The sequence below is a fragment of the Danio rerio genome, chromosome 5, assembly GCF_049306965.1.
Source record: "Danio rerio strain Tuebingen ecotype United States chromosome 5, GRCz12tu, whole genome shotgun sequence".
Lineage (NCBI taxonomy): Eukaryota > Metazoa > Chordata > Actinopteri > Cypriniformes > Danionidae > Danio > Danio rerio.
Genome location: NC_133180.1, coordinates 22,929,147 through 23,073,325, shown reverse-complemented (window position 1 = coordinate 23,073,325; position 144,179 = coordinate 22,929,147). Strand labels below are relative to the sequence as shown.

Sequence of the window (144,179 nt, the reverse complement as noted above, 5' to 3'; positions counted from 1 at the left end):
TTGTTTCATCTTTGCTGGTGTTTAACCCCTGCCTGTTCATCGGATAAACTTTCTTAATCGCATACATGACATAGATCTAGTGTTATAGATTATATTTCTGCAGGAAAAAACAAAGCCATTGAGAACTATGTCGAGAACCTTATTTCCCTAGCAAATCTTACTTGTATGGAGATTGTATGTCTTGATAATGTTTCAGGGTGAATTATCAGGCCCGTTCAAGCATGTTCAATCATGCCATTACATGAATCCCACTGAATATTAGAGGATTATATTAAATTGTGGGACTCCACATTTTGTTAAGTATTATGGAAGAGGACCAATAATATGCATTGTACAGCAAAACCGCAGTGGCGCAGTAAGTAGTGCTGTCGCCTCACAGCATGCGGTGAATTGGGTAAGCTAAATTGTCCGTGGTGTATGAGTGTGTGTGTGTGTGTGTGTTTCCCAGAAATGGGGTGTGGCTGGAAGGGCATCCGCTGCATAAAAACCTGCTGGATAAGTTGGCGGTTCATTCGGCAGTGGCAACCCCGGATTAATAAATTGACTAAGCTGAGTTTCAACGTTTGTTTTACCTGTGTTTTTGTCTGTATCTCCCAGTTTGACTCAGTTGGCCTGGCTGCTCCTGCACTCACTCCTAATGGTGTGCCAATACTAGACCTCACCAGCGGCTCCAGCATGTATAGCTAGGATGCAATGATCGCCTGGCCTGCAGCTTCTCATTTTAATCCTGCAACTCCAGCGAGTATGCAATAATTGTGATTCCTAAACCTAATGTCTATTGCAATTCTGTTGCTCCTGTTCTGAGCATGGTCACCACCAATCAGCCAGTTCATAAGAAGGCTCCAGCCATCTACAGTCAGATCATAAGAAGGCTTCTGAACTGCAAGAATAGGTGCCACTGCCACTGCAGGAATGGTCATCACTACCAAAGCTGTCAGAGCCTTCTCCACTGCCAGAGATGCCAATACTGATTCCTGAGCTTCAAGAATGCCTGCCACCACCGAATTTACTGCTGCCAGAGTCGACTAAGCTACTATAGTCACCTGAGCTGTCTTACTCGCCATGTCTCCTGACCCAAGCCGCTCTCCTCCCCCATGCTCCAGGTCCTAGAGGGGGGCTATGTTGAGATTGCCAACAGGATTGCCCTCGTGGCAGAGCCCTTCCTTGTGGAGGGTACTCTATCGATTACCTGTGAATATATACAATATATAGGCTAACTTATTTATTTATTTTTATTTGTAGGTTTCATATAATGAACATGTAAAAATAATATAAAAAGCTTTCTTGAAGGGTTATGATTAGGGCTAATGCTCACAAATACAGCTGTTCAAACAATAATGTGTGTGCGAGAGGGAGAGAGGGAGAGAGAGAGAGAGAGAGAGAGAGAGAGAGAGAGAGAGAGAGAGAGAGAGAGAGAGAGAGAGAGAGAGAGAGAGAGAGATGTGGTAGTTCTTAGTGAAAAAACTGTGATTATTATAATAATGCCAGGGGTTGAGACGCATAACAGTGGCCACCGTCCAATCCGATCCACTTGACGCCGCGCTCGACACAGCCTGACTCAAACACGCCGAACTGTGTCCAAAAGTGGACCAGAGCTGCGCTTTCCACACTGCACCTGCTCCGGAGAATCCCGGCACGATGACATTCAGAAACACCTCTGTGGATTTATTTTCGCAGTTTTACATCTTGCAAAATTTCTCCACGTTCTTTAATTTCTCCCTGGACTCGATGTACGACAGAGGATCGAATTACGAGTCTGAATCCCACAGACCGACCATCAGAGCGCTGCTCATCGTCGCGTATTCCGTAATCATCATCATCTCGCTTTTCGGAAACGTGGTCGTTTGTCACGTTGTTATTAAGAATAAACGGATGCACTCAGTGACAAGTTTGTTCATTATGAATTTAGCCATTGCTGACATTCTCATAACTCTCCTCAACACGCCTTTTACTCTGGTAAGTTTTACACGAGTTCACTTCTTATTATTAAGAAAGCAACATATCGACGCTGTTACTGTTAAAATATTATTGTTATAGATTTACTCTGCTTGCTTTTTATAACATTCAAATAGACAATATAACCCGACAGTCTTTTATGTTGAACACACTTGCAATTGTTCTTTTAAAAGTAATTATTGTTATTGTTATTCAAAGCACTGGCAAATAATCCACATAATTTGTCATATTTGGCACAAAACCATCAAAATGACCCCCTTAACACCCTGTGACCGTTTTTGAAAACGACAATAAATGTTTTGTTCATTTGTAGTCATTTAAAAAATATCAATAATAACCCATTAACGTACATTTCTGGTTCAAGTATTTTAATAATTTACATTAATTAGTCATTAAATCATAATATAAATGAAAAGTTATTTATTGTTTTTAAAAGCTTATATGAGTTTAAGACTTAATTGTAAAGCATTTTTTTATCTGCTTGGACATACTTTTTTATACTTAACTAGCTATTAAATAAAGAAGTCTATTAATACATTTATCTTATTAAATTATCAGTAAATAAGAGGGGCTATCCTGCATACAATGGTGTGTGTGTGTGTGTTCTCTATCTTGAACTATTCAGTAAAGACAACAGAGAGCAAAAGCATGATTCATCCCTCTGTGAATGTGTGTGGGGGTGTGCATGTGCACACTCTTCAATTCAATTCATGCATCTGGATCCACAGCCATCTGAATACATATGTGTCCTCTTAGGTTCGATTTGTTTACAGCACATGGGTGTTTGGGAAGGTGATGTGCCATGTGAGCCGCTTTGCACAGTATTGTTCTGTCCATGTCTCTGTTCTCACACTGGTTGCCATCGCCATTGACAGACACCAGGTAAGTGTTTTGAAATTTTTGTAGAATTTTATCAATGAAACCTTTAGGCTGAGTATAAATCCACAGGGTCATTCTAAACACCTGCTAAAACAGAGTGTTTCACTCTTTCACATTTGCATTTCTCATTATTTACCCAGATAATTAATAGCAATTATGCATTCATGCACTGATGTTCCTGTTAACTCATAAACCATGATCTATCTCCTTATTTGCAGTGTCAGTGTGATTAATTGGATGAACACTGGACCAAATTGCATAACAGTTAGTTACATAGAAACTGCAAAACATACAAACAACTTACTCCTGATTAGACTATAATTCTAAAGGGAAATATTATTGAATCTCTTTTGCACTCTATTTAACTATTCACAATTTCCTCGAACATGCTGAAATGCCTGTCTGAACAATGCACGCCTAGCTTGGTAGATTACTTAGAAATGATCAATACTGATCACAAATTACAGCAAAAATTTAACAATGTAATCTGATCACATTTTTATTTCTTTTAAAATAAAGCTATAGCTCTCTGTAACTCTTACATGGTCACCTACTAACCATAGCAGAGCTGCGCCCTGTCAGTACCTGGATGGGAAGTGGTGTTAGTGAGACCAGCAGAGGGTGCTCATCCTGGGGTCTGTGTGGGTCCTAACGCCCAAGTATATTGATATTGACTCTATACTGCTCAGTGAGCGCCATCTTTCTGATGAGATGTTAAATCGAGGTCCTGACTCTCTGTGGTCATTAAAAATCCCAGGATGTCTTTCGAAAAAGAGTAGGGGTTTAACCCCGGTGTTCTGGCCATATTTGGCCACTGGCCCTGTCTATCATAGCCTCCTAAACATCCTATATTATAATTGGCTTCATCACTCTGTCTCCTCTCCACCAATTAGCTGGTGTGGTGTGCGGTCTGGCGCAACATGGCTGTCATCGCATCATCCAGGTGGATGCTACACACAGGTGGTGGATAAGGAGATTCCCCCCAAAAAGGTCACTAGTTCAAGCCACGGCTGGGTCAGTTGGCATTTCTTTGTGGAGTTTGCACTTTCTCCGTGTTCGCATGGGTTTCCTCTTGGTGCTCCGGTTTACCCCACAAGTCCAAAGACATGTGGTACAGGGCTTGCGGCTGGAAGGGCATTTGCTGCATAAAACATATGCTGGATAAGTTGGCGGTACATTCTGCTGTGGCGACCCCTGATTAATAAAGGGACTAAGCCGAAAAGAAAATGAATGAATGAATGAATGAGATATTTCATGAGAATAATTATTAAATGCAATCATATAATCAATAAAAAGTAACTGAGTACTTTCAAATGTAATATAATCTGATTTCAAGTAGGAGAAAGGGTGGCTCAGTGGTTAGCATTGTCACCTCACAGCAAGAAGGTCTGGGTCAGTTGGCATTTCCGTGTGGAGTTTGCCTGTTCTCCACATTTTCTCATGGGTTTCCTCTGGGTGCTCTGGTTTCCCCCACAGTCGAAAGATATGAGGTACAGGTAGATTGAATAAATTGGCCGTATAGTGTGTGATTGTGTATGGGTGTTTCCCAGTACTGGGTTGCAGTTGGAAGGGCATCTGCTAGATAAAACATATGCTGGACAAGTTGGCGGTTCATTCCGCTGTGGTGACCAATGATGAATAAAGGGAGTAAGCCGAAGGAAAATGAATGAATAAGTAATACAGTTTTGAAATCTGCTTGCATTTAAAACACAACAGTTAATACTCAGCACATGATTATGAGATTTGTGATTGGCTGATGGTTGCTAAGCCCTAAGCATTAACATTCTTCACACTTCATCGTTTCACGCTACACACGTTTGACACCACAATGCAGCGTTAACACTGCAACAGCTTTGGGTTCATAACTGATAAAAATCTGTGTTAGGTGTTCCTTTGCCAGCGATAAAAGCAGGGCAATGTTTGAAAAGCCCTAACAAAACCAATGCACATTTATGACAAGTGCTTTGTTGCTGTCTATAAGGTGGTGATGCATCCAATGAAGCAGCGGATGTCTCGGCTTCAGGGCATTGCCTGGATCGGCGTCATCTGGGTCATGGGCTCCTGCTTCTCTCTACCTCATGCCATTTACCAGAAACTGCTGCGCTTTGAATTTGGGTATGCACTGTCTTTTTTTTTTCTTACTGACAATTAAAATCAAGTAAAAAGGACATTGCTTTTTTCATTGAATATAATTTAAATAGGTGCAAATATTAATGTTAACACATTTTAACAGTGCAGGGCACAAGAATCACAGATAAATTCTAAAAAAGCAGAACAACAGAATGCCTTCTAGTAACTGGAAGTCTCTGCATGTATGCCTGAATGGAGAGAGATAAGGACCTCCATGAGAAAAGTGTTATGCCTAGTGAAGCTTTCTGTTATATTAAACCCATGATTGTTATCTCAGAAATGTTTCTCCAAAAAATAAAATGATTTTAAAGTTTAGCCAAAAATATATTCCATTTCTTTAATTCGTTCTAATTTCATTTCAAAACCATGTGACATTGGCTTTACTCTAAAGGGGTGGTGCAGTGTTTTTTTTAAGCTTGGTTATGTTTCTGAGTGAAAAACAATGTGTGCTCGTTGTTCATTTGCAAAAAAAGAAAAAAAAAAAAAAGAAATCTTACCTTAAAATCTTACCTTAATTTTATTTTGCTACTCAGCTGCATGAAATGACTATCATATGTCCTGGTTCCTCTGATGGCCTAAGCAGGCTCTGATTTGTCAGCAAACTTAATGTGTTGTGATTCGCGAATCTGCTCCACATCACCAAAAACGTCATAGCCATATTAGTCTGAGCCTGAATCAAACAGAAAATGAAGAACTGAAGAAGAACCCATGCAAACCTGACTCTTGCAAGATGTTTAACTTATCTTTTGCAAACTCAAGTTTATTACTTCAAATGTGTAATGCACAGAAAGTGGCTGCATATGGAGAGACTGCACACAATGGTGAAGATTGTGGGTGTTTACAGGAATTTGATGGATAAATATGAATTTGTATGAAGCTAAATTGTTACGGTGCCATTGTTAGTTGGTAATTGTGACACAGCATTTCCCGTTGTTTACATCCCTGTTTATGTCCTTGCTATGTACAACATACCATTAACACTAGATACTATGCACGTGATAGATCAATTTTAACAAATAAAATACTTACAGGTTGTGGCTCACAATCCACAGCTTCTTCTATTATGATTGGAGCTGTTGCTCCTTTAAGAAATTTTTGGCCGTATCCAGCACTGAACTGGGAGAGATTCTGGAAGGTGTCCTTTGTGTAATGCTACAGCTATATCTTTTTTTTTTTTTTAATTCTCTGGAACATAATTAAAATTAAATTGTAAGCACTTCACTCTTTGTGTCATGTCCTTTGGAAGCCCAAATACTGAAACAGAACAAGCTTTGGAAATAGCTGAATCGGACAGTATTTACTTTTCTCTGCTATTAATGTTACATTGCCTGTGACCACGCCCCCTTTTTGCACATTTCCTGGGTTTATTTTACCACCCCTTTAAAATTCAAACATCACAGTACTGTCTATCCATTGAAAGCCTAAGTATACAAAACTGAGATCCTAAAATGCTGTAAATTGAAAAGATGGAAAATTGCTCCACGTTTGTGTGTTGGCAGTTGCTTAGATAATGGATGACTTCATTAAATTTGTTGGTTCATTAAACCTCGCATGTTTGCCCATAGCAGTGGTTCCCAAAGTAGAGGTCGCAGGACAATGATGAGGGGTCAATTGGTGATTTCCAAAACTCAAATCAATTGTATTAAACTATTAGAATTACCATATTTTATTCATAAACCACAGAAGATAGTTACAGTAAAAAGACGACAGCAACAACATACAAATAAAAACCCATCAGCCTTTCAATTTGTTTTTCTATTGGATTGTGACCCCTGGGGTGTTAACTGTAGGTTTATCCACACAGCAATAGTGTCAGCTGCAGCAGATGGATTTTATGGGGCCAGGTTATTCTTTCTGACAACCTTTTCGGCACTCTAATACATTGAAAACAAGATATTTGAGGTTAATATTAAAATTATTTATTTATTTATTTATTTATTTTCTTTTAGGCTTAGTTTCTTTATTAACCAGGGGTCGCCACTGTAAAATGAACCGTTAACTTATTTAGCATGCGTTTTACAGAGTAAATGCCCTTCCAGCCACAACCCAGCATTAGGAAGCACAGCCAATTTAGCTTATTCAATTCAACTATACCACATGTCTTTGGACTGTGGGGGTAACCAGAGCACCTGGAGGAAACCAACTCAAACAAGGGGAGAATATGCCAACTCCACACAGAAAGACCAATTGACCCAGCTGGGGCTTGAACCAGCGTCTTTCCTGCTGTGAGCCGTCAGTGCTACCCACTGCGCCACCATGTCGCCCCATATATTCAAATCAAATTAACAAATGACTATAAAAAAATTAAATGGTTATTAGACTGTTGCAGTTTTGTGTTGTCAATACACTCATGTTTATATAGGCAGTTTATAAAGGTGTGTGCAATTTTTATTAATTTATTTATAACCACCTTCAAGAAAAATGGGGGTCGTGAGTCACTGACATTGTTATTATGGTAGTAGCAGGTTGAAATTTTTGGGAACCCCTGGCCTGTAGAGCCAACAGTAGGCTCTACACCCCTTTACCTAAATTCATTTTATACTTGTGTGTCCCCCTTATAATTGCATTCTGCAGCTAAACGATGAATCAAAGCAGCACAAAATGACTTTCAAAGACTTTCACCTTTACTGACTTGCCTTACTCTACCCGCACAGCTAAAGATTTAGCTATTTTCGAAAAACAGTCAGAGAAATACTTTTTTTATCAATACTTAACCTTCTAACATGAGCACGGCTGCTACATTTCTATTTTCTGTGTATTTTCCCTTATTTATACTGCAAATAAAAAAGAAGGAAAAACCTTGCTGAGTGCTCTGCATAAGACTGAGCGGGACTTGTCAAAGCACTTGCATAATGTATCTATTCAGACCTAGATAAAAACAGCTTGGATCATATGGATTCGTTTCATAACCTTTTGTATATTTCATGTTTACCTTCATAGACAATGTAAGGACAAAAAACCCTCAGGCTTAATTAAAAATACCTTAATTTGTGTTTTGAGAAATATCTTACAGTGTTTGTTTGAGATGACATGAAGCATCAGCGTTTTCATTTAGCATGAGCGATCCCCTTAGATGACTTCTGTTCTTATCTCTTCCAGCAATAACAGAGTGCGGATGGTTTGCTGGCCCAGTTTCCCTCATCCCTCCGATCTCTTCTGGAAGTATCTGGATCTAGCCTCATTTGTCCTCCTCTACGTATTGCCTTTAGCGATTATCTCCATATCATATCTTGTGGTGGCCAAGAAGGTTTGGTTCCAGAATGCTGTTGGTGACGTTACACTGGCTCAGTCAGCCGCTCAGCGCAGGAGAAAGAAAACCACTTTAAAGATGCTGATTGCGGTGGTGGCCGTGTTTGCCGTCTGCTGGTTTCCTCTGAACTGCTACATCGTGCTGCTGTCAAGTAAAGTGATCCAAGCTAACAATGCTGTGTATTTTACATTCCACTGGCTGGCTATGAGCTCTACTTGCTATAACCCTTTCATATACTGCTGGCTCAATCACAGCTTTCGAGCAGAACTCCGAGCTCTGCCTGTGATTGGACGGATAGCCAAAGGCAATGCCATCCAGCAATCCTAAAGAAGCACACAAGATTCTGATGTTCCCTTTTTCTCTTTCAGAATTATATTGTTTTGGGTTTTTAAAGTGAAAACTCACTTGTGAAATGCTGTAGCAGCTCATCTCTCATATCCCATAAGTGATTTCTCATATATATCTTTATATCCCTCCCACGGCTTTCATATAATCTCAGCAAAAATGACACATACATCTCCCAAAACAAATCACTGTGTTGCCATGGAGGAGATGACTTAAATAATACACAGGGCACAGATGAAACTTTTCTGTTTTTTAAGAAAAATAAGTCGTTTTCAAATGGCGAGAAAACCCATAAGATCTCAATAGACTTTAAACCCCAGGCATGATACACAACCGAGGACCACATACCACTAGACTTTAAAGTGGTTTTGTGCATAGCAACATCCATCTCATTGGAAATGCACAACAGATGAAAATAATGTGAGAATTAAAAACGCTCTGACTGGATAGAATCACATTCTTAACTCTTGTTCTGTTGAGAGTGTTTTTATCCACTCTGAGGTGATTTTGAGTCTTAATTTGCCATAACTTTCAGCTAGCAGAATGATTTCTGGTGACCAATCTTTATTTACACATATATGGAGAAAATATATGTTAAAAACAAAAAAACAAAAACAAGGATACACACTGGGCAAATTTACTATCCTTTGTTATGTTAGGGATGAAAACATCCACTGAAATAAACTGATGTAAAAATGCATGTATTTATATATATATATATATATATATATATATATATATATATATATATATATATATATATATTTATTTTTTATTTTTTTTTTTATGGAGAAATCTGTTAATCAGCCTCAGTCTTGATCAAAACTACTAAATTGCTTCGAAAATTACATGATTTTAACTCTTTAATATCCAAATTATAAATTATGTCACTGATTTGGTGAAAAAAGACACAAAATTATGTATTTTTAATAAAAAAAGTAATTGTGGACTGGATTTTTTTATATCTTTTATCACAGTCTTAGACATGTGAAACAACATTGCCTTTTTGATATAATGATTTTGATTGATTTTCATTTTTTACATTTTTAAATTTTTCTAATTTTTTAAAAAGTTCCATTATAACCAAATGTTTCTGATTACAAAACCATGACACCATATAATCAATGTTGGTAGTTTTGCCTGTTGGGAAGAGGTAAAATTAGTACTGTTTATTGTGGATCATCAGTTGCCATCCTTAACATATTAGATATGCCTATTAGATAGGCCTTTGCAAAAAAGTAAATAAATAAAAAACTTAGTTTCTGGATTTTGTATGGAGGATAACAGCAAATTAGTGAGATTTTTTGTAGATTTTTTTTGCCAAATTTGGCAAATTAATGAAATTTGTTAGTGACCTTTATGCACTTACCCTGATGTGTCTGAGAAAATCCAAATATGCATCTCAGCTCATAAAACTCATCCATTCATTAATTTTCTTTTTAGCTCAGTCCCTTTATTAATCAGGGGTTGACACCGCGGAATGAACCGCCAACTTATCCGGCTTATGTTTTATGCAGCAGATCCCCTTCCAGCTGCAACACAACACTGGGAAACACCCATACACTCTTGCATTCTATGATGAAAATAAGCCAACTAGCGTGTCTTCAGGGGGTGAAATGTAAGTTTAGAAAAAGGGAAAAAAATTATGGCTTACTCACAAAGCAATGTCTTGCAAGGTGGTGTTTATTTACAGTGCCAAAATGACCATACACAGTGAAGTTATATATAAGTGCAAAACAAGGAAAAATTCAAACAGCAGCAACAAACGGGAAAACAAATCAGCAAAAAATATACTCCAATCATATCTTCAAAAAAATAAAAATAGGTATCCACAATATACTAGTTTGCTTGATGTACCACAGTACCACTCTTGCATCGACTTGGTAATCAAGCAAAGTAGAATATTGTGGATACCTGTTGTTGTTATTATTATTATTATTATTATTTTTGTAGATATTATTTGACTACTTTTTTGCTGATTTATTTTTCTGTTTGCAACCTTCTTGCAGTGAGGCGATCGTGCTACTCTCAGAACTTCATGGAGTAAACAAAAACAAAGACTGTGTATTTATGCAGCATCAGCACAAACAGACACCAAGAGTAAACTAGGGACTCGGGAGAAGAAAAGAAAATCTAACAGTGCATCAAACCCAATGTTGTTACAAACCTTTCACATGTTCAAGACTATGATAAAAAGTTTTAATAATCCAGTCCACAATTACTTTTTATATTGAAAATATGTCATGTTGTGTGTGTGTTTTTTCACCAGAACTGTGACATCATTTGGGAATTTAGAAAATTATAGGATTTTAACTATAGTTCCCAAGCAATTTAGTAGTTTTGGTAGTTTTTTTTTTTTTTTTCATGACTGAGGTTGAGTAACAGATTTATGCAAAACAAAATTGAAAAATAAATATTTATCTGATGCATTTTTACAGCAGTTACATTCAGTGGATGTTTTCAACCCTAACATAAGTTTAGTAAATTTGAACAGCGCACAAGGGTTAATCCAAAACAACAGCACTCGATGCCTTTCATGGGATTTTCTGTAAAATTGTCAAGTCTGGCTCTCTATAATCTACAGAATGTCTTTCTGCTAATGAGCGTCTGCTTGTCCAAATTGTAAATTGGAGCAAAATTCATGCAGTTTCTTGCTGCCTCAAGCTGAATTTAACATGTCTTTTTGATAGAAACACATCGTAGAGAAGATCACACAACTGCCAGCAAATACATAAGAGGTTTATGTTGAGATTATCAGGCTAATTAATGCTATTTAACTGTAAGAGCTATAATATAATTACATTTTGTCAGCTTCTGTTGCACTGTAGAAAAAATATATCAGGGTCTTGTTTATATGTTTTATGTGTTTTTATAACACATCAGCCATATTTGTTTCCCTCATCTGCATGCATGAGCAATTCTCAGGCAGCATCGTGATGAACGGATATATTCTACTCATGTTTACAGTATTTTCAAATAGTAATGGTGTAAATAGATGTGAAGCAAAATTAATTGCAGTTTCATGCAGTTTTATCCCCCTGAATATATTCATTTGACATTGAGCTTTATTTTGGGCATTGCAGACAGCGGCTAATGCATTAATACTGAATTTTGAGCTGTTGAGATTAAATGAATGAATGATTGTGGCGTTTTTATCAGCAGTCACACATATGCTCTCTTCTGGACCAAACAATGTCAGAAAAATTGACAAGTTTTTTTTTATAACGCTATCTTAATACCTATAATAATTATAGTTAATTATACACTGTAAAAAGTGAAAACTTAAACAAATTACTTTGACTTGCTACAATTAAATAAATTAAGTTGGACAAACTTGATTTATGACAGTTTTCAGTAATAAATGTAGTACTTCTAGGTTGAACAAGTTTTAGTCATTTGAAACAAAAGTATTATTATATTAACATGGGAAGGAGTTTTATTATTTGTTATATAATAATTATTTGTACTGTAATAAAATATTATTACTATTATTTTCACATGGGAATGAAATTATCTGTACCGTAATAAAATTATTATTATTATTATTTTAACATAGGAATAAAATTATCTCTACTGTAACAAAATCATTATTATTACTATTATTATTACTATTATTATTATCATCATTATATTAACATTGGAATTAAATTATTGGTATTGTAATAAAATTATTATTATTATTTTTCATAGGAATGAAATCATTTGTACTGCAATAAAATAATAATAATCATAATAATAATTATGATTATTATTATCAGTATTATTATTATTATTATTATTTTATATAAACGTTGGAAAAAAATATTTGTACTGTAATAAACATATTATTATTATTATTATTTTAAAATGGGAAGGAAATTATTTGTACTGTAATAAAAATATTATATCAACATGGTAAGGAAATTATTTGTACTGTAATAAAAGTATTATTATTATTATTATTATATTAACAAGGGTAGGAAATTATCATAATGGAATAAAAGTATTATTGTTATATTAACATTAGAATTAAATTATTTGTACTGTATAATAGTGTTATTATATTAACATGGGTAGGACATTATTTGTACTGTACTGTTCTTTATGCACTGTTCCATTCTTGTTCTCTTAAATAAATGACTAAAACTTGTTACACCTAAAAGAACTAACTTAATTTATTTCTGAAAACTGACATAAATTTTGTTTGTCAAACTTAATTCATTTATTGAAACAGTTTAAAGCAATTTATAATTTATATAATATGGCCAGGTCTGAGATCTGAGCTTTTGTTTAAACCTCACTGATTCTTTCTTGTGGCATCAAGTACAGTATGTATATTATGAATTGAGCTCACACACTGCTGTGTGGCCAGCTTGACCACTATTCATTATCTCACAAAGTTAATTGTTGTTAATGGTTAGTCTGAGTGAGCAAAACCAATAAATGTTGCATATTTAACTGATAGGATCTAATTTTAATGTACTGTAACACTGAAGTGACAGCTAAAGATGTTGTACCCTTGAGAAAGACACTTAACCCTGAAGATGTTCCATGCAAATGATGGCCTTCATAATATGCAGTTTATCAACATTTAGAAAATATCTACTTATGGTCATATCTTGGGTAAAAGGCGCTAAAGGACAAGGGTTTTGCAAGGACATGGGGTGATAAGGCTGTAATATGTACTGATAATAAACATTAGGTAGTGAAGGATGGTAGTCAGAGGGTAGTTTTCAGATAACTGCCTTTCTAAACTGATATTTCAGCATTTTAGTCATTTTTATGATGTTTAAAGGACCTTCCTTTATCCCTCATGGAATTTTAAGCATGCAATGAATTGTACATGACATCATTTTACCTCAATATCTGCTCTTACAAATTAATTTCTGAAATATTTCAGAGAATTACCTCAGCTACTGCACATATTATGTGGTACCATAGCAACAAACTGTGATTTTAAGTCCATGGGGGTTTGTGTCACTATAAAAATAAGATTATAATCAGCTATTATCATTTTGACAAAAAAAAAGAACACAAAACTGCAATTAACTTAATAATTAGTCTGTAAAACTGGCTTTTAAAATCTACTGTATTGTTCAGAGAACAAAATGGAGTAATGTTCTCAAGTAGTTCATGTTCCAGAGCTGTAAGCAAACGGTGTAGCACAAATGCTAATTTCCCAATGAAAATTCACATGGATATAAAGGGCTGGCTATTGCATAGTCGCTTTAAACACTCAAAGACAAGTTGAAGATGGTCACAGATTTGCACATCAATATATAGCAGAAGATTTAAGATCTAAACTGTATGTCCATTGAGCATCATATACTGTATGTATGAAATTGAGCTCTAAAGTCGTTTTGAAAAAAAAACAAAAAAAACAAGACTCAGTCTCAATCTTTTATCCACTGACACCTAAAAACACACCAAAAGCACACTTAGTTTGAAGTAAATTTGTTAAGACAGCTAGAGCTTTGATTGTGTCTGAGTAAAGTCAGACATCGTGTTATATGTCTGTCTGAAGTGATAACACAGAGGGGACTTCTGTTGTACTGCATCATCCTTATAGGATACTGTTTTCCAGAGGGGTTTGTGTTGCTTTGAACTACTGCAAAATGAGGATTTTACTTCTATAATTTAAGCCAGCCTCAAAAGAATTGAATGTATTGTTGCACTTTTTTTGAGGTGTTAAATCCCTCTGTGTTGCTATTTGATCTTGTGTGACGTGTGTCATGCGTGTGCATTTGAAGGCCACGCACTTGTGAGATATAAATGTCTATTTGGATGTTTTTCAGTTCTTCAAGACTGAATTTCACAGTTTGATTTCCCAGTTGCACTGGGAGTAGTTTGCAGCTTTAAGCGTGTTGTGATTTTTATTGTTGTGAAGTTGTGTTGGTTTAATTAATAAAACACAATTAATTAATTAAACACAAATTGAAATTATATGGATTATACTCATTAATGAGCTTGTGCCTGTTTCCTCTGTGCCTGTTAGTTTAATGTTATGTATATCTTTCAAAGGTTATAAATGAACTTAAAAAAAAGATTTTTAACTCATTTATTCCAAGATTTTTCAAACAAATATGTTTATGTTTTTCCTGTTGATCTAACAGCATTCCTTATCAGGGAAGCACAACAAAAAGCTGAAGTAACATTGTTTATGTGGATTTGTGCACTCTCAGAAATAAAAGTATACGAGCTGTCACTGGGGTAGTACCTTTTTAAAAGGTACACATTTGTACTTAAAGGGTTTATATCGGCACCTCAAAAGTATATATTAGTCCCTAAAAATTTTAAGAGGAACACTTTTGTACTTTTTAGGTACTAAATATGTATCCTTGAGAAATTAATATGGACCTCATGAGGACAAACTTTGAAAAGGTGCCACCCCAGTGACAGCTCGCAAACCTTTATTTCTGAGAGTGTAGGATGTAAAACAGTCCAAAAATACCAAAAGCACTGGAGTCTGAACATCGAGAATTGAGATTTTTTTGGGATGATTATGACAAAAAGCCTGTATTTTCTTTGCTATTTAAATAAATAAATAATTAAAATCTTTTATGCAGTGTGTCATGGAATTAAACATGTTTCTATATCTGTTACATTAATTGCAAACATCTAAACTTGCAATACCACAGAAGTACTATTTTTATTTTCAGCCAACCATTTATTTTTTTGAAGTGAAGAACATTTTAATGATCTATCGGACCATTTGTGGCTTAGAGGTTAGTACAGTTGCCTCACTGGTTAAAAAGCTCAGGTCAGGATGCTTTCTGGTGCTCAGGTTTCCCCCACAGTCCAAAGACATGTAGCATAGGTTAATTGGATAAAGTAAAAGTGGCCACAGTGTGTGTGAATGGCAGAACGTGTGGGTGTTGGTTGAAGAAGGAAGGGTATACAGCAAAAAACATGTACTAGAGTAAGAGATGCTTCATTCAGCTTTATTAAACCCCTGCTAAATAAAGAAATACACTAAAGGGAACGATGGTTAAGAATGATTTAAACTGTAAAGAACTTTAATATTAAATAAATTGATTCCATGAAAACATTTTCACGAAACTGACAATGCAAAAAAGAACCTTTATTTGAAGAGTGTAATGCATCTAATCTCTATTTATTATGAATATAAGTAGAAAAAAAAGGAAAATTGCTGTTTTTATTTCTTAAGAGAATATATAAATCTCTCAAGCACTCTCGTGTTAAAAATGGGTTATTTGGTTAAATATATTAAGGTTTATTTTTGATTAATATAAAACATGTTTGTCATTGAAGCATGAAATGAAGTGCAGTCAGCTTTTTTTCCTATTCACCCTGTTCTCAAGGTAAAATCTTCTAAACATTTTTAAATAAATTTTGGACCGCACTTTCAGTAACTTCAGTATGCTTCAGTATTTAGAAGCATACAATAATCATCTGTAAAAGAAATGAAGTCAATACTAAATATCAATCATACCAAACAATCATTTTCGCTTGTTTGATATTCTTATATTTTTAATTATAGTTTTTATATATTTATTGTATTTCAGCAAACAATTTCAAGGAAAAGAAGTGATTTTATTTATTCATTTATTTATTCATTCATTTTTCTTACAAACAAATTCCTGAAATGAATGAATTAATGAATGAATGAATGAATGAATGAATGAATGACTAAAGAACCTAATGAGGGAAGGAACAAAATATGAAAGAAGGAACAAAATATGAATGAATGAACAAACAAACAAATGAGCAAATGAATGGAGAAACAATGCAAGAACCAAATGAATGAAGGAAGGATTCCAGAAAGGATTTTATTTTAGCAAACGATTTTAAGGGAAAAAAATACTTTATTCATTCATTTATTCGTTCATTTTTCTTCAGCTTATATCAGAGGTCACCACAGCGGAATGAACCGCCAACTATTCCAGCATATGTTTTACACAGCGGATGCCCTTCCAGCCACAACCCAGTACTAGAAACAACCATATACACTCTGACATTTCCACACATACTCATACACTACGGCCAATTTAGCTAAAATAATTCACCTAAATTGCATGTCTTTGGACTGTGTGGGAAACCGAAGCACCAGGAGATAACCCATGCAAACGCAGGAAGAACATGCAAACTCCACACAGAAATGCTAACTGGTCCAGCTGGTACTCGAACCAGCAACCTTCTTGCTGTGAGGTGAGCCACCATACCACTGAGAGGTTTTATTATGTATTATTTATCATAATAATATACTTCAGTATTCCTAACACCATGACAACCCAGATAACAAAGAATTCTGGCCCAGATTTGCCATCAAAGCTGGCCCAGCAAGCATTCATCTGGCATATAGCATGTGGGCCAAACATGGCCCAGGTTTAGCAGGGGTGGCACCGTCTTTTAGGCAGCACACAAGACATGGGCCAGATGTCAAATGTACTGTAGTTTTTGGCCCAGATATTAAAAATGTATATGTGGCCCGTGTATGTTTGGTCTATCTTGACCCACATTAAAAATCCTTTTAAATATTTTAAAGAAGTAAGAGTAAAGAAATATTTTAATACACAAAATAATTTCCATCTTTCTGTTTGCATCTTTTAATACCTTCATTTTATCCTAGGGAACAATCAAAATTTAATTGTTTGAATTATTAATTGATTCTTTCCTGTATGTTGCTACTGAAATTGGGCTTTCAGACAATGGCCTAGTTCAGGCCCAGTTATGAGTTATTAACCTAGCTAAAACTTGGCCCAAACACGGTCCGATTTTGGCCCTTACCTGGAAGAAAGACTGGGAGCATAATTCACTGCAGCATGTGGGCCAAGCAAATGCTGATTCTGTGGGCCAGAGCTGGGGCAAAGAAAATTTGCTAAATGAATAATGTGGGAAATTAATAATTATAGGGTTTTGTTCTGATAAAACTGTGTTTTTTAAATTAAAAACAATACCTTTGCCAGATTATATATCCCCTCACTGAAGTCACCACATGAGTGCTTAATTCAAGCCATACCTCTTAACGTCACATGCACACTCCAAGGGAAATGTTATTTGGCCTGTCCTCCACGCATCACTGGCATTGCTGATGCCCTAAAACAAATCTTTGTAAAATGGGTTGAAAAGATTTTTCAGAAAGCCACCAGTTGCATATGTGGATATAGGCAAAATGCCACTTGTTAAAAATGATGACATCACAATAACATGTGACCACAAGGAGGGAAAGCCCTGTACATAATCAAAAACAACAATGGCAGACTGCAGAGCTGTGTTTGTGCTGCAGGTGCTGTAAAATAAATATAGTTTGTGTGGGACAGTGTGGGACATTTTACCAACACTAATATAACCATAACATAAACTGTTAAATGTTGTTATAGAAAAGCATTTATATACAAACTTTTGGCTCATGAAAATACTATGTTCTTTAGACCATTCCAGAAAACCTCATTACACCATACAGCAACATAATAGAATGCATTTCAAGAGTTCACAACTAGCTGATCATTGATAATAAAGTGTGTTTGGCATGCTGTCCCTGGAGAGAGCCCTAAGCTAAGAAGATCCTTCAGCCTGGGGCTCCCTCCCATTTCATTGGGAGAGAGGGGAGTCTGAGCTCAGGTCTCAAGAGCTCACACGAATTGCTTCACTCGCCTTATTCCTTGATCATGCTGACTACACCAGCACACGATTATTCAGTAAATGGCCGGTACTAAAACACTCATACTGAGACAATTTGGTTTATTCAATTTATTTACTGTATACTGCATGTCTCCTGTGGGAGGAAACTAAATTACCCAGGGGAAACACACGCGAGCAAGGGGAGAACATGTAAACTGCACAAAGAAACGGCAACTGACACAGCCGGAACTCAAACCAGCGACCTTCTTGCTGTGAGGCAACAGTGCTAGCCACTGAGCCACCATGCCACCCCGTCCTGAATTAATCTAGAAAAGAGGGGCAGGAGTAGGGGTGAATGGAAGGATTCTTCAAGGTGAAGATGATGAAAGCTCCAGACACACTAGAGTTTGAGCTTGCGAAATTCTGTTGTATGGTGCTGCGAAAAACGGCGGGATTAATCAAGGTTAGACATTTAAAAAGTGAGCGATTGCTCCATAGTTTAAATTTCTGTCCAGGGAGGTCATGTTTTGATTCACGTTTGGTCTCACACTATCAAGTGATGCTATTTCACCGCACAACCTTGAGTTTCCGGTTGACGCATTTGTGTGCATATAAATGGAAGTCTATAGGCATATATCATGTTATCATAACAATCAAATGTGGCAATAAGATCATAACTGTACTGTGCATTTACACAGTGGCCATAATCATCTATGTATACACACCGAAACACCATTAACATTATAGCAAACACTGTAAAAAGCTCATTCTCAGCTTTTCTGACAGGTTATTTCAGTGTCATCAAGTGTCAGAATGTTGTGGGACTGCTGTACAGGTGTTATTATTAGGGATTATAGATAGTGAAATTTAGCAGTTTTTATTTTAGCGTTTGTTTCATAAAGCATGGTGGTAAAACTCAAATGCAGTTATGAATATACTAAAACATGTTTGTTTGTCATAAATAAAAATAAAGGGGTAGGGGTAAGAGGATTGTGATGGGGCCTAAATAACTGGCTTTATTTACAAAATTTTAAAACCAACAGAATGTGACATGAAACCAGGGGCAGACTTAACCAATAAGCGAGGTAAGCAGCAGCTTATAGGACCCTACGGTGTTTTTTTTTTTTTTTTTTTTGTAAATTTACTATCATATGTTGTAAATCTGTCTATAACCATTAAAATTTTAATGCTGTTACTTCAAAACCTGGGGCCCCATGAGTAGTGGAAGTTTACTTAATTTTAATTTAATTTAACCTTAAGAAGATAAAACGAATATACAGAAAAATATTTATAGAGAGAAAGTGTTTTGAGTTTTAATAGGGTCTCCAAATCACTAAGTGAATCACTAGGAGGCAAGGGGTGAAAAATGCTGTTTGGTGGTGTTGGTGATCTGTGTTTGTATGTTTTTTGGCAGTAGATAAAACTGGTTTTTAAAACTTATTATGGGTGAAAAACATTACACAGCAACTTTTTTGGTATTACAACAAGAAAAAAGTAATCATGATTAATTGCAAAATGTCAAGATCAAGTGCCGAGGTCAGCATACATTCGTTCTAATGGTGTTGTTTTGTTTAAAATCTCTCGTTTTTGTGGCCAGACGTGGTGTAATATCACAGAATGAGGATGAAATCTATGCTATTTTTTAGTACTTCAATGCAGTCGTAAAGTCTAGGTCAATTTGGATTGAATAATAAATATACATTGAGCTTACAAAATACCCAGCATGGCTTGAAGAACAGAAACAATTCAGATATTGACATTCGTTTATTGTTCAAGTTTTATCTATTCTTTCATTTCAATCATCTTTATCCTCTTTGCTCAGCAGCAGTCTAGTGCCCAGTATGAATAAAACAGAAATTACATAAAAATGTTCAATCACAACTCTATTTCAGAGGTTTCTTTTCCATCCTGCTTCAGCACATCCGTTTGGGTATTTTATATGATCCTGAAAAGCTTGATTAGCTGCTTCAGTGAAATTGACTTTGGAACTGGAAACGTTTCCCAAAAAAGACACTGTAATTTGAATGGCCTCTATGCTCATGTTAAGTCTTTCTGTTTCTCCGAAGGTCTACTTAATCATCGATCCGGCCCATTTCCAGAGCAGATGGTTTCGAGAGCAAGTCAAGAGCATAAGACTGATTTCTGCAAAGACCCCACAATCTACATGGTAAAAAGCACTTTAGAAATGAAGATCAATTGAAGATGAATTGAGCTCTGTTGGATAGCAGGCATTCAGGGTAAGACTTTCAGAAAATTCATACATTTTTCTTTGGATTAGTCCCTTATTGCAGGGGTCATTACAATGGAATTAACTGCCAACTATTCTGGCTTGTTTTATCTAGTAGATGCCGTGGATGCCAGCTGCAACCCAGTATTGGGAAACACCCGTACACACTCATATACTTCAGCCAATTTAGTTTATTCAATTTTCCTATAGCGTTTATTATTGGACTGTGTAGGAAACCTGAGCACCCAGAGGAAAGCAACTGTGCCGCCCTATTTAAGATGATATACAGTGTTGTAAAAATAACAAATTACAAATACTCAAACTACTTTAATTGAGTAGTTTTTCTCATGAACTGTAATTTGCTAAGTAGTTTTAAAAATGTATACACTTTAGTGCAATATCGATACTGTACATTTATTCCACTTCTTTCCTTCAACCTGCAGTCACTACTTTATTTCTTTCTTGTCAGGTGATTGGCTAAATTAAAAATCAGTCATGCGATTCCTGTCCAATCAAATTGGACATAAAATTAAATTGCATCATACTGAACAACCACAAGTACATCATACTTGTGGTTGTAAATTGCATCATACTGAACAACCACAACCACTTTTGTAAGCATTAAAAACTACCAAGAACATGTCCAAAATCTTTACATGCATTGACCCAGATAGTTTTATAGACTGCATGTCACTGATGAGAAAATGAAGGACGTGACGTCGTCTGTATGACGACGTCACCAAGCAGCCTTAAGCAATCACTTACTGGAACGAATGAAGAATAGAAGGAAGGGCCTAATGAAGGAAGGACCGAACAAAGAATAGAAGGACCGAATGAAGGAAGAACTGAACTAATAAAGGAGGGAAGGATCAAATAAATAAAGAAAGGATTCCAGGTAGGACTGAACAAACTAAAAAAAAGAAGGAAAGAACGAACAAAGGAATGAGCGAACAAATGAAGGGAGAAACAAAGGAAGGACCAAATGAATGAAGAAAGAATTCAAGGAAGAATTGAACAAACTAAGAAAGGAAGGAACTAACAATAATATAAATGAATGAAAAAATGAATGAATGAGTGAACGAATGAAGGGAGGAACAAAGGAAGGACCAAATGAATTTGGGGGTGTAGAGGGGTTGGTGCGGTTGATCGCGGAAGGGTGTCATGAACAAAAGTGAGCCGGGCGGGGGTGTCGTTGACGAAAATGAAGAGGGTTGGGAAGTCATGAAAGAAAGTGAAAGTGAACAGCGGACGGGGGAGGAGTACGGTTGTGGATGGGGATCGGTAAAATGAAGTGCCGGATCAGATTTCAGAGGTTCTGGATCCGGGTCGGGCGTGTCCCGCGACAAATTAAGTCCTGGTTTACACATCTCTGCACAAACTGCATATAAATGCAAGAACAAAATATGAAGGAACGAATTAATGAATAAATGAAGAGAGAAACATAGGAAGAACTAAATCAGTGGAGGAAGGAGTGAACAAACTAATGAAGTAAGTTGGGAAGGAAGAATGAACGAACAAACAAAAATATGAACTAATGAATGATCGAATAAATAAGCAAACATTCGAATGAACAGATGAATGAAGGAAGGAACGAATGAAAGAAGGAAGGAACAAACAAACAAACAAATAAAGCAAGGACAGGACAAATAAACTATGGAAGGAAGGTTGGAATTAATAACGAATGTGTGAACCTAAATGCACTACAGAATGTTACATTTACACATCACTGCACAAACTGCATGTAAACGCATCAACTTTTCCCAGCAAAATACGCAACACTCACTTCTTTCGAGTACTTTTAAAAGGGCTACTTTTTACTCATATTTTGAGTGATATTAACAGATACGTTTACTCTACTTGCACTGTACATTTGGGCAATTAATGGTACTTTTACTCGAGTATGACCTTTAAGTAGTGATTTCACCACTGATGATATATTTTGTCCATATCACCCATCCCGACTAAAATATAAATGGAGGCTTTCTTTATATATTTTACATTCATTTTATTTTTATTAAACTTTTTTGTGTAATTGAGTTTTTGAATGTTTTTAAATACAGTATGTCTGTTGCTACACTACTCCACCCTCACCCAGTGATCTCAATCTCGTTATCACTGATAACTAACCAGTCATTTGATTCCCATCGCTGTCTTCATCACAAGGACCACAAAAAAGCACACTCTTCCGCTCAGTTCCTCAATTGGTCTTTGACAATCTCTGTGTCATCTATGTGTTCGCTAACATCTGCTCCCTCTCTGCCCACTCTCACCTGAAAACACTTACCTTCCTCAGCTCCTGGAACTCCGTGATCTCTGTGCTGCACTTTGTGGGTTTCATTATCCCTCATCTGTCATTGATCTGCTTCCCTTGGCTCTGGTAGATAACAAAATCTGAGTTACTAATTCATTAAAGTTCAGAACAGGCTTTGATTCTACTCGCCTGCATTTTCTTTCATATCAAAGTGTTCAGTAAACACACCTGTTTGGTTCAATAATATCCTGTCTCGAGTCTTTATGTGTCTATATTTATTCATTTTATTTTAGTATATGAAGATTTTTCAAAAGATGTAAAGCGACCACTCTTTTAGGTACACCTATGTCTTACTGCTCGTTAATGCAAATTTCAAATCAGCCAATCACAATGCAGCAATTCACTGCATTTAGGCAACCCGGTACTAGTAAGCTGTACCTAATAAATGGAAGCAAGAAACGTGTACAGCTGAAATAAAATATCTAGTTTCTTACATATCATTTTAATATTTAACATTTTGTTTTAATTAAACAGTTTTATATAGTCACACTTTACAGCAGGTTACATTACTTAATGTATTTACTGACATGAACTAATCATATTTGTGGAGCATTTATTAATATAGTTTAACATTTACTAATGCATTATTAAAATAAAAAATCACGCTTGTTAACATTAGTGGATGCGCTTTGTGTTAACATGAACTAAATATGAATGACTGTATTTACATTATGTTAAATAACATGAACAAATACTGTAATTAACATACTGTTCATTGTTCATGTTAGTAAATGCAAACTAATAAAATCTTATTGTAAAGCACTACCAATTATATAATAATAGACATAAATAGACATGGACTCTCAGTTGTGATTATTAAACCACACTGAACTGAGCTAAACTGAACTGAACTTAAACTCTGAAAACTGAACTACACTTTCAATTTACTAATATCTTATATGTGGAGCTGCTTTGACACAATCTACATTGTACAAGCCCTATAGAAATAAAGGTGAATTGAATTTAACATAATATATATGTAATAATTCTGGTAACAACACCACATAGCTGCTGTGAAGTGTACAGGAACTGCATTTTCTCCAGTTTCTCTTTGTGTAATTTTCTCCTCTGTTGTACTCAGCGCTGCTCTCCTGCATTCTGGACCTCATCTGGTAATTGTGGCTGCAGTCGCTGTGCAATGCTTCAGGAGGTTTTATAATAAGAGCGAACAAGATGAAGTTCTGTTCAATGAACATCAGACAGTGGAGTGGTCAAGGTCCTGTGTTTGCTGGTAGTATTTAATGCATGAAGCGAGCTTAAATGTGAGCCATTTTCGCAGCAGTCAGATGGTGCTGTGCGGTTTGCTATTAAATGAGTGCTTTAGGTCTTATCATTAGGTTGCATAAGATGCTTGAAAAAGCAAGACAAAAAAAACTGTTATGCATTACTTTGACCCCAAGGTGGTGCTTGTCTTCTGTATTAAAGGAACTATACAGTCAGAGTAGCTTTTCATAAGATATATATATATAATTACAAATCACATCTTATAAAAGAGCTCTGCTACACAGGGACATGATTTAAAGCCTGAGAATGTGAATGTGTTTTTTTTTACTAAACAGGATATTTGCAAGCAGTGTGCATTGGCTTGCTTTCTTTTGTATTCTAATTCTGTCTGGAAAATTCAAGGCTATTGATCATTAGTGCAGTTTCAGTCTGGCCTTCAAAGATCCCCTGAAGTGCCTTGAACCACAGAATCACTCAATGTTTGGATGTCATTTCCAGTGAAACAGAAAGACAGGGTGGGACATATCGAGCAGCTTTCATCTAGGTTACTGTATCAAAACAGATCACAACACAGCTTTTAATTTGACTTGTCAAGACTGCCAGGCTTACAAAAAAAAAAAAAAATAATTTAAACAAGCTCTTTCCCACAATCAGAAAAAGGACAGATGCACTAAATAAACAGTCAAATACAATGAAAGACAGCTCCATGGAATCGTTTTAATTCAGAAGTTTAAGAACTGAAGAAACGAAGGCTCAAAAAAAATTCAATTCATTTACATCACAATTTACAAATTTTGGACCCTATCTTACAACCGGGGCAACACGGTGCAAAACTGTTTGTTGCTATTTTCAGACCAGCGCAAGCCTTATTTTCACGTTTTGTGCCATGTTGTTTAAATAGAAAATCCATTTGTGCCAGTTTGTGAAAACATAAGTGTGCTGGTCCAAAAAGGCGGTGCGTTAAGGTGCATTGTTGGTGTGTTGCTATTTTGAGGAGCTAAATAAGACTGTGCCATTGATGAAAAACAGGTCTAATGTTTAGCGCACCGCATGTTAGTTATGCGCCTATGCAGGTCCAAATCCACATTGCTTAATAGACACAAGATGCAATAAACAAATATGTTTATAAAAAATTTAAGGATTAAAATCTTACAAAATTATTATTTTCTACATTAATATAAAAACCACTGCCTGCATGCATCATCTCGGGGGGCTTTTTTAGTTCAATAATGCCAATTGCATTTTTATAATGTTTTAGTAGCTGATTATTTATTATATGCATATTTATATTTGTTTTAATAAAAAAAAATTTAGATTTGTCCACCTGTCGAGTTGTTAGAACTGAATTTAGATATAGTCTTAAAACAAATCTTTGCGCTTAATAATATGCAGGATGGTCTTTATATTATGGTCTGTTTTACATTTAGTTTTTCCATTTACAAAGTCCGCCATGTAAAAAACAAATGCTCCATGGTGCGACAAAATTGAATTGACTCTTAAATTAAATGGGAGATTGGTTTAAATCACACGCATAACTCATTAAGAGAATAAGCTCAACCCTGTTAGACCATGTGCCAGGGCACATAGCTTATTTTTCAATCCTTAAAATAGCAAAAGTAGATTCGGACACGCACTTAATACTTTTGTGCCATGCACTTTAGACTTTGCATCTAGATTGTTAAAACAAATTCCATTGATTTTCTTCTGCACCAAAAGAAAATACACTTAATGCTCAACTATATACTGTAGGCGTGCATGCAGAGTAGACCTGGTTAATAAGAATGATTTGTTAAGGGTTGAATTTAGACCGGAATTGTCAAGCTCAATAATTGCAAACAGAGGACCAGAAGCACACACAGCAATCTGACGACCAAACCATTCTCACAAAGGCTGTTCTATGCATGCAAACAAAAGGTGGTGCAAGTACTAAGGTGTTCATGCAGTGAAGTAAAGAGGGTGCTAAAATAAACCAGCATGAGGCCTTAGGGGTCAGTTTGTGGGTTATATTGGCATATATCCAGTAAGCACTTTGAATATAGCCAGACTATGATGCTCAGTAAAAACCCAGCAGGCATTTCCTTTGAACAAAAAGTGCTATATTTATTTTCCTTTTTAACATTTCTGATGGTTTAATTAAAGGTTGCTAAAAACTATTCATCAGCAGGTAATGTGTGTCATTACCAAAACACATCTTTTCAAAATAAAAGCTTAGAAAGAGTCAATGTTTGACTGTTGGCCCTGTCTCCCGCTGTGATTTTAAAGTACTCTTACATAATGCGTTCACATTTTATATAGTAATATAGCTGTTGGTTGGGGTAGTTAAAGTAAATACTATAGATCGGTTTTTACAGCCAACTATGAGTTGTCAGTAATTCCAGCTTTATTTCTGGCACAAAACTAAGTTGATTTGCAACATATTTGCATAATACATTGCTTAAGAAGGAATGTATTATGGAAATATGTTGTAAATCTACATATTGAAATTGAATTTAACCTCCTCAAACACTTGTTGAAACTGAGTTCTGGAAGTTCATAAGTGCTGTCAGCAGACACCTGTGCTGTGAAACTTTGCACACACTTCCAGAGAAGAGGACTCCTGCTTAAATGTACAATGTTATTATTGGTCGTATCACGATGTATATAAGGGCAGAAGAGGATGTTCCTGCTGCTGACATTCAGACAAGCTTAGAGTGGTAAACCTCTCACAACAGACTAAACCGGCTGATCAATCAGTGCAGAGTTTATTTGTTTATGTATTTGTTTGCTTGCTATTTGTATGTTTATGTTTTAATGCCATGTCATCAGCATTTCATGGCAATACTTATACTAAATGTACAATACATAACATAAAATCATTTCAGTTTCTTAACAAACGTTCATTGTACAAAAAACAAACAAACATACAAATAGCAACAACTCCAAAAATAGTCCTATACAATATTTTAGTTTGATTAAAGATAAATATTGTAAAATTGCTTCAGAAGACACCTTTTCAATCATTTCCCTTAAAATATTTCCTGAATAAAAACATTCACTAACGTGGTTTAAAAATGCATATTCTATTAAAATATGTTTTATCGTCAAAATATTCTTACACAAGTCACAAATAGGTTTTTCTTGCCCTTTCAATAAATATGAGTGTGTTAGACTTGAGTGTCCGATTCTACATCTCAAATGTACAACCTGATCTTGTCTATTTTCAAAGTGGTAATTATTTCTTTCAATTACAAATGGATTCACTTTAAACAATTTGTTGTTTCTACATTTACCCCATTACATTTGCAAATTCTTATTAATATAGAGATTTAAAACAGGTTTAACATTAGACACAGGGTTATTTTACATTTCATTATGTCCAACTGTAAGGCTTCCTCAGCTGCTTCATCTTCACTTTAGTTTGTAATGAATTCCATAAGACCAGGTATCCAGCAAAAAATAATATCGAAACCTTTTTTCTTTAAAAGGCATACCTTTTTTATTATGCTAAAAACCGTAAGATGATCAGTTTCCATAGATTCAAGTGCTTGTAAGCAGGACATAGAATCTGTGCAAATTAAAAACTGGCGTTGCTGTTCTTTTTTAATTTGTTGCAGAGCTAAAATAAGTTAAGAGTAGGCTTTTGGTTAAAATGAAAAAGGGTGGGAGACCTCCTGGGAAAACTAGGCTGCTGTAGGAAGTGGTGTTACTGAGGCCGGCAAAAGATGCATTCCTTGTGGATTATGTAGGTTTTATTTCACTCCTTAAACATTTATATTGTAATGTACATGGATAACCTTTTTTTTTTTGTTTGTTTGTTTTTTTTTTTGCTTTTATTAGACATTTGTTATTCAACAGTGATTTTAATACTAATAAGAAGCATGGCTATGCAAACTCAACTGTGCAAAGAAGTTATTACAAAGGTAACACTTTATTTTAAAGTATAGTTGGTTAGGTTTCATGTAATTACTACAGTAAAACCAATAAATGTTGCACAATTACATGCAAATAAAACTAAGCATACTGTAGAAAGTACAAGAAGTTTATTTATATTACTCAATAATTAAAATGAACAGCTAAGATAAGGACACCTTGTAACCTATTATAGCTTTTAGACCAGGGATGTCAAACTCCCGGCCCGCCACTCCTCCTCCATCTGGCCCGCAACTGACGTCAAAGATATAAAAAGATTCGGCCCACCAAATCATATATTTTTGAATCACTACTCTCATTGTACATACAGCCACTTGTGATTTTGACCCGTCACCAATTAGAGTGCAATTAAAGTACTGCACTATAAATGCGGGTTACTTTCAGTTTCTCTAATAGTAATAATAACGAATATAGCTGCAAGCAGCAACTTTTGGTGGAAAAGCAGCGCAGTGGCCACATCATAAACAAGCAAGGCAACACGCTGCAGAACAATGGGGATATTCTATAACTTTTCAGCAGCATGGTCAAATCTGGTGGAAATTGGGCTAACAATACATGATGAGTTCAAAACAACAGATTTTCAAACTAATTCAAGATAGTGGTAAGAAATTTGTGTCAATTAGAGGATAAATTATCAGCAGGTTGAGCGCCCCTGCTGGTCTCACTAACACCACTTCCGGCAGCAACCTAGCTTTCTCTTGTGTGCTCTCATCCAGATACTGACCAGACGCAGCCCTGCTTAGTGGGCAACCATACGAGAGTTGTAAAGAGCCGGCATGGTGCATTCAAGAGTAACACACATGCAGATTCATTCAGGGGCTGATTTTAACACGAAATATATGCCCATACATGCTCTATTTTCAATAAAGCTGTATTTTATTCAAGGGTCATTTGAATATTAATAGTTTTATACCACCTGTATTTTGTTGTACAAACACCTGTTCATTGCTTACATGTTCTGCTGGTGGTGTAACAAAAATGATAATTTTTCGATTCAAATGGTTTCATTTAATAGATATGCCTCATGCATATTAAGATTTGTATAAAAATATGCATTAGAAAAATTATACTGCTGGCTGAATTGATTATGTTAAAGTAAATGTGAATATATACATACGTTGCCACTCTTTATTCAAAGATATTGAATAACAATTGCCAGTAAAGTCACTAAAGTTACTCAAACTGCTTTCTGCTCTTCTTATATAATATCTGTTTAACTTTTGGTAAAGCAACAATTGGTTAGGACAGAATAATAATTATTATGTCTATTATTATAATTTTGATAGCAATTTAATTTGCCCCTTCACTATATACAACAAGAAGGAGCTTTGACTGCATATTATCTAGGGAAGAATGTCTGCATTAATAGCATCAGGTTTTCACTTTTTTGAGCTTGAATGTTAAAACGGCCCTCATATGAATTGTCAGTCACTGATATGGCCCCCAATTTGAGTTTAAGACCCCTGTTCTAGACATTACAGAGTGATGCAAGACAGTAAATTGCAGGAAATATTCTTGTAAAAAAGATAAATATTTACTAAAATAATATTTAATTGTACTGTAGCTCCTAAAATCATACGTGAAAATGTGACGTCATAACCTCTGAAGACAAAGGCATTATTGCAAAGGCATAACCTCTGAAGACATCAGGGTGTGCTGCCCACAGAATGATCAATTTTACATTTTGTCATTTAAATGGGAGTGAAAGCACTTCAGCCCTGTGTAGGCTATAACCGTCCTCAGTGCCTCAGCTCTTTTGAACTGTCAATGATCAATTCATCATTGGATTTTAGCGTGAAGGCTGAGGTACTACAGGGCCTGTCAGTGATTTTTTCTGGGTCTTGGTATGGTGATTGGTGCTATAGGCTCACGCACGTAGCCTAACATCTCGCTAAAATGTTAATCACTAATCCTTGTCTGAAAATGACAATCAATTTTAGAATAAATTTGCCTAAAACATTTTCAACTATCTTGTCATGTAGTGTTTCCCTGTGTGTATAATAAACAGTGCTTGATTGCCATTAAATTGTCATGGAATAGGTTTGCAAAAAGGTTTGAAATTGTTCATCTTATTCGAGCATGTCTTTTACCTTTAAATCGACTGGAGTGATTTCACACACCAGAGGATAAATTGGATTTTTGCAATACAGGTATAAGCAAGCTGTATGAAGAGAATATAAAGTATAGAGATATAAAGAGAGATTGAGGATAGTAATGAATATGTATGGTAGTGTTGATGTGTTTGGTCTTATGGCACAGATCTGCTATGATGCTGCTGCTTTGATTACTGGTACAGAGCAAGAACTGAGACTTGCTACTGGCAGTATATTCACAAAGATGCTGTTTATAAAAATTCATACAACAGTTCCGTCTGTTTCTTAAATCTGATTGGATGATAGCCGACCTACAGTATATTCTTTCAAAAGCAGCACTCATCCAGCCTCTAAACCCTTCCCTTGTGTATTACTCTGCCCACATACAGCGACAGGCAGACGACACTCTTTGACATATATTGCTGCTGTTGGACAACATAATGTGTTTTTGAGGCTTTTTTTAGTCGAGAATGTAGTTTTTTAGATTGCAACAATGCAGTTTATTTATAAGAATAGTGCCTATTTTAAAATATTTATAATTTAAGAGCATTGAATTCAGACCATTGGCCACCATCAGCCTGTCTGAGCAGACTAAAGAAAGTGATGTCCTGCCACAAGATGTCAACGGAGACTGCATAAGTCCTGAGGAGAGGAAAAACAGCTTTTTCTCAGCGCAAGTTTTAAACAACAGCTAAACAAATTTGTATGAATCAGATCTCTTTATTTTTTATTGCTTTATTTATACTAAAGAAACTGGTGGTGTTTGCTTTGCTCTGGATTTTTCAGGGTTAATTATAATGAAATCCTTATTGCAACAGAGAAATACTGGGAAATCTCTGTTGACTGATGGCATTTTATATCATTCAGCCTAATAATCTTAATATGTGAGCAAAAATCACTTGATTTGTCATCACTTTAGACCAGGGGTGGGAAAACTCAGTCCTGGAGGGCCAGTGTCCTGCACAGTTTAGCTCCAACCCTAATCAAACACACCTGCTTATCGATTTCTTTTGATCTTAAAGACACTGATTAGCATGTTCAGGTGTGTTTGACTAGTGTTGAAACAAAACTCTGCAGGGACACCGGCCCTCGAGGATCAAGTTTGCCCATCCCTGCTTTAGACATTACGCTAGAGAATCATTCAAACACTATAAAAGTGACACTTGTAGCATTAGCATAGCGATGTGGCTGTATATCGACACTGGTGGGTCCACTAAGGCACTTGACCTGCGGACCCATGCCAGTGCACGCCTCCCACCAGTGTCGATTTACAGCCACATAGCACTGCTACTCACGTGATATTGCTCACATAATAAACTGCTGCTGCAAACCTATCTTTAACCCCTGTAGTAGATCTATTGACTTTATACTTCACATAAGAACGGGCGCAGCCATTGCAATCTTTTTGGCTTGAGACTTCCAGTCTCGGTCACTTACATTCATTATTAAAAGTTAAAAACAGCTGCTTGATGTTGCAAACTAATAGTTTCTTAGTATACTATTCTTTTTATATATAATCGTGAACACACTTGTTTGTGGTCCAAGTAGTTTGACCATTTCCTGACATTTATTATTCCTAGTCAATTAATAGGGAACAGAATCGGAAAAAAAACTGCACACTGCAGAATAAGATCAATATACAGGTGGATGAGGCTTTCACAAAATATGCTGCAGATTGCTAACAAAAACCACACTGAGCTATTTAAATGTTGAGGAGCAAGCTTGTTGGCTGCTGAGCCGACAGCAATCAATTACCTACACCATAGCTTTAGGGAGACAGGAAAAATCTGTGCCCAATAAAAGGTCAATTTGTCTTTCTTTTGTGTAGCTTTAATATTAAAAAGCTTAAGTACTGGTAAGTCTTTTGTGTGCACTAAAAACTTTTTACAACTCCAAATCAGAAAAAGTTGGGACACTGTGAAAAAATGCAAATAAATAACAGAAAGTAGTGACTTCCATATTTACTTTGACTTGTCTTTCATTACAGGCACTATGAATGCACAACATTTCATGTTTTGTCTGGTCAACCTTATTTCATTTGTAAATATACATACTCTGTTGTTATTTAGACTTGCAACACATTCTCAAAAAGAGTCGCGATAGTAATTTAGAGCAGTAAACAGGTAAATTGATTAAATAATGATTTGAAACAGGTGATGTCAACAGGTGATTGTAATTATGATTTGGTACAAAAGCAGAAGAGAAAGGTCCAAAACTGTAGGTGCAAAGATGGGCTGAGGATTGCCAACAAATACGCGTGAAAATTATTGAAATGAAAAAGATAGGTAGACATTTGAATATTAATATGTCCAATAAAGCTTATTTATAAGTGATATCCCTACATGGGCTTAGGTCTACTTTGGAAATCCTTTTTCAAGTACCACAATACATATTTAAATCCAAGTGAAAACAATTTTGCCAGTGATGGCAAATCTGGGGATGGCTGTCACACAATGGAAACGTATTGTTTTCAGATGAATCAGTATTTTAGGTATTTTTTGGATAGAAATAGACACCATGTGCTCTGGACCAAAGAAGAAAATGATCATTCAGACTGTTACCAGCAACAAGTCCAAAAGCCAGGGTCTTTTATGGTAATGGGTTGTGTCAGTGCCCTTGACAAGGTAACTTTCACTTCTGTGATGGCACCAATAATGCTGAAAAGTGCAAAATGTTTTTACAGCACAATATGCAGCCTTCTTTTCCAGAGACACCCATCCATATTTCAACAAGACAATGCAAAATCAATTCTGCACACATTACAGTTTTGGCTGCAGAGGAAGAGGATACAGGTATTTACCTAGCCTGTCTGCAGTCCTGATCTGTCGCCAATAGAAAATGTGTGATGTATTTTGAAGCACAAAATGACTAAGACCCTGTACTGTTGCCTACCTTAAGACTTATTTGCAGGAAAAATGGGACAAAATTAACTGAAACACTTCATCACTTGGTGTTTTCAGTCCCTAATCATCTTTTAAGTCTTGCGAAAATGGCAACATTACAAAGTGGTAAATGCTTTACTGTTCCAACTTTTTGAAATGTTTTTTTTTTAAATGAACCAAAGTTGGAATACACGTTTATTTAAAAAATAGAACAATAAAAAATCAAGAGGAACCCATTACATACCGTTTGTTGTTTTGTCTGCAATGAAATACAAGTTGTAGTAAATTTAGAAATCACTGCTTTCTTTTTATTAGCATTTTCCATACTGTCCTAACTTTTTCAGATCTGGTGTTGTAATAATAAAGAGATAATTCACCCCCATAGTATTGAAATTCTGTCACTATCTACTTGTTTCAAATTAGCTTTTTCTTTTAAACACAAAAGAAGAAATTCTGAAAAAATATCAGGAACTAACCATTGACTCCCATGGTATCTGTGTTTCCTTTCATAGAATTCAGTAATTACAGGTTTTCAGCTTTCTTCAAATTATCTTCTTTTGTGTTCAACAGAAGAAATAATCTCAGGTTTAGAATCAATTTAGGGTGACTAAATTTCATTTTTGAGTGAACTATGCCTTTAGGGGTGTTCAATAGAGTAAAAGCACTAATGATCTAATTGCATCCATGCTCTCTTTTATCCTCGCTGCAAAGAAACAGAAGCCATTATTGTCACAGATGGATGTTGAACAGTGTGAACTCTCATAAAGCCTTCCCCACACACAATGCAGAAGCTTAGTAGGTTTTTTATTATTAGATATTCTGTAGTTGGCATAGATCCTCTGATCTTCTGGACGGACTACTACAAAAACATAACTGTAAAACACAGTTCCTCAGCTCTCTGTTTTACTTAATTTCATTATCCATTGTTTGTGCCAGAATGTTCTCACCTGGGCCTTCATTAAAAACAAGCATTACAATCATTTCTTATAATTAGCTTTTGAGTGGAGTAAATGTATTTTGGGAATTAAGTAATCCCATAGCCATATTCTTTATGCTCGTTAAACAAATTGTGCATTTTACTGTCATTTGAAAAGAAAAACAACAACAAATGAAGCCATATATTTTGCAATTAGCACAATGTGAGTATGATTATTTTGGTCTCTTCTCACTCTTGCAGTCCAAATTACCTCACGCTCAAGTGCTTTGTTGTTGGAGATAACAGGAAACATAACAGAAGGAGAAAATGCAATACATCATATCAGATTTCTGATACACAAACATGTTTATGACTAAAACAGCCAGTACTAATAAAACGAATTTGGAAAAATTAATACTTTTCTGTACTAAATTAACACAAAAAACGTTCGATTCTACAGAAACTATTCTCCTCCTCATTTATTTAATATTTCTTTTTTCAGCTCAAAAACTGGTCATTAAAATCATCTCACATTTTACCAGTCATTATTATAATTTGTGCTCACATGCATCTACTGGGTTTTAAATGTGTATTTATGATTATTTCAAAGGCATGAAAACCAGCCATGGTGCCATTCAATCTTTTTTTTTTATTCTCAATATATTTAAACCTAATTCATTTTGAGGAAGTTGTCAGAGCCTGAATGTTTCAGCAAGTGGCCATGGCCATAGCAGATCTTGAAAATTAATAAGGAGGTCTGGTGGTTGAAAAAAAAAACTTGCTACAAATATGTATAGTTTGTTTCATAAAGAAGTACATGATCATTTTTACAGTAACCATTTTCATTAAAAAGATCAAATTATGATAAATGTGTCATGATGATCACTGCCTTACCGAATGTGGTCTCTTCAGCAATAAACCAGTACTTCCTTTTTGATTGTAGTCTGGGGGATGGAGTTGTTGCCAGAAATTGCTATAAAAACAAACAAAGGCAATCTCCCAAAAATTTTATTTAGATGTTCAAATCTGGCAATTTTGCAAATTAGATTAATGACTCCAAACTTTCTCTTTTACAAATACCCAAATGACTATTATTGCTGTTAGTACACATATTAAAAACAAATCCATTGACTCAATGCTTATGCACTGTACCTGGCTGGACCCCCTCCTGCCTTCAGAACTGCCGTAATCCTTTGTGGCATAGATTCAACAAGATACTGGAAATATTCCTCAGAGAATTTGGTCCATATTGGCATGATATCACATTGCTGCAAATTTGTTAACTGCATATCCATGATGCAAATCTTCCATTCCACTACATCCCAAAGGTGCTCTATTGGATTGAGATCTGGTGATTGTGGAGGCCATTTTAGTACAGTGAACTCATTGTCATGTTCAAGAAACCAGTCTGAGATGTTAGCGCTTTATGACATGGCGTGTTATCCTGCTGCAAGTTACTATCAGACAATAGGTACACTGTGGTCATAAAAGGATGGACATGGTCAGCAACAATACTCAGGTAGGCGTTGACACAATGCTCAACTGGTACTAATGGGCCCAAAGTGAGCCAAGAAAATATCCCCCACACCATTACACCACCAGCGTTCATGTTTGCTTTCATGTCATGCTTTCATGCTGACCAAACTCTGACCCTACCATGCAAATGTCGCAGCAGAAATCAAAACTCATCCAACCAGGCAACGTTTTTCCAATCTTCTATTGTCCAATTTTGGTAAGCCAGTGTGAATTGTAGTCTCAGTTTCATGTTCTTAGCTGACAGGAGTGGCACTCGATGTGGTCTTCTGCTACTGTAGCCCATCCACCTCAAGGTTTGTGTTGCATATTCTGTGATGCTCATCTGCCTACCTCGGTTGTTAAATAGTGGTTGTACAAGTTACTGTTGCCTTTCTATCAGCTGGAACCAGTCTGGCCATTCTCCTGGCATCCACAAGGCTTTTGCGCCCACAGTTGCCACTCACTAGATATTTTTCTCTGTAAAAGACCATTCTCTAAAAACCCTAGAGATGGTTGTGCATGAAAATCCCAGTAGATCAGCAGTTTCTGAAATACTTAGACCAGCCAATCTGGCACTAAAGAACCATGCCATGTTCAAAGTCACTTAAATCACTTTTCTGCCCCATTCTGATGCTCAGTTTGAACAGCAGCAGATCGTCTAGACCACAGGTGTCAAACTCAGTTCCAAAAGGGCCGCAGGCCTGCACAGTTGAGTTCCAACCCTAATTAAACACACCTGATCAAACTAACTGAGTCCTTCAGGCTTTTTTGAAACCTACAGGTAAGTGTATTGGAGCAGGGTTGGAACTAAACTGTGCAGGGCTTCGGCCCTCCAGGAATTGTGTTTGACACCCCTGGTCTAGACCATGTCTACATGCCATAATACTTTGAGTTGATGCCATGTGATAGGCTAATTAGAAATTTGCGTTAACGAGCAGTTAATTGCAGGCTGCAGCCACGCCTACAAGAGCTCCATCACTCAGCCTGCGTCTGACAGCTGCTGTGAGTCAGAGACGTGAATTTTATTCGGCGACATGACTTAAATTATTTTTATATTCATAGAATTTTAAATATTATTCATGAGCATGAACCTTTTTAAAAAGGTCTGAACTTGGGTGATCTTATAGCAGGATATTGGACCTGTAAGGGTTGAATAGCCTATTTTTTGATGCCCTGTCTGAACTGACGAAGCCAGTCTACATTGTGTTCTTTAACATTGTGTACTTGACTGATGCTATTATCCAAAATGATTTTACTGGGAACTCTGGAAATCAAATAGCTGCATGCTGTTTGGGCTACCTGTTTTAAAGTGGATTTTTGAGCAAACTTACATTCATTCTGAACTGTACCAAACTAACAAAACATACGTATAATGTATAAACATGCATGCTGCAGTCTTGGTCTTTTTTACAGGTCTCTCTCTCTCTTTTTACTGAAATAAAATACAAACTATTACAGAGATCGATTCATTATTTAGCTATTTATTCATTCATTTACCCAGCTCAAGATCTTAAAACCATTTATGAAATTTATTTTATAATGTAAAGCAGTTAATGTGTACATATCCAACCTGTGAAAGCATTTGCATTAACAACATTACAATGTCACACACCGTGTTTTAAAATATAAAACGAGCACATTTTTTAAGCACAAGATATCAGTCAAGATATGAAAATGCAGCATACATTTCATCTCATCTAGATAAAACAAAAACTCATAAACTCTGACAAATAAATGAATGAAAGAATGTAGATCAATTTGCTCTTAACCTGCTGTAACCTCATTTTCTTCAGCATCTATAGACCGATGAGGAATATCAGGATTAAACCGCATGTGATTTACTGACATTTAATGAAAACTTGACATACACTTGACTTGAAGATCTCACAGCAGTCTATACATCTCTGTTGTCTCATTTAATGACCTCAGACGGCATACATGTTCTCAGCAAACTCAATAAAGTGGATTATTGTGCCTTTGTGAAGAGAGAAACAGCTGTGGACATTTACAGCTCAGCAATGCGTAAAGAACTTATTCAGAAGAACCAGAGAGGGGGGGTGAAAAAGAGAATAGCGGCCAAATGCTGATGGATCTTTTCATGCTTCTGTGCGGAAGAAAAAGCTGCTTCCTGCTCAAATGCACATCCCACTATTCCCTTGAACCCTTCATTTTACCAGCTCTCTCAATTGACAGAAAATTAGCATCCTTCCCTCGCCAATTACCAGTGCAGTCGTGCTGGGCCATCAGCATGTAGAATGTCTTGAACTGAATGGCCAACGGGATATGACATCATTCTCTGTGTCTGTCATCCTTAATAAATAATGTTCTGGTTACTTGCACAGACCAATAGTTTTGCAAAGACCCATGGATTTTCATTTAGTATTACTTGATTTTTTTTTTTTTACTCTCTATCTGACAGTTACTATTATCTAGGCAAGTATACTAAATCTAAAACCTTCTAAGAAAAAAAAAAAGCAATCAACAGGTCAATTAGCCTTGGGGTCAGTAAATTATGAGCACATTTTTATACTGGATAAATTATCCCTTAAAGCAGCACTATGTAAGATCTGACCTTAAAATAATTTCTCTTAAATTGCACCAGTGGCAGCAGCATAACTTTTATGTATTCTGTGGATGTTTAACAGCCTACAGTAGGTGAAGTTAGCCAAAAGTGCATTGTTACTTTTCTTTTACTGAATTCAAAAATTTTTATTCATGCCCAAAAGTGGTTTAAATCTCCTTTTTACTGCACTTTCACCCTTTTCTGGCAGAACGTGACCAATTTAAACTTACAAATAGCAAGAAAAGTGAAGTTTTTGCATTATGAAAACCTTTTTAAGCTTAAGTTATAGCTTTTCGTGTGTTTTTTCTTTTCTTATCTATTAACTTAGCCAGTGTCAGGACGTGGACAGGCTGTTTTTGCACGTCGGTCTAAATGAATAGATTACATCAAAAAGAACATGAGTAATATTGACAAACTATACATCACTAAAGCTACAACCCTCAAGCAGCCAGTGTTGAATTATGGATGGTTATTCGTTTGTTTTTTAGTCACCGTTTCTGCTGGAGACCTGTTGTTTACATTGTTTACTTGTGCGCGAAAATGGCGTCTTTGTAGTAAAAAAAACAAACAAAAAAAACAAGAAAAGGTCATAACTTACAGTGTTAGAAATAAAATGAGACCACGAACTGAATTAAAAGCCAAAGTTATAGTTACTAAAATCTAAACAAAGCAGTCGACTGCTTTGATGTTCTGCATATGCATATCTGTCAGTCACTTGCTTTCTAGTTTGACTGGTGGAGAATTTAGTCAATGGCTGCATGATTTTTTCGCAAAATGGCGATGTTTATTCATCTATTGAACAAGTTGTAGTTTCATTGCAATCTGTTTGCTGTCACTGCTTCAGTGACTTGTCAATCATTATGTCACGTGACGCACCTGCAGCTCTCCCCGGCTTTTTGATGTCATAGCTTGAGTCATTAAAATTCAGGTTTTTTCCTCTCTGTATTACATTATTACACTAGAGATAGATGTATAATTATGTCTCTTCTCCCTTTTCACCCACTTAAAGCTAACTGTCAACGTCATACTGACATTTACTTGTCAGATATGGCAACCAAAATCCAACATCTGATAGACGTCATAGTGGTAACATCCATACAACATCAAGCTGTATCATCATTAGACGTTGATATTTGGTTGATTTTAGGTTGGACATTGGATCTTGGTCTGACGTTGGGTTCTGACTTCAACTAAATTTTTATTTCCAAACAAAGTGCAATGTCAACATGATGTATGGATACAACAACAATCTGACATTATGTTGATGTCCTGTGCCTGCAGGGAGACTGATCAGCCACACATGGAAACTAACATGGATTTGTATTGGACAGGCTTGATGGCAAAAGCTGAAAGAGGCAACTGGCTGCCATTTGATGATATTTGTTGAGTGTAATGTAACACAGGCTATTTTTACGGGTCGTTGGACATGATTTCCAAACGAGGTATCAACTTTCACTGATTCTGTCAGGTTAGTCAACAAATGCTGCCCACAGAGAAGTGCAACAACACTTTAACAACACTGGTATCAGGCAACTGGACTTATCAATAACAAAGAGAAGCTGTGAGAGAAACTTGCAAAGTGTTGCTTTAAAGAAGTTGTTTTCGATGATCCAATCACAAGTGGACAATGCTATTTTCAGGGGAATACAGAAATATTTGAGCTTTCGATCATTTGAGACGAATAAACATTCAAACTGTTTAATTTAATGTGTTAAAAAGGTTTTTGCCCCGTTTTAAACATATGTAACTAAACTCATGGCTACGGTTCTTGTTTAGAATAGGTTGATCTACATCTTATTCATTCATTTTCTTTTTGGCTTAGTCTCTTTATTATTAATCCGGAGTCGCCAGTGGAATGAATCGTCAACTTATCCAGCACATGTTTTATGCAGCGGATGCCCTTCCAGCTGCAACGCATCTCTGAGAAACATCCAGAACATGCAAACTCCACACAGAAACGCCAACTGACCCAGCGACCTTCTTGTTGTAAAGCCAAAGCACTACCTACTGTGCTACTGCATCACCATCTGCATGCTAAGCTATTGTAAATTGCCATTCCATCATCCATCATATAACAGCCAGCTGTTATACATTGTTCACTGCAATTCACAGCCAATTGATGCTTATTGTTTTAGTATATTCTAATATTTGGTCAGACCAAAACATGCCTCACATTCACCTCACAGCTACAGGCAAGTGAATGTCTCCAAATCACTTATACCACACAATAAGGAGTCAAAATAACAAACATTAACCAACTGTCTTTCACTAAACCTACTCTATGCACAATCCTATATAACACTTCCTTAACACTTGTCCCTAAATATGCTTCTAACATCTTATTTCAGCATTTAACAGAATCACAAAATTTCCTTGGATTATACCTTTGCCTGCTGCTTCACCCTCACCTGCCATGTTTTTAGAGATGCTCTGTCACATCTGCTATTTAACCAATTTGGCACTAAAGCACTTCATTCCTCCCTCCTCGCACTGTGATTACCATCTTGATGACTTCCCCATTTCTGCCTAATGCACATGCTGTTTTTACACTCAACAACAAATTATTTTTCTGTTTTTTTTTTTCAACTTCTTTTACATGCCAATTATGTGTTTTCAGTCCAAAATGAACAGCCACTTTAAGTAAAAATGTCAGCAAAACCAAAATGTTTTTGATTTTTATAGTTTACAGTATGTACTGTGGGGGAAAATATTCAACATGTTGTTTTTTTTCTGGTTAAAAATATTCTAAAGGAGCTGTTGACGTGGAATTGAACCAGATTTTGGTAAAAACCCAAACAATATATGCTTAAAAATGAAACAAACAAAAAAATCTGAAAAATGTGTTTGTGTAATAACAATGAAATGACACAAGGAGAAAGTACTGAACTACTGAAACGTATTTAATACTTTATATAGAAGTTTTTTTTTTGTTTTTTGTTTTTTTTGGTAATGGCAGCTTAAAGATGACTCATGTAGAAAATGATGTCATATAAATTTCTCAGGTGTGAGTTTTTCACAGAGTTCAACAGTGTAAAAATCTTGATGGTTCTGTGGGTCTTGTCTATCAGATCTGATCTTTATTTTGTATTTTCTATTGGGTTCAAGTTGGGCAATTGGCTGGGCCATTCTAAAGCCTGATTTTCTTTCTCTGGAAGCATTTGAGAGTTTCCTTGGCTGCGTTTTGGATCATGGTCTTGCGGAAATGTCCACTCTGGCTTCATCATCATCATTCGGATGATGTAGATGTTGGACTGAAGCAGCTAATATTAATTTACACTGACGAAGGGCACACGGTTGCTGAATAACCTCTGAGAGATTTTAGCTGCTGTCTGGGCTTTCACTGCCTTTCTACTCCTCCCTTTAGTCATGCGTTCAATACTTTTTTTGTCATTTCATTTTATTACACATAACTTCATTTGTAAACTAATTATTATTGTATGAATGTGAATTTCTTTGGTTGTTACCAACATCTGGTGAAAATTTCAAGTCAACAGCACCTTTACAAATATGTTTTCTGGGACAAATGGTAATTTGTTGAATACTAATTTCCTCCACTGTATTTAAAGTGGGATAGTTCACCCAAAAAGAATGATTTACTTATCCTTGACTTGAAAAAAAAAAACATCAGCCATTGATTTCCATAGTGTATTTGTTCCTACAATGGATGTCAATGGCTGCTTTTTCACAACATTCGGCAGAATATCTTGTTTTGTGTTGATTTTTAAACCCATAAACATTTAAAATTACTTGAGTGTGAGTAAATGCGTGAACTATCCCTTTAATGTAAAATTGTTTATATTATGAAGATGTGGCAAATGCATGTACAACATGTAAAAAAACTAAATCTTTTGCACTTTAAGATGTTTTTAGGACAAACTCCTTAGATTAAAATGTTCCTCACACCCCTCTAAGCACATTTTGAGTTTTTGTTTTAATGCAAACCTATGAACAAAAGGTCAAGGAGGCAGTTTCAAAGCCTGTTAAAGTCGTAACAGACCACTTCAAAATTGTTAGTATCAATAGCGCAGCTTGTGTAAACATACAGGAATGCCATGGCAGATGCTGCTTCTGTTTGCCCTTTGCAGAGCTGGCTTACTGTATATTGACCCTAACAAAAATATACTGCTAACGGTCTACAGTATTCTGCTTGCTTTAATTAATTGGTTAAATGCAAGCATTTGAAATAACAAGCAACAAATGCATAAGTTAATAATAAAATTATAAAAATTGCCAGAGGAAATCACTTTCATATTGAGAGCGGTTTGATCCTATTGAACCTACTCTCAAATGCAATTCCCTACTTTCACTGAAAGCGAATTAGGTTTTGTTTACCACCCACTTTCATTTCAGCTGTGTGGAAATGGGATGTGTGCCATGCCTGGGAAATTTGTGTTTACCTGCACAGAGGCAATATATTCATTTTTCTGACTGGCTTTACTGATATTGAGGTACTGGCTCTATGGAAATGTTCTCAGGGAAGAAAGAGGGAGAAAGATTGTATACAATTAGGAGCTGACAAATCTAGCATGTCTCTGGGAAAAAGGTACACAGCAGTGATGGAATGATGTGTGTATGCATATGTGTGTGTTCTAAGCATTTAAATAACTCTTTAAAGGGATAGTTCATCCTAATTTTTTGTTAAAATGTTAGTTTTTAGTAATGATTCAGCTATCTTTGTCCACATTCTTAAAGTCATCAAGGTTTAATTTTAACCCATTCATTGTGTTCATCCCAGTGGCACAGTGGGTAGCACAATGGCCTCACAGCAAGAAGGTCGATGATTCAAGCCCTGGCTGGGTCAGTTGGCATTTCTGTGTGGAGTTTGCATGTTCTCCCCATGTTCGCAAAGGGAGTACTCTGGTTTCCCCCACAAGTCCAAAGACATGCACCCTAGGCAAATTGGGTAAGCTAAATTGTCCGTAGTGTAAGTGTGTGAGTGAGTGTGTATGTATGTTTTCCAGTGATGGATTGCAGCTGGAAGGGCATCCAGTGCGTAAAACATATCCTAGATAAGTTAGAGATTCATTCTGCTGTAGCAATAAAGGGACTGAGCCAAAAAGAAAATAAATGAATGATTGAATTAGTGTGTTTGTCCAAATTTGACCCAAATTAAATTATTTTGTGAGTTAGGTTCCTTAAAAAATGTTAGAGATGGTTTTAAAAAAAACTATCTGCATAAATATGCAAGTAAACAAACATTCTACTGGTGAAGTTCTTTCAATTTGCAGACTGAAAACCAATTTATGTTCTTGCACAGAAAAAAAAATCTAAATATTTTGCATACATATTAATAATGTTATATATCACCAGCAGGATTATTGTATTGGCTTGTTCTGTGCCACTCCTCTGTTGCCGGGAAGCTTGATACAGATTGTATGGCGAATGTTTCCTGAGTATTTGCTAGCAGGTTTCTGATTGGCCACACTCTGATTAGCATTGCAGTGAATAAGCTTTATGCTCCGGTTAACATTATGACCATCTCTAATGCTAACCCCAAGGTTAGTGTTGTCAGTAGTACAGTGAGAACTGTGCAGGTCTTCAACTGTGCTCATGCTATGACTAACACATTTGACCCTCTGAACATTATTGTCTGCCGAGTAACTGCTTACGCCATTGCTAATTTCAGTTGTGACAAGGTTAACTTTAGCTGTATCGCATAAACCTGCATCTGTCTCACCCACATTCTCAGTGGGAGTACAGTGTGTCCTCACCTGCACCGGGGGTGTAGAAAGTAAGACTAGCGGAACATTATGACCATAAAACAGTGTCTGTGGTATTTGCACTTGAACTGATTCTCGAACGCTTCCCTCATTTCCTTCACTGAACCCTGGCTCAACTTTTCGCTGAGCTTCTCCCAGCGTATTCTTTTTGGTATTTGAGGTCTGATTCGTGGCCTTAGAATGTTTAAGCATAATTCTTCCAGCTGAAGGAAAGAATGTGATTTTCATTCTGCTCACTTTCTTCCCACCTGAGGCCTGCATGTCGGAGTGTGCATTTGGAAGCTTCAGCTGCAGCTGACTTGCTGAGCTTTCTGCTTGAGTTTCATTTTGCTTTTGTGATGTTGTGGATGAGTTTACGAGAGTTTGTTTCACCTGGGGTTCCTTTATCACAGAGTCAGCTGGATTGGCTTGCGGTGCTGTCCATATGCTGTAAGGATTCACTTGTGAGCTAAGGTCAAGACTGGACTCTTTTTGACATGCGGTGGAGGGTTGTAATGGATTCACACTAAACTCAAAGCTGCACACAGTCTCAGAATGACCCTCTGACATGCTTTGAGTTGCACTTTTAACCTCATGAATATCCCCAATGGACTCAAAGCTCATGGCATCCTCACTCACAGCTCTTTCTCCATTCTTCATTCCTCTCTCTTCATCGTAGTCATGAAAAGATGCTTCACATTCGTTTTCTTTCTCATTTTTGGTCTCCTGATCCCTCTCACTCCAAAAGTCTTCTTCTTCTTCGTAGGTGAAAGTATTTGTCCAGCTCTTTTTGGATATTTCAGGTGTGAGAGGCCGCAGTCTTGCAGCAGCTCCGAACAGAAAAGGACGGGAGCGTGGATCTTGTGGGCTGGGGATTGGATCAGCTGAGCTGAGGGACAGTGTACTATCCAATGAGCTGAGAGAAGAAGTGGTAGTAGATGACAGACTTGACATGCTGGCCAATCTCTGAGCAGGATGACGGAAGCGAGAGGGGATCTGCGGAGACTTCCAAAAAGTGTAACGGCGCCGTCGTGGACCCATTCCAGAATTTTGCGATTGCTGATCTGGGCTCAGTCCCGTAGAGCCTAGTGACTGCTCCTTTCTACTGTCAGTTACAGCAGCATCATAGCTGGACTGGCGGATAACAGGAGTATGATTTGGTGCCAGTGTTTGGGGTGAGGAAAAGTACATGGAAGGCTCAGAGAGGCATCGATCACGAGATTGGCTGAGTTGCCCAACCTCCAGCATGCTCACAGAAGCACTGGAACAAGATGAAATGGAATCCAGAGTCCCACAGCTGTAGGTGCCCTCTGATGACGGCATATCAATATCAAAGGCCCCGGGTCTCCTCTTCTCTTGCAGAGAAAGTGCAGCCAGTGGGAGGAAAAGGGGATGAACTTCAGGCTGTAGATGAGGTGAAACTGTAAAATCTTGATCTGTGTCCTCTGAAGAAGAGTGCTGAAGAATAAATGACCCATCTAGGGAAAATATGAATATTTTGCATAGTTAGACATAGCTGAACACTTAGATTATTCTTGGACTCTGTCAAAGTGAATAAATTGCACAGACCACTTAGTACAGTTATTCAGCGATTCCTGTGGAGAACCTGCCATAAGCCTACCATCAGTACATAAATCAAGTTTCCATGGTGTCATTTGGTGCAAAAACACTATTTCAGTCTGCCAGAAATTTGACAAATTGCACTTAAATGACGTTAAGAGCCCAAGGAAAAAAGATTCTACAAGACTAACTCGATAGCTAACGGTACATTTTTCTTCTGATAAATTTTCTAGGCATACATAGGGGTTATTTTCAGCATCACCAATTGTTGAGTTGCTCTGAACTGAAGAAAAGAAAGTAATCCCAGATGAAAACCTACTGCACAGGGCAAATATTTCTCTTTCATCCTGAGCGTGACCAAACTGCCAAAACCACGCTGGAATGACTCTGGACGATGTTGAGAGACTAAATGTTGTATCCCAAGCCTACTGAAAACCTCTGCTGAGTTCAGAATACCACCTGGTGCTGAGTTCAGAATACCACCTGGTACTGTATATTTAAGTAACATAGAAAGTGTAGTATCCTACATTTTCACTCAAAGGCCTCGTTTACACTGCCAGTTAAATGTGACCTAATTAGGATTTATTGCATATTGAAGTCAGAATTATTAGCTGCCCTGTTTATTTTTTTCCCCAATTTCTGATTAACGGAGAGAAGATTTTCTCAACACATTTCTAATGAGAATAGTTTTAATAACTCATATCTAATAACTGATTTATTTTATCTTTGTCATGATGACAGTAAATATTATTTTACTAAATATATTTTTAAGACACTTCTATACAGCTTAAAGTGACATTTAATGGCTTAATTAGGTTAATTAGGCAAGTTAGGGCAATTTGTTTATTGCACAATGATGGTTTGTTCTGTAGATTATCGAAAAAACATATAACTTAAAGGGGCTAATAGTTTTGATCTCATAAAAAAATTGAAACTGCTTCTAGCCTAAATAAAACATATAAGACTTTCTCCAGAAGGAAAGATATTATCAGTCATACAGTGAAAAATGTCCTTGCTCAGTTAAACATCATTTGATATTTAAAAAATAAGTAAACTAATTTAAAGGGGGGCTAATAATTCAGACTTCAACTGTATATGACAGATCGTATCTTATGAACACACAAAAAAGCATGCATTCAGATATTCAGAGATTGGTTTCAGGCCTCCTTCATATGTGGAAATAAATCAGATATAAATCGATATAGATTGGATTTATTGAGGTATTCCATTTTGTGCATCATTAAACTTAGAAGGAAGAGAAGGAAGAGTATGTGTGGAGACGGCAAAGCGATAAACATCAACCACAGAGGAGCATCCACCTCAAAAGAAATTTAAAGTTGGGCACATTTCGCAGAGCTAAAAGCAAGACATTTTCTTTCAACGTGGCTAGTGTGGCGCAGATGCTAGAACCCGCCTTTATGCATGCGCAACTTTGTAAATTGTATGGCAAGTGTAAACACATGAATTAGATATGGGTCCCAATTAAAATAACAAGTAAACGGACAGGCAACAAATCAGAATTGGGCATTAAGACCAGACAGTGTAAATGTGACCAAAATGATAATTCACCCAAAAAGGACAATTAATTTCCTACCAGTAAATGATTTCAAACTTCACAATATCTTCTTTTACGTGCAGCAGAATATCTTGTTTTATCTTCTTCAGTTTCAATTAATTACCTACATAATCTGCAGGCAGCTTAAAAGTGTGTGTGGGAGTACTGTGAAACTGCAATCAAAAAGGCTAATTACTTTCTGTAAAGTACCTCAATAAGCATTTCATACTGTATTAATAAGGTCCAAATAGCACAACCACAAAATTACCTGCATAATCGTGCGTTTCCTGACCCGAATTCATCTGTCTGATGAACAAACTCTCAAGATCATCTCCAAATATGGCAGGCGTGTTTTCTATCAGGTACTGGATGAGCGAGGCGACCTGAACGACAGATGGAAAAACATGAAACATCATCAATACGGAAAACAGACACAGCTGGCCTACAAACGTAAACGTTGCCTGTAGCAGCACATATATCATAGTGACTGAAGCACTGTACAGAGCAGTTCAAGAAGTTTATGACTTGTTAAATCTTTCAGAAAGATTCATCTGTTGTGCATTCATTGGAGCATGGTTGAGGTGGACACGTTGTGTATGCTAGATGAATACCATCTTGTTTCTGTCCATGTTCTAGAGTGTTTAGACATTAGTTTAGAGCTTCCATAGCACGAAGTGTACATGACGCCAATGTGTGCGCGCGTTTGGCATGTAAATAGAGATCCTCACTTCTCTCATAGAAAGATTGATCTCTTACTCATTTCAGAAACAAACAAGCCCAAAAGGAATGGAAAACTAAAATGCAAGCCAAGAACATGGAATGCATTTCCATTGCAAGAAAAAAAACTGTATTTAATAGACACCACGATGCTCTGTGGCTGACAGTGGATGAGTAACTATGCACTGATTGACTCATGCTGTTCTTCTCAAGGAGCATTTCCATAAGTTAATAAATGCAAAGGCTTCATTGTATGTAGTCTGCGACATGATGACCTATTCTAACTGCATTAACAAGGTGAAATCTCGGCAAACAGCACGCTCTTACTTACTAATTGGTTGGATTAATTGAGATTAAACACAACATGACAACACACTGAACAAATGAGTTACTGCCTTTGGTTGTTGAGAAACAAAAGCATCTGCACTTTGGGCAGATTACCAACTGCTCATTTTAGCTTTTTTCAAGATCCCTGTTGTCATCCCTTTTTATTCAGTCATTTATTCATTCATTTACTCATTCATTCATTCTCCTTCAGCTTAGTTCTTTGTTTAGAGGTCACCACAGAGGAATGAACTGCCAACTATTCCAGCATATGCTTTACGCAGATGACCAATTGCACAGTTTTTTTAAAGTTCCCTGTTGTCTTTCTTTCTTTCTTTCTTTCTTTCTTTCTTTCTTTCTTTCTTTCTTTCTTTCTTTCTTTCTTTCTTTCTTTCTTTCTTTCTTCCTTCCTTCACTCATTCTCCTTTAGCTAAGTCCCTTATTTATCAGGAGTCACCACAGAGGAATGAACCTCCAACTATTCCGGCATATGTTTTACGCAGATGAAGCTAAGCCTAACATAGATGACCAATTGCCGTTTTTTCAAGATCCCTGTTGTCATGTTCATTCATTCATTCATTCATTTTCCTTTGGCTTAGTCCCTTATTTATCAGGGGTAACCACAGCAGAATGAACCGCCAACTAATCCGGCATGTGTTTTACACAGATGACCAATTGCCGATTTTAGCTTTTTTTCAAGATCCATGTTGTCATGCTTTTTCTTTCATTCATCCATTCATTCATTTTCCTTTGGCCTACTCCCTTATTTATCAGAGGTCACCACAGCGGAATGAACCTCCAACTATTCTAGAATATGTTTTACTGAGATGCAGCTAACCCTAACGCAGCTGACCAATTGCTCATTTTAGCTTTTTTCAAGATCCCTGTTGACATGCTTTTTCATTCATTCATTCATTCATTCATTCATTCATTCATTCTCCTTCAGCTTAGTTCTTTGTTTAGAGTTCACCATAGAGGAATAAATTGCCAACAATTCCGGCATATGTTTTACGCAGATGACCAGTTGCTGTTTTTTTTTTCCAAGATCCCTGTTGTCATGTTCATTCATTCATTCATTCATTCATTCATTCATTCATTCATTCATTCATTCATTCATTCATTCATTCACTCATTCATGCATTCATTCATTCACTCTCCTTTAGCTTAGTCCCTATTTTATTAGGGGTCACCACAAAGGGATGAACCTCCAACTATTCCGGCATATGTTTTACATAGATGCAGCTAAAACCCTAATGCAGATGACCAATTGCTCATTTTAGCTTTTTTAAAGATCCCTGTTGTCATGCTTTTTCATTCATTCATTCATTCATTCATTCATTTCATTCATCAGCTAAGTCTCTTATTTATCAGGGGTCACCACAGAAAAGAACCACCAACTATTCCGTCATATTTTCTATGCAGATGACCAATTGCTCTTTTTTTTCAAGATCCCTGTTGTCATGCTTTTTCATTCATTCATTCATTCATTCATTCATTTCATTCATCAGCTAAGTCTCTTATTTATCAGGGGTCACCACAGAAAAGAACCACCAACTATTCCGTCATATTTTCTATGCAGATGACCAATTGCTCTTTTTTTTCAAGATCCCTGTTGTCATGCTTTTTCGTTCATTCATTCATTAATTTTCCTTTGGCTCAGTGGAATGAACTGCCAACTATTCCGGTATATGTTTTACACAGATGACCAATTGGTCATTTTAGCTTTTTTTCAAGATCCATGTTGTCCTGCTTTTTCTTTCATTCATTTATTAATTCATTCATTTTCCTTTGGCTTGGTCCCTCATTTATCAGGGAATGAACTTCCAACTATTCCAGCTTATGCTTTACACAGCGGGTGTCTTTCCAGCTGCAACCTAGTACTGGAAAACACCCATACATTGTCATACACTAATTTGTATACAGGCTATATAGGCTATATTTGTATATAGGCTAATTTTGTTTACCCAATTCACTTAAACCATGTTTCTTTGGACCGTGGGGAAAACCAAAGGGCCCAGATGAAACAAGCGAACATAAGGAGAACATAAAAACTCCACATGCAAAGTCATAAAAAAACAAACTACTACTAATAATAAATGCTTCTGCAAACTCCACACAGAAATGCCAACTGGCCCTGGTAGGACTCGAATCAGCAACCTTCTTGCTATGAGGCAACAGTGCTAAACACTGAGCCACCATCCAGCCACATCACGTTTTATCAAAATCGTACAATCCAAAATACTACTAAGGATAAATGCTTCTGAATATTTTGGTGCAAATTTGGTAGCCCATTTCACTGCCACTTAAATGCTTGAGCGGTGAGGAAGAGGATTGAAAACATTTTTCCATTTCCATTTTTACGAACGAAACAAAAAGCTGCATTTTAAAGGCATAGTTCATCAAAAATGATAATTCTTCTTATTTACTCATAGTTTTTGACTCAAATCATTTTGATTTACGTTCTTTTGTTGAACACAAAAAACATATTTTGAAAAACCCAGGAAACGTAGTCATTGACCTTCACAGTTTTAGTTTTTCCTTTTGTGTTCAATAGAAGATACTTATAAAAAGGTTTGAAACAGCTTGAGGGTAAGAAAAGTGGGAGTAGATTTTTCATTTCTGGGCACAATATCTATTTAAGTAATCAATATACAGTAAAGGCCCACATGGAATCTGCACCCAGAGAAATGCACAGATATTTTAACCTTTCATTGAGTATATTTATTTACTTATGTAAATGTGTGTAAATATATATGAATATAAATAATTTTATGAACAATACCTTTGTAAAGTAAAATTCTCTGTCTATTTGTAGATATGTTATATGAGAGACTTAGTATGTTAAACAAACAAGTGGTTCTAATTGTACTGTAAATCTTAAAGTCCCCATAAACTGGAAGCTGCCGTTTTTTTGTTTTTTTTTGTATTGGGATGGTTTAAAGAGAACAGAATATTAGATGATTTCTACTGCACTGATTGAATGTAGCAAATTAGGCATATCATTCAGAAAGATGGGGAAAGCGGTTTCGGAACAGTTATTACAATCTAACAGACTCATCCTCACCCTTTCTGTTTGCTGTCAAAACTGACAGCTGAAGCAGTGTGGTTAAACATGTTAGCCACGCGCATTTCCTAAGATATATGTAATCTGACAATTTATCTGGCAAAAATAAAAAACAGGAAGTGCATTTTCAGATTTCTAATAAAGATTTAAAAGGGCAAAGAATTTTTTTTTTCTCTTAATGACATGTACAGAGTTGTTCACAAAACTAGTAATGTGAGCCAACAAAATCACATGGTTTTGATTTCGATAAACGGACATGGTTTACTTTAAGTTGTTTTTTTAAATGATAAATTTACAATTGCATGCGTGAAGGGAGTAATGGATATCATCCTTAAAGACTCGATTTTAACTTTTTTGAAAAAGCACAGACATTGCAAGTTATTGCATGAAAGACTAGCTGATTAAGAAGGTACAATGTCATTATACTGTAACTGTACGTGATAGAAAAATGTATTATGTAACTCAGCATTTTAAACAATATAAATAGAGCCAGATGCATTAGTCAGGGGAGGTGAAAAAAATGCTAAAATTTGAAGCTGCTTTGTTGCATATCAATCCTGTTATTAGTAGTGTAACTGTTAATTAAGGTTAAATTATTGTAGCTGGATTAGTATGGAGCTAATAATATGGCAAAACAATCTGAATTGTGTTTATTTGAATGATTAACAATTGTAAGTTAATAAAACTGAATAATATGTGCTATTAAAATGTTTTAAATTTGTATTTCTTGACTTGAATATTGAACATCTGAACTTTAAAAGTAATTAAGTCAGATTTTTATAGACGTATTTTCAAACTTTAGATTTATTTGGTTCTGAATTCAAAGATTGCAAACATTGGGTTTGTAAATAGTTAAAACAGAAAAGTAAAACGGTTTCACTTTTTCAAGATAAAGATATTCGGAACATCAAATTCAATATTGGGTGTCATGGTTGCGCATTGGGTAGCACAATCGCCTCACAGCAAGACAGCCGCTGGTTCGAGCCTCGGCTGGGTCAGTTGGCATTTCTGTGTGGAGTTTGCATGTTCTCCCTGTGTTCCCATGGGTTTCCTCCGGGTGCTACGGTTTCCCCCACAAGTCGAAAGACATGCGGTAAAGGTGAATTGAATAAGCTAAATTGGCTAGAATGCAAGAGTGTATGGGTGTTTCCCAGTGTTGGGATATGGCTGGAAGTGCATAAGAAATTCAAATTCAAAACATTTTTAATGGTATATAATATTCAGTTTTATTTACTAACAATTGTTAATGATTCAAATTAACACAATGCAAACTCAGATTGTTTTGGCATTTAATTAGCTCCATAGCTGTCTCAGGCTTTATTGAGAATTCATGTGATTTTTTGCATTTACAAATAATAATATAATCTTTTAAATTATTTAAAAAAACAATAAGATCCATACTTTTATCTCATTGTTTTATGTTCCACCATTTAGGCAATGGCACCATAAAAAAAAAAAATCCAAATGTAATTTGGTATGCTCTTATTACTACTATACTTTGGTGTTATTGTCAGGAGGACCTGCCCATGCAATTTTATTCTTGTTATGTGCAACATTCTTTTTGAATGAGAGTAAACTAATTAAACAAACTGACAATTACATTTTTTAACTGAACACTAATATTGATTCTAAATTGTTCATTTGTGTGCCCTCATAACATTTACAAAACATAATCAAAATCATGTGCAGCTGCAACCTCACATCAGACTGCAGCAATTACAAAAAAAAACAAAAAAACACACAAATATAATCATTCCACTTTCAGAAAGCTACTTCACTTAGATAATATCATACTGTAATGTGGCTGATTTTAGAAGAAAAAATAATGGGTACCAAGAAATCTTTGTGCACAACAACACATGTTAAAGTATGAGAATCTCACACTACATGCATGCAAAACTTCCCTTTCTCAGCAGTCAAGAACTTACCTCATTATCAATTTCATTACATGTAAAAGTATAGCAATTCAGTCCACGTTTCATTCTTCTGACAGTTTTAATATCTAAACTTCCACGCGGAAAACTCATTTTCATAATCCCATGATCCCCCATATCTCTATAATTTAATTTATAGACGTACTTTACATACTTTTATAATTGAAACCAGAAAAGAAGCTTACAGAGCATGTCGGTTGCTCATATTGGAAATGTTCTCAATAATGCAGTGGATTAGATCACATATGTTGCTGTCATTCCTGTTGAATCTTAGGTCATCTGAAATCTAATGAATAATGCTGCAGAAGTTTGGACACAAATATTCCAGCAACACGAATAACTAGAGATGAGTGCGGAAAACAGCCTCCAGCCTGTTCATAGACATACAGTCTTCAATAGACCCCTGATGGGCTGTCAATATGATTCCGCATTTATACTTCCTGCCTCAATTGTACAACTTCTCCGTTCAGTTTTTGCCTGTCCTATGTCATAAAATGTGTTGCTATGGAGACAAGTGTCTAATTACTGTCATCATTAGGTAACCAGGCGACACTCTGTGTTATGCTTTTCTTTCATTCACATGCAGTTCATTTCCTTGGCATGGACCTCAAATCATTGGAAGGGGTGAATTTCCATGACACACATAATATTACATTTCTTATATATGTATATTTTAAGCACTCTTCTTATCATGTGCCTCTAATGTCAAGCATCCCAGGCTCAGCCGTGACAAAGATAAGCCAGCTAGCTTCCTTTCGTTCTCTCTCATTTTCAATTTCTGTGCAAATAACAAACAGCAGCAGCACCCATGCAGTCTTTTGAATGGCTTCCTATGTTGTTAGGCTTTGATTGCAGAGTGCTGTACGAGCAGCGTCCTTCTGTTATTTACAAGCCATGAGCAAATTCTACGAGGTGTGGCAATGAGCTGCGTGCCAATGAAATATTTGTCCCCTCTCTAAATGAAAAGATTAAGGAACTCCTCTATCTCCAACAGCCAGACATAACCGATTTTTTCTTTCATTAAATATTGTATGACTAATATTTTTTTTAATAGAAAAAAAATTAAAGAAACTCAACTTTGAACAATCTAACCAACCTCCTGATTACATCTATAAACCCAATTATTTCCTTGATGGTATTTCAGTTAACTGCTGAATACAGAGTCAACTGGATGCACAGTATAAACTTACCAGCCACTTTATTAGGTACAACTGCTCGTTAACGCAAATTTATAATCAGCCAATCACATACAGCTATATTTTCAATTTCATACAGAAATTGCATTTATAGCACAGATCAGTGGACAACTATCTGTTTTATCATTAGTATTCATCTAATGATAGCAGGTGAGGATAATGACACTGTCTCACCTGCCTCCCCTGACCGCACATCCCTGATTTAAATATATAAAGGATCCCTTTCCTAAACTTATTCTCAGAGATGGGCTGTATATGTAGACCATTCAGAGCTGAAATGGCTTTGGTTGACGACAGACTCATAAGCGCACTCTTCCTGGAAAAATAAGGCATAGATGCGTTTTTAACACATTTCAAGTGATGTTTCCATTCTGAGTGATATTTATTCACCAGCTTCTATCAATTTGAGCAGGCACTAAAATGCAGCAAATGTCTAAGTGATAATTTGTCAACCGGACTGAATCCCTATTGTTAAACCCTACATCTATGTCTGCTTCTAAAGTGGATGACTCATCATCTCCCTGTCATACAAAGCAATAGAAAATTGTTCAGGAGAAACTGGACATGTTTTTCTACAACTACTTTTTCACTGCTAGTTCAGTGGAGTCAATGGCTCTAATGCTTTGTAACGCCAAACAACCTTACTCTTTCGAAAGCAAGCTGAATGAACCTTAGCGAGATTACAATGAGCATAACAGAAGCTGAGTTTGGTCTTTTCATCTACAGCATCCATTAGAAAGCTGACATATTGATCCTGAACATAAAGGTTGGATAAGAAATCACGTTTAACATGCTCAATTCTTACTTTTTCTCCAATTAATGGCATGTGAATTACCTTGCTTAGTACTACAGTATTCACCTTATTCTCCGCCGACGAGTGGGCGCTGCCATTTGCATCTTTTTGTCTTGCGACTTCCGGTCACATTCACTTCCATTCATTTTTTGACGTTAAAAACAGCTCATTACTCTGCTTGATGTTGCAATTAGATATTTTCTTATTATATTGTTCTACTTGCTCTGTGTAGTCATGCAAACATTTGTTTGTAGAGCAAGTAGTTTGGCCATTTTCTGCCGTTTATTATTCCTAGTCATTTCTCCGATAGACGACTGAATCGGAAGTTCTAAGACAATCGCGAAAACAGGCGCACTTCCACATTTTAGAATAAGGTAAATAAACAAACCTGATTTAAAATATGTGACAACACGTATTGTGCCACCAGTATAGTAACAGTTTTGTACAGTAGGTCCCTGGTGTTTAAAATGCCGAATGCCTTCCCCCGCTTATGTGTTAACAGCTGTCTTGGTAAACTGCGCAGATTTACAAGAACAACTCATGACTAAGAAAGAAGCCATCAAGATCCATTACAATTTATTATCTGAAGAGTGGAGAGAACCGTTTTCAGCTTTACGCCAATAATAAGCATTGAGTCAGAACATTAACTGAGTTTCACTTGAAGTAAAACCACACACCAGTTTGATTTGCAAATTAATATCACACCAGGTTGTTGCATTCTTCAGCACCCTTATTAGACAGAAGCTGCTTATTTAAATTCGCGTGATTGTGTGCTGATGTAACTGCTGAAGCTCAAGGACTTTATTCCAGCATGACTACCTGTGGTGACAGTGGATTTAAACTGTGTTTTTCCAGAAACAATGACTGTGAACAATTCAAGCTGGCATACAAATTAAGATCTTCTTTCCTGCGGCACAAAATCCCAGTCTTTGATTGATTCTGACCCTTTAATAACCTCCCAGTTACTAAAGTAAAACTGCTTCTATTCCTTAATGAAGGAATGAAGAATAAAAAGACTTTAGGCACAACAAATTAGAAAGCAATACAAATAAATTTGCTAATGGGAGTGGAAAGTTTTGCCAGAGATCTATTGACAATGCATGATAATGGCAATGAATGCACAGCAGTGCAATTTCATAATGTTCAAAGCAGCCAGTACCAATCTGTCCTATACAGTACTAACAATTCTATCTTTTCAATAAATATTTTTAATAGGAAGCTATAGATTATTATATCTGTGCATATACGTTAGATTAGTCAGTACTGAAGACAAATCTGGAGCTTATCTAACAAAATAAATTACAATAACGTTCCAAAAACTAGTACACCCTAATTGATTTTATAAAAAAATAATTAAATACAGAGTTTTCTAAAAAAAGAAAACATCAAAAAAAAAGAAAAAGGAAAAATTTAGTTGAAATTTTGTAGGTTGTAATTTATTTTGGCAATATTTTTCTTGATTATAATTGTATTATCTTTCAATTTCTAAATATGTTTGGGAACTAAAATAAATTTTTAATAAATATATCTGTTTAATAAATCTGTTTTGAATAAATGCACCAAATTCATTGCCTATATACACTGAGAAATGGATACAAATATTCAATTTCAAAATGGGGTGTACTCAATTATTCAGAGCACTGTACATGAACTACGCAAGTTATGGAAGGCCCAGCATTGCTCATGACAATCTCCCCACACCCCCCTCTTCAATCTGTTAGATCAGGGGGTCCCAAACTTTTCAGCCTGCGACCCCTAATATGACGATGCCAGTGACTCGCGACCCCCAATATCCTGGTTATGAATACATGCAATGTCACACACACACACCAATACACCCAGGTGTATTCTTCGTTTAGTGTCAGTGCTGTAAATGGGCCAGAAACTTTAACCTGGTGTTATAAAAATCAATCTGCTGCATCTGACGCTATTGCTGTGTCTTTAATATAATGTAATTACCCCTGGGGTCGCAATCAAATAGAACTAGTAACTATAAGCTACTATAGTAACTATACAGTAATTATAAACGACTATATTTTTTTCTCTTCTGTAGGTCATGGATAAAATATGGTCATTCCTATATGATTTAATATTAATAAATAGACTTTTTTAAATCACCAGGCGACCCCCCTTCATTGTCCCGCGACCCCTCGAGGGGTCCCGACCCCCACTTTGAGAACCCCTGTGTTAGATCATCCAATCCAAAACACCCCTTCCCCCCTTCAACTTTTTCTTTCTTGCTCCATGGCCCCAGCGAGCCTAGGATCACTTCTTAATGCAGCACGTAAACCAACACAAATAAGCAGAGACAATGAGTTTACGAGATAATTCTTTGGGTGCTATTATAACACTACAAATACTAACATTAACCTATAGTAAATGTGATTCATTTAAATACAATCCCCCCATAAAGTGCATCTGTGCCCCTTAACATAGTAAAACTGCTTTTTTGTTGTAAAAAATTTTAAAGATAAAATACATGTGCAGCTGGAGGTTTGATGTTTGAGGGGTATATAAAGTATAAGCGTTCATTAACGTTATCAATTTTGATTTACTTTTTTGTGACAGCAAATACTAGGGAAAAAACGACTCTTTAGACATGTTTATTCATATAGTGCTATTTATTTAATATGAAATTATGAATACATTTTTTTCTCCATGACTTGTCAAGATGGCGACACAGTGTCTCAGTGATTAGCACTATCGCCTTCCAGCAAAAGGTCACTGGTTCGAGTCCTGGCAGGGTCAAATGGTGTTTCTGTGTAGAGTTTGCATGTTGTTTCAGTGTTTGCGTGGGTTTCCCACGGAAGCTTCGGTTTTCCCCACAGTTCAAAAATATGCACTATAGGTGTTTTGAATAAGGTAAATTAGTGTATGTGTATGCATGTGAGAGTGTACGAGTGTTTCACAATACTGGGTTGCAGCTGGAAGGGCATACACTGCGTTAAACATGTGCTAGATAAGTTAGCAGTTCATTCCGCTGTGGTGACCCCTGATAAATAAAGGGACCAAGCCATAGGAAAATGAATGGATCAATATTTCAATGAACATATCAAATTTAAATTTATAGCTGAATCTATTTTTCTTTTATTATGATACAAAAACATTACAGTGGACTTCAGTTACATGACCTTAAATGGAGTCTTTCAACTAATTAAAATTTTTATAACAAAAGGTTCATGAAAGAAAAAGAAATGTTTAACCAATTACGGCCTATTTAATGATGACAATACTTATTATATTCATTTTTGTCTTGTGTGACAATGAAACATCACGTTAACAGCCCATATACAAATAAATCAGCTGCAAAAAAGGTCACTAAACCTGCAACCATTGAATCACAAGTCTAACTCTTTTACCATTAAGATAAGAGCATACACTTTAACATCACAAGCAAAATCTATTATTTCAAAATCAAACTGTTGCGTCCAGAAGTGTGTGCGCCTTTCTCACTCTCTTGCATTTTCACTCTCTTTCATAATTTTACATACCCGACAAGCTCTGGAGATCATAAGTGCAGAATGCAATAGCCAGGGACATGTGGATAATGCCATGCAATCATAAATCCCAATACAAAATAAGAATATGGATGTTTAGATCCTATCTTGTGACCCGATCACGCGGTTTCAGACTCAATCGGAATCAGACGTTACTTCCTGATGAGAACTCGACTATATATGTATATATCTCATTAAATTTTAACACATCTATATTTATGAGGTGGCATAGAGTTAGACTTCTTTCTTGACTTCACTAAGAAACAACAACGTGTGCGGCATGACATCACTTTGTTGCAGAGACGATATTGGTTAAATGCCGGCAAAGTAGAACACGGAAGCAGCTTGAAGCGGAAATCGCGAGTATGTCTGTGGTCAGGAGGTATTGTAAAGTTGATGATGACAACATTGCCAAAGCCAACTGTGAAATATGTAAACTTGGCATTGGAAGAGGTGGAAAGGAAAAGGCTACATTTAACACAACAATCCTGATAAGACACTTCAAAAACCACCGCAGAACCTCAATTTGAACTCTTTATGTATTATAAAAGTATCAGATTGGTGTTCGGTATCGGTAGATACTCAAAATCAAATGACTCAGACTTGAGGTCAAAAAAATCTGATTGGGATATCCCTAAATTGGTATGCACAAATCGTGGTGTTCAAAATCCTGATAGCTTGCTAAAATTCAAGCATTTAAAGCAGAGTTGCAAAATTTGGGCATGTGGACCAAAGTTGGTGTATGGTAACCTTTGATTTGGCCTGCCATTCCATCTGACAACAGAGGGAGAACGATTGTTTCGAGATTGTCAATTCAACTTTCATGTGACCCTTTGTTTGTTTGTTTTATTGTGAATGTTTTATTTTTTCAGCTAAATGGTGTAAATTATTCAGAGTTTGTTTAAATGTACAGTACAGTTAAAGTCAGAATTATTAGCCCCCCTGTTTATTTTTTTCCCCAATTTTTGTTTAACTGAGAGAAGATTTTTTTTCAACACATTTCTAAACATAATAGTTTTAATAACTCGTTTCTAATAGCTGATTTATTTTATCTTTTCCATGATGGCAGTTAATAATATTTGACTAGATATTTTTCAAGAAACTAAAAAAAAATGTTTAAGGGAGGCCAATAATTCTGCAATCAACTGTACAGGTATATTCTGTCACCCGAGAATGCAGAGACTTTGATGAGCAAATCAAGTCAAAGGCTACATGACTAGTGTATTTCAGCATTGACTGTGTTATACTATGTTAATACGATTTAAATGAATGTTTTCTGTTTATTTTGAAACACTCTGAATAATTAGGAAATTAACCATGACAACTTTAATGTAAAATTGTTTTATATATTTACATTCAGCCCAGGGCTCTCGGTGATATTTGGTTTTTGGTACACAAAAAAGTTTGTGTACCCCTTAAAAGTGTCATTTAAACTTGTCAGCTGGAAAATTGTTTTTAAACATTTGGAATATTTAGAAACCTTTATTAAATATGTTGATGTAAAATGTTAGGTTACCTAAAAAGGAATATTGAAAGAAGCGGATGCTGAAATGTTACCTGCAAAACGCCTTGTCCCTCCTTCTCTGGGCTGACTTGGGAGGACCTCCAGAGCATATTAGGTGCAATGCAAAGGGCCAAGTTTGTTGCTGTCATCTGATTTACCTCAGAGTGAGTGTGTATTCTGTGCAGCACTCCAAACAAGTGGCACAGCAAGGTAACATTCTCCTCCGGCAGCTGTGTGAGCAAACTAAACAAAGGCAAAAAAACAATACAGTTTTTACACTGGCAGTCGAATGCAACCTGCTAAGCAGAATCACATAATAAATACTTTTTTCTGTTAGTGCTGTTTGTCTGTCCCCTAGTAGATATGAGGAATGCATTACTGTAATAAATACATACACACAGAGAGATATAGAGAGATTCAGTTCACCAGCTCATTACTAGAGAGCTCCATCAACTGAAACGTGTGACAGATAAGATAAGCTTACAAAATGTGCACAGCGTTGGGTCTCCAGGACTGATATTGATAACCACAGATTTTTTTTTTAAATAGTAAGCAACTGCACTGAGATTATGCACTTTATACATATTATGTAGATTATGCACTGAGATATGGTTTCACAAGTACATCAAACAGTACATCAAATGTAAAAAACCTGCACAGCAGAACACATATTATATTATTACTTCGCCTCCAGCTAACTGCCCGACTAGCAACATCTCATGAGACCAGAATATTTGTAATGATTTTGTGAATAAAACTCTTTGTTTGTTTAGCACCCCCAGGCAAACTATCCATATATTAATGCTGTTTTCTTTTTCAGTTTTACTTACCACTAAATAAAAAGACATTTTATAACTTTTTAAGACATTGCGGATATCCTGGACTTACAAACTTTTAATAAGAGTTGACCCTTCTATGTTAAATTGTTTTCAAATACTAAAAAAAAAAAAAAAAAACAGATTTGAATGTTCTCTAAACAAGCACAGACTAATAAACATTGAAGGCATGAAGACATTAATAAAAAAAGCCCTAGTTCAAATCAACAGAATTCAGTCAGGATTCAGATGGACCTGAAAATTATCATATCAATTAAAGCGCTCCAGCTGAGCATTCATGCTGCTGTGCTCCCAAGAAACATTTAATAACACTTTGCTGTTCTTTCAGTTGATCAACACATTAACTCTCTTCAATAACTCACAAGTTATAATTAACACTTTAGTTCAAAGCTTAATCGTTAACTACATCTTCGCCTCATCAGGTAGATGCATGTGCTGCTGACAGATCAACTACTTGCACTGTTTAATGTGTTTGAAATATGGTGTTATCCTCAGTGAGTACACAAAGTATCTATTTGTACATTTTATATAATCAAGAAAATATGCGATTTTGCTATTTTATATGTAGAATTTTAAACCTATGAGTACAGTAGGTGTATTTGTATGATGGCAGTTACTGCAAAGTTATCATTTATTTTATTTGTTTATTTGGCAGGGACAGTGTACTTTAATTAGTATTGCTGCAAATGCACCAGAATTGGCCAGAAGGCATTTTTATTTGTTGTCTCTGGACAGATGTTTGCATATATCATACTCTAGCTACACACACAAAAGTTGCACGGTTGCTTTCACTTGGTTTCATTTGAACACTGTTTCAAGGACCGCACTAGGTCATATAAAAAGCAATTCAATTGAATTCAAATATAAAAATAAGAAAATACTATGCTAATTACTGTGCTCTTTTTTTATGGATAAATAATTGAATTAGTCCTGGCACTGTGGCTTGTGCCGTTACAAAAGATGTTATATATTCTTTGGAGTTCTATAAAAACATTATTTTAATAAAAGCTTTATACATACAGTGTGTGTGTGTGTGTGTGTGTGTGTGTGTGTGTGTGTTGGCGGGGGGGGGGGGGGGGGGGGGGGGGGATTCAACATGTCCTGAGAATAAAGAAAAAAACCCAAACAGACTTTAAGATATAACGAAACAAAACAAAATTGTTATGTTTAATAACAATGGAATGACACAAGGAGAAAGTACTGAACTACTGAAAAGTATTTAATACTTTATATAAAAGGCTTTTTTGTTGATGGCAGCTCCTAGGTTCAAGACACCCTTGAGCACTTTTTGAAAAAAAAAAAAAAGTGTTGAGCATCAGTTAGGACAAAGTTAGTACCTGTCAGCTTTAATTGTGGTAAAACTGGATAACTTTGAGCTTTTGTCAGCTAATTTCATCTTCTTTTAAAATAATTTTTGGGGTGCGATCAAAATCAGTTACGTAGCACAAATCTGCTAGTCGAGTGATGGCACGTCAGTTTCTCATTGTTATTCATAGCGGAGTTGTCTTAGAAGAAGACCCTTCTTCTTAATTAGTCATGAGTCTGTGTTTGCCTATGTTTAAAATCATACACATTACCACTAGGTTTAAGGTTGGAATAGACAGGCCAAGAGACCTGGTGCACTGCTATTCACTGTGTCTGCATTCAGACCCGGGGATTGAAGAGAAGTCCTCCTCATTTAGTGCTTATATAAACATGATTATCTTTATATTGATATAAGAAATTGGTTGTGTGTATATTAAATTACGAATGACAAATGTAGCATTAAATGACTGTTCATTTTTTTGTATTTCAACTTTGCAACCTATAAAATCAGGGCGATCATATACTGAAGCAGTGAATATTAATTTATACTAACAAAGGCAGAGAGTTGCTGAATAACTACTGAGAGATTTCAGCTGCTGTCTGGGCTTTCAATGCCTTTTTACACCTCACATTCTTTATGTGTTCAATGCTTTTTTCCAGTGTCGTTTTTTATAACACATAACTTCATTTGTAAACTAATTAATGTTGTGTTCTTTGCATAATGTATATGGATTTCTTTGGTTGTTACCAACATCTGGTGAAAAAGTCAACAGCACATTTAGAAATATGAAAAAAAATAGTGAATTGTTAAATGTTTATTTCCCTCACTATATAGTGTGCTTGTATGTACAAACATATATAGATGTGTACATTTGTGTACTGTTCTCACCTTCTGACTCTGTTAAGCCTTTCCTGTTGATCTTCAGTCTGCAGCACTTCCATCCAGTCCTCATATAATTCACAGCACAAAACACCACCAGGCAGCTTTCGCAAGAATTCCTATGCACATAATTTAATAAAGAATAAAAAGCCTAATGAATACATTTTTCAACATGCTGTAGGGCACAGAGTATTCTCAAACCACTGAACTTATAAGAAGCTCACGAGTGAAGATAAGAAACAATCTGTGTGAAATTTTCTACAGAGTGTATCACCATGTAGCTGAAAGGATTATGTTCTCACTGTAATTAGAGATGCAGAGACGAATACTGATTGCTCATGCATTGAAATACTTTGGCCAGAATTCATTCTCTCCTTCAGGATCCTACAGTTTTTGGCATTTGCTGAACGACGGAAGATTCCACAGGTTTCTGGACCCTCGCAGAACAGCAGATAAAGCAGTTCCTATGTTGACACACACATGGACAAAATAATTAAGCCTGGGATAGACAGATGCTCAACTTGACCTTACGTGAACATGAAATTAATGATAATTTTAAAACAGAATAATAATGACCAATTTATGATGCAACTGTAACCACCTTTGATAGTGGTTCTCGCTGGGGAATAAGCCATTAAGGATCGACCCCATCTTGAAAGGGTCAAATATGAAACCAGCAATGCTCTGCACTGGCAGCTGATATTAATTATATAGCCAACATATTTATGATGCTATAAGAACAGTGGTTCCAAAATGATCTACATATTTTTTATAAAGCTTTGAACAAACTGGCTTCTATTTTAGATCAGATTTTACACCATGTACACGATATGCCATGCTTGAATTAAAGTGATATTTAACCCATATTTAAACACTTTTTCAATGTTAATTCAAACTCAAGTCAAGTGCTTCTAAACTTTAGTGAATTTAGATCTTCTGGTTAACACAAATGAAGATATTCTGAAGAATGCTGACAGAAAATAGACACCTACACACATAGTAGGAACAAATAAACCTCTCGGAAAGTCAACGGCTAGAATCATTTCATCATTCTGCATTATATTTTCCTTTGTGCTCAATAGAGGAAAGAAACTGGTGAGGTTTGAACAAGTGAATGATGACAGAAGTACTTTGATGTATTAAAACATTAGTGTGTGTGTCTTGTTTAGACTAAAACAAGAAGGTCTGGAGCCAATGCAATCCTTACCATGATTGGCTTAGGCAAATTTCCATCAGAACAGATGGAGGAAAGAGACTGTCCGAATAGCTTGTGAGAGGCAGTTTGACCATCGGACTGATTGTAATGTCCTCTTCTCAAAGCCCAATCAATCAGAGACCTCTTTCTTTTGTGTTTCAGCAACGCACCTGTCAATCATACACAACAGACCAATCATTGCATTACTGGAAGGAAACACTGTTATGTTAAATAAATCTCTTGTTGAATCTACTTTATGCAAACAAAAAGAAAATTGTGTCCATCTTCTATTAATTTCCTTAAAATTCCACCACTTAGCCTTCTCAAGTCTCATCTATTTAGCTTAAATCAATATGTCTGATAAAATTCTTTGATGTCCCTAATTTTCTTGCAGTGCCATTGGGTAAGTCCACTTTTTTCTTAGCTAGTACGCTGTGCTTTGATTACAAGGCATCCTCACTTTAGTGAAGTTCAGAAATAAATCACATCAAATCAAGTCGCACTACAAATAATGTAAAAATAAATGTCCCTCAGTTGGACTGAGTGTGCTGTAAATTTCCCTCATGTTTTTAATTTTATAATAGCATAATGTTTGATACTACAGCCTTATCCTAAAATGGATTCACCTATTATTTCCTTAAAAAAACAATCATGACAATATGACAGATATTAGTTGGAAACCTTTGCACATTTATGTCTAAAAAAAAAAGAAAAATAGCAAGAATATAATAGCAGAAATAATTGCACCCTTGGGACGTTATTCAAAGTGTTGTTGAATGGCTTTACTTTTTCTCCTTTTCTTTTGGTCTTTATATGGACAACCTGCTGTCGGAAGGTTCCTGCCACTTCTGTACTGCTCAACATTTTGGAAAATTAGTAAATACCTGGGCCACCAGTTAATGGGACAGTTCACTCCAAAATAAAAATTCTATCATTCACTCAAACTTCACTTATCTCAACCTGCTTCACCTTCTTTCTTCTACTGAACACAAAAGAAGATAGTTTGAAGAATGTTCAAAACCTGTAACCATTGACTTCCATAGTAAATTTTGAACATTCTTCAAACATGTTCTATGTATGTTCAGAAGAAGAAAGAAAGTCAAGCAGTTTTGTAAACAATTGAAGGAGAGTAAATGGTAAAGGAAAATGTTGATGTTTTGGGGGAACTATCCCTTTAAAAAGGGTTAGTCAAATAATTAAGGAAATTACCATCAGGTGCTAGATTTACACCAATAACTAGGCATCTAAGGGACTGTTTACAATATGTCATTTCATGCATTTTATCTGAACAGACTGCTACAGTATCTGATTTGTGAAAACCATTCCATTTGCATTTGGCCACATAAAAGTGTCTCTGCTAAACCCCATCTCCAAATCCTGCGCTTCAGTGTCATATAAAATTAACAAGGTTACACCAGCTAAAGCAACAGATAAACTGGATTTTATCTAATTATCATTTTCAGAATTGTAAGCTACTGTACATATCTTACGTGGCATACAAATGACTTTATATGTAGGCTACATGAAGCTTTGCACTTCACATGTTTCAGTAAAACATCATCACAAGCATGCTATCACGTAAAGAACCACTTTAAAGTGCAAAGAACCATTTTTACAATAAAAATGTTCCATGGATGATAAAGGTTCTTCAAAGAACAATCTACACCAACAAAGAACCTTTATTTTTTAGTGTGTACAAGACAGACTCTGCGATTACTATCATTATAGGCTAAATGATTGGCTAAGTCTTGGGGTTATACTAGATGGTATGCTTTCGTTTAATTTACAAATTAGTAATATTTCACAATCTGCTTTGTTGAACTTACATGACATTGCAAGACCCTTCACTATCCATAAAGGATTGATTATTGCAATTCCCTTCTATCTGGTATCCCTCTTAACAAACTTCACAGATTACAGTTAATCCAGAACTCAGCAGTTAGGATAGTCACCCGCTTGCGTGCTTCCGAACACATAACTCCAATTCTCTTTCACTTGCATTGGATTCCTGTTCTTGATCCTGTACAATATAAAATTATTTTATTAACTTACAAAGCTCTTCACAACCTGGCCATCGATTACCTCTCTGATCTTCTTCACTGGTACACTCCTACAATTCATTTGTGTACTGTATATCCTACTCTCCCAAAAACAAAACCTTTTGTCTATGTAATCAAAAAATGCCGTTATTTCTTTAATTTCCCCTCTACATTAACATTGTGTTTTTATCATTTATTGATTTATGACTGCTCAAAAATAAAAGACAAAAGGAAATAAGCCCCAACATGTAACACGCTGGTCCTACTGCACCCAAACCGGTCTGAGCTGGGATCAAACTGGCGATTCCTTGTAAGGGATTTGGTTGCTCTAACAAGGGGCTAAAGACCATGACCTCTAGCGACTTTTGTTAGAACACTTTTTGCGGTCAGAGGAGTTAGGTATACCTGCATAGGACTTCACATATCATTCTCCACTTTAAGGATTTGCAGTACCTTATCCAACACAATCTCAAGCCAATTTGTAACTTTTTGATTTAAAGACTAATTTTTATTAATTTGGACAATCTCATTCATATGTTTTAGTAAGATTTGATCTTTGCCCATTAACAGTAGCGTTTAGGGATGAGGTTTGGTGTCATGCCTCCTTTTAAAAATCACACATTTTCATAAGACTGAAATTGTATGTATTTGTATGAATTAGCCACTAAAATGACAAAATGCAAAATAGTTAGGTTTTTTCATGAGATTAGGCTGACCTTATCATATGTCTGCTTATGAAACTTATGAAAAATAGAAGAAAAAAATCTGAGAAACAATTTCATGACATTTGCAGAGAGAGAAATGCCATTACCTTTATGCGTGTAGGTATGTTAATTAATGCTTAAGAGAATTTTTACAAAGAGGCACTTTTAGTACCTACAATTAAGGTTAACAATCTTTAGGGCACATGGCATTTTCAAGGAAATGTCAAATTCCAAACAAAAAAAAGTGCAAATATCTTAATGTTTCAAAGTGCTACACTCAATCAGACAATGCAAAGCTTCAAAATAAATCTAACACAAATACAGATTAACATATATACAGATTTAAGAAGACATCCTTTACCATAGCGCTTTATCTGATGATGATTGGTTTTTTTAACATGAATGTGAGAAATGCAGTTTTCTCGGTTGCACATAAAGGAAAAAAATGGATGTTGAGTTCAATAGTTCTTAAAATACTAAAACGCAAGTCAACTATAAGCACAGACCTGAAGACAACCACCTGACTCAACATTTTCCTTGAAAACCTTTGTGTGTGTAAGATTACTGTCGTTCTCCTCCAGGCCTACATCTCTCACTGCACTGTAAACATTCAAGGATAAGAAGATCCCATTCCGCTTTGCACTGCCGTCAAGGTAAATCATGAAAAGTTTCAAGCATATCAGTTGGCCACTAGCTAGAGCATAAACGGCAGCTTGAGATTTTGTATGTTTTCTTGTTCATTAAAAGAAAAAAATTAAATAAATTTATATATAATTTTTTAATTTGTACTTTTAATCAACAAGGAAACATACAAAATCTTAAGCTGTCATTGTTTTTTTTTTTAAACTCATTGTTTTTATTAAATGACCTACATGACTACTCTAGTCTATATGCTTTGTATTCAAGCCAGTGCAAATAGCTAAAAAAAACATTTACATTTATTTTTTGGAGATTAATTCAATAACAATAGTTTTGCTGTTGTAAGTAAGTGTGTTTTGCGCTGGTATCTAAGCTGGTTTAGGCCTGTCATTGATTAATTAACATGACAGCAAAAGCATCAGTAGGTGGCAGTCTTGTCTAAATGAGTCATTTTGAGTATTTGAATAATTTAAGTAACTAAGACCCAATCCCAATTCTAGCCCTCAGCTCCTCCCCTTACCCCTACCTGTCGTTTTACGTGTTCGCATGAAAGAATAGGGGGTTTTCTCTTTAGCTTGGAGGCATATGGGTAAGGGGAACAGCCATAAAGCCCTTCAAACTGTGATTTTTCAGCACCACATAACAAATGAATGGGTATGAGATTTTTTTTTTTTTTTTTTTGACTACAGCAGCAACAAAACTGCAAAACTGAGCAAGGAGACGCACAAATACAAAAAATGTGCATTAATAAGATTTTTTTATATAAACAAACATCTGATTTGTTACATGTGTTAAGGTGTTACGGTCATGATCTTTAAAGATCATTCCTCTTTTAAACAAAAAACCTGCTAAATTTTGCTAACAACAGTCCCTTCATAGCCGATGCAAAATATTAGAAAACATATTTTAAATTCAGCTTAGCAGGCACACAATATTATAAGATGTTAATATTAGGTTAGATTTAAGTCGTGATGTCAGGTGAAAAAAATTCAATGTCTAGCCAGTGTCTAACAACAATGTTATTTTGGTGTCCATTAACAGTGTCAAATAATGTTGATAATTGGTTGATTTTAGTTTGTGTTGGAAAGAGACCAAAATCCAACATCAAGCCAATGTCTTAAACCAACGTCATATTGATGTCAAATACTGACATTTATCTGTCAGGTATGACAACCAAAATCCAACGTTTGATAGACGTCATAGTGGTAACGTCCACACAACATCAAGCAGTAACATCATTAGATGATGATATTCAATTGATTTTACGTTGGACATTGACGTCGGCCTGACATTAGGTTCTGACGTCAACCCGATTTTCATTTGCAAAAAAAATGTAACGTGCCCACGATGTTGGGTTATTGAGGTTCTGTGCCTGCTGGGAGTAACCTAACCTGATGACTTGACAGAATAGGCAAGTCTATCAGAAAAGTCTGGTGGCTGTGAAAACCCTTTTTACATAATATCTGGAAGAGTATGTTGTTTTCTTGTGGTACCATCCATGAAAATGAGCACTGTAAATACAAAGTATAGTTTTGTGCATCTCGCCAAACCCAGAAGTTCAAAAGGTGAATGCACCTCACTGCCTTTGGTTCTGATTTTTATGTTACTAGGCAACAACTGTATCAATAGCATTGGTGCTGGAGTTCGTGATGTCTAAAACGTGATGTTTTTTTATACAGAACGCTCTCACAGTGCATTTAAAGCTCAACTTCCTTATTAATGAATAAAAATGCTTTGTCTGCAGCACTCGCAACCTGCGCTACTTACAATTGTAGAAGTTACATGTGTAGTAGTGCTGTCCCGTTTCTTAGGAGGATATTTCTACCCCTACACCTTCAGACTATGTTTCAAGGGCCAAGGGAAAGGCAAAGGGGTAGGCGTAGGTGTAGACAGATGGGTATAAAATAGAATGAGGTCTTAATGAGAATAATCGATTTGTTTAAAAGCATACTCATTCAAAAACAACACATTGGAGATGCATAAATGTTTTATAAATGAATAGCCATCTCATTTTTTGTTGATGGAACATACAAACTACTATTTAATTAAATCAGAAATCTAACTAAATCATTATTAATTTATTATTTTTGGAACTGTTCAGTAAATTAGTATCTGTAAAACAGCCTGCCTTTTCCAGGAGATGTACAAGAGAGACATGCAATGAAATGTATGACAAAACTATCCTAAGTAAAGTATTTTAAATTTGCAGAAATGTAGACACCACCCTCTAGTGGATTAATTATCTGAAACGTGAACAAAATGTACCAAGAGCAACATTTTTTACAATTTGTAAAAATGTAAACTAAGGCACATATTTCTAGTAAGCCTCGGCTAAAGTTTGCAGTGCTTGTTTGCTGATATTCTGGAAAACAGGACTCTTGCTTTGTGATGTTACTATATCAGATCTCACTCACTCATTCCCTCACACACTTAATATTATTTTCTGCTTTATCTGAGGTAGCACACTTACCACAGCACTTTTTAAAATCCAGTTTAGTTATTCTGCATGTCCTTGGACTGTGGGGGAGAAATGCGAACGTTGGAATTTTATGCTTGAAGTACTACCCTCTGAGCGACCGTGCCGCTTTTATATTAGATATTACAGATATAAAAACACAAATCCAGAATTGCAGGGGCTTTTTAAACTGTATTCTAAATAGACTCACCCTGCAATGAATGCTTGAGATTTTTGTTTGTTGCCATACTAATAATGCCATCTTCTCGCTCATCATTAAAACATCAAGTACAGATAATACAGGGCTCCCTCTGCCCTTGCACACTGACTCTGCAGACCTACAGACCTTAGCAGAAACCTCGGTATAATGAAGCTTTTCATCAGTCACAAAGCAATACATGTCCCCTGACCCTTACAATTGATGAAATATTCAGGCTTCAGCTACCAATAAGATTACCACAGCTCCATTTGACATATTTCCATTTCACAGAACTCCACAATAGAGAAAATGCAGTGAAAGTCACACTGGACTGACACACAGCCACACACAGTCAAGAAAACCCTTAGAAAAGGCACTACTCTTGCTATGCTTTTAATGATTTTTTTGTACCGAATAGGCCATGTGTGTGCTCTGTTGATGTAAAGTGCACTCACCCCTAGGAGTATGTGTTCTGGTTTTTAGGGTGAAGTGAGGAGTCTTGGGAGAGGCATCTGTCAGCTGGCCAGAAATAAAGGCCTCCTGCAGGGGCTCGCTGGGCATGTTCAAATGGTCTTGCTGACTTTTCAAAGAGTGATAGAGGATGAAGAATGGGAGCTCATGGCCTGGGAGAGAAAAGAAATGAGACAGGAAATTGGTATCTTGGGTTGCAGGAAAAGTGCAGGGGCCAAAAAGCATACTATTGTGCTTATTTTTTTGCCAATATACAGTATTTCTTTTTCTATAAGTGCTTGCGTATGTGCCCTCTTTTGAGGTTAGGAATTACCTTACCATCTACTCATAAAAAACTGTGTCGCGTTCGTAAATTAAAAACCACCACCTGTCCGCTTGATCCTCTTCCTATGACACTGATTACTAATATTATTCCCACCTCACTGGATTCTGGATCTGTCCAATCTTCACTTAGGGTGTACTCACACTAGGCACGGTTGTCTTGGTCTATGCTCAGGTGAGATTGTCACTCCTCCTCGACCCGCACTCACATTGCATTTTTTGCCTTCCCAGCCTGAGCATGCTTACATCATCTATGATGTGGCAGTTCATTTTAACAGAAGAGAAGCGCTCTTGCTCCATACAATGGAGATTGCTTTAGTTATATTGTTTTGTATTATTTCAAGTCATTTTATATGCAGTGACACAAAATCAGTTAAATCTTTTGCTGAACAGATCCACCACTTCTGATGCTCATAAATATTCATGAAAGTCATCATACTGCAGGTATTAGGAGGTTTGCTAAAGGTGGCAGCTGTTGCGCAGCGAGGGGTTTAGGGGTGTCAGAATTAATTGCTTCTTTTTTCACCGTGATGCAGATGTAAACATTTCAGTATTGGTTCAGTAGTAATCATAACCGGTTACGTCATTAATAACATATACGTTATAGGGCGGTAGCTTACTATGGCAAGGTAGGAGACAGCTAGTAATTGAAAGCTCCAACTACTTAAAAAGCAGATAACTGTACACAAATTACTGCTTGTGAGTTTCCTGGACAGTCTTTCACTGACAGGCAAGTACATCAGAACCCACAGTACAAAGACATACGGTACAGGTGAATTGGGTATAGGCTAAATTGTCCGTAGTGTAAGAGTGTGTGTGAATGAGTGTGTGTGGATATTTCTTCGAGATGCGTTGCGGCTGGAATTGCATCCGCTGCAGCAAAAAAGTGCTGGACAAGTTGGCAGTTCATTCCGCTGTGGCAATCCCAGATTAATAAAGGGAGTAAGCCGACAAGAAAATGAATGAATGAATTGTGTTGCTAAGTAAAATATCAAATTGTTAATTGAAAGCATCATCAATGCACCATTATGCACCGAGATATCAAATTAGACCCAATTAATGCAGTGATATATCTAACCGAATCTTGAGACTAGTGTAGGTTCACATGTAAACGGGGTTTGTATCTTTAATAAACTATGACAGTTTACAATATTGAAAAGTAAGAATGATTAATAAATGCATACGAAACAGTCCCTGAAAAATTACATTGGTCTACAGTTTCGCGCCCAGGCGTGCTTTGCACTTACAATATAAGCATACCATGCCAAAGCCCAACTAAACCATGCCCTGGCATATCTCTTTGAAATGGGCCATGTCTGAACGGTGCCTGAGCCAGATTCGAGAGCACTCACACTTTTCAAACCAATTGAGAAATGGGGGTCAAATGTGCCTGGGCACGGTTCGTATAGCCTAGTGTGAGTACACCCTTACAGTAAAATTGCGGTAATCACCCAATAGATATATACATACTAGATATCACATATAGACCCTGAGCATGCGCCAATAGCGCCACCACATTTGTACAGCGCTCCCAAGACGAATGTCATTCAACCGCACTAGTCAAGACTAAAGCCAATGTGAAGATGCTGGACCTCATGCCTAGTTCAGACTGCGTGATCTTAGCCCCGATTTTGGCTCGCCGACAGGTTTTGAGAAATCGCCGACAAATGCCTGAAATCACAGTCAAATTTCTGCTCATGCACGTGAGTGACAATCACACAGTATGAACTTTCAAAGATGCGATCTGAGAAAATCGCAGATGAGTCACCAATGCCTGTGAGATATTTGGCATGCTAAATATCTGGGGCTGTCGGCGATTCAAATCATGCCGTGTGAATTGAGTTTTGACTGAAAATAACATCAGCGATCACCTACAGCCAATGAGAGAGCAGCTTTCACTTGTGTGTGCGTGTGTGTATAACGTTACCTGCTGCAGACCAGCGGGAGGCTGGGGGAGAAGTTAAAAGCGCTTTTTTTCGGTTTATTTGGAACTACAAAATGGAGAAAAAACTAGTGGAGGTTTGACAGGACTCAGGAGCAACTGTGTCTGTTTGACGTTTCATACAGAAAGAAATTTGTTTATTATTAACGTTGAGGAGAAATGGCTAATTCCCTTTAAACCCAGGTGAGCAAACATGTACATTTTCTACCCCATTAAAGGCTTCTTTCTCATTATGTAGTTAATAACAAAAGATATACTACGTGTTTTCGGCTGTGAGACGTAGTTTGGACGAAGTTGTCGGCGATTCTTCCTATAGTAAAGTCATGCAATGTGAATGTCCCTGTCGCCGATTCATCTTGCAGTGTAAACAAAGCAGCGACGAAACGCAAGCCCAGATAGTCATGCAGTGTGAAAACATCTGACACGACTACTTTAAAAATCATGCAGTCTGAACTCGGCATAAGCGCAGTGTACAGATGTAGTAATGGGCAAACAAAGAAAACAAAGCATAAAAACAGAACATTTGATAGGTAAGATTTAGATTTAAGAATTTTTGTATATTACAAACTTCTGTGCTCAAATAACATTATTAATGATAATACAGTCACTTACTGCATTCACCAAAAGCCAAAGTAGCACCAACTCACACTAAACACTCGGCTTATGCTAGTTTTGTTGAATAAAAGCAGCAAACAATGTAAATGGAATACGACAACAAGATGCTGGAGTGCTAGAAGCTTGTATTATTGTCCGTTAAGTAAACGAGTCGTTCATTACGGAGATTCATTCACAAACGAATCGCTCCCTCTGCTAGAATGAGAAGTGAAATCAGGAGAGAAGTGTTTGTTTCAGAACACAGATTAGATCAAATTTACAAGGGGGAGGATAATACATTTCTATGCACACAAACATATGCTTTTTGTCAGCAATGCCCGTGCAGTCACTTATCCATCGATTTAGAAAAGTGATGTAAAACTAAAATTTTCGTAATTTAAAAAAAAATATTTGCATACTGACCACCGGGTCTGACTCTGGATGGCCACAGTCCTCTACTGGACCTTGGTTCCACATTAATTTTAAAGGAGTGCTACTTGGTACAAAAATAGCAGCTCTATCGATGCATTCCTTTCAATAGACAACAATAGCGTAGACCAGTGGTTCTCAAACTAGCGTAGTAGCGTAGTAGGCCCAGTAAAGCAGTTACAACGCTGCACAGTTAAAAAAACGTGGCAGATTACCTAAGAAATATAGGCTATATGTCATATATGGCATATTATATACATAATTTTTAATAAATTTTGAAATATATGTAGCATGTACATGACATATTTCCTTCCTCCGCGTACCACTATTGGGAAGTACACGTACCACAGTTTGAGAACCACTGGCGTAGACAATATGTAATGTAAATATCTATATAATCACCTAAATAAACCAGAAGCTGATTTATCTAGTTTGTCTACCAATTTTAAGACCCATTTTCAACCTGTCATTCATTTTAAAAGCTGACACTAGTACACAATCTATTCATAAATGCAATGCACACTGACCACCTACGTTATCTACATGGTAAAGTGTTGTAGAATCAACTAAAGGTGACTTAGACCTATGGATTGATGCTGAAAATCCAACTCGAACCTTGAATTAATCGAGACAGTAAAGACCAGACTGTGTGTGAATGTTTGCAGCTGGCATTTGTACAGAATTGTCTCAAGGTCGCCCAGTGCAATATAGGGAAAAAACAAGACAGACAAAGGGATTTCAAGTTCAACAGAGTCTTCTAAAGCTAAACCTCTGTTATTTAAAATGAAGCCTCTCATATCCTGTTGTCTCGTAGAGTAAAGCTTACTTGCATACATAAGACCTGGGGGACTGTGCAAATGCAGACAGTATTTCAGGAGAAAATCCTATACATGGTTTTGTGACTCTCGTTGTAATCAAGTTTGTTTCTATCATGCCTGGGCTTTCATCACAGAGCTGTCAATGTGTGGAGAGAAAAAAAAGAGTTTCATCGTTCATAGCTGAGAATATTTAATGACTGAATCATCGCCCTTGGTGGAGTTCAACCAGTTCTTGGTATAAAAAACAAGTAGTGTATAAAAGTGCGAATTTATATCTGAGTGATACTTGAGTACACCCAAAATAAAAGGTAAAATATTTAAGTCACTTGCAAGAACATAGGGAATGCTTAAGGTTATACCAGAATCAAAACAAAGATCAAAGCAAGGTTTGTCAGGGGGTTATTTTACCAAAACACTATGATGCGTTTAACTCATGATTTACATAAGTATGCTTCAAAAAAAAAAAAGTTTTTCTTAGATTAGACTTTTTGCTGACGTTTTGTTTAGGCATCTTATTCAAGCTATTAAAGTTGCACGCAAAAACAGCAGTTTCTTCTCAGTACTCTTATTTTAATAATAATCCTTTATTATTTATTTTCTATAATGAGGTGTAGCGAAATAAAAATACGTACTGCAAAATTTCAATGGTAACACTTTATTTTGATGGTCTATCAAAATATTAGTAGACTGTCTACTTAATATCTTTTGATTCTGCTCCTTCAACAGACATTTAACGAACTATAAGAAACTTTGCAAGTACACGTTGACTTACACTAACCCTAAGCCCAACCTAAAAGTCTAGTTTTAATCTACTGAGAATTAGTTGGCATGTAGATGCAATGTAACTTAAATTAAACAAACGGACCATCAAAATAAAGTGTGACCATTTCAACTAAATGTAATATGTTTATGCCTCTCTTGAGTTTTCCTCTTTATAAAAAGTTAACTTAAAATATTTCCTTTAAAAATCATTGGGCTGTACTCATTTTTGCACTGTGAACTTTGCACTGTGAACTGTTAAATTAGTTACAGTTTTGTCTTTGGTACTGACTAATTTAATCAAATGTATCTATATGTAATGAGTAAAAATACTCATTTATGCTGGCCACTTTATGACACCTAATCATTTTGGCAAATGGGGACATTCCACCCTAGAGCACTTCAGACTGTTAAACGGAATTGTATTTACTATGAACTGCAATTTATAGAGGTGAAATTTGAAATGTATTTATTAAACAGGAACAATGCTCAATAATCAACGTTAAAACTGATAATAAGCCAGAGTTAGCCACAATGGCTAATTTTTATCTGTTGCCCCCTGCCAGATTTTAAAAGGCAACCTAAAATCCAAAACACACATTTTTACGCAATAACAGTAAAAATACATACGACAAAAAAATTAAACATATAAGAATTTCATAAAAAGTTAGAGAAAAGAATTACACATGATTACAAACTCGATTTGCTTGTAGCAATTTTCCTAACTTTAAAATTAAATGTTGAACAATTTGTAATACCTCTTAAATCAATAGGAATAGAAATGACTGGCTCTTACTGAAGAGACTGACCGTTCAAAAGTCGTACATCTAAACTGCACAGCACAGTCCTCTGGTAATAGATTGTGTTGCTCGACCATTGTTATTTTGGTGTGTCACAAACTCACATAATGGAGGTGAAGCATATCCATTGAAATTTTTAAAAATCATACAAGCATCAGCGGCGAGGCAGTGGTGCAGTAGGTAGTGCTGTTGCCTCACAGCAAGAAGGTCGCTGGTTCGAACCTCAGTTCAGCTGGCGTTTCTGTGTGGAGTTTGCATGTTCTCCCTGCCTTTGCGTGGGTTTCCTCCGGGTGCTCCGGTTTCCCCCACAGTCCAAAGACATGCGGTACAGCTGAATTGGGTAAGCTAAATTGTCAGTAGTGTATGAGTGTGTGTGTATGTTTCCCAGAGATGGGTTGCGGCTGGAAGGACATCCGCTGCGTAAAAATTTGCTGGATAAGTTGGATAAGTTGGATAGTTGTGACCAACTAGTACGACAATATGTAATATGAGGAAAAAAAATCAGCTTTTAGTTTTTTCATGTTTTTTTAATGTTTTTGTTCATCAAGGTGGTGTTTATTAAATGTTAATAAAAACAGTTAAATGGTTAAATATTTATTACAAATTTAAATAACTGCTTTTTCATTGTATGTAGTTTTAAATGAAATCATTACTCCAGTCATTATTGCATTTTTGCTACTGTATTACCATTAACAACAACAACAACAACAACAACAACAACAACAATAATAATAATAATAATAATAATAATAAACAGAATGATTTCTGAAGAATAATGTGACAAAGGATGAAGCTAAAAATTCATCATTGAAATCACTGGAATAAATTATTAAATTAAATTAAATCAGTTATTTTGTAGTGCACTAACATTTCTCAATTTTACAATTTGTACTGTATTTTTTGATTGAGTAAATGCAGCCTCGGTGAGCAGAAGCTAATTTTAAATTTTAAATTTTAAATTTTAAATCTTCAACCAAAAACCATACTGACACCATGCATTTTTTAAAGTTGGAAAAGGTTAGATGCTCTGGAAAAACTTTTTTTTTTAAAGTGGCAATGTTTTATAACTTACTTTATCTCTCTTAACATCTTGCCTTTCATTTAATAGATGCACTTTCCTTCCTTTTTAATTTATTTATTTCATAGTAATACATTTTTGTTTGTTTTTAACTATTATTCTTTTATACTGTTTAATTGTAAACATTTACTTTCAAAATTGACAATGTGTCTGAACATTGGATTGTGATTGTTGAATGTATTCAGTTGGTTGTAATTTACTCGTTTCCATTTTCCCCCTTAATTATCATCATTAATAATTTTTAGTTTTTTTTCCCTTTTTTTACTCTTCTTCTTTTTTTCTTATTTTTTGTAAAAACAACAACAACAAAGCTAATGATATGAAACTATTTGTACTGAAATGGCATTTATTTTTTTCGCAATGAAAAATTGAAACATAAAAATCCTACTGACCCCAAACTTTTGACCAGTAGTGTATATAATATGTTTAACACAGCTAAAGTTTGCATGTTTGCCTCTGATTATACTCTCAAAGATTTAATAAACACAGATAAAACATGGCCATTAAGCAATAAAACTGTGTGGGTTATTAAACTGAGATTGAAATCTTACACAATTAATCAAACAGCGCTATCTACATACCCATCTAAATTCGGGGAAATATTTGGCCTACTAAGCATGACTAAGCATGACATAATCTCCCAAAACACTCTTTATAGAGACTCACTCATTTTATAGTGTGGGTTAGGCTCACATTTGAATATTTATAAGTAAATGTACGTGTATGTGTTACCAATGAGGGGGTATGTTTCCTCTTCTTTTTCATAATTCACACACAGCTGGTAGTTCGAGACCTCACCCTGCACATAGGAAGTGGTCATTATGTTTTGGAAAGAGACAGGAAACAGGAAGTGGCTATTATCAAACACAGGAAATGCCAGTGGACAAACTTGGCACAATGTAGAGTTACTGGTCATCAGAGAGCAACAGAAAGGCATCCACAACATTACATGCGCTGGTAGTCATATCCACCAAAATACTTCACTAATACAACTTACAGGTGCAATAAAAAGTGCGTGAGCCTCTCTCTTTTGGACCAGATGTTTGTGATCGACGGTGCTTTAAAAAGACTAATGTATCATGCACTGCGCTCATGACAAAGGCTGAGCGGCACCACTTACTAGTAGTTTGCACTGCTGTATGATGTACTGAACCACATTTTCAGCAGTTGTGCTCACATCCACAGCCACAGCAACAGTCTTCACATCCAGTAACATGAAAACAAACAACAACATTAACCATCAACTCACGGAAAAGCTTCAGGCTTAAGTACAAGTAAGCTGCTTTTATAAACAAAGACTTGAATTAAGCTTCCCGAAGGCCGGGTGTGGCTCGGGTCCAAATTAGACCAACAGGCACTTGCGTACAGCTGAACTGTTGTCATCAGGCTGGCATATTAGCAGGACATAGAGAAGAATAGCATTTGGCAGGATTCCTTGTCTAGCGTTGCAGGTGTGCCTGAAGAATGAGATATTTCAAACAAACAGCAACAAATGAGAAAGTTACACAAACACAAAAGGAGTCAAACAATATCACAATATGCAGTATCACAGAAGGAATGCTTCCGATTTAAACAGAGTATTTATGATATGTGTGTGAGTCTTTAAATAGTTTTTTCCTTACCAATGAAGAGCACGTAACCACTTCTCTTTTGTTTCTGATGAGCTTAAGTTTAAAAGCACAAGCAGAGAGAGAGATAAAGAGAAAATGTTAGGGTAACACTATAATAACACCATAAATCATCTATCAAGCATTAGCAAATAGTTAAATCATTACCTGTTAAGCATTAACTCCACATTAATTGACGTAAGGAAGCAGTTTATAAATACAGATATCAATGCTGTATTTTTGACTTGTACGCACACTTGTAATGTAATTAATGATTTTATTTTCATACTTTATTACTTAATATATGTTCATTACTAAATTTAGAATTGCATTATTTACAAACCATTGGTATTTAAGAGTAGTTGGTGGCTTTTAGAATCATTTAGAAAGTGTAAGTAAATGATTAATAAACTATTGAAATCACTATTTGTATATTTTATTCTTCAGGCATATAGTGATGGTTACTCTGTATGTTATTAAATGCTTTATTAACTCAACTTTATGCAATTTTGTGACATAATCTAAAGTAAGGACTCTTTATGCTTTATAAATCCCTTATAAGTGACAATTAAAGGGTTAGTAAACAATAAATCTTATTTAAAATTTCTTATCTAAAAAAATTAAATTACTGTAAAGTTCAAACATTGCTGAATAACAGGAGTGTCGAAATAAAATTGGAAATAAACACAATTAAATAGAAAAGGATAAAACAACAATATAATAATTGAATATATTACGATACAACATTTTAAAGTAATTTAGCGAAGTTTAAATTGCATTTATTTTATTTAAGGCAAGATAGCAAAGATTTATTTTTTCCATTGATAGAGTTTCATTTGTGTATCTTCAAATAAATAATAAACGAATAATGTAGTTTGTGTTCTTTTCCCTGTTTAGAATTTAACTGAGCCTTTATTTGTTATTTATAAGCGTCTTCACTTTAGCTTAGGTCACAAAACTGGATAAGTTGAGTTAATAAATCATTTATTAACATACAAATTAATTATTACTATGTGCCTGAATAATACGGTATTCATTAATTCATTTATTCATTAATTTATTTTCTTGTCAGCTTCAACTTGTTCAACTTCAACTTTCATTTTCAACTGGCCCAGACTCGAACCAGCAACCCAGTGACCTTCTTGCTGTGAGGCGACAGCACTACCTACTACGCCAATGATGCCAATGATACAATAAATGTTAATTTGAATAATTTATTAATCATTTACTAACTTATTCTGGATGATCTTAAAATAGCACCAACTATTCTTAAATACCTAGTTTGTAAATAATGCAATATTAAATGAATCAATGAAAGAAAATTCACTAACAAAGTATGAAAGCACAATTATTAACCCCATTATAAATGTGCTTACTAGTCAAGAATAGAGCATTTTAGCTGTATTTACAAACTGCTTATGATTATAATGTCTAATACTGTAGATATATTGAATTGACTATTTGCTAATGCTTAATAAATGATCCATAGTGTGTAATTATACAGTACTACCAATGTAAGTTTTAGTTTCAGTTTTTCATTTATAAAGTCTTCAACTTTTAAACACTATTAAGATTTCTAGACAGATGCATTTTAAAGGAATACTTCACCAAAAATGTCAATGGTCCCCTAGTTTACTCTTACAGTTTTTCCCAATTGTTTACACACATTTTCTGAAAGCATGCTTCATATTGTCAGAACTTTACACACAAATCATAAAACATGCACACATTGGACAAATCTCAAATTCTCCAGCAAAATGAAACTTTACATTCAAAACTACTGTATGTCATTTCTTCTCAAAATTGTATTTTGTTCATTGCATGAATAGACATTTATAAGAACCAGTTGATGACTGATGTGCTTAACGTAAAACACTATGACCACTTCTTTTCCATTTATCATAATGACTTACTGTAAGCCTTTTTTGTTGTGTTACACTTACTACAGACAGTACATATGCCCATATAAAAGTGCACTGTAAAATATTTCAGAATATTGCTTTTATACAAAACACACAAAAAACAGACAATCTACACAGTGTTCATCCCAACCAACAAAAAGTTGCACATAAATAATGTGGTCTACATATACCATCAACAGAAGTATTTACAGAATACAATAACAGTAAAATAATAATAATAATAATAATAATAATAATAATAATAATAATAATAATAATAATAATAATAATAATAATAATAATAATAATAACAACAGCTATGTTGCATCCTCTCTTCTGTTTTGGTCTGGCCACAGCAGCTCATCCACATCACAAGCAATGTTTGCCCTGGCCAAGCAGCGGGGGAAATGTCGCCTAGCATGGCGAATCCAGCCATGAAAAGCATCAACTGCTATATCTCCACATGCATCTTCAATAGCTTGGAGAAGGGGGATTTTGGTCATACACGTTCCACATAGTCAACCAAAGTGGCTTTTGATCAGAGATTCCTCAAATCACTGATTTCTGGTACAGTAGCTGCCAAATGCACAATTTTTTTGATTTTACAAAGATGTGGTTACACAAAATATTCAAATCTTCTTTACAATAAACAGATGGATTCACCCTTTGACCACATCATGGTTGCAGCCAGCCAAAGCCCTTCCAGACAAAACGCCCCTCTCCCCACCCCAGTGATGTTCATGGTACATACCATCTTACAAATAACATTTCAGTCAAACAAAATACTGACATATAATATATACATGAATATAAATACATATAAATACGGTATAATACAGCCAGAAAATCACACAAAAAAAAAAATGTAAGACAGAGTAGCGCCTAAGTCACTGGGGATCAAAAATTCAAGTTATAGCACATTAATTTCTGCCATTTTAAGGTTTTTCTGTCAGTTTCCATGACTCTAAGCTTATTCATTCTAGCTGTAGAAAGCTCTAACGTTATTATGCCATGAAACTGAAGTAATCAATACAGACCAAATGCGCATTTCTATATCATGCATTATATGTCAAGTCAGAAGTCAGCCAAGAAGTTGTCAAGAATGTGCATTCACAATTTAATATTAAGAAATATTTTTTATTACAAAGACACATCTATGCGCTTTATAAGGCATCCGTTAACCCACTCGCATCATGAATAAGTTTACAATATACAGTTGAAGTCAGAATTATTAAATCCCCTGAATTATTAGCTGCCCTGTTTATTTTTTCCCTGATTTCTGTTTAACGGAGAGAAGATTTTTTTCAACACATTTCTGAACATAATAGTTTTAATATCTCATTTCTAATAACTGATTTATTTTATCTTTGCCATTATGATAGTACATATTATTTTACTACATATTTTTCAAGAGACTTCTATACAGTACATGCAGCTTAAAGTGACATTTTAAGGTTTCTAGGTTAATTTGGTTAACTAGGCAAGTTAGGATAATTAGGCAAGTTATTGTATAATGATGGTTTGTTCTGCAGACTAGAGGTGGGCGATATGACCTAAAATTAATATCGCGGGGGGCGAAACAGTGGCGCAGTAGGTAGTGCTCGCCTCACAGCAAGAAGGTCGCTGGGTCGCTAGTTCGAGCCTCGGCTCAGTTGGTGTTTCTGTGTGGAGTTTGCATGTTCTCCCTGCCTTGTGGGTTTTCTCTGGGTGCTCCGGTTTCCCCCACAGTCCAAAAACATGCGGTACAGGTGAATTGGGTAGGCTAAATTGTCCATAGTGTGTGAGTGTGTGTATGTATGAGTGTGTGGATGTTTCCCCAAGATGGGTTGTGGCTGGAAGGGCATCCGCTGTGTAAAAACTTGCTGGATAAGTTGGCGGTTCATTCCGCTGTGGCGACCCCGGATTAATAAAGGGACTAAGCCGACAAGAAAATCAATGAACGAATGAATAAAAATAATAATAATAAAGGAGCAGATGAGGGCGATCATGACATGTGGTGAACATTGATCCGCCAGCTGAGTCCAATTAAGAGTTTTTGGAGAAGGCGTCCGAATCTCAATGCGTTGCATTCACTGCGTGTTCAGCGCAAATGTTCGCTAAATGTAGAATCTAATACTGTATACCTCATCGCTAAGGAAGCTCGTCTTTACTAAGTTTACACTGAAACTGCAGCTCATAACAAAGAGCGGTATTCACTGGTGTTCATCGCGAGAATCCTCCTCTGCATGCTCATATATTGGTTTGGCTGACTCACCTGCTTTCCACAAACACCGAAAAATTAAGATCAGCTCATAGCGAGACTGAGCATTTAAAATGACACAACCCGAAAACAAAACCTTTAAAGAGTAGAGTATAAAGACTACACTGTAAAAATCCATTATTTTACTTTTTATTCCGGCAGCTGGGGTGCTGAAAAAAAGCATAAATGATCAGCCATTAAGTTACAGACTCATCCATAAAACAGACAGTAAATAACAGAAATTTACCAGAAATTTAAACTTAACAAAATTTATTAATTTAACTTCTGTTATTTTATGTTTTTATGGGTTACTCTATGTTCGGCTGCCAGAAAAAAACATAAATAATGGATTTCTGATACAGTCTATATAGTATTTAATACTAAAGAGCACATAGATAAAACTTTTCAATAAACAAAACAAAAAAAAAAGAACAAAAAAAGACCAGACCAGACTGGCAAGGACAAAACCTAAAGACACTTTTCTGAATACCAGGGCAGAAAGCAACACTCTTCTCATACAATCTTAAAAGCAGGTTTGAGCCTGCATGAACCTGTGCTTGTTGTTTATTATTTTCTTTTGAAAGCAAGTGAATCTGCCATAAAACATAAGTGCAGCCTTTTTATCCTTCACCTCAGCTGGCTTTTCCAGCACCCTGTAAGTGCATTATATCTTCAAAGCACTTCATAATATCACTCAATAATATATAAATTTATTTATTTATTTATTTATTTATTTGTTCAGATCTTTTTATTACATTTTGCTCAATAAAACTTTAAAAAGATTTAAACAGTATCAGTGTGTGTGTGTGTGTGTGTTTGTGTGGTGTGTGATTAGCTACTTCACATCTATTAAAGAATTTATAGTTGGTGAAAATTTAGCTAATCTTGCTTTTGTCCAATGTAGGCAATAGACAACATTAAACTGAATAATTGTTTATCACAGACAAATTGAAGTTGAGTGAATCTTATTTATAATGTCTTGCCAAATTTCCTATCAGAAAATTAGCTCAAGTTCAATTTTCCGTAGCTGTTTTGACTTTGTTAATGAAATTAGTTTAAATAATAAAGAGTAAATCACACCTACAGTATATATTACCTTTGAGAACTGGGTTGGTTTTTAAACTGGTGTCTTATTTATTAATTTATATACTTATTACTTATTTTCTTGCATGCACAGTTATAAGCCAGTATAATAAATATCAGATACATAAAATATATACTATATATAGAGTTAAAACCAGAAGTTTACATTTACTCTAAAAAAAAAAAAGAAAGATAACCATTTTTTTTTTTAAATGTCTGGTGTTAAATCATACTAAACGCTTACTATTTTAGGTCTGTTAGGATTACCTAAATGATTTACATTTTCTAAATGCCAGAATAATGAGAACAATTTTTTTGGAGAATTTTTTTATTGATTTCTAGACAGTCAAAAGTTTACATACATTTCCTTGGTATTTTTTAGCTTTTCTTTTAAATTGGTCAAATTTTTAGGGTATCCTTCCTCAAGCTTCTCACAATAGTTTAAAGGATTTTTGGCCCATTAAACCAGACAGAACTGGTGTAACTGAGCCAGATTTGTAGGCTGTCTTGCTCACACAAGCTTTCTCCATCTTTGCCCACAAATTTTCATGGGATTGAGATCAGGGCTTTGTGATGGCCACTCCAAAACATTCGCTCTGTTGTCCTTAAAGCACATTTTAACTAATTTAGCAGTATGCTTAGGGACATGGTCTGTTTGGAAGACCCATTTGTGACCAAGTTTTAATTTACTGGCTGATGTCTTGATGTAGCTTCAGTATTCAATCTTAGTTCCATCAAACCACAGTCCCAGTGTAATGGAGCAAATTGTAATCTGGCTTTTTTTTTGTTAATTCTGGGTTGTTGATTTTCCCATGTTGTCACATAAGGAAGCAGTGTGCTTGAGATTTTCCTTAAATACTAATCTACAGTTGTGCCTCCAATTAGCTCAATGTCAATTAGCCAATCAGAAACTTCCAAAACCTTGACACCATCCTTTTCAGAGGCATAATAATCTCTTGTATGTAAACTTTTGACTTTCAAGAAAAGTTATAACAATTTCTCAAAAAACATCTCCCGTTATTCTGCTATTAAGCATAACAGAAAAATATGATAATCCTAACTTACCGAAAAGAGAAAAAGTTTAGTCACATTAACATCTGACTTTTTTTAAATGGTTATGTGCCTTTTTATACGGTGTATGTAAACTTTCAACACTGTATAAACTTTTAACTGTACATACAACTGTATTTCAACTGTATGCGCAACATAAATAATGTAATATTTGGTTCAGGTATAATTTCCTAAAGATATGTTTGTACTTCTTTTAATAAAATGTTAATAATTCAAACACCACAAGAAGTTTGAATAGCTATTTCAACTAAATGCTATGCTTTATTAGGACTTTAACAGATACCTTGAGGGCAAAGAATAATATCTCACAGTATGTATTTGTGCATCCTATTGTGGATTCTGAATTTAAAAAATCCTTTCGTGCCCTTTTAAAGCACCTGGATTTCTAAATGAAGAGCATGTGAAATCAATTTGTGCATTTGTGAATGGATGTGCAAATTCCAATGGGAAATGAACATGTTTTGCTCTACTCACTCTAAAGGGCAGAGCTTTCAAAACAGGCACTAATAAACAAGCTAGGCATATTTCCCTCAAAATGTACCTAGTAAATGTAGAAATGAATAACAAAGATGTTTCATTATCTGCATCTGAAACACCATAACAATACCAAGTAGCATTTATCATCACATTCTCTTTTTTTAATTAAACAAATCTCTTATTATTGTTAGTGAAGAGGTTGTAATAACACATGCATATTGTGATTAATTAATAAGATATATTGTGTGTGTTCCCTTTTCACTACACTGAAAAAATGATAAGTTAACTCAAACTGTTTGAGGAAGCCAAGTGTGGCAAACCATTTAAGTTTTGAAACAAAATGGTTTGAGTACTGTAAACTTATATACTGTCACATACACATGTGTTGATATCATCAAACTTTTAGAGTATTAGCAACTTGAACATTTTATGTTCAGTTATTAAATCACTATTAGTTCAATTAACTTAAATTAAGTCCAAACAAATATAAAGCTATACTGAAATAGTTTGAATTCCTTCTAGCACAAGAGTTAACTCAAAAAATATAATTAATTAATTCATAACTCATTCGATTAGAGTTCTGCTTAATATAATAAGTTGATTGGTTACTGTAACTCTTTTTCATTGAGTTAAAGTAACTTTTAGGCTAAACAAACTTTTTGCATTTATTGATTTCTACTGTTAGGTTGCACCATCATGCCACCCCATTTTTGCTTTTTAAACTTGCTAAATATTCTGAACAGACAAACATACGAAATGATTTTGGATAGCGAGTCTGAGGAAGGCTTTTGTGAAAAGATTCAGTTGATCACTTTGATTTAAAACCCCTCAAAAAACAGTGCTCCGTTCCCCAAATGCTCTTAAAGGGTGTAAAAAAAGCTTTTGTAATTACATATTCCTTTATGTATTCTAGCCACTCACAAAAGTGAACATGACATTGTAAATTATCCAACTACATTCAGATGCAGATCTCGTATTCAAGAGCAAGAGCAGATAAAAGACACAAACCCTTTCCTTCATTTCCTTAAAAAGTGTTTCATCTGACAAACAAATGCAGATGAGACTTTCAAAACTTTCATCTTACTTTTCCACATTTCCCTCATAATATACTGCTCAAGGGGTGGTCCACTATGATATTATATTTTAAAGTTTAGTTGATGTTGATAGTTTAGCAAAGCCTACGCAAACAAAGTTTGTGGACTACAAAAATACATCAGGGTTAATGAGATCACAAATGCTACAGGTTAAGCGCATTCACGGGGCGTGGCCAGATCATGTTATAGCAAAGAAAGTTAAAATGCCATCGAAATGCTGCTATTTTCACAGAAATTGTTCTTTTTTTATATTTGGCCTTCTAAAGGACACGACACAAAGACAGTGGCGTTTACAGTTTAATTTTAATTACACTGGAGACAATTTAAAAATATATATATAGCTAGTAGTTGACACAGAATTCAGAATCTCTCTCAGTTCAGTGCTGGATTCAACTAAACACTTCAAAGAAGGAGCAGTTCAACCATAATAGATGAAGCTGTGGATTTTAGGCCACAACCTGTGAGTATTTTTATTTGTTCAAATTGATCCATCACATGCGTAGTTTCTAGCGTTAATAGAATGCTCTAGCAAGGACATAAACAAGGATGTAAACAACAGGAAATGCTGTTTGGCACTGCTAACAATTTAGCTACACAAATTTATCTATCCGGCTGTAAACACCCACATTTTTTAATGGCTGTAAACACCCACAATCTTCATCAGCCCTGCAGTGTCTCTTTATGTGGACTGCTTTCTCTGCATTCTAAATCTCAAATAACAAACTCACAAAAGATAAGAGGACGTTTCATATTACTTATACATGATGCTCATGTCCTAAATATGTAAAAGACACTTTTCAGACTTAATTTTACAGAGCAAGCATTTGGTTCAGCTGTGTCCTCTTTATTTTCTGTCTGATCCAGGCTCAAACTGATCCGACTAACAGCTTCTCTGACTGACTGAAGGCTGTTAGAGGCCTGATGCTTTTCCTTGTGGCATGTAGCCATTTTGCGAATCACAGCAAATTATGTTAGCTGACCAATCAGAGGCTGTTGAGAGCAGGTCGTTCGGAGGAACTATGAAATTTGACAGCTGTTTTCATGTTGTATAGAATCAAATTAATATATATATGTAAAATTAACGTGATTTTTTACAAATAAAGCTTAAGCACACATTGCTTTACATTTAAGTACACAACCAAGCTTTAAAAATACACTCTGGACCACCCCTTTAAAAAGAAGAAACTCTGAACTTAACTCAACTTCCTTTTACCACTACATCATTTTCGCACTACGCCATATATAGTTTTGAACACAATATACATTAGAGGAATCAAAAGGTCACTACTTCACTCTGTCTGATATTAAATTACTTACAGCATTCTCAGTGTTGTCAGTCTTATAATTGATGGCAAATTAATTTCCGGGGTTTTGACCTACTCTCAATATACACATGAATATGTCTACTGAAAATGTTATTCTTTTTATTCTTATTTATTATTTTAATCCTGTAATTGGTGGTATATTGTGTGTTCTACCTTGTGTTGGTTTTGACATGTATAACAGTATAACTGCTAAACAGTATAAAAGAAAACATAATTAGCTCTGTGAAGAACAGAGTCGTGCTGAGCTTGGAAGAGTGTGTGTCCATGTATATTTATGCCAGAAAATGTGATCTTTATATGAGAATTTGCTGCCCCTCATCACTGTGTTTTATGATCAAATCAGTAGCAGTGTGGGTGGATCTCAATTCTTTTTCCTCAGCACATCTGAAATTCGTAGAAAAATCTCATGAAAAAACATCAGTCTGGTCTGCTATTTCAGATTTTACAAGAGTTTTTCAAACCCTACCTGAAAGTGACAACATAATTGGTGGTCGGCCAGCCAATCACGAACGAATTCTTGGAGGTGAGCTTCCTGTCTGTAACGCAGTGGATACAGGATGCCAGCCATATGTCTGAGAGACTAACCTGAGCCTTCAGTTTTAGATACAGGGACCTGAAACAAGCAATACACACAATGCACCCTTAGCGAATTCAAACACATGAGAACACATACTCACACTCACTGATACATTTACATACTTAGTTTTGGCGATGATAAGAGAATCTGTGAAAAGCAGCAGAAGTCTCTCTTTTGACTGCAAGCTGCTTGTAAGGTGAGCGTGGGCTTCCATCAACAGTACTGCATCTTGGGATATTTTGCATGGCCCATGGTCATTGCTGTTGAAAAAGTGGGAGGTTAAAATCACAACGCATTGAGGATAACATTCATTCATTTTCATCATATTGAAATGTTTAACAATCAGGGACCTGGCAACTTCAAGGCTCAGCTAATAAGTCTAGGGAATAAAAGAAAAAGACCACTTTAGAATTATGTTGGTTTCTTTGGATATGCCATTAATAGATACATCTTTTGTGTATAAGACTAATTTTTGCTCTAAAAGTACTAATAATGTGTCTTCAGTATTTCACATAAGAATACGAAAATTCAGAAAACGGGCTAATAACTTTGTCTTAAAAATGGCTTTTAAAAAATTCAAAACTGCTTTTATTCTTGCCAAATTAAACAAATAAGACTTTCTCCAGAAGAAAAAATATTGTCAGACATACTGTAAAAAGTTCCTTGCTGTTTTAAACATAATTTGGGAAATATTTAAAAAAGACAAAGAAAATTCAAAGGGGGGCTAGTAATTCTATATATATATATATGAATGTTACAGCAGGCAGAAATGAGAAGGAAGAATAAAGCCCCTTACTTTGATGACATCAACATATATGCAGCCATAGGACATACTGTTACTGCTCTCTCACCATGGTCTGTTGCAAACTTTATCAGCTCTTTTTCGGTCTCTTATACAGTTCATTAACTACAGTGGGTTTCTTAGCCATAACTTTGTTGTAACTTCCATTCAAGTTTAATCAGAACACTGCGCTGGTCATTTCATTAATTCACTGTTTTCATCTTTAACGAATTCATTTTGCTGCCCTGCAACAATTTTAGGCCAAAAAATATCTATATAATCATTATTTTTTGCTCTGTTTTGCCAAAAAAAAAAAAAAGAGGTAATTTAAACTTTTTCAAGTTGGATTTTTTACAGTGTGTGTGTGTGTGACAAGGCCTCATCACATTAAAATTGATGGTTGATGCGACAAAGGGCACAGAGAAGAAACCACATGTTGCTGAAGGAGCTTCTGATTAACATTTTACATTCACTCTGCCATGTAGCTTTATAAGAGGCCCAACTTCTCCCAAACCAAGATATTTACTTCTCCACTTTTGGCTATCTATGTTTCCATCCAAAAACACAAATTAAACTCATGTGCAAAAAACTGGAATATCACATAAAACATATACAGATAAAGCATAAAGTGCGCCCCAAATCGCATACTTATGCACTATTCTACGCCGTTTTACAGTATAAATAGTGTAAGTAGAGTGTTCACACAATACTCCCAAAAAAATAATAAAAATCACACTTTAATTACCCCGGATGATGCACTTATTTAACCGTTAAAATTAAGCGTAGAATGATGGACACTTCATAGCTTTGCTCACATAGTGGAAGGGGCAGAGCTGTCAGGCATTGATGTTGGATTACATGGCTTATTTTGAATCATGAAAGCAAACTTCTCCTATGAGAGTGATAATACTGCCTCCAGTAAGTATTATTTGGTAGTTTGGTCATTTATTTACAGTAGCTAATTTGGAAACCGTCAAACGTCATACCGGAAATAGTTTGAATTTCCATTTAGTAAAAAAAAACTGTGTTCCATTTGGAACGACATACATATACTATGCTGTTGTGTTGAGTGTGCATAAGTACATAGTGCATTACTGCATAGTGTATAGTGTGCCATTTGGGACACAGCTATTGTTTCCAAATAGAACAAAATTGTCACTTCATAATAAACTGGTGCCAAATAATAAAAATAAATAAATTGGCTGCCTTAAGAGAGGCTACTGTGGGCCTTTTTTCTTACATAATAAATTGCATGCACCTCAGAAGGCAAAATGCAATGAATACAGCCATAACTGGCTCTTGAAGGCATGAGACCTCTCTTGAAGAGCCCATATTATACATGAAATAGGGTCATATCCTGGTTGTAAGGGTCTCCAACAACAGTCTAATATGCATGCAAGGTCAAAAAACACTTTCATGGTCTTATAATCTGCATTTATTTTTACCTAATTATCCCAGCGACTCCTGTATGAATCGTCCAGTGATTCATTTGTTCCCAAACCCCTCCTTAGCGCGGAGCTAATCTGCGCTGATTGGACCGATGACAGTCTGTCGCGATTGGTCGACTGCCTTCAGTCAGAGAGGGAAATGGCCAATAGCTAATCAGCAATTTAAAAAGTAATCACAGTTCATACACGCTCGATAGTATAGACGTGGATTTTAGCTGCCACACTATGGCGAGTGGATAGTGCCACGGATAACCGAACGAAGGAGACAGTCGTGTACTCGCCATACCACACACACACAAAAACACACACACACCTCCGGATGACAACGCTCCTGCTTCCGCCCGCACCCGCCAGGTTTTAGCCTGAGAACCCGCTCCGTTTTCTGCCCGCCGCGCCCGGTCCCGCTAGAGCGGAGAACACAACCAAAAATCACCCAGTATACAGTCCAGACAGCCAAGCTGTCGTTCGTTCGCTCTCTCTCTCTCTCTCATACGCGCGCGTGCGCACTAACACACACACAAGCACCACGCAGACTCTCTCTTTCTAATTCGCATAGCAATATCCGTGATATTGCTAGACAGCCCGCTCCCGTCCCAAATTAAACCCGTTACCGACCGCTCCCGCGATTTATTCGGAAATTTATTCCCGCGGCTGTCCCCGCGCCAGATTTCTGCGGCGCGGGAATAAATTTCCGAATAAATCGCGGGAGCAGAACTCTAGCACGGAGCTCCATAAACAAACAGCACGCGTCGCGTTTTTAACGTGACTTTGCACGCGATAAGATCAAATATCCAGTTAACCTGATACAGTACACGCGGTTACAAGTAACAAATCACAACTAAATACATTTGCAAGCAAGAGTAAACGAGGCAACAACTTTAACCGCACGTACTTACACTTGAGAAATGGAAGAAACCCATCCTGACGTCCATCAGTTACTCTTTACTGATCCTTCCTTTAACAAACTCAGATGAAGTATTCTTTGTAGCATGTAGCTTCCAGAAGTTTCCAACTGCTTGGTTATAATGCTGAGGTTTCATCTTTGGGTAGAGACTCAATATATCCATCTGCAGTGTGACTTCAATCGACCGGCATGTTTGTGTGCGTGTGTTTGTGGGTGTGCGTGTGTTTGTGGGTGTGTGTCTGGGTTTCTGCGTCAGAGGGCGGGGCCTCAGGTTTGAAATCTCCCGGGTTTGCGCGTGCACGTGAATAACTTTGTTTCGTTCGTACGTCATGGCGAAACACCTAATGAGTCGGTATCAAGGCGACTCGTTTGAAGCACTATGAGTCGACTCTTTTATAGATGAATCAACCGTTTTAAACACTGTATTCTTACAGATTTAAGCCTTAGCTGGATACTTCGCTTCACTTAGAGCTGTGTTACACACTACATGGAGGGGAATTTTCAAAAACCCATAATATGGGCTCTTTAAGAAGTGCAGCTGCTCAAGAGTGGGAGGTAATGATACAGAAATTGGATACGATTTGTTTATTAATGCCATACCATCTACACAATACTTTTTTGTGGCACATGCTTGAATTAATTCCATAAATGTGTTACCATTGTAGCTTAGTAACACACATTTTTCTCTTTTTGGATAAGATAAAAGTTTATCCTATTCAGTGCATACAAGTTTTTATTGCCCATTCTTTTAATAGATATGCATCTCAACGTTTAATTTAAGCATTTCTTATCTAATTGTTCATTATGCACATAAAATAGGCGTGAAAACATAGCCAATGACTTCTAGACATACTGTACTTTGCATTAGTTTTTCCCCAGTTTGACGACAAACATGTATTACATAAATTAAACTAGCTTTCATCATTAAAAGTTAACTCTGAACCAGTTCTCTGACCACACACAAAATGCTCCTCAGAAAAGACTAGTCATTTGAATCGTTCTGCTGATGAAAGGTTTGGTCACTGCAGACTGGGCATATTCAGCTCAATTCTCTTTAAGACACTGAATGCAGATAGACACAGATCTTTACCCTGTTCAGCACTGCAAGCAAATCCTTCTGATTGATGTTAAACTGATAGCCCATTGAGATTCTTCCAATGAAATCTCACAGCAATTCATAAATATTCGATTAGGGTCATTTGAGTTTCAGAAATAAATGACATGAATTTGTATGTATTAGTCACTTTTCGAACAGTTGGTATTACTCATGAGATCGGGCTAGATTCTTTACATTATACTGTCCTATTGAGCATTTGCCTTTCATGAACAACCAGACTTTTATATGAGTGACACCAGAAGCGCCTGCTACGCAGACATCCAGCACCACCTCGCCCCATCATCTCTTATTCTTATTTCAATCTAAATAAATACTAATGCTTGCTGTCAAAGGCTACATTGTTTAAGGGCATTACCACGACTGAGACAAAAAAAAATGAAAGCACATCCTTGTATCTTAATATTAATATATTTTTGTTGATCAGTTATCTACTAGATAAACAAGAATAACGAATAACATCATAGGTGAAGTGCTTTAAAACCAGTCTGCTAAATGCTTCAGCACCAAAATACTAACTGGTTTGTTAAATAAAATAATAATCTAGCCTAAATAAAATTAAAGTAAAATATTCAGTTTCAGAAAAGCCTATAATTAACTTCTACAGTTTTCACTGTTATTTACAAAACCATCTGCTGTGGCGGTCAATTACAATTTAACTTGTTTAAACAAGTAAGTAATTTGAATAAGCAGGACAGGTCTTTACAAAATATGCGCAGCAGCACTGAAGTGTTTCCAGATTACCTCAGAAGAAAAAACTCTTTTGGAAGGGTTAGAGAACTCAGAAACTCATTGTGAGAATGAAGATGTCTGCTTACTTGTGCCAGTCTATCAGATAAAGTTGTGTAAAACACCTTGAATGGTAGCGATTCCAGGCAAGGAGGCTGCACAGGCTTAGGCTGGGCCTGGAGTATCCCCACATCGTGTGGGGACGCAATAAAAAGCTGCATTAATTCCCGCCTTCTCGTGGTACGCACAGTGCATACAGCAGTACCACTGCAGGCGCCACTGAGTGACATGTAATACTGTGGCCGAAAGAACTTAATGTTCTGCAGTTTTAAAAAACACGTGCAATTACAAAAAACGGCAGCAAATTAAGAAAAGATCTTCATACATTTGACAGCACACTTGCTACAAATTCTCAGAACGCAAGCACATTTTAAAAAATGTGCTGCATTTTTTCACAACGCAAACAAATTACGAAAACGTGCTCCATTTTGTTACAACACTTTTAAATAGCACGGAACACAACACAAATGTTTCAAGAGGACCCTAAAACGTGACGGACCTGGCTATTTAAGGTTACGGTTATTTAGGCTAATAAATTTCAAAAACGAATGGAATCAAGATAATAAAATAAACAAATAAAAAACCTTTCAAAGATCTCAACGTCACTGAGCAATAGTCACAGTACAGTAGCGTTCGTCATGTCTTTGGGTCCACTTGCGTGTTTTCATAAATTGCTTGTGTTGTGAGAAAATGCAGTGCATTTTATTAATTTGATTGCTTTGTGAGAAAATACAGCACAATTATTTAATGTGTTTGTGTTGTGAGGGTTTGCAGCACATGTGCTGTCAAATGAATGAAGATCTTTTCTATTTTGTTTTTTAGAATTGTATGCATTTTCTTAAATTGCAGCACGTTAAGCTCTGTTGGCCACCATACTGTACACTTAAAATATGCATCATTCTAGGAATGACAGATTTGGAGTAATTATGTCTTAAAATGATAACAAAGACAAAGCAAAGACCCCAAAACTGTTGTTTTATGAAAAAAAGTAAGTCTCTCCTTACTAATACATTTTTCTATAGAGTTTCTCTTCACTAGTGTCAACTTCGGTAAGATATTTATCTCTGTAAAACTCATTTGGAATGCGTGTTGTTTTATTAACAATAAGAACTATACTAATGCACGGGTCATTTCCTTTAATAATAAAATATATGATATTTCCTCACCCCATACGTTGACATTAACCATAGAAGATATAAACTCTTTTTAGCTGTTGGCAAGATCTGCACTGTTTCCTTGATTTACCCCATTTACAAATAATGCATTTCCCATAACATTGGATTTAAAAAGACTTAGATAACAGCAACATATAAAACATGGAAAATACTGATGGCTCACATTGATTCACTGAATGAATTGAATGTCTATATTCAAAACAGAAGCCATGCAGAGTAAAAGGACTTCCTGAGTCAAGGGTTTACTTCTGAGCACAAAACATTCAGCCATGTTTTTGACACTACACATAATGTAGTAATTTTCACTGAAGGCTGAAGGCTTTTTTGTGTAATCTGCGTCATTGCCACAACAGCAGGCTGAAGGTTACACTAGTGAAGAAAACACCCGTTTCTGCATTTGTGTTCATATTTAAAGTGAGCTTATATCTTCTACTACAGGAAACATTTACAAAATTAAAAAGTAATAGCTTACTCACAAATAAAAACTGAATGGCTATTTACTCACCCTCAAGTGGTGTCAAAGCTTTATGAGTTTGTTTTCTGTTGAACACAATACAGTAGACCTTTTGAATAATGTTACAAAGCTGTAACCATTAACATCCATGGTAAAAAATCTGCATTTTACAAAATATCTTAAGTGTTAAAGTAACTTATAAAGGTTTGTAACAAGTGGAACGTGAGTAAATGCTGACAGAATTTTGTTTTGGGTGAACTATGGCTTAAAGGGTTATTCAAAATCAATATGAGACCTGCACCTACATCTGTCCAACTGCTCATTAACGAAAATTTGCCAATCACTTGGCAGCAACTCAATGCATTTAGGCATGTACCCATAGTCAAGACAATTTGCTGCAGTTCAAACCGAGCATCAAAATGAGGAAGAAAGGTGATTTAAGTGACTTTGAACATGGCATGGTTGTTTGTGCAGACTCTGGGTATTTAAAAAAATGCTGATCTTCTAGGATGCACAACCATCTCTAGGGTTTACAGAGAATGGTCCAAAAAAGAGAAAATATCTAGTAAGTAGCAGTTTTGTGGGCGTAACTGCCTTGTTGATGCCAGAGGTCAGAGGAGAATGGCCAGACTGGTTCCAGCTGATAGAAAGGCAACAATATCTTAAATAATCACCTCACAATTGAGAAGTGCAGAAGAACATCACTTAACAGACAACGCATCCAACCTTGAGGTGAATGGGCTACAGCAGCAGAAGACCACACCGGGTACCACTCCTGTCAGCTAAGAACAGGAAACTGAGGCAACAATTTGCACAGGCTCACCAAAATTAGACAATAGAAGATTGGAAAAACGTTGCCTGGTCTGATGAGTCGCTGATTTCTGCTGCGACATTCGGATGGTAGAGTCAGAATTTAGTGTCAACAACAGGAAAGTATGGATCCAGCCTGCCTTGTATCATTGGTTCAGGCTGCTGCTGGTGGTGTAATGGTGTGGGGGATATTTTCTCGACACACTTTGGACCCATTAGTACCAATTGAGCATTGTGTCAACGCCACAGCCTACCTGAGTATTGTTGCTGACCATGTCCATCCCTTTATGACTGCAGTGTACCCATCTCCTGATGGCTACTTTCAGCATGATAACACATCATGTCATAGAGCGCAAATCATCTCAGACTGGTTTCTTGAACATGACAATAAGTTCACTGTACTCAAATGGCCTCCACAGTCACTAGATCTCAATCCAATAGAGCACCTTTGTGATGTGACCGAGAGATTCACATCATGAATGTGCAGCCATCAAATCTGAGGCAACTGCGTGATGGTATCATGCCACAATGGACCAATTTCCAGTACCTTGTTGAATCTATGCCACAAAGGACTAAGGCAGTTCTCAAGACAAAAGGGGGGCCAATCCGGTACTAGTAAGGTGTACCTAATAAAGTGGCCATGAGTGTATGTGTTGGAATAGATCCAACGTAAATGTAAATATTCATTCTGTGCAGTATAAGTTATTAAAATACCCGTGTAAAGTAAACACATAAGACTAAAGTGGCATGAATGCTCAAACTAAATACACATTTTTCCACTGGATTAATGTTTTCCGTTGTATTTAATGATCATTGTGCCTTGGCATCTAGCCTGTCTTCCTCTCTCACTCCCTCTCACGCTCTCTCTCTTCTTGCTCTTAATCTGAATGACGCATGTTGCCAGCTTTCCTGTTATGTGTGTGTGTGTGTGTGTGTATGTGTTGCATTCCTGCCTATATAAGGCAGAGTGTGTCTTCTAGCTAGTACCAACGGACTGATTAGATAGAAGCTCTGTGTGTGTGTGTGTGTGTGTGTGTGTGTGTGTGTGTGTGTGTGTGTGTGTGTGTGTGTGTGTGTGTGTTATGACATATCAAGATACAAATATGTATAGTGACATAGGAATGACTCAGCTATTACATGGAGAAGTTAAGTTATGAGGACATTGCTGATTTCACCATTTATCAAAAGGCCTACAATTCATAAAGAACTAGTTTTTGTTAAAATAAATAAAACTGTAAAAAATAAAACTGCACAAGGTTTCCTGTAGTGTTAGGTGTAGAGTATGGCAATAGAACCTAAAGTTTGTAGGGAAGAGTGAGGACAAAAGATAATGTTTTATATATAAATTTAGCTGTGGTTACTAATTAAGTGTGGTCTATCATCTTAAAAAAATGTAGCACAACTTCAAAATAATTTTACCTTAAACATAAATTGCACATTGTTATTTCTGTCACCGAAAGTAGAGACAAAAGTAACACAACAATATTTTCTAGATTGACTGGCTTAATCTTGTTGATTTTTAAAAATATCTGACTATGACCCTGTAAATTTTAAATGCAGGCATGTTTGGTCCTTTATTATTTAAAAAAAAATTAAGCTGCATTTTTATCTAAAATTTCAGTTCTATCAAAATGTTTCAAAAGCAATCCAACAATGTTAACATTTTCTACAATTGTTAAATATTTTTTATTATTTTTGGCAATATGCATTAATTTACTAAAACAAATTAATCAAAACCCTGAAAACTCTAATGTGGAAGTGAAAAATAAGGTTTGTCTAATAGCAGACAGATATAAATGATAGTGTTTTTTTCATCCCCTCTGGAACTCTTGTCATTTAAACCTGAGTTACTTTTAAACTAAAAAGTCATAGATAGCAAACTGAAAAAAAAGAATGTGTTATTGCACAAAATAACCTGTAGATTGATCATTACTGTGAAGCATGAAAAAAGAAACACAACTTGTAGTAAGAAAAAAAGACCTGCAATAATTTACATTCTGCACTTAAAAACCAGAAAGAAAAAAAAAAGAAAAATCGGCAGATTTTTGGCAGCTCTATCAAGAGTTGCATGCTGAATGTGTTGTTATAGCCTGAAAAGCAAATGTTTTCAGGGCTTTGAGAAAATAACTTTGTTACTTTCATCCCCCGTTACTTTTGTCTCCACTCTCCTATACACTATATAAACAATGGAAATCTATGGAATGGGTTTTTAAACAATGATATTGGTTATGGTCAAAACTATAAAATCACACACAGACTACAAAATAAAAAACGTACTAAATGAACAGTGACATAATGTGCTCTATTTTAACGATCTAGGCGCAAAGTCTAAGCGAAAAAGCATTTAGGGTGTCCGAATCCACTTTTGCTATTTTAAGGACAGAAAAAATACGCTCTGCACCCCGGCGCATGGTTTAACAGGGTTGTGCTTATTCTCTTAATGAGATATGGGTGTGTTTTGAAAAAAAAAACTAATCAGAGACTCATCTCTCATTCCCTTTAAGAGTCACACTATGATGCATTTGCTATTTACACATCGGACTTTGTAAGTGGAAAAACTGAACGGTTCACAAGCGAGAAAACAGTTAAACAGACCATCTGCAGCACATGGACAAAGAATGAGCAAAGATTTGTTTCAAATCTATTTCTGAATTTAGTTTCAATTTTCAATTTCTATCAAAAAATAAATGAACAGTAACAACAAAGAGTGGTCAAAAAACACTTTTTGGAGTTATATCCAAACACACATCCTGTGCCCCATATGGTCCAAAACCTGACAGGTGGGCAAATCTAAGCTGGTTTTTAATAAAACAAATATAAATATGCATATAATAAATAATAATGCTAACAATAATAACATTATACAAAAGCAAGTTTTGTGAATAAACTGAAAAAAGACCTCCCAAGATGAAAACATGGAGGCAGTGTTTTTTTATATTTATGTAGAAAACTAATAATTTTTGTAATATTATAATCTTTTAATTTTTTCATTTGTTAAGATATTTGTGTATTTGTGTAAAAACAACGTGGCAGAAAACAGGAAAATTAAGGTTTCACTGGTCTGAAAACACACATCATGGCAAACTGGGGTAAATGTGTGTATGATAGGGTCTTTCTGTATGATAGAGTCTTTCCGAATACTCACTATGCCACAGCTACATACTGTATAGTTTTTGTTCTTCTGTGGAACTAAAATAGGCTATTTGAAGCGTATTGTCCACACTGAAAAAAAATATTCAAAGGTGATTCATTGAATTTACTCTATTTTTTAAGGTGTGAGGATGTAAATAATTCATTTGGGCTGAATAAAAAAAAAAACAAGTTAAGTTGAACATTACAACAGTTTTGCAGAAATCATTTCTTTTCAGTGCACACAATGGAAGACAATGGTTTCCAAATAGCTTGGCTTCCAGCAATCTTCTACTGTACATCGTTTTGTCTTGTCTTCCGTGTAACATAAAACAAAACATGTAGAAGCATGTGGGTTGGTACATTCCCTGAGACTATGTTTTTATTTTCTTGTTTTTTCTTTCATAACCGTAATGGTTTAGTTACCAACATTCGTCATAACATTTTCTTCTGTAAAGCACAGAAGAGAGATAAGCCAATGTAAGCCATGTAAGAAACCAAGTCACATAGTCACAGAAGAAACCAAGTCATAAAGTTTGATATGACATAAGGCTAAAAAAAACATATTATCCCTAAAAAAATCTGCAATATGTGAGAGTGATAAAAAGTAGACATATAACTAAAGAGACACCTCAGACAGTACTTTTTCTAGAATCATATTGATCAGACAAGCACAAAGATGCAACTAGACATAAAAAATGACCCCTTTCCTTGAAATGTCAGCATTTACAGGCGCGACAGTGGTGCGTAGACTTCGGCCCACAGAGTCTGAAACATTCTTTGACTCTCTGATTAAATGTTTTTATTGAATGAGCCCTGCAAATAACTATGAAAGTGGCAACTGGAATAATATTTGACCTGACAGACCTCAGATACACACATACAAGCACAGAGGGCAACAGAAAGTTCTGTTAATTAAAATACCATTTACTATAGATTTAAATCAGCTAGACACACACACAGACACACACAGACACACACAGACACACACACACACACACACACTATTAACACACATTACACACATTTAACTATGGGGACAGTGCACCTAAGCCTAACAAGAAAAAAAGCAGGTGATATTCATTGATTTTTCAGTCCGAAGGCAATTAAAGAAGAAACCAGTGGAAGGGACTGATCAGATGCAAGCTGTGTGTGTGTGTGTGTGTGTGTGTGTGTGTGTGTGTGTGTGTGTGTGTGTGTGTGTGTGTGTGTGTGTGTGTGTGTGTGTGTATGTATGTTTTTACGGTGTACCTTTACTTTAAATTTGATCTGGATGTAATTACTTTTGTCATTTCTTTCTGCGTGTAATTACATTTATAATTACAGTGTTGACCCATCCCTTAAACCTACCTCAGTACATTATGAACACAATAAGCTCATTGGACTTATTGTTGATGCACTGTTAATGCATAGTAGTTAAGGCTATTTAATATAAAGTGAAAAAAAATATCCTCTGCATAAAGAAAAGAACCAAATACCCCTGATATGACGCCTGTGTGTGTTTTTCTGTATGTTTTGTGCATGTACCTTGGTTTGGTTTTGCTGAAAGCTTTAATAACGGCCGTTTTTCTTCTTGGAATCGTAGATTTCATCTTCTACAAATAAAACAAACACATTTGCACACAAATTACATTTACACATAACATAACTGAAAATTACCAAACCCACAAGTACATCAGAAAAAACAAAGTAATAAATGGCAGATGAAAAACAACATTTATGCTGTAGCTATAGCAACCATCAGTCCAGAGGAAAACTATTCATATCTTTCAGATAATCTTCTTTCTTGTGACATCTGGTGTGAAAGACTCCCTGACCTTTCCGTCCCTTCATGGCGGAGGAGATGTCAGAGCGTGTTATTCAACATTTTTATTTATTTGTTAGTTTGTTCATTTTTTCACCCTTACTTTAATCGCCATCAGTATGGTAATCCTGTGACTTGAGCCCATCCTTATTGGAAGATCTCAAGGCTTCATGGAGAGGAGGGGTGACTGAGTCACAACCTAATCTAATGAATCCAATGTTTCCCAAACCTGTTCCTGGAGCCACACAAACACCTTTTCAAACCTGTCCAAATCAAAGACAGCCTGATTCTATTAATCAGCTTGGAAAGACCTAAATGAATGGGTGAGATAAGGCAGACATCCAAAAAATTGCAATGCTGATAGTGTGCACAAACAGGGCTGGGAAAAACTGAGCTAATCACAGGGGTTCAGCAAGGTTCTGTGCTTGTATCCTTTCTTTATTTCATTTACACATCCTCACAGGGCAAAATCATAAAGTATATAAAAATGATACAAATCTTTCATTTAGACAGCACCTGATGAACACACTCTCTCAGGTCGCATATCTGCCTCTGTTGAGTCTGTATCCTACATTGTATCCTGGTAGGCACACTTCTCTGTCATCACAACATAAAAATCTGAAAAGCACTTCAATCCTATTGTGACCACACACAAACTGCAAACATTCTGCTAAAGAACATGTGCTCTTAAAAATAGCAAAAACATGAGAAAGATGGCCGTACAATGTGTACATGTGTCATTTTAGTCTTTAGTATTTCTGCCCATCTCAGCTTTGATTAAGAACCATCATATTCAGCTCAGTTTGTAAAGAAAGAGCTCCTACTAATCCTTGAAAATCCGTTGTTTGACTATACCCTCATTGTGCATGCAAGACCACGCAATGAAGTGACAAGTATGGTCATCCATACTGGGAACCTGTGCTTTGCATTTAACCAATTTAAATGCACACACAATAGTGAAAATACACTCGGGAGCCACATATACTGCAGCACAAGGAAAGCAGTTGGGGGTTTGAAGCCTTGCTCAAGATACTGATAGGGAGTGTGAAAGAGAAAACAGGTTATTCCCTCCCCCACCTACAATCCCTTCCGGATTTGAGGCTAAAACCCCCAACCTTCAGGCAGGGACGGATATAACCAATAAGCAAGGTAAGCAGCTGCTTGGGGCCCCGGAAAATCTGAGGGCCCCCAAATGAGTACCTAGAAGTACGGTTGTACAGATCATTGACCTGAAGTTTGACTACAAAATAAAATCGTAAATAAAATCGCAATATCTGTCAGAAAAATCGCAATGAGATATTTTTCCCCAAATCGCACAGCCCTACCTAGAAGTAGAAATTATACCAATAAATTATATATAACATAATTTTCTATCATATTTTGTATTAGGAGAGATTCAAAAAAAAAGTTTAATTTGTATTACTTCTGCGCAAATGTGTCCTCAAGTCCAGCAGTCAAATTAGGTAAAGATTTCGTTTTAAAAACATAATGGAAAATGTTACATATTGAATTAAAACGTGACCAAAACTATTAAAAATAGTTTATTTATTATTTTAGTTGTGAAATGATTAAGCAAATCATTTAAAAAGTTTCACGAGATTCTTGTTTTTATTTTGCAATCAGACAAAATATAGAAAAGGAGATTGAGTGATATAAGAAAAAAAGCACCATAAATCAATTAAGAATAAATTAAAGTACAAATGTTTGGCCCCATGGCTGAAATTGCCACCAAATCACCAAATCTGCCTCTGTTTTCAGATTACAATTCTGTGTTTCAAACCATTAGGCATTATTGTGCATGGCAGGAGCATTGTGCTCCTCTTACCAAAACTGTAAGAAACAGAGACAAATGTTTGACAAGCATTTGAACAACAGCACTGCTTTGAAGGTTAGTGCAATATAGCATTGTAAAAACCCACTCTTTCCTAATAGAATACACAGCTACTCCTCTAAGCTCTTATAATCACTAGACTGGATTACTGCAGTGCTCTTCTGTTTGGCCATCCATCCAGCACAATTAAGCCTTTGCAGAACATAGCAGAAAGTCTAGTCCAGTTGTGGGCAAATCAAGTAAAACAATTTATATAATGCAACCATTCCTCACTACCCTTGTCAAATAATTCTAAAGAATTCTAATTTGCGTCCTATATAGGGCTCAAAAACAGAATTTTATTAAAAATTTGGAATTGTTTACTATTATGTGGAGCCACTTAAAGAGGATTTTAATGGAAACCTATTCAGGTATATATTAGAATTCAATACACATTTTAGCAATCCTACAAGTGTCCTTCTCCAATGTCAATTTAAAAACAACATTTCATTGTGTCTCAAGTTTTGCTCAGCAGGTTTGCTGGGGTATGCTACCATTATCTTAGTAGCAGCTAAGCTTTATTTCTTTTAAATCCAATGCAGATTAGTCTATCATTCTGGATGGCTCAATTCATCCTTATCCAGAATAACTAACAGGAATTATTTCATGACTTTGAACAAATCCATAAGGAGCTCGAACTAAGCCTCAAATTTATCTCATAATATCCAATAATAATAAAAATTATTTCCCACGCTGTGTTGAGTCTGTATCAGACATGGTATCCCAGTAACATACTGTACATACTGCATCACCATGACATCTGTTAAATATCTGAAATGCACTGAATTCTAATGATGACAGGGAACAGTTTGGAGACATACTGCAGATGAACAGATGGTCTTTAAAGAAGAATAACAAAACATGAAATGGGTATGCATAGAAAGCAGAGACCTTGTGGCAGAGAAAAACATTTGTGTGTTTGTTATTCTGCATTCCTCACCTATAAGAAAATCCCCTACTGAGTTTAGACCATATGAATTAAGAAGTCTTCTTATGTGTCACAAAGATTCTATAAAGTCAACAGATTTAATAGTGATAGTTTAATAGTTTAATCTTAGATTTAAGAGTGGTGACTCATGAGCGATTCCATGCATATGTCAAGTATTTTTTTGAGTAGGCTTATATTTTACAGTATTGTAAAAATACCAAAAAAATCTCTGTCAGTGTTTTCAAACTGTTATATTTGATTGACCAAAGTCACGCAAGTGGCACTTTCACATCCATCACATCCATAACAGAGAGGAGTTGCATCCATATCCAAGCTTTTTCTTCATAAATGTTAAAATGTTAAATAAATTTAGTCATTTTTATTCTATAGAAAGCAACTCTTCTCCTTTTGATTAGCTTTGTTTATTTTGGGTTGTGCAGTTTAATTCACAGAATTTCTACAAAATATGCTTATATTGTAAACTCGCTAACTTGTTTGGTCACATACATAACGCATGTTTAATTTCCTTATTTAAAATATAAAAAATGTTTAGAGCTTGATATTTTTCTGCCTCAAAAACTGTGTTGCGTTGTTTTGAAAAATTATAAACCGATGTTTCAATATAAAGTTAACATATACTTTCTATATGAACTTGTTTTGAAATCTTACTGCAAATGTTGGATCCATAATGCTGGGATTGTTCCTATATATACACTGCAAAGTTCAATAATGCTTGCTTGACACAAGAACCAGTAAAGTTTTTTCAGAATAAGGCAGGCATTTCTTTCTGTTTATGTCTAAGATCTTAATCAGAAAGTGTCTTTTAGTGGACAGTAAGAAATCTCTGATTTCATTTAAAAACATCTTACACTGTGTATGAACAAAATAAATTGTATGGGTTTGGAATGACATAGGATAAGCAAATGAATACAACTTCCATTTTGAGGTGAACATTAATATTACTACTTCTATTAGCTTTAACGACAAAGTAGTAGTATTTACTGTAAGGCCATCTAAGGTCTATTGACCGCATTCTTCAATGCAGAAGTGCGCTCGTTTTTGCGAATGTTTTTGAACTTCCGATTCAGTCACCTATGGGAGAAATGATTAATTACGTCAAAAAATGGTCAAACTACTTGCTCTACAAACAAGTGTGCTCATGACTATGCAGACAAAGCAGAATAATATAATAAGAAATTATAAGTTTGCAACATCAAGCAGCATAATGAGCCGTTTTAACCTCTAAAAATAAATGGAAGTGAATAAGACCGGAAGTCTCCAGCCAAAAAGATTTAAATGGCTGCGCCCACTCGTACGTGAGGAATAAGGTGAATATGTCCTTTCTGTCTTTCAACTTTTGGAGGTACAAAAAAAAGTTCTAAAATGCAATATTGTTTCTCATCACATTAGAACACATGCCAGTATTGAAGTCCTCTAATTTGATTTCACTAAAGTGTAATGATGCTGTTTGAAGATAAAACAGCATCTTCAAAGTTGTGATGTTCAAAGTACAGTCATGCAAAGAGAAACATTTTCTTTTATATTACTGGCTTTTTAAAGTGGAAGTAAAGCACTCAGTCCAGTTTGCATTATTTTGTAAATTGGTTTTCACTTTAATGAAAATATATTAAACTCATTAATTTAACCATACTGAAGAAAAGGGCATGTTTAACTATAGTGTTTGGCGTTAGGGCAACCATCTTGCAATGTCTTTGTGTCTAATGTCATCAGGTTGGTTCCGTTCGCTTAGTTGAACAGACACCGTGGAAGTAATGGACTGAACACGGAGATTGAAAAACATAATTTAACCCAATTCGTGAAGTTGTGTATGTGCATCGCAGAGCTGGTGCAAATAAAAGCATCAAAGTTGTGTCCAATATTTACAAAAATGTTTACACCTTTTCTATTTTTCTCTTTTTAAATACCTTTCATTTGACTCAATTCGGTCCACTCTCTCACACTGCTCCAGCACTGCCTGACGAGAAGATTTACATTCAGACTAATGCAACTAAAATCATACATGACTTCACACTATACTAAATCACATCTTTGTGGATTATGTCAAACATATACTCTTATCAACTCCATCTATCAACATGTATGAAGGACATGAAAACCTGCCATGTGAAAAATTGCGCCAATCTTTGTATGATTTGAACACGAACAGAGATGTACTGTAGTAGTGAAAAGTGAAAGTACCTGCCTCCATTACTGGACCTTGTTGAAACCATGGTTGAAACCCAGACAGGCAGTCAGGTAACACAATAGAGAGAGTGGACCAAATCACATCAAACAATCGGTAATTAAAAGGGAAAAAGAAAAATATAATAATATATTTTAGGAATAATATTTTTTTTAATATTTGACACATCTGATGCTTGTATTTGCACCAGGTCCAAACCCACAACTTCATGTATTGTGTTAAATTAGGCTTAGCAGTCTCCCTGTTCAGTCCATTACTTCCACTGTATCTGTTCAGCTGAGGAAACGGAACCAACTCAAGTCAGACATATTCAGAGATAATGCAAGACAGAAGCGCCCTAGGTCTAAAAGCGATAGTACAGGGGTGGCCAACCCTGTTCCTGAAGAGCCACCTTCCTGCAGATTTCAGTTGCTACCCATATCAAACACACCTGAACCAATTAATTAGGACCTGAACACCACGTGATAATTACAGGCAGGTGTGTTTGACATGGGTTGCAACTGATATCTGCAGGAAGGTGGCTCTCCAGGAACAGGGTTGGCCACCCCTGCGATAGTAAAACATGGAATTTTCTGTTAAATGGTTTCATTAATCAAGTTTGTTTAATATGTTTTCATTAAAGTTGAAATCAAAACTTGGCTGACTGCTTCACTTCCACTTTAAGGCCAGCAACAAACAGCTGGTAGGGACAACAATGGTTGTCTTACTGGGTTTGTGACATCACAAACCTTAATATTTACCTAAAGGAATACAGGCATGACAATTCTGGAAAATGTGCACCAGACCTTTAGTGAAACATAACACAGTGGGCAAGCTGACCAATCAATGCCCATTGCATATTCAGTGGGAGGGGTTTCACAGAACCTGGATGTCAACAGACGACAGTAACCGCGTTGAATAAATTTAAAATTTGTGGAAGAAACAAATGAATATGCACCATATACACAAATAGCTGACTGACCACTTCTTTAAAACCAACCTCTAGCATAATCAACTAATCCATTTATCCATCTAAAAATATATATTTAGTCAGATAATTGTAGATTTCATTCAATTCTTTATTTTCTTTTTGGCTTAGTCCCTTTATTAATCAGGGGTCGCCACAGCGGAATACACCACCAACTTATCCACCATAAGTTTTACACAGTGGATACCCTTCCAGCCACAACCCAACACTGTAAAACACCCACACACTCTCATTCACAAACATACACCATGACAAATTAAGTTTGTTCAATTCACCTATAGCGCATGTCTTTGGACTTGTGGGGGAAACTAGAGCTGCCAAAGAAACACTGCCGGAAAATCCGATACAGGCCAAAAAGAGATTTATTAAAAGACTTTTCCACCATTTTCAATGTGAATTGAAGTAATCTTTCTGAGCTGCAGGCGAGTCTTCTCTTAAATCACTTTAACAGCTCTTTAAGTAAATCATTTACACTGACATATGCAATTACCTCCAGAAACCAGAGGCTATTTTTAACTAACAGGCTTGAAAATATTAGCAGGTAATATTAAAAGCATGCACTACCACTAAATGTATTCAGTGGTTTAAGTAAACGTCACATACATTTCACTTACATTCAAATTTAAGGGTTAATTCCAGAAGACCTTATGTTCATTCAGCTGTTAAGCACACACATCCATGCTCAAACACCAATCACTGCTGTAAATTCACCTTTTCCTCTGCAGGCCTGGTTCCCACTCCACCTCTGGTAGTTTGAAGGTCAGCGCTGTTCGAGACCCTCTGATGTGGACTCATTTTTATCCATCTCCTTCAATTATCCTCGGCAAGGCTGCTCTTAATCTTCCCAATCACAGAAAACAGAGCACATGCATCAGTTCCCACAAAAGAAAAGAACATTAAATTGTATTTTGAAAGTATTATACTCTCTTTCGCCAATCATAAAGGGATTTGACTTTATCAACCAGATGAGAACTTGTCTATAAGTTGGTGTGAAGAACCTTAGCCACACGACCCATCTCCCGCCCCCCACAAGTTTTTCTTTTCCCTTTGATTTTCATTACTGTCCTCTTCCTTTTGCCCTCCCTCCATGGCAAGGTCTTTCTCATTTCTATCCCTGTTTTTCCTTCTCTCTCTCTCTCTCTGCCTCACACACATTCTTTCAGTCTCACTCTCTCTCTAAATAAGGATATGTAGGTCCAGTGTTCCACATTCGATGAAGGCCCCCCGCTGGATGCTTTCGTCACTACAGAAATTATAAGTGCTGCTTTGCAATCAACAGCAATTTAGTATTTTAAAAGCAGCTTTGAAATAGCTTGTGGCGACTGTGTTAACGGTCCAGCTTCACAATGAACATTCAGAGCAGAACTAATGGCTCAGATGGAGTTTCACAGTAGTGAGCAAATCTCACCTGGAAATGGCAGCAAAAAATTGTTAGTGGTGGAAGCTGTCAAGCTGAAGATAAAAGTAGAAGGAAATGACAAAAATAAAAAATCTTTTTAGATTTAGACTGTTTTAATTTGTGTGTCATTTGATCTGGGGTTGAAAATCAGCCAACCGATGCAAAAAAAAAAAAGCTGTCTGACAAATCTAAATCACAAAATGGCACTTTCAAGAGTTCACACCTAGCTGATGACTGATTATAAAGCTTGTTTGGCATGCTGTCTCAGGAGAGAGCCCTGAGCATAAGATCCTCGAGCTCAGGTCTCCAGAACTCCCCTGCTGTAGTAGCTAATGAACAGATATTGATTGCTCTTAAGAGATAACTACTTACTAGGTGCATGTCTGTCGTGCCAATTTGGATAAGTCAATTAACTTAATTTGCATGTTTTTGGATGGTAGGAGGAAACCAGGGAAACTGGGTGAAACCCACCTGAGCACAGGGAGAACGTGCAAACTTCACACAGAAACATCAGCTGGCTTGGTAAGGACTGGAACCAGTTCCTTTCTTGCTGTGAGGCAACAGTGCTAACCACTGGGCCACTGTGCCATCCATCTCGGACATGAGGAGGAGTAGGGGTGGAGGGGGGAATTCTTCAAAACAAAGATGGCTGTTAAATGGAACTTAAGGTATTTATAGTGACTTAGGAATCGTCTGATTGGTGAATTATTAATTGAATAATGCAGGACTGGATGCAAGCAATCATAAGCATGGGATCCTCTCGAAATTAGTTTATAAATAAACTTAACTCTTTAGTCAAAATACACTAGTTAGTAGTTCTTTAAAACTATAGTTCACACAAAAGTCAGGTCAGGACCTTTTTCTTCAGTCCAACATTAAAGAAGATTATCAGCTGAAATCATGATTTTAGATGATATACAGTACAAAAAGCAAGCCAATTGTAACCATCTGTTTGAGAGTGAAAAGCATGTACACGCAAGGCTAAATCAATACCTGTGGTTCCTGACAAGACACTGAGGGCTTATGAAATGAAAAATCTGTCTGTGCAATGAAATTAACATAATTTCTAACATTAGTCTTTAATCCAATCTTAGGTCCTGAGTGCATTCCTGACAATTTCATTACTGCACTTATTTTATTCAAACTAAAGCAGGATGTGTTACGTGGTTACATTTTATTATCTTGCACCTAATATATATTAAGGACAAATCAAGCCTGCATGAATTTTTATTTTTTATTTTTTTGGTCAAATAATGTTGATATTTGAAAGCACCTAAACCAACATTTTTTATATATTTCTGTCATTGTTACTAGAGTGCACAAGATGTGTCTGTGAAGTTTTAGGTCAAAATACCCTTCAGATCACTTATAATTCCCTGTTGAAAGTGCCAATTTTAGGGTCATAGGGGAATGTAGCTGTTTTTGCCTGTGCCTGTGTCACGTTGTGGTGGGCTTCAAAATCACTGGAATTTGGATCCTATTTGAAAGGAAATTTGAAAAAGAGAGTTGCGTTTATATTACTCCAAAATTACTGTGAGCACAGTATACATACACACATTTCTTTTCAAATAGACTCTAAAAGCATTTTTGCTTTTTCTCGAGTTAATGACATAAGAACATGCAAAACCACGGATCTAGAACCCCAAATCAGAAAAGGTTGGGACAGTATGGAAAACGCAAATACAAAAGAAGTGATTTCCAAATTTACATTGACTTGTATTTAATTGCAGATAATACAACAAACATTTATTCAAAAGAAACACATGCAAAAACAAATAAAAAACAGAAGCACACACAAATAAATATTTTTTTTTAAGTTCAAAACAGTAAAGCGTTTACCGCTTTGTAATGTTGCTGATCCTTTTCACAACTCTTTTCAGACATTTAGGGACAGAAGACTCCAAGTGATGAAGTGTTTCAGGAGTAATTTGGTCCCTTTCTTCCTGATTACAAGTCTTAAGGTGGCAACAGTACAGGTCTGATATAGGTCGGGACTGCGGGCAGGGCAGTCAAGTACCTTTATCCTCTTCCTTTGCACCCAGGGCTTTGTGATGCGAGCAAAATTTGGCATTGCATTGTCTTGTTGAAATATGCAGGGGCATCCCTGAAAAATATGTCTCCTTGAAGGCAGCACATTGTCCTCCAAAATCTCCATGTACTTTTCAGCATTAAAAAGCCCCCATTAAAGAGTAGGTTTTTAAAAACTGCTTTCCATCCAGTGTGTAACCAACACGGTCTCACTGCAATTCGTAAATTTTTGATTTAGTGGCTAATTCAAATGAATACATCCCATTCATACAATTTAGTATGACTTGCTTATCCCCCAATGAAGGTTGGGTTTAGGGGTGGGGATAGGTGCCACGCCTCCTTATTAAAACCATGCATTTTCGTATAACTGAACTCGTTGTTGGCTAACAAGTGATCCTAGGCCCATCTATGCTACTAAAAGACTAGACCTTTATTGGATACTGCTTTTGTACCAAATCATTCACATGTTGACATCCCATTTCAAATTGCATCATTATTTAACCAATTTACCCGATTACTCGCCGTAAATTGCTTTTGTGCCTATTTTGTGTGTGTGTGTGTGTGTGTGTGTTGCAAGAATCAAACCTAAAGAATAAAAATCATGAGGAACACATAAAATAAAGTTTGTTGTATTGTCAGCAATGAGATACAAGTCCAAGTAAATTTGGAAAGCACTACTTTCTGTTTTATTTGCATTTAGCATACTGTCCCAACGTTTTCTAATCTGGGTTTTTTTATTAGTATTAGCTATATGCTATCACCATTTAATGGCCTTTTTTGAATAAAACATTTTAAAAAATGTCAGTGTCAAAAATGTAGAAGGAAAGACTTAAGTGTGTGCACATCTAGGAGATTCTTGAAGGTGGGTGCTCGATTAAGCCAAACACAATAGAAAAAAAAAATAAAAAATTTCAGCACACTGCCACATCAGCTCCCAAAAAACAGATTTATTACAACAATGTTTAACCATGTGAAAACCATGTAGCTTGAAAGGTTGTCATAATAAATCTGAAAAGTAAAGTGGCAGTGTGCCTGATGATTTTTTTACTTTTTCTACAGTGTCAGAAATGTACGGAACCCCGGAAGGGACGTAGTGGAGGAGAAAAAAATTGGCTGGGTGAAAAAATAAATAATGGGTGAAAGAAAAAAATGGGTGGGAGGAAAATATATGTTTCTAAGTTTTTGCGTTCTCTCGCAAAGTTTTGCGTTCCCTCGCAAAGATGTTTTGCGTTCCCTCGCAAAGTTTTGCCTTCCCTCGCAAAGATGTTTTGCGTTCTCTCACAAAACTGTTTCTCCACAAACACTTCCTGTTCACTTCACTCATGTTAACCCTCCCATTTTTGCCGAAATTCTCCCATATTTTACCATTCTATCCCACTTTCTTTACATTAAATCTGTGCGTTGATCGTTGCCTTTCACTTTGCAACCTCCGAACCAGTGAATGCATTTATAAGTGCTCACTGACAGACGCGCTCCGTACAATAAACTGATCCCAGATCAGCGTCTGTACACGACATTTAAAGGGACACTTCTGTTATCAAAAAAGTGAGCAGCAATGCATCTCATGTTTTGTTTAGTTTGATAACAGAGGTGACTCTGTAAGAATGCACAGATCTATAATGAAAGCAGTCCATTACTTTAGAAACTGTTTGTGCTCATTTAAGAGAAAAAAAGCTGTTTACAATAAAACATGCAGGATGGAGATGTTTCATATTATTCAGTGTATTTGTCAGTTTAAACATACACCCGCTCCTCTGTGCTCCTCTGTAAATGGCGCCTACAGACGCTGATCTAGGATCAGTTTATTGTATGGAGCGCGTCTGTCAGTCAGCGCTTATACATGCATTCACTGGTTCAGAGGTAGCATATGAAAGGCGACGCACAGTAATGTAAAGAAAGTGGGATAGAATGGTAAAATATGGGAGAATTTCGGCAAAAACGGGAGGGTTTACATGAGTGAAGTGAACAGGAAGTGATTGTGGAGAAACAGTTTTGCGAGAGAACGCAAAACATCTTTGCGAGGGAACGCAAAACATCTTTGCGAGATAACGCAAAACATCTTTGCAAGGGAACGCAAAACTTTGCGAGGGAACGCAAAACATCTTTGCGAGGGAACGCAAAACTTTGCGAGAGAACGCAAAAACCTAGAAATATATATTTTCCTCCCACCCATTTTTTTCTTTCACCCATTATTTTTTTTTTCACCCAGCCAATTTTTTCTCCTCCACTACGTCCCTTCCGGGGTTCCGTAGAAATGTGACAGCAATCAGGTAATGTTTATATATTATAATTTACTCCGAGTTAATTTAATTAACTCCGATGCTGCCATATTTGCTGAGTTTACAACAGCATTAGGGAAGGATAAAGTCCATTTTCCATATTACTGTTTGCTGCTCGTAACTCGTAGATAGAAGACGCTGCAGCAGCAATGTGAAGGAATCTCTATTTAAAACGCCTCTAATAGTCCAGCAAAACCATAATTTATTTTTAGCATTTATCATTATTTATATCGAATACAATCTTATTGTTAAGCCCCGGTCAGATCACATAAATTTGTCATAATTTCGACACGATTTCCTTGATGTATGCTCTTGTGGGGATTCGTAAACGACAAATGGGCTTTATGGCAGAAGATTCAATCGTTTCTTCTCGTGTGATGTAGCATAGTTCATGACAACCAATGCCATGTCTATGACGCCTCATGACACCATCAAGGAATGTTTAATTTTTTCCTAATTTCTCTCGCCGTATTCCGTCACATGGGTGGGCAATAGGAGTACATAATTTCTCGGTTATCTCAGTAGGTGCTGCTGTTAATCTGCCGGTCAGGTAATAAAAAAAATGCTGCATATTTAATAATGGGTGAGTCATGGGTGGATAAGTTCAATTATTGGTTATGCACACTTTAACTACCTTTTCTAAAATATTAAGTTGTTTTAAGCTATTTTATCTCACAGACTAGCACAAATATGCTGACCTCTATTCTTACAATGAGTTTCTGAGTTCTCTCATTCTTCCAACAGAGTATGTTTAAATCTGGGAACATGTTCAGTGCTGTGAAAGCATTGCAAAAGCATTTACTTCTTATTCAGATTTTTCATTTATAGTGAAAACAGTTTAATATAGGCTTCTCTGAAACTGAATATTTCACTTTAATTTTTTATTTGGACTAGATTATTTTTTAATTTAACAAATCAGCACAATCTCACGGCAATTTGTGTCTGGTTAGAATTATATTTCTGTTTGTGCCCGTCTGGTACTCAGCTGTGTGGGTGGATGATTTGTTTCACTCTGAGGAAAATAAGAATTGAATGAATGCTTCAGTAACTTTCGTCTCACAAACCTCAGTTGTATATTTTCTCATTTATTTTCTATGTCATTATTTTAAGAATCAGATTTTTCCTTGGTGCTGGTGTGCTTTTATTTTTTCTGTCTCACTCATGGCAAGTTTAGGCAAGGGTGCGTTTAATAAGCAACCCATGGCAGGAAAAAATACATTTATATTTCAAAGAAAATATCTTAATATTAAAAATTAATCTTGTTTGATCCTATCCATGTAAGGAATGCCCTTAAACAATTTAGTTATTATCTTGTCTGCAAGCATGAATGTTAAGATTGAAATAAAATTTTTTTAAAAACTGAAATTGAGATAAGAAATATTGTTATAGCAACACTTGTGACTGCTTAGGGCATATTTATCACCCACGACAAGTCAAGATTTGAATCAAGTTTAATCAAGAAAAATAATCATAAAAGAAAATAATGAAAATAAAATAATTTCGCATAATCTGACATAGTGACTTTTGTACCTGACAATAAAAATCGTGTGATCTCACAGGGGCTTTATTAATGCAAAGAATTTGCAGTCTTGTATTTATTTGACCTTTTATAACTTGCCTTTTAAAGCTATCCCTCAATTCGCTATTACTCACTTTTAATTGCAAGTTTCAGATAGTAAATATTTTATAATTAATATTAGTAGACAGCATATGTGCCAACCAATTTTAGCAATGCTTTAGCAAATCTCTATCAAATATGCTTTGAAAAAAACATTTTTGGGCCTTGGTCAGCAATTAATGACAATAAGCACATTAATGTACAAAAAAATTAAAAAAAAATTAAAATAAATACAAATTGTTGTAATGTAGCTTATGCAGTTTGTGTTTTACTTTAAGTGTGTCCTTAGGCGTCTTTGTGAAGTGTAATTCTAGGTATGTATGTTAGGCCCTAGTACACAGCTGGAAGAATTTCCAGAATTAGACAATCAAGAGCTTAACCCCACGCAGCGTCTGAACAATTCAACCTACACAACGTTCACATTTACATTTAAACTCTTTCCACTTTTCTCCCTTTATTAACATAAAAATAATATTCCACTTTGCACTAAAAAGAGGCTGATGAAAACACTTGCCTAAGATGCATCATGAAGTAACAAAGCCAACTTCTCCTTTAAGACAAACTGAATATGATTACTTCCCCTTTAAGAGATGGGTGACAACTTTAACCGGTTGAGTGTTGAAATGATGATTGCACACACATCTGATTATTTACAGAGATACTGAAAACTCATACCACAGACCCACACAAACATACAGTATGCAAACACAAAATCTCACAATGAGCAAAGGGAACTCTTCGGTTTTGTAAACTATAGTTTATAAGAATGTGCTACAATATCAAGCAAGCAGAACTTCTACTTAAATTAATCATCATGTTTAAGAGTATTTAGTTTACCACTTCTGTAATTGTTTGTGAAATTGACTTGCAAAATTATTGAACAGTGTATAAGTATATTCTACACCCATTCTACACAAACACACATACACTTATGCAGCAGGACACATACTACTACTACAAACAGCCCTGCACATTCAGTAGTATCACTATGAACATGTTGAAAGTAGCAAACTGACCATATAAATGTTCATTTTATTCCTGATGCTTTGATATGAGCAGATAAGAACACGTCTGTGTGAGTGTGAGAGTGTGATATGAGTGAATGTGAGTCATCATGACTTGTGTGGTTTAAACATTTTGCTGATCTGTATCGCCATTTAGTCACTCTCAAAAGCTGCTGTCAAGATCAGACCCAAACCAGAAGTAAAACCAGCACAGACTAAACACTGATCCCTCCAAAACCAAGCCTCTGATTAAGCTTATACCTCCTTTCTCCTATTCTCTCATGCCTTGTTTTGGTTTTTTAGCTAGTGGAGCTTAATGCGTGATGAGCAGAAACCAGCGAAGAGGTGTCACTTGAGTTGTGAAGGTGTAACTGTAGTTTCCTTCTATTTTCTCTCTCTGTCTCAAACGCACTCTGTGAGTGTCAGGCTTGAGATGTTGCTGCTTTTGTGACACGCTGTCAGCCGCAGTGTGGAGGGTGGAGCAGTGGTGGTTGTGAGTCAGAGATCGCCAAACACAGTCTTTACTGAATGCCTTAAAAGAGAAATTCATCTGCATCGCCATGCACATTGTGAACTTGTTCCATTGAAATAAACGGGAGGGTATGAGTAATGCTCCGTGTGTTTGTATGGTAATTTCTCCATCTGCTGTTTTTCTTAGCATCAGTTTTTTTGTGTGTGCTCCAAGTCACAATATGAACGTAACTGCATATTAACAAAATAATAATCTTCCATCTGGAACAAAACTACTTGCCTCCATTCAATAACACTGCATTATCATGATTGTTATCCTTTGTAGTAAAATCAAGCTCCTGTTCTCCTTTTCGACCGGAGAATATTTTTATGAATGCAATCAAACTCAGATGACCCTAAAAAAAAATTAAATAAAAAAAAAAAAGAGTAAAAGGAACAGTTCACCCAAAAATTTTAATTTCCTGTTAATTTAATCCCCCACAGGTCATCCAAGAACATGTAGGTACCTTTCTTTCTTCAGCAGAACATTAAAGATGTTAAGCTGGATTCGTGATTCTTGGTGATTCTTATAATGGCAGTTAGTGCTGAAAGTCTGTTGAGATTAAAAGTAAACGAGTCCAAGGTCCCGTGTACACTAATACATTTTAGTATGCGTGTTAAAACAAAAACAATCTACACTGGCATTTCTGAAAAGGTCTTCGTCCACACTATACCACTGAAAACGCACATCACATGACCAAGCAATACTTTTGGACACGACTATCAAAATACGCCCTCTTGTGGCAGTCGCACAGAATTTTTTGTTTTGTCGTGCACCATGGGAGAGAATCTGATTCTCGCCGTGTCCGAAATAAAGGAGTGCAAAAGCAAAAGCCTTTATTCTCTGTGCTTAAATGAATGCAATACTGCAAACTCATAGACTGCTAAAAATTTTAGAGGAAATGTGGAGACAACATAAAAATTATATTTTTATTACTCATTTATAAATAGAAGTGTTTATATATATATATATAGACTTTTTCTGATTCAAAACATAATGAAAAAAAATTTGCTTGGACAACACAGGAATACATCACATTCGATTGGCTGGTCACATACGGTTTAGTTGCAGAAGTTCAAATATTCCAATGTATCCACAGCTCAAATCGGATCTGAATTTTCATAGATGATCGGAACTCCAAGCAGCTCCCGGACTACTTTCCATTGGAAATGAATAACTTCTGGTCTGTCGCTTGTTGTTTGTCGTGTGCAGTAGAAAGGCACACACTCTGTCATGCGCTGCGGCGTATGTTTCTTCCCAGATAAAGTGTTTTGGCTGAGCACAAAGATAAGGTCATATATTAATTTATGTAACCACATACACTGATTCTACACATCTGTCTGATTGATATATTTTATAAACATATTGTATGTTATACATTTAAAATGGCCATCATTGATATTTAATACTGACATTCAGCGAAAAAGAGGGTATGCTTTGTATTTTTCAATGAAAATGAAAAGAAGCAGTTATGTTATAGGCAGTTATGATATTTGTTATAAATATGCATACAGTGAAGATGACGGTCATATAAATATATAGTTACACATTATAGCCTCAACATTTTTGGTGTCTGTTAAGTTAATATCAAATTGAAAATAGGTAGTTCCAAGTTTTTATTTTTATTGTAAAGATAGTGAAACAACGTAGCCAGGGTGATGCGATTAACATTATAAAGTAGCCTACACTGTTCCCTTTGAAGATTTACCCGATGTGTATTTGGGAGTTTGTTTTCCATATCAAAGTTGCGAGGTCTGATCTTACAAGGAAATTATGCAAGGCTGAACTTCATGCACATAATATTGAAAAAAAAAGCCCTGATCAGATGTCAAATGTCTGCAACCATGCCTTCATTTTCAGACGCCTACTTAGTGTAAACAGTGTCTAAATCAATAGCCATGGCTTTAGATGACACATCATGAACATTTACTCTCCCTTCACTTGTTACTGACCTGTTTGAATTTCCTTCTTCTGTTAAATGCAAAAGGAGATGTTTTGAAGAAAGCTGAAAACCTGTACCCATAGACTAACTACAGGTTTTGAACTTTCCTCAAAATGTTGAACAGATAAAAAGCAACTCATAAAGGTTTATAACTACTTAAATAGTGAGTTAACTTTCATTTTGGTATAGACTCTACCACCAAAAAATAAACGCTGCTTTTAAACCATTTTGAAAACAAAATCAACTGTAAACACCTGTTATTTAACACCATCACTCCAGCACTTTAGAAACATCTGCCAGACTCACAAGACACACAAGGATCAGTTCATGGATCTCTCGGTTAACGAGTTGATGATCTTAATCAGGTGTGTTAAGTAGGAAGATATACAGAATGTGCAGGGCAGGGAGACCAGAGTACCGGAATTGAGAACCACTGCCTTAAGGCTGATTTATTCTTCTGCGTCAAGCACACACGCATGCTAATGCAACCTTTGCGTGGACACATAGCCCTCACCGTGGCCTGACGTGCTCCTCTAAAAAATGTAACTTCACGTCGCAACAACGCATAGCGCAAGCTTTGTGATTGGTTGGCTTGGTAGATTTGGTTTGCTTAAGGTGCAGCTGTCGTGCAGTGAGGGGTTTGCGTCTTTAATAATCTACGACAGTTTGCGTTCATTGAACAGTAAGAATGATTAATAAATCCATATGAAACAGTCCCTTTATGTCACATCTTCAGTTTCGAGCTCAGGGGCGCTTTACACTTACACTACAAGTGTACCGTGTCTGCGCCCAAGTGAACCGCCCTCAGGCACACTTTTACAACCGGGCCAGGGCCAGCTAACTAAACCATGCCTGAGCCCGATTCAGAGCAGTCACACTTCTCAAACAATCTGGGAAACGGGCCTGGACAGTTCGGAAAGCATAGCATGAGTACGCCCTTAGGGTCAAATAGTGGAGGTGTTCCCATTGTCAGTACAACATTTACAACAACAATATGAAAGCAGATCTTTAGAAACTTGCTCAAAATAGCAAAACAATGTCATGATCAATTCATATTTTAATAAGGCTAAAATTGGCAAAAGAAAATATTAAACTGTATATATAATTGCGCATATCTGGAATTACCCAGGGGCGGCACAGTGTGTAGCATTGTCACCTTATAGCAAGAAGGTCACTGGTTCAAGCCTCAGCTGGGTAAGCTGGCATTCGAGTGTGGAGTTTGCATGTTTTCTGCTGCGTAAAACATATGCTGGATAAGTTGGCGCTGTGGCGACCCCTGATTAATAAAGGGATTAGCCAAAAAGAAAATGAATTAATGAATAAAATTACATAGATACGTTAACCTAAAGTGTAAATTGTAATAACATTTTTTAAAATAAGCACCATTTGGCTTGTTTTTGCAGATCCAGGAAAGTTCTAAAATAAATGTCATGCATCTCTATTTGTGCTACTGTTCTAGTCACTGCAGGCAGCAACAATCGAGCAATGGAGACATGTGGGCTCCGGTTTCTCACCCGCGTTGGCTCAGCTGTGTGTGGCAGACTCTCAAGCTGGTAGCCGCACGTTGTGTCACTGATGTCGAATGTTGCACAGTGAGTCATCTACATAAGGAAAGCACTATGGAATACTAAATACTGACATTCTTGCAAAAATTGCACCCTTTTCATGTCACCTTGTGCCCTATCTACCTCTAAATGGTGCATATTAGCACAATATAGCAGTAATATTATCCTATGAGGAAGTATGCATGCCTAATGTACTAATTCACATGCTTTAAAGCACTAATATGCTCCTTTTGACATTAATAGTCAGTACTTAAGTCAGTAAAATACATGGGTGCATTGACAATACTGGCTCAGGGAAAAGCTGCTGTTTTGTCCCGACCCTTACAGTACATGTTTTCAATTTAGACAACTGGACAAATATATATTTAAAAAAATCAACTAGAAAAAGACTAATCATACACCACTGTAAAAATGCAGAGTTCCACACAATTCCTTTATGTTGCTAATTAATCAATCAATTAAGTAAACTTGATTATTAAAGATTAAACAATTTAGTAGTCCCAAACAAATCTCAAGAATAATCATTTTAATTAAGTAGCTTAAACAAGCAGCAAAATAAGTTTTCATCCATAATTTATGTGTGTTTGTGCATTTTTATAATTCATGTGCATTTAGATGTGCATCTATTGAAGGCAGTGGTGTTTAGACTTGTTCCTGGCGGGCAAGTGTCCTGCATATTTTAGTTCTAACCTCAATTAAACATATCTAAACCAGCTAATCAAGCTCTTTCTAGATATACTAGAAACTTCAAGGGAGATGTGTTGAAGGAAGTTGGAGATAAACTATGCAGGACACTGGCCCTACAGGGCAGAGTTTGGACACCCCTGATTTAAGGTAATCTAACAAAGCCACTTTAAATTAAAAGGTTAGTTCACAAACAAAAAATGAGCACTTAATCCTCCAAAAATTCTTCCAAACTACAAATTTTTTAGCTCCGACATATAACAATAATAAATATAAAAAACATTAGCTGTTTGCAGATACTGTAGAAACGAACTAGCTGTGAAATTAATACCCGCTGCGAAACTGAACTCAGCTTACTGAAGAATTTCATTTAAAGTTCGCAAAAAAAAAAAAAAAAAAATGCCATCCTGTTCTCACACTTATAGCAGCTTAGACATACAAAGTGACAGAACATAATCCACCAAGTTGCCTGCCACGGTTGAATTATATTTGCATTTGGCAGGGTGGCGGATTTAAATTTCAGTCCATGGATGTAAAAAAAAAAATTATAATTTATTAATTAAAAAAAAAACTCAGGGTTAGATACTGTCACTTCTTTTCCTTTTTAGAAGACACAAAGCTATTTGTGTAGATTGCTAACTAGCACAATGACGAAATGGTTATGTGTCAAGCTTGTTCAGTGAGTCATTCTTTGTATTTTGACAAAGATGCATTAAAGTAATGTACATTAACCTTGATTTATTAAAATGATTAAGCTTACTTTAATAATTTGTGTTGCAGCAACATGACAGAATTGTGAACAGTGCTATGTGATTAGTTGTTTTTCTAGTTGAGTTCGTAGGTATATATGTCCGGCTGAAAGGGCATCTGCTGTGTAAAACATATTCTGGATAAGTTAAGTTGGTGATTCAATCCGCTGCGGTGACTATTGATGAATAAAGGGAATAAGCCGAAGAAAAATGGATGAATGAATGAATGAATGAATGCATGAATGAATGAATGACCATTGATCACTAAAACTACAGTAAGGCAACGTAGGCTAATTTACTTGTTTTGATTTTGTTGAACAAACCTACAACTGTCTAATAATTAAATCATCTTTAATAGTAGCAAAAACTGAAACTATTTAATTCAATAGCTACCGGTTTCCAAACTTTTTGTGTGGAAGAAAGAAAGTCACACAGGTTTGTGACAAGTAAAGGGAGAGAAAATGAGGGAGAGTTTACATTTTTGAGTGAACTATGTCTTTAACATCTGACTAAAGGCACTGGTATACTTCAAACTAAATAAAAAAAAAAGCTGTGATTAAGCTATTTTGAACTAAATCTGGCAAAACCGAAGTTAATTTTTAAGTTAATTTTGACAGTTCGAAACAGCTCAGCAAAGCAAAGTTTTTGGTGGAGTTCATTTTGGTCCAACACAATTATGCAACTGGTGGGTATGTCTGGGAACTCAGCCTTTTTTTCCATGAAGTTCAGAGTCAGACAGGAGAAAAATATCAATGCTAAGTTAGCAGCATGAATACACTGGAGGGTCAAGTAGCAGAGCTGATTTAGGCACAATCCCAATTCTACACCTTAGCCCTTCCCAATACCCCAATTCTCTATAACTTGAAGGTGTAGAGCTAAGGGGAATGGCTAGATAGACCTTGAAGCAGAGACCTTCAGGACCACACTCAAAACCAAGGGGTACAAAGAATACACCAGCTACAACAGCAGCATGGGTGCACACAGAAGTCAGACATGCAAACCCATTTACGTAAAACGTAAATGCAAAAAGTTAAAATAAAAACTGCTAAATTTGACTATCTATAATCCCTAATAATAACACCTGTACAGCAGTCCCACAACATTCTGACATTCGATGACACTGGAATGCCCTGTCAGAAAAGTCTAGTGGCTGGGAATGACCTTTTTACAGTGTAAGCTATAATGTTAAAGGGCCATGAAACCCCCTCGTTGTTTTTGTGTGTTTACATTGATGAATATGACCACTATGTAAATGCACAGTACAGTTACGAACTTATCACCACATTATATCAAGATAATAATATAAAATATGCCTTCAGTGATTTCCTGACGATAAATACCAAAAAATAACACGACTGGAATAACTACAGCAGTCGCGTTTGTCTAATCTTATATGAAGCAAAAGATCGCGATGACAGATGATGACATGTGCAGGTGCTGTAGTGCTGTCCCATTTCTTAGGGGTACATTTTGAAGCCCTTCCTCTTCATACTCGTTTTTAAAGGGGCCAAGGGGAAGGGGTAGGGGTACAAAAATAAAACTGGGATTGGGCCTAAATTTATCTTTAATCAAAGGAGTTATGGAGATTTTTATTTTACAGACATCCCCAATAGAAAGAATTGCTGCCTAAATAGAGCCTAAGAGAGTCCTGATGTGAAAATGTATGTTTTACATCAGTACTTGCATAAATTGAATGCTTGGAGCAAAATGCATAGTTTTGATATATAACAAATAACCTGGGGCCTCATGTATCAACGCTGCGTACGCACAAAAACTTTGCGTACGCCAGGTTTCACGCTCAGAACAGCTCACGTTTGGATTTACTAACAATGAACTGAACGTGGGAATGTGCGCAGCTTCACGGCAGCTTTATGGCTGGCGTACGCACATTTTTTGTGCGTGCCTGTTTTATTTCCATTGGCGACTCCTAGAGGCAGTTGTGTTAAATTCCTCTCTACAAAGTGTCTGAGCCTTGCAATGGCAGCTGTATGAGACGGGTTCATCTAGCAGGTATATAAGGTTTTCATACCATACAGTTGACCAGCTAAACATTAAAGCACAATTTGCAGCGGTCGCCTGTTTTCCCAATGTAATCTGAGCTATCTACTGCACGCACATTGCTATAAAGACACTATCTGAAGATGAATTTGCATGTGTGAATCAGAAACATTTCCATTCAATAAATGTGCAAATAAAATATGATGCACAAACTTATTAATGATTCCTACTTGTCTTTCTCGTGATAAATAGTTGGCAAAATCTGATATGTAGCGGGGGGAAAAAGAAGAAAGAGTTCATCAGACGCTGGATTCGAACCGAGTTCATGCTCGAACGTGTCAAAACATGTTGACATGCGTCTTACAAGCTGTGCCACTAAGACTGTTATGGGAAGTGCAACATTTTACACCTATAAACCACACTATTTCTTTTTTAATTCACTCAGTGCGATGTTCAGACCCAACTGTGTTAAACGCATCAGCTAAACTCTCCCACTCTATTTTTTATTTTTTTTTGTTGTTAATTTCGGAGAACAAACTTGCAAATAACACCGCTTTTCTCCGGTCTACCTCCGAAAGCAGCACCTCCAATTCACATTCTGTTCAAAGTTTCTCTTCTTGCTTGCTTTTGCCATTGCTTTTTCGTTGGGTTTTGCTAAAGTAGAGTCATTAGCATATTCATACGAGGGAGGAGGCCGGGAGGGGTTTTGTGCTCGTGCATGTTGCGCTCAGTTTCACGTTCATTCGGATGTACAAAAGAATATGCGTGAGATTCGGCGTACGCAGTGTTTCATACATCTGAATTTTTTTCTGCGTACGCACATTTACAGCTTTGTGCGTACGCAATGTTTTAGTAAGATTTCCACGCAAGTCTTTGTACATGAGGCCCCAGATGTTTAAAAAACTCTTGTAAAATAGGTAATTTATTTGGTCAAATCATAATTGGTCATTTCTGGAATCTAACCTTCCCTAAACTTCAATGGCGCCCTAGATGAACCACCCCATACAGCTACCTGTATGTTGTAAATGGAGAGCATGAGGGGAGGGAGGTGAGTGTTAAAAATGAGAAAGAAAGTGGGGGTTGAGAGAAGCAAATTGATGCCCCCGCCAATTGCCTATATTGCCAGTGCTTAAATGCGCCACTGCTGGTGTGTAAGTGCTCAGTAATTGCAACCTGAGTACTGCATTTTAGGGCTTTTATAAGTGGGTTTACATCCATATCCACATTCCTGATCTGATTAAGTTTAATAACCAGACAGAGCATTTATGTGAAGTAAATGAAAACCAGAGGTTTGTCAGATATGTTCCTGTTTGGATTTATGACAGGAAAGATGCAGTCACAGCATAATTTCAGAGACGCTTCACATAGAAGTCAATTTCAATGCAATCAGCTTGGTGAACTATCCAACTATTCATCCATTCACCATAAGCCTTTTATCCAGAGCTTGGAGAACTAGTGTGACCGATTTCAGAGTATATACAGGAATCAGAGAGTGAAATACCTTTTAAGACTCTTTCTATACATTTTAAGACCTTATAACCACTTTAATGTTCAACCAGAAACACTGGCGAGATTTTAACTTAAAGTATATTTACTAACTATTTATGTAAAAAACTATTCCAAAACTAAAACTTTATTTATATACTGAATAAAAATCTATTGAATAGTACTTTAATTCTTTTTAAGACCCCGAGGACACCCTGAATGTAAATGAGTAAAATCCCATCACAAAACCTTGATGCCCTTACACAAATCACCAGTTTAATTATGCTATTAGAATTCTTTATTACTTTTTTAACATTATAATTCATGCCACAAACAAGAATCAGACAAACTTATTGTGCACTCATCGTAGTGGCATCTAATTTTGTTCAAGTTATCACTACAAAATCACACTAATCAAATAATGATGTTTTATAAACATCATAAACATTACTTGAAGTACAAATATGTCAGCCTTCAACTGGACTTGCTGTTCTGATATTACAGCCTGACCTGTAGGCCATCAGACTGACGAGAAGGTGTAGGGTTCAAACTGAGCCCTATCCGACATGGTTGATCGTCAGCAGTGTCACAACAAAAGAAGAAAGAGTGTGAAAACTCAGCAGACCTCAGAGCATCCAACATCCCCTACAAGAAATTCACACATTACCACATGACAGCTGAGCACAAAAACACCAATCAACCACAAGAGCGGGCTGTGAAGAGTTTGGCTGTTGCAAATGGACTCTAAAAACAGCAGCTGGCAGAACTACAGAAACCAACCTTAAACTTTAACTTTTCCCTGTGTGCTCAAATTGTTTAAAAGGTTATTGAAGAGTTTCCGCCAAAGCTTATTGATTAGACTGGCAATGATTTAGTTCCTTACTAATTCAAAGCAATGCTTGCATAATGCACATGGTATGCTTCAGCAAACCATAATCCATGACTCACAACCAGCGGGAGGGCCTGAAGGTTCTGTTCAACTGCTTACCTCAAATTTAGCTCATCAGCTACAGTTCATTATGAGTCCTCATGCCAAAAAGTGGGTTTGTTTCCGGATGTTTAGAGTTAATACCATTGGTTCTCACTAATATAACCTTTCCATTAATCCACAGGAGAAAATGTAAGTTTATGTCAAGAGCAGAACTGTTATATCTGCCATATTTACTCACTCTTGTTCCAAACATGTTTGCGTTTCTTTCTTCTGTTCAACACAAAATAAGATATAAGACTGGCAACTGGTACAGGCACCACTCGGCTTCCAGAGTAATATTTTTAATGGTTGCCAGCAACCAGCATTTTTTAGAATAGCTTCTTTTGTTCATTCATTCATTCTTTTTCTTGTCGACTTAGTCCCTTTATTAAACCGGGGTCGCCACAGCGGAATGAACCGCCAACTTATCCAGCAAGTTTTTACGCAGCGGATGCCCTTTCAGCCACAACCCATCCCTGGGAAACATCCACACACACATTCACACACACACTTTTAAACTATGGAAATTTTAGCTTACCCAATTCACCTGTACTGCATGTCTTTGGACTGTGTGGAAAACCGAAGCACCCCGAGGAAACCCATGCGAACGCAGGGAGAACATGCAAACTCCACACAGAAACCCCAACTAAGCCTAGGCTCGTACCAGCGACCTTCTTACCTTCTTTTGTGTTCAACAGAATAATGAAACTCATAAAGGTTTTAAACCACATGAGAGGGAAGAAATAAAAGTAGTTCAAGTGCATTAAAGCCTAATTGAATTTCAAGTCCATATATCCATTTACGTTCACACAGGGTTAATGCCACTTGAAGCTGCCAGGCTCTCCATGCTCCACAGGCTGTCCATGACAATAATGCCATCTTTTTTTTATCTGAACAAAATTTCTGACAATACGAGTGATGATGATCTATTTCTTTTCCAAATGAGTTTGTTTGTGTCTCAATGCCTGTTGTTACATGCAGTATATTTATATAACAGTTCTGTCTAGATCTCGAATCTGATTGGCTGATAGCCGTGCAATAGTCCTCGGTATCAGAACTCTTACAGCCTCTTTCCACTTGTGTATTACTCCTTCCACATGAGTGGCAAGCAGATCAATAAACTCACTACAGTTTGACAAATATTGCAGATATTTTATATAGAATATTTTTAGGCAAGAATGTAGTTGTTTGTAGCAGGGAAAAGACAGTTGACGTTGTCCATCCATAAGATGGTGACAGAGACCGTATAAAAAGCCCTTAAGAGGAGAAAAATTCAGCGTAAAACTACAAACTACAGCTTATCAAATCATTATAAATCTGGTAAGTAACATTCTAAGTCAATCTCTCTCTCTTTTGTATGTTGGAGTGATGTATTTATTCCATGTAATTGTAGCATATTGAGAGTGAGATAGGACTCAGATATCAGGAATGTATGTATTTTGAGTTACTGAGTTACCCGAGTTACTTTTTGGTTGGCCATCTGTTTCTAATGACCCGTTACTGCAAACTAGTGAACAGTAAACAGAAAGAAAAAAGAAATGCCCGCATGTGTTTGGCATTTTTCCTTATCGCAAACACAACAATAATCTGGTAGTGTTTGCACTGCTTTGGCTTTTTCGGGGTTAATTATTGTGATCTACCGATTGCAACAAAGAAATACTGGGAAATCCCAGTAGAGTTATTATATTTCATGCCGTTCAGCTTTGTAATATTAAAATGTCAGCAAAATCACCTGTTTTGTCATAACTTTAGACATTACGCTAGAGAGTCATTCAAAAATTAGCTCTAAAGTGACGTTGGTGAAGTAGCAATGGTTTCTGCTGTTCTGAAGTGCAGATGTAAATGAATGGTGGAATAAAGTAGTTCCGCATAAAAAAGGATTTTTAAACTCTCCATGTTTGATTTTTTTTAAACACACGATTATGCCGTCGAACCGTTGCATAAATGCAACATCCCATGAGTAGCAGTGCGATATGGCTGTATATCATCACTGGTGGGACACTAAGGCACTTGGGCTGCAGCCTAGTGTCAACACATGCCTCCCACCAGTGTCGATACACAGCCATATCGCACGTATTCATATTTCATATTGCTCATTTTCAACATAGTGTTACTTCATTAGATGTTGGTGTCCTGATATCATTGAGATTAGGGTCTATAGATAGGTGTACATATATACTGTATCGACTGTAATATTGGGAATAAAAGGGACAGTTTACTGTAAAATGAAAATTTACTCATTATTTACTCACCCTTCAGTGGTTCTAAAACTTCAGGAGTTTTTTTATTCTGTTGAACACAAAAAGAAATTTTGAAGAAATCTGAAATTCTTTTAGCACTGACTGCCATAGCATAAAACAAATACTATGGAAGTCAGAGGTTCCAGGTTTCTACCTTTATTTCAATTTATCTTCTTTTGTGTTTAACATAATAAAGAGAGAAACACAAACAGAGTGAAAAAAAACTATGACAACATTTTCAGTTCTGGTTGAACTACGCCTTTACGCTCATGCAGTTTATTATACCAATTGAGCAGAGATACAGAGAGCAGAAGTTTTCATTTCTGCTTTGATAGCTGCAAAATGACACAGAACACTTTGGGTTTAGGAATTTGTCCTTGCAAGAAGCTGCCCTCTGTGGCTGTTCAAGCACATTCAAACTAATGTTGTTCACACTATGAAAGAATTAAGAAAAAATGACTACGGAAGTCAGTGGGTGCCAGCATTATTCAAAATATCTTCTTTTGTGAAGAAAGAAACTCAAATAGGTTTTTAAAGGGTGGGTAAATGATGACAATTTTCATTTTCTGGTAACTCATAACTTTAAATAGTAAAAACTAAATCAAACTCTTATTCCAGGATGAACTTTAGTTAGACTTTTCTGCCCCATTTTTTTAAATTACACGTTTCTCATATTATAATGTTTAAAATAAAACTTTTTTGCAAATATTGTTCATATACAAGTATTTAACTCTCAAGCATGAATAGTGTATAACTTTGAGTACGTGTAGTGTCTGAAATTTGAAGATTGTGCACAATAAAAGAAATCCTGTAAAAATACAGAACATTATAATGTTCTTGCAAAGGAATTTTCTGTATTGATTTCTCAGCTGCGTTTTTACCTATATCCCTTTAACTGCCCCACTAAGTTAAAAAAAAAAAAATTGGATTGCATTCTGGATTGGACTGCATTCAACTCCTAATGTCGCTAGTTTACACACTCAATGCAGTTTTTGTTTTTCAACAGATCCCATAATTTCTAAAATATCAGCCTCTACCAAATGATTGATATGTTGGTTTATAGTAAAAGTACCAGAATTAATACATATACTATAAAACATCTGAAAATATGAAGTGTAAGACCAATTTTTTCAACTCGTAATGTTACTAGTTAACACTCAATGCATTTTATTTAATCACATCCTATTATTTCTAAAATATCAGCCTCTACCAAATGATTGATATGCCAGTTTATGGTAAAAGTACCGGAATTAATATATATACTATTAAGATTAGAAAATATGAAGTGTATGACCAATTTATTTAAAGACAAACCGTTATTTAAAACAGTCAAAATATGGTCAACTATTGGCTAGAGCGGGCAGTTAATGGGATATTTTAAATGAATTGTCACATTGTGTTGTGCTTTAGAGTCAAAGGACAGTATGTCTGCAAATACAAAGTAAAAGGATCATGTAAATTTCATCAAAGATGTTGCCTGTTTTGTTTTTTCAACACATCATTCAAAATAACGCTTCTTAAAGTGGCAGTGATGCAATGGAAGAACCATTTTCTGTTAATTAAACAATTATTTTGGTGAAGAACATTTTTATAATCTGAATCAGAAGCATTTTGCAGTGCATGCTAAAGGGTCTTCATGCAACAATCAATGCCAATAAAGAACAACTATTTGTAAGTGTGCAAGGCTACAGTTTGTGGAGTAATTTGGCGGGAGAGTTTGTGGCTGGTATTGCAAACTTAGTACTTTTTTTTTTTACATTTCACAACTACTTTAACACACACAAACACACACACACACACACACAGTGTTGTCTCTTAGCCTCCAGATATTTCCTGCTCTAAAGCCTACGTGTTATCTTCCCCCTTTTACTTCCTCCTTTTGCTGGTAGCTTATTAGTGATCACACACATGCTGTCCGCCTCACACAAACACTCATCAGCGCCTGATACATACGTGCCCCGGAGCGCACACCTCCCCACGGAACATTGGGTCAACACTTTAGGACTCCTGAAGATCCAACCATCGAAGAACCAAGGAACCCAATGAACTGATCTCATCCAAGCTAAAAAGGTAAAATAAGAATCTAGAATTAAAAAGGAAGTGCAAAAAAGTTGCATGGTAGAGGAGAAATACTGAATTCAAGCTTTGCCTAAGTCTTTCATACAAACATATTCTTTTTTTAACTTCCTTTTAAATCACAATTACCTGACATGTTGAGCCAGGTGCTGTTTTCCACTCAAGGTCTCGCTTTTGAATTCAGCCTGAAAGAGGTTTCTAGGAAATTAAGAACCATTGATTATTCAGTTGCTTGCAATTTCATCTGACGAAAAAAGCAGGAGGAAGAGGGAGGAGTAAAATTGACTGACCTTCCTGCTGCAAACCTGCATTTAATATCATTTTTTCCTTTCATCTCTCAGGTCCATCAGCACACCCCGTCTCTCTCCTCCTGATCTAGACTCTTCTCTTAGAGTATTTGACAGACTGTGGTTGACACTCGATCTAAAGGGGTGTCAGTTTGTCAAATACCCCAAGAGAGGGGGCACGAGTCTTCAGAATTCTGCAACACTTCGTTTGACCCATGCGATCCTGTTACTCTCTCATGTTCAGCCTTTTTGTCTTGTGCAAAATGTGGAGGATGACAACATTCATTTATAATGTGCGCTTGAATTCATTACCTCTACATATATGCAATCTTTATGGTTGATTAGATACATAGAAATGAACAACAGTAAAGAGTACATTACCATTGTGCTGTCTGTGTCAGGGATAATTGTGTTAAAACATTGTAAACTAAGACATAGTTCAGATAAGCAGTTTTTAGCATGTCGACCACAATGGCAGTTGCTGGGTGAGTGCCATTTGCTACCGAAAAAAAAAAGAAGTTGTGAAATTTATGCGTTTGATTTGTCAACATGTGTTGCTCTGCATGTGGGATTGTGTGTTTGTTTCTTTTAATTAAATCTAATGAGGTCTGTTAAGCTTTAGTTATTCAATTCGCTGTACAAAGTTTGATTTATAAAACATTACATATTGAAATTCCTCTTTTAGAAAACGACACCTTATTAAGATAATTAGAAAAATTTCTTTCATTTCAGAAGAAATACCAGTGTTGGCAAGGTTATTAATGTTTTAGATTAGCTTAAGTTTACGATTTTTGTCTAATAAAGTCAATAAAATGTTGTTACTGAATCACCTTTTGGACTTTGGCACACAACAGATGCTGAATTCAAATTAAATCACATTTTATCAAGTGTACAGAATGTTTTCTATGTGATGAATTAAATACTTTATCTTCCTTGGGTAATTAACTGTGTTACTGTGTTGAATTTTTTTTTCAATGGGCTATGTGCAATGTTTTTCAGCCAATGATAAACTTCCGGTGAAAGGTTAATGTGACTACTTGATTACAGCATTGATGTTGTATTGTAATTAAAATACAATCAGTTAAATAGACTTAAGCATTCATTTAGTTGTTCAAGTAAAAAAAGAGATGAAAGGTTTTCATTTTCTTTGTACTGATGGCTGTTTAGCGCCTTTAGTAGCAGCAAACTAGTGCAGAAACTCCAATAAAAATACTGATGGTAAATAAATGTTCATATTTTAAAGACATGCAGGGAAAATGGAATTTAATGCATCGCTTCTAGTCTGGTCTGAGACCCACTTTTTATCCTATATCTATCAGGCAATGAAGATCATTGATTCTTTTTAAGAAATCAGATCTTAAACGTGGCAAGACAGTTCAACGGAAATGCTTGAGTTGCCTGACTGAAAATTAAAAGTCTGTGTGCATATAAGCCATTGCAATTCAGTACATTTTAGTTCCTGTCATTTCACTTCAACTTCCTGACCTAAATTCAAAATCTAACTCTCGAATTGAAAGAGAGTCATTTGGTTAACACTGGTGAAATTCAACAATGTGATTTTCTAACTAAGGCCATAACATTTGTATGAATAGAGTGTGTTTGCCAGCAACTTTGAGCTCAATGATTAAATAAATTAATGGTCGTGAAAGGAAAACACTGAATGTCTCAAGAAAATCAATCTACTGACAAAAACATCTTTCGACATGCAAAACATCTGCAAAGCCAGGTGTTATACTGCAGGTGTTTTATGCAGTGCTCCTAAAGTCGATGTTACGAGTCGGAAATGAAGTTCAATACCTGGGATTTTTGGAAAAAAAGATATTTATGAGTTTCTTTTGTTAGCATGTGCTGTTATGCATGTGTAAGTGTGTGTGTGTGTGTGTGTGTGTGTGTGTGTTTTTTTGTTTATTAAATCTAATGTTTGTTAAGCTTTAGTTATTTATTTCACTGTGCAAAGTTTGACTTGGAAAACATTAAATATTGAAATTCCTCTTTTAAAAATGACACCTTATTAAGATAATTAGCAAGATTTCTTTCATTTCAGAAGAAAAACCAGGTTTGGCAAGGCTGTTAATGTTTTAGATTAGCTTACGTTTAAGGCTTTGGTCCAATAAAGTCAATAAAATGTTGTTTCTGAATCACCTTTGGGACTTTGGCACACAACAGATGCTGAATTCAAAGTAAATCACATTTTATTAAGTGTACAGAATTTTTTTCTATGGGATGAATTAAATACTTTATCTTCACTGGGTAAATAACTGTGTTACGGTTGAATTTCTTTCCATGTGCACTGCTAATGCTTTTCAGACAACGATAAACTTTGGATTAAAAGTTAATGTGACTACTTGATTACAGCATTGATGTTGTAATGTAATTAAATCAGTTAAATAGACTTAAGCATTCATTTAGTTGTTCAAGCATAAAACGAGATGAGTGTTTTTTGGCTGTGTAGCGTCGTCTATAGCAGCAGGCTAGCGCAGAAACTCCATTGAAATACTGATGTTACATACATTTTCATATTTTAAAGACACGGGAAGGAAATTTGAATTTAACGCAGTAGTCTGGTCTGAGACGCACTTTATTTTCTATATACAGTTGAAGTCAGAATTATTAGCCCCCCTTTATTTTTTTTTTATTTTTGAAATTTTTCCCAAATTATGTTTAACAGAGCAAGGCAATTTTCACAGTATGTCTGATAATATTTACTCTTCTGGAGAAAGTCTTATTTGCTTCATTTCGGCTAAAATAAAAGCAGTTATTAATTTTTTTAACACCATTTTAAGGACAAAATTATTAGCCCCTTTAAGCTAATTGTTTTTTCGATAGTCTCCAGAGCTAACTATCTCTATACGATACCTTGCCTAAATACTCTAACCTGTCTAGTTAAACAAATTAACCTAGTTAAGCTTTTAAATATCACTTTAAGCTGTATAAATGTGTCGTGAAAAATCTCTAGTAAAATATAATTTACTGCCATCATGGCAAAGATAAAATAAATCAGTTATTAGAAATGAGTTATTAAAATTATTATGTTTAGAAATGTGTTTAGAAAATCTTCTCTCAATTAAACAGAAATTCTGGAAAAAATAAACAGGTGGGCTAATAATTCAGGGGGGATAATAATTCTGACTTCAACTGTATATGTATATATCAAACAATAAAGATCAATGATTTTTAAAGAATTCAGAAATCTATTCAAAATCTAACTCTCGAATTGAAAGAGAGCCATTTGATTAACACTGGTGAAATTCAACAATGTGATTTTCTAACTTCAGCCATAACGTGTATGAATAGAGTGTGTTTGCCAGCAAGTTTGAGCTCAATGATTAAATAAATTAATGGTCGTAAAAGGAAAACACTGAATGTCTCAGGAATATCAATCTACTGACCAAAACATCTTTCTTCAAGCAAAACATCTGCAACGCCAGGTATGATACTGCAGCTGTTTTATGCAGTGCTCCTAAAGTTGAGGTTATGAAATGGCTATGAGGTTATTCTTGTGTTTAATACTTGGAATTTTTGGAGAAAAAAAGAAGATATTTATGAGTATCTTTTGTCAGCATGTGCTGCTATGCATGTGTAAGTGTGTGTGTGTGTGTGTGTGTGTGTGTGTGTGTGTGTGTGTGTGTGTGTGTGTGTGTGTGTGTGTGTGTGTGTGTGTGTGTGTGTGTGTGTGTGTGTGTGTTAATTAAATCTAATGTTTGTTAAGCTTTTGTTATTTAAATCAGTGTGCAAAGTTCGATTAAGGAGAACATTAATTATTGAAATTCCTCCTTTAGAAATGACATCTTTGAAACATTGCTTTCATTTCAGAAGAAATACCAGTGTTGACAAGGTTGTTAGATTAGCTTAAGTTTAAGGCTTTGGTCCAATAAAATGTTTATTTTTCTGAATCACCTTTGGGACTTTGGCACACAACAGATGTTGAATTCAAATTAAATCACATTTCACCAAGTCTACAAAATGTTTTCTATGTAACAAATTAAATATATATCTTTCTAGAGTAATTAACAGTGTTACTCGATTAATTTTGTTCAATCCGCACTGTTAAAAGCTGTTCAGCCAACGATAAACTTCTGATGAAAGTTAATGTGACTATATAATTACAGCATTAATGTTGTATTGTAATTAAAATACAATCAGTTAAATAGACTTATGCATTAATTTAGTTGTTCAAGTGTAAAACGAGATGAACGTTTTTTTGACTGTGCACTGATGGCTGTGTAGTGCCGCCAGTAGCATCAGGCTAGCGCAGAAACTCCATTGAAAATACTGATTTTCTATAAGTTTTCATATTTTAAAGACATGCAGGGAAAATGGAATTCAATGCAGTGCTTCTAGTCTGGTCCGAGTCCCACTTTATATTCTTAATCTATCAGGCAATGTAGATCATTCATTTTTAAATAAATCAGATTCTAAATGTGGCCATTTTGTAATGGCAAGACAGTTTAACGGAGGAGCTTGGGTTGGCTAACTGAAAATTAAAATACCTGTGTGCATATACCTCATTGCAGTTAAATACAGTTTAGTTCCTGCCATTTCACATCAACTTCCTGCAGTAAATTCTTAATCTAACTTTTGAATCAAAAGAGAGCCATTTGGTTAACACTGGTCAAATTCAACAATGTGATTTTCTCTGGCCATAACATTTGTATGAATAGAGTGTGTTTGCCATGAGCTGAATAATTGAATACATTTGTAGTAGGGAAAGGAAAACACTGAATGTCTCAGGAATATCAATCTACTGAAAAATACATCTTTCTTCAAGCAAAAAATCTGCAATGCCAGGTGTTATACTGCAGGTGTTGCACACAGTGCTCGACAGCGGCTTAAAGTCAAGGTTATGAATGGCCAATGAGGTTATTCTTGTGTTTACTACCTGGGATTTTTGGATGTACAACATTTTGCAGACCAGCATGAAGATTGCCCTTGTATTTGTTCATAAGGTCACATAAAAAACACGACAATAGTCTGCAGTGCCCACTCTGTGACGGTGTTCACACTTAAATAGAAACATGTGGTTTTACACTTCCAGGCATGCAAATGAGCTGAATCTAAAGTTCTCCTCTACTTGCCATACACAACATACACTGGGGAAATATGAATAAAAACGCTGGGCATATATTAAAAAAGGTGAAAACATGATGCTATTAGTTAATTTGGTGTAGTGTAGTACAATAACCATGTAGAAAAAAATTACCTTAATAGCATCAAACATACTGTTTATATACTCGCATGTTTTTTTTTTTCGTTTGTTTGTTTGTTTTTAAATTCCCAGATTCTGCAGGTTGCAAATGTCCCGAATTTTGGTTGCCAATCTTAAGCCAATTGTAATTAAGTATTTTGGTTCAATTTAGAATTTCCCCAACCACCGCAGAACCCGTGGGACCAGAGTGAGTGCTAAGACTTGGTCCCCCCGGTCCATGTACTCACGTTGACAGCAAACTTTTAGCTTCTTTTAATACAAAGCAGAAAATCATACAAGCCAGAGCTACACTGTAATTCTCTAGAATGAATGCTGGGAGATACAAGGGTCCACAACTATATCATAGCGCACAATAGTCTCCACAGGGAAATGTAGTTTTTACCAATAAAAACAGACATTTTTTTGAGCTTTGAGGTTGTTTATGGGGTGTATTTGCTTTTGTGATAGTAGTTATTTATTTGTATTGACACGTCACTGTTTATCAGACGCCCTAGTTTTTCACGATTCATTAAATCCAACGCAAAATCAACCAAAAGTTGCAAATTTCCACAATCGGGCAAAATTCTTAATTTAAATGCAAAATAATCGCAAAAAAATTAATCTCATAAAAAATCTAATTCTAAACCATGTAATGAAAGTATATTAATTTCAGTTTGCAATTAATTGTTTTACTTGACTTATAGATGTTGTATTCGCAGCACAAGTGATGTATTTGAGTATCTCTCGAAAAAATGGCATCTCACCTGCGCTCCTAAAGTGATTTACATCTGAAGTCAGTGCAATGATTGAATTAGACATCCTGTGGCACGAATCGGGTGTTTTGTGTGTTTGACGTGCTTCAGACTACAAAAGAGAGTTGAAGCAAACATCTAACAAACGAAGCAATGGTCGAGACAGAAAAGCAAGCAGCTTCCAATGATAGAGGTTGATTCAAGAATGACAACTTCTAGACGTAACTCAATTGAAGAACGTTATTTTTGCTTTACATGTATGGCTGATATTATGGTGTGCATAAAATCGATAAACGTTTTTGTTAACATCTTTCCCTGCAGTTTACCAGAGAAAACGCTTACCTGCCATTGACGAGTTTTAAAGGTGTATTATGATAGCGGAAGCCCTAACGCATGTCCTGGGTGAGATACATGATGCCAGACGCTCTAAGGAGTGAAATCTGAGAGAAAGTAAGATCGTGGATAAAAATAAGATTTATACAACCTTCCTCTGGCTTAATCCCTACAATATTAGAACTGTTTTAGATCTGTTTTTGGAAAATTTAAAAAATTACTCCAATCATACACATGCACACACATATATACATACATATATTAACTGAACAGTTTTATATTTTCTGGATCTTCAGCATGCCTCGGACACTAATAAAATCCGCCTCTGCTCTTCAAAGTAATTTAAATATTGTAATACATTTTAAAAAGCCACCTTGAGCGAGTTTCAGACTCACAGTATCATTTCAGGCAAGGCACAGTCATCCGATTAATTGCTGAGCTAAAATTAAGCTTGATAATATACAGAGCCATACTGGTAGGTCACATCCATTTTATTGCTTTGTGAAATTATATTGCACCATACTCATATGTAATCAGAATAGAACAAAATGAAAACAGCTTTGTCCATTGTTTAATCTTAAGTAAAAGTACTGTTTTTGTTATGCTGTATATAGTTATTATATACAATATATATTATTTTAAGTCTGAAGTCTAAGCACTTGTGTATCATTTGCTGCTCACAGCCTCTTGTTTTCCTCGTTGATCTTTGATATCTTGTGGCACGCGAACAGTCATTCCGTCCATCCAGCGCTCCACAGTCACCTGACAACCCAATCGAGATCTGAGCCAATGAGAAAACAGCACCAAAAAATCATTGCAACAATTTGCAGAGAAAAAAAAAAGAGCTATACGTTTCAATAAAGGAAAGTTTGCTGTTTACCTGTACTTTTAGTCAATATTTCATCATCTCATATGTATTAGTCTATTTCATTCTTAATTAATATATAATAAATATTTTAAACGAATGAAAACAACATAACACTCTAATTAAACTATAATATGCATTGTTGTTATTATTATAGAAATATTTATGGACATTTTTAGCACTCATTACTGACTTAATCAGACAAGCTTCATATATTAAATCCTGGATTCTTACGTCTTGGTGATTCCGTAAGCCAAATCCAGCATGTCAATCTCTTCATCCACCATTGGCTCCAGTTTGTCAAACACATTCTCCTCAAATATCAAGTGACAGGTGGAACAGGCCAGAGTGCCCTCGCATGCTCCTAATATAGACACACACATGCGCGCACACACACATCCACAAGCACACTTTTATTCATTTTGTATGTTCATTAGTCCATTTCATCCAAACAGTCTAAATAAACAAGGTCTTACATGTTTGTAAAATGTAATACATTTAATTGATTCAATAAAACTTTGAATGCATTGGGTTTTTTTATACACAAGTAAAGTAATTACTGACAAAATGTTATTCATCTATCACAAAAGAAAAATGTTTACAGGGAGAGTTGGATATTCTCCTGCCTCAACAAAGCCAACAAGCATAAAGTCTGAAGCCTTGTGTATGTGTGAGAACTGAGCAAAAATAACCTGGAGTGAAAGAAAATTGGTGTACAGACCTCCAGATCCAGTAACTCAGATATATGTTGCAAAGAGCATTATCTTTTTAAATTTAAGTTTAACAACTTTATTAATCTCACCAGAGGCAATTAGATTAGGGTAGTAGCATTTCATGATACAACAAACATATAAAGAGACAAATCACTTACAAACAGTATTAAAAAACACAATCCAGCATGCTGACAATAAAAGTGATTTGATTTGAGTCATAATAACTTTATAAATAGTACTAAAAAAACATAGGAAAGACCCATATATAATTTTTTAAATTTAAAACTTGATAAAATGTACTGCTGTAAAGCTTTGTTGCTTCAGGAACAAAGGTAAATTTATATCTGTTAGAAGAGCATTTGATGCTTCTTAGGGTGCTTTCACACCTACACTTTTGTTTCGGAACGTATCTCGTTTGCCCAGTTAGCGCGGTTCGATTGGCATATGTGAACAGGGCAATCGCGCTCTGTTCCGCGCCAAAGTAATCGCTCCGAGATCGCTTGAATGAGGTGGTCTCGGCTCGATTGAAACGAACCCTGGAGCGGTTCGATTGCAGTGAGAAAGCGATCTGATCCGAGCGCTGTTATATCACAGTGTTTTATGGATATGTAATAGGCTTACGGCTATATGAAGAGAGAATTATGAGTATGGCGGGAAGTTTCGCGAGTCTCCGGATGCCCGCAAATGAGTGATGATCTCCCGGTAATCTTGCGTCTCCCTCCCGGTCCTCAAATAGGCATCGTCGCGCACCCTTATCACCTCTCCTCACTGCATCTCTACTCAGACACGTCACGCGCGCACACCCAGTTAATCACCACCAAACCACCACCTCTCCTGACAGCTTAGCGGGACGCTGCAAAATAAACCCTGACACTGACCAAGAAGAGTTTACTCGCACGTGACTTGTTTTAGCTCTTTTGGTCCTTTTAGAAACTTTGCAGTGTGAAAGCGAACCGCTCCAAGAGCAAAGAGCAACAATGTAACATTTGTAATCTCTGTTTCGAAACAACTGAATCGATTCACAGGTGTGAAAGCACCCTTAATCTTCTTCCAGAGGCCAAAAGAACAAAAAAAGGCTTTAGAGGACGGGAGTCGTCTCCTATCACACTTTGAGTTTTCCTTAACATTTGCTGTTTATGTAACTCTGCTAGACTCCGCAGAGGTAAACCAATAATCTTGGAGCAAGTCTTGACTAAGCTTTGAAGGTGATTTTTGTCTCTAACGGAAAGTGAGGAGAACCAGCATAAAAAGGAAAAGCTTAATAAACTCTCGATATAGGTGGTATAAAAAGTTCTTGTCAGTATATGTTTTTCTACACAGTTTTCTTAGAACATACATTCTCTGACGCACTTTCTTAGCAACAGCTTCTGAGCTTAGCTGGAACTTTAATGTGGTATCAAATATTGTTCCAAGATACTTATATTCCTGTATCCTTTCAACTTGTTTTCCGTTAAAATACACTGGTTTCACTAAGGCATTTTTTTCTCAAATCAATCACCATCTTTTTCATTTTTGTGATATTTAGTTGTAGTTCAGCTTCTTTGCACCACTTAAAAAACTTATTATGATTATTGTTGTATACAAGGATAAAATAACTGTGTCATTAGCATATTTAATTATATGGCAATTGTCCTTAGTGCTATGACATTCATTTGTGTATAATATAAAAAGAATTGAGGACAGTACACAGCCCTGTGGAGATCCTACTGATGTAAAAAGCATATCTGAAAGCACTCTGTTCAACATGACTCTCTCCTGCCTGCATGTCAAAAAGTCTAAAATCCATAAAACCAATCCATGGCTCACATCAAATTCATCTACAAGTTTCTTTGCTAAAATAAAAGGATTCACAGTATTAAATGCCGAGGAAAAGTCCACAAATATCTGAACCTCAAGCAAACTTTAAAGGTGCACTATGTAAGATTGACACCCAGTGGTTGAACTAGGTATTGCACTTGAAAATCAAAACACTTTTTCATTAGGCCCTTTTTCCAATGATTCATGATGACACCAACAGCCGGGAGCGTGCCTGACTATCAAGCCTATAAAATGTCATAACTTCATGTGAGGAAACTTCTTTTTTCCATATTAAAAGGAGTTTTTGTCTTAACCATCAGCTGAAACTACTACAAACAGTTATTATTTCTCAAGGCTAAACAATAGCATAAAACACTGACAATTATCACCTCAGGTATTGATTAATGTGCTTTATTCAGTATTAAATGGTAGTAATTTCAGTTTGAATGCCATACTATTATTGCCATACTGAAAACAGCAGGATATTTACCTCAATCTTTAAAATGAAATAAACACAGAACTAGTAACACTGTGTCCTTACAACATGCAACACAACATAAACATTTAAATACAGCTATTCAGAAGCACAGAATAGTGCACTGCACTCTAACGAAATAGTAAGGTTTATGGTCTAATTTACACATATTAAACCTCTTTAACAATATTAAAAGTACATGCTGTGAGAGTGAATAAGAGTTGCAACGTTCAATTTCTGAAATTGAATGTTTATAACCTCATAACTACTTGTGCATTAATGAATTCAGAAATTGAACGTTGGAACTCTGACTCATGTGCAAACCAACAAGTGCTTCTGAATGGCTCTATTTAAATGTGTTTGTCATGTTGCGTTGCATGCAGACAAACAAATTGATTGTTGCAGAAATCTTGTCTTGTGTTGTTAGGACACAGTGTTACAATATAATCTGCTTAGCTAATGTTTGTGTTTATAATATTTATATTATTAGTCACTTAAATCCACCTCATGTGGATTTTAACAACACAGAATTTGCGTCTCATTTTTGCATTTCCAGCCATGGGCACATCCATTTAGGCAGCATTGACTGAAATAAAATAAGCTGCGTTTTACACCAAGGCAACCTGGGGTGATGAAATATAATTAGGAAACTAGCAATGGGCAGGTTATAGGGACCAAAACAAAGTCATATTTTCAAGAGAATAACTGACTTCAGGATTGTTTTTCAGATAAACTAGTATGTTCATTTAGCATGTTTCTTAAATATCTGCAAACATATTATGGTATTTTTATGCTTTAGAAGAGTCTTTAGGTAAAACATTTTTAATATGGGCAACAATAGATTAAAATGAGACAACTTCTTAAAAAACACAAATCACATGGAGCCAAAATGACACATAAATGGTTTCATTACCAAAGCCACTGAAGTCAAGATTCTTCTTGATGACAACATCTAGCAGAGTCTCTCCCTCTGTGACAAATACGCTGCTCTTCACCCCCGACTGATTTACAAAGTGCACCAGCACTTTAGAGCTTGAAGAACTGAGAACACACAGAGAGATACACACTCTAAAGCCATTTCTTTGCTTTGATTCCTTTGGTAAAGGGTTTTCCTATGTTTAAACAAGTAAAAATGAAATGACAAAACAATGGCTGATGAGTCAAGTTGGGTAGCGTAGTGTGAATTTTGAACAGTGTTAATGTGCAACGTTCTGCACCAATTTAACTCTTGATTACACAAAATGACGTTGATTAGTTTAATCACTGCATCCGTGTTTACAATCTTAGTCATTCATGTTCAAGGAAGAGACCTTATAATTACTTGTGCATTAATGAATTGCCTGTAAACAACCATAAATAAATAAATAAATATAAATCACAGAACAAACACATTTAAAATGTTGTGATTTCAACCCAATCTAAAATAAAACTTTAACACATAATAAACACTTGAACATTTTGGGACCAATTTGTAGTCATCATGGCCTGGTTTGAGACTTTTAAATTAATGATTTATTAATGTGTGGTTTTATTGGCATTATTTTAATGATCGAGTTTGATTTAGCCTCAAAAACAGACATGTTTATAATTATGACTCTTGAATTTTTTCGATTCCATGTTTGAATCCATCTGTCCAACGCTTCAAAAGCCATCCTGTTATGTTTGTGAATGAGCTCAGTAGGTGGTGAGAAAGTGCTGTTTTATGACTGTTTGAACACATTTGACCACATGCACGTCACTTCAACACCAATCGAATAAAATGTGTTTTTGATTACCTCTGCAATTGCTCGAAAGTGGGCAAGCTCATGTTTCAACCACAATGAAAATCCATGTTTAATACTAGACGTAAATAGGGCCTTTGTGCATCTGTGCTGAGTAGGCATGATGTTCAATGGTTACAGCATGAAAACCTTTGATTATTACAGATTTGATGTGATTCCTGTTCAGCCAGTCAAAAACACCAAAAGCAACAATCGTTAAACAACGGTGTTAAACGACATTTAGCTCATTTGCAAAAGAAATTTATGAGCATTTGTGTGCTTGCTTCCTAGGGGGCACCATGAGGTACCATGGTACCATAATGAATAGAGGAAATGGAAAACACTACATGTTACTTGCTATAGTAACAAAACATGTTTCAAATTGTATTTCTACCAACACATTTATAATTTTCCTACGTAATAAATGTGGTTTTGAGCAGCAGAAGCCACAAGCCACAATAACAATCACTGGCAAATAACCGAATACAAAATCTTTTCAGTGATGGACTTACAAAACACTCAGACTGTTACAATCATTCAAACAAAAACCTCAAACAAGGCCAGTCCAGTATTTTTGCATGCAAATTGAAGACTTTATTCAGACAAAGTGTTTTCATTATAATTTTATGAGCACATCCTTTTACTGATTAAAAATATTACCAGATTCAATGTAGTGCATACGATTTGTATCCACATTTTTGGAATTTAAGTGCATCTTGTCATTTCCATTCATACAATCTTTAAATATACACAAAAAACAAAGTAGAAACAGCTGAAAATGAGCAAGCTTAGCCAAGCTGATGTTTCATGCTTATAGACCATTTTGAAAGATGAAAACAAAAACAATGGTCCCAACGTATTTCCCAAGTTTAACTTCTATAGCTTCCGAGAATACAGAAAGAGGCACATATTAATAAATAATGTTGCTGTTTTAACATTAAGTTTTGATTGAATTGGCTCCTGTTACAGTTATGAAATAGTTTGAATACAAGCAGGAATTGTTCAATGGCAAATGACATAACCATATTGAAATGGTCTACATGAAAAAGTACCTACAAGTATATCCATTTTTATAGCCTCTTCTCAGCCAAGCTTGCATTAAATTTCAATCTGTGTTTTTTTATCTTTAAGCTTTTTTTATTTGTAATTAACATTTTCTCTGCAAAACAGATCACACATCAGGAGACCAACTGAAGACACTGACTGTTCCACATTTAGGGCTGTTGTCATCTAAAAAAAAATAAATAAATAGTTGGACTTATTACTTTCTAACAACTGCTCCCCGGGCACAATACTGTAGCTAAAGTGGATGATCACTGCTCCAGTTATTTGTTCACTCTGTCTATTTGTCTGTGTGTGTGTGTGTGTGTGTGTGTGTGTGTGTGTGTGTGTGTGTGTGTGTGTGTGTGTGTGTGTGTGTGTGTGTGTGTGTGTGTGTGTGTGTGTGTGCTAGGGCTGCATGATTCTGGCTAAAATGATAATCAATTTTTACACAACTGCATATGTATAATTAAAGTTAATATGAGTAGGCTATTATTATTGTTCCTCTCAAACATATGGTAAAACTACAATAATAATAGATGTATGTGTAGGTATACTGTTGATTAAATGCTAAATTTTGCATAGACTTGGAACGGTGGACTTGAATTAGGGTTGGTCTATGTCGACCAATTTGGCATCGTACGAAATCTAATGTGAAACATCGCGATGGACGATGGCATCGTCGTTAGGTGACAGTGCGCGCGTGATGTGTCTGAAGAGCAAGGAGGGATCCAGGGATGAGAAGGGTGCATGACTTATTTGAGGACCGGGAGAGAGATGCGCAATTTCCGGGAGATTATCACTCGTTTGCTAGTCCCGTAAATGCAGAGACTCCCGGAAGTTCCGGAAGACTTGGGATGTCTGAATATCACGTTTAACAACTAAAGTGAGAAGCGATCCAGCGGTACATCCTTGATAAACTGTCTGACGCGCATTGCTCTCTGGAGCTCAGAGAAGTGCATGACTGTGTCTGGCTGTGTGTGTTTTTTGTGTGTGTGGTCATGTGATGTTTATGTGAGTTTTTAGCGGACAAGGAGCTTTTCAGAAATGCTAGGTAAAACACGGTGTAGATGTGGATCTTTTTCGTTCTAAAATGCCATTTTAATACTAAGACATATTAGTGTAAATGGGGCCTGAGTGTGTATTTTTCGTAAGCGGGTTTGCAACGGGGGCGGGCGGAGGATCGTTGGATGAAAGATGGCATCATCTATCGGCCCAACACTAACTTGAATAGACTTTAAATTTGTCCTGGTTGTTAATGCACTGTAAAGTGAATTCTGAATTATTATGTTTGAGATATATGCTTGCAATCTGTCATTGACAATATTATTAGACCATTTTTTCCACTGGTAAAATGAGACATTTGTCATTATCAGATTTCCTCTTGCGTTATATTCAACAATATATAGGCAAGAGTAGTTATACAGATCTAGTAAACATATCCTCTCAGTAAGAAACAAACAGCTCACGTATCATTTTGCAGCTGTGAATACAACATTACATTAAGCATGAATTATACCTTATAAATACACTATGGGACTCTTTCAACATCATTTGGAGGTGTCCACATTGTTCAGCAGTGCATGTAAAACAATGTGAAGACCT

The 144,179-nt window shown here is 36.0% G+C and overlaps 3 protein-coding genes, 1 long non-coding RNA gene and 1 other non-coding gene across 19 annotated transcripts in view; 3 read left to right on the top strand and 2 right to left on the bottom strand.

Annotated features, from left to right (window-relative positions):
• Positions 1–1,468: 1,468 nt before the first annotated feature.
• Positions 1,469–9,249, top strand: gpr83 (G protein-coupled receptor 83). Its single transcript, XM_021476442.3, has 4 exons — positions 1,469–1,956; positions 2,713–2,838; positions 4,817–4,950; positions 8,065–9,249. Exons 1-4 carry the CDS (start codon positions 1,639–1,641, stop codon positions 8,540–8,542), a joined length of 1,056 nt encoding a protein of 351 aa, XP_021332117.1. The 5' UTR covers positions 1,469–1,638; the 3' UTR covers positions 8,543–9,249.
• A 27,410-nt stretch (positions 9,250–36,659) lies between these two features.
• Positions 36,660–129,765, bottom strand: arhgap20b (Rho GTPase activating protein 20b). 11 transcript variants are annotated; one of them, XM_073952104.1, is made up of 19 exons: positions 129,657–129,765; positions 129,496–129,564; positions 129,244–129,352; positions 116,716–116,932; positions 107,530–107,658; positions 100,574–100,641; positions 88,565–88,702; positions 88,332–88,478; positions 78,691–78,732; positions 78,435–78,525; positions 78,189–78,266; positions 77,801–77,867; positions 70,312–70,479; positions 63,833–63,990; positions 62,928–63,089; positions 62,635–62,744; positions 59,658–59,847; positions 46,844–46,958; positions 36,660–44,938 (listed from the first exon to the last, which is right to left on the bottom strand). In XM_073952104.1, the coding sequence occupies exons 5-19, from the start codon at positions 107,611–107,613 to the stop codon at positions 43,077–43,079; spliced, it is 3,480 nt and encodes a 1,159-aa protein (XP_073808205.1). In that variant the 5' UTR covers positions 107,614–107,658; positions 116,716–116,932; positions 129,244–129,352; positions 129,496–129,564; positions 129,657–129,765; the 3' UTR covers positions 36,660–43,076. The 11 variants fall into 11 exon arrangements, with proteins under 11 accessions (XP_073808205.1, XP_073808206.1, XP_073808211.1 ...); XM_073952105.1 differs by lacking the exon at positions 116,716–116,932; XM_073952110.1 differs by lacking the exon at positions 116,716–116,932 and having other exon boundaries at positions 78,691–78,724.
• LOC137495581 (uncharacterized) lies at positions 129,210–130,542 on the top strand. The gene is made up of 2 exons (XR_011015474.2): positions 129,210–129,360; positions 129,708–130,542. It is a non-coding gene; the product is annotated as an uncharacterized lncRNA (long non-coding RNA).
• mir223 (microRNA 223) lies at positions 129,729–129,827 on the top strand. Its single transcript, NR_029943.1, has one exon. It is a non-coding gene; the product is annotated as a microRNA 223 (primary transcript).
• A 5,851-nt stretch (positions 130,543–136,393) lies between the features above and the next one.
• Positions 136,394–144,179, bottom strand: part of fdx1b (ferredoxin 1b) — a 39,379-nt gene continuing 31,593 nt past the window's right edge. For 4 of the 5 annotated variants that reach the window (XM_073950637.1, XM_073950635.1, XM_073950636.1 and 1 more), the window contains 3 exons: positions 140,687–140,814; positions 137,023–137,152; positions 136,399–136,704 (listed from right to left, as the gene is read on the bottom strand). In XM_073950637.1, coding sequence (XP_073806738.1) covers positions 136,590–136,704; positions 137,023–137,152; positions 140,687–140,814 — 373 coding nt within the window. In that variant the 3' untranslated portion in view covers positions 136,399–136,589. 5 annotated transcript variants of the gene reach the window in all.

What these genes read in the sequence shown, in the direction of transcription:
- gpr83 (XM_021476442.3), top strand. Translation starts at nt 1,639, where the DNA reads ATGACATTCAGAAACACCTCTGTGGATTTATTTTCGCAGTTTTACATC. An exon ending in TCAACACGCCTTTTACTCTG is followed by an intron (nt 1,957 to 2,712) that starts GTAAGTTTTACA and finishes GTGTCCTCTTAG; the next exon opens with GTTCGATTTGTTTACAGCAC. An exon ending in TCGCCATTGACAGACACCAG is followed by an intron (nt 2,839 to 4,816) that starts GTAAGTGTTTTG and finishes GCTGTCTATAAG; the next exon opens with GTGGTGATGCATCCAATGAA.
- arhgap20b (XM_073952103.1), bottom strand. Translation starts at nt 107,613, where the DNA reads ATGAGTCCACATCAGAGGGTCTCGAACAGCGCTGACCTTCAAACTACC. An exon ending in TTCAGCAAAACCAAACCAAG is followed by an intron (nt 88,703 to 100,573) that starts GTACATGCACAA and finishes CTTTTTCAACAG; the next exon opens with CAATGACCATGGGCCATGCA. An exon ending in AGGGACAAGGCGTTTTGCAG is followed by an intron (nt 46,959 to 59,657) that starts GTAACATTTCAG and finishes TCTGTCGTTCAG; the next exon opens with GTCGCCTCGCTCATCCAGTA.